Source organism: Dryobates pubescens, chromosome 5, assembly GCF_014839835.1.
Source record: "Dryobates pubescens isolate bDryPub1 chromosome 5, bDryPub1.pri, whole genome shotgun sequence".
Taxonomy (NCBI): Eukaryota; Metazoa; Chordata; class Aves; order Piciformes; family Picidae; genus Dryobates; species Dryobates pubescens.
Window position 1 is genome coordinate 28,591,455 of NC_071616.1, and position 124,802 is coordinate 28,716,256.

A 124,802-nucleotide genomic window follows, 5' to 3' on the forward strand; every position below is an offset into this window, starting at 1 on the left:
CTTGGGAGAAAGCCCTTAAAAATAAAGGGGTCCAGGAGGGCTGGACCTGCTTCAAGAAAGAGCTGATGAAGGCTCAGGAGCAGGCTGTGCCAATGTGCCGGAAGAGGAGCCGCCGGGGCAGACGGCCAGCCTGGCTGTGTAATGAACTTTTAATTGAACTAAGGGAAAAAAAGAGGGTGTATCATCTTTGGAAGAAAGGTGAGGCAACCCATGGAATGTTTAAAGAGGTTGCTAGGGCATGTAGGAGGAAAATTAGGGAGGCAAAAGCATATTTGGAACTTAAACTGGCCTCTGATGTGAAGGACAACAAAAAGTCCTTCTATAAATATATTAATAGCAAGAGGAAGGGCAGGGACATCCTCCACTCCTTGGTTGACATAGAAGGAAATGTTGTAACACAGGATGAGGAAAAGGCAGAGGTACTTAACACCTTCTTTACCTCAGTTTTTACTACCTGGAAAGAACGTCTACCAGACAGCTGGCCTGCAGAACTGGCAGAGGGAGCCAGGGAGCTGCATGGTTTCCCTTTGTTCCATGAGCAAGTGATAGGAGCTCTCCTCAGCAGCTTGGACCCCCACAAGTCCATGGGACCAGATGGGATCCATCCTAGGGTGCTGAGAGAGCTGGCAGATGAGCTGGCCAAACCACTCTCCATTATTTTTCATCAGTCCTGGCTCACTGGAGAGATCCCAGCTGACTGGAAGCTGGCCAACGTGGTACCCATCCACAAGAAGGGCCGGTTGGATGAGCCAGGGAATTACAGGCCTGTCAGCCTGACCTCAGTACCAGGAAAGATTATGGAGCAGGTCATCCTGAGTGCAATCACACAACACTTAGAGGATGGCCAAGGGATCAGGCCCAGCCAGCATGGGTTTAGGAAGGGCAGGTCCTGCCTGACCAACCTGATCTCCTTCTATGATCAGGTGACCCGCCTGGTGGATGTGGGGAGGCCTGTGGATGTAGTCTACCTGGACCTCAGCAAGGCCTTTGACACCGTTCCCCATAGCAAGCTCCTGGCCAAGCTGTCAGCCCATGGCTTGGATGGGACCACACTGCGATGGGTTAGGAACTGGCTGGAGGGCCGAGCCCAGAGAGTGGTAGTGAATGGTGCCACATCCAGCTGGCAGCCAGTCACCAGTGGTGTGCCCCAGGGATCAGTGCTGGGCCCCATGCTCTTTAACATCTTTATTGATGATCTGGACGAGGGCATCGAGTCCATCATCAGTAAATTTGCTGACGACACCAAGCTGGGCGCAGGAGTTGATCTGCTGGAGGGTAGAGAGGCTCTGCAGAGGGACCTCGACAGGCTGGACAGATGGGCAGAGTCCAACGGCATGAGATTTAACACATCCAAGTGCCGGGTTCTGCACATTGGCCACAGCAACCCCATGCAGAGCTACAGGCTGGGGTCAGAGTGGCTGGAGAGCAGTCAGGCTGAGAGGGACCTGGGGGTGCTGGTCGACGGTAGACTGAACATGAGCCTGCAGTGTGCCCAGGCAGCTAAGAGGGCCAATGGCATCCTGGCCTGCATCAGGAACAGTGTGGCCAGCAGGAGCAGGGAGGTCATTCTGCCCCTGTACACTGCACTGGTTAGGCCGCACCTTGAGTACTGTGTCCAGTTCTGGGCCCCTCAGTTTAGGAAGGATGTTGACTTGCTGGAACGAGTCCAGAGAAGAGCAACAAAGTTGGTGAGGGGTTTGGAACATAAGCCCTACGAGGAGAGGCTGAGGGAGCTGGGGTTGCTTAGCCTGGAGAAGAGGAGACTCAGGGGTGACCTTATTACTCTCTACAACTATCTGAAGGGAGGTTGTAGACAGACAGATGTTGGTCTCTTCTCCCAGGCAAGCAGTACCAGAACAAGAGGACACAGTCTCAGGCTGCGCCAGGGGAGGTTCAGGCTGGATGTTAGAAAAAAGTTCTATACAGAAAGAGTGATTGCACATTGGAATGGGCTGCCTGGGGAGGTGGTGGAGTCGCCATCACTGGAGGTTTTTAGGAGAAGACTTGACAGGGTGCTTGGTGCTGTGGGTTAGTTGCTTGGGCGGTGTTGGATTGGTGATGGGTTGGACGCGATGATCTTGAAGGTCTCTTCCAACCTGGTTTATTCTATGTATTCTATGTATTCTATGTATTGTTCCTTCATCTAGGTAGTTGATGAATACATTGAACAAAACTGGACCCAGTACTGACCCCTGGGGAACAGCACTAGGTAACATTGATCACAACACTCTGTATCTTTTGTAAGATGTGTCCAGTTCTCCAAATACTTTGTTGGACAGATGAGAGACCCTGAATTAACTTTGATATTGAAACATGGTATTTTCAGGCAGGAGTCATCAGTGACAAATCTGCTTCAGCATTTGTTTGACAGTGAATCATAACAGAAGAGGAAATCCTATGGCATGTAGTTAGGAGAATGATCTGAATGGTAGTATTAAACAACCTATAGCAGAAGGATGGAAAGTGAAACGAAGTTATGAAAGGCAAGTGTGTGATTTTCACCACATGCCTGCTTGCAATTCATGTGCTTAGAGATAACAGGAGTGAAAGTTAGCAAGGGAAAATCAGTGAAATACTTCTGACATGAACCACCAATACCAGAAGATCATGATATTTCTTCTGGATTCATTTAATGACATTGGAAACTTCTTTCACTGACCTAAATCTGATCTTTCAGATAGTAAACAGATCTCAGTTTTGGGGTATATACACTGAAGACCCAAAAAGATTGCCTCTTTATGTCTATGACCTTGTGTATTATGAATAGAAGAATAAACCAAAAAGTCATTGTGATGCCCTTTTTCATTTTATTTTTTTCCTTTCTCCTTTTTTTTTTCACTAGGAAAAAAAGAGCTTGTTACTGGATGTCAACATGAAAACAGGAATTTACCTACTTCTCTTAAGCGAAATATGTGTGGAAACCATCAAGGCTAGCATCAAACCTAAAATTCCAAGGAAGGACAAAGAGAATAATTTCTTGCAAATAAATAAAAACGTTAATATTTCTGAAGAATGGCATCATCATAAAAATATCTCTAAACCTTTTGAAGACCAAGGTCTTGAAGACTTCACTCTTTACAACTACACTGAAAAGACTGCAAATTTTGGATTTAACCTCTACAGAAAAATTGCTATGACACATGATAACAACGTAATCTTCTCTCCCCTTTCTGTGTCAGCTCTCATGACCACATATATGCTGGCAGCTAAAGGGGAAACATACAGACAAATAGTAAAAAGTCTAAACCTCCATGCCTTCAAGGACAGAGTAGATGACCATCATTTACCAGCTTTGTTTAAACAACTGAAAGATAACATTACAATGAATGAAGAACTTCTCCTTGTGGAAGGTACTCTTTCTTTCATCCAAAAAGACTTCAAACTCAAGGAATCTTTCCTCAATTTATCAAAAGAGTACTTTGATATGGAATTTCTGAGAGTGGACTTTCAAAACTCTACACAGGCAAAGTCTGTCATAAATCAAAACATTAACAAAAGGACTAAAGGAAAAATCTCAGAGCTTTTTGAAGAGCTTGACCGCCATAATAAACTGCTGCTTGTGGACTACATTATCTTTAAAGGTAACTGTTTGCTTTATTTTGCAAAATTATTATTTATTAGAAGAATCAGCATTCTGTCTTCAGTTACATTAGGAGAAGTTTAAATGAATTCAAGGCTGTTTTCCCCATGTCCCTATCTAGATGCACTTTCTTCTGTTAATCGTATTTAATAGAGTATTATTTTTCATGATAGGGAACCACAATTATTCTGTACTTTCTTCTATGCAATAGAGCCTCAAAGAGAACAAAAAGCTCTGCATCAACCTAAGTCAATCCATCTCCAAATAATCCCTTTCCATTATTAAAAGGATGTTTAATTTTCATTCTCCAATTAAAATGAAAAACTGTCAGAGTCTTTTGAATACTGGGCACTGGGCATAAAAATCATTGACTGATTTTGCACAAAATCATGACAGTGAAACAATTCTATTTAAGTCAAGAATCTTTTTTCCTGTAGTAACTAATGTATGCCATTATTTTACCTTACAAGGTGTGGGGGGGGAAAATACAGCTGTGAAGGACAGAGATTGTTTTGTGGAGAAGTCCGCTATTGACAAATATCTTATGCTGCTTTTTCTGTCGTTAGGGTCTTTCTGACTACTGGCTTAGAAGATAGATAAGGGACTCCAAAAGAAGGTCCTGCCAATAACAGGGAGCCATAGCCCACCCTTTTCTCTGAAACAGCCATACAGAAGCCAGAGACACCCAGTCAGGTAAAAAGCAAAGACAAAGAGTTAGTGTGACAAGAGGAACAAGAGGAATGCTGTGTAGAATACCCACAGTCACAGTCACTACTCTAGGCCAAAGCATTCAGCAGATGTCCTCCATGGAAACCCCGCTAAAATAAATGCACACATGAGAACAGAAAATAACCCCTCAGCCATACAGCCTCTAGGGACTATGTTTATTCTCACAAAAGTCCAATGGCAAGATTACTTTCCCTGCTAGAAAATTGGAGAAAAAATATTAATGGATGTGGCTATGTTTGAGAGCAATGGTAGAGAACAGAATCATTATTACAGAAGAGGTTATATTCCAGTGCACCTTAGAAGTCAGTGGACTGCTGAATCCCCATCTAGAAGATTGTGTAATTAATTTAAAAACAGGATGTTGAACAACTGGTAGAGGATCCCGGAGAAGGTGTTATGTTAGTAATGCTCATATGGCATTCAATTAACATAAAGGGTATCAGTTCTGAACTTCACTGGCAACTAATCAACCTTAGAAAAAGATTTCCTTTCCTTCCTTACAAATGGAGGAGTTTATTTTGTGACTTACTACCTTTTCCTGATGCCAAAAAAGTAAAGCACATACACTAAATGTACTGCAATTGTCATCTACTTATCCCAGACACAACTGACATCCACATCAGCTAGATATAGAAAATATACTGAACTTCTGAACATTTTTCTGAACAAGCTTGAATGCACATAATTATTTTCTTTCTTTCTTCAGGCAAATGGGTTTATCCTTTTAACCCCAAATTCACAGAAATGGAGACTTTCCACATAAACAAGTACAGAAGCGTACAGGTACCCATGATGTTCAAGTCAGATAAAGTTAATTCAACTTTTGATGAGAATTTAAGATGCACTGTGATAAAGCTACCCTACAAAGGGAAAGCCCACATGCTAGTTGTCATCCCAGAAAAGGAGGGAGATTACATTTCACTTGAAGACCATTTGACTATGGAGCTTGTGGAATCCTGGCTTGGAAACATGAAAACCAGGTATTGCTTTGACACTTTGGCCTTAATGTCTTCTTTGTCAATTGATACAAACCAAGAAAGCACAACAAATATTATCTGGCTTTCCTAACCCTTTTCACATGCTGTCAATTCTGTGGCATCAGTATCTTCAGAGCAGGGATCCTTTACTGGCTTAACAGCCCATCCTAAATACCTTTTAATGGCAGGGGAAATCTTCTACTCTGAGGTGACAAGTTGGCCAGCTCACTTAGAAACGTCTGTCCCTCTGCAGGTATAGTCAATCTAGTCTTTCCAAATTCTTCCATAGGCCTTCTCTCTCCTTAAATTTTAAATTGTGCACTGCCAGACACAGAGCAGAATAAATGTAGATACACAGTGTATTTATTAAACCTTTACTGTCAGTGGAAATGTGAAGTAATGGCTAAAATCAGATACATTTTCACTGATCAATAAACCAGTGTGTCACCCTGGTATCTACGCACTGTAAGTACTGCCAGAAGAATTTTATGCAGAGAAGGAAATTATTTCTAGGATCTTTGGCAGTCAACAGATCAGAGATGATATTCTGCCAACCTATGTTCCAGCAGAGATTATTTAGGTTTTACCCCTTATTTTTCTATGTAAAGCTTCATTCCTGACTGAGGTGCATTTCAGCAGTCAACTGATCTATACAGCTGAATTTTGCATTGATTTTTTTTCCCCTCCATGCAGAAAAGTGGACATTTCATTTCCAAAGTTCAAACTAGAGCAAAAATACAAAATGAAGAAATTGCTTCATGCTCTTGGAATGAAAAAACTCTTTACACATACAGCAGATCTTAGTCATCTCACAGAGCAAGGATACGTCGCAGTTTCACAGGTAAGCCTTCTAAAATTATTTGCTATTTGAATTCCAGTAGTATGTAAATAGTCCAGCCAAGATACTATGGCATATGCACTTCTAACAACACTAATAGGAAAGGAACTAGTTTTCCAAGTATATGCAATCTGCACACCTTTGGAGGTCATCTGGTCCAACCCAAAGGAACAGGCTGCCCAAAGAAGTTGTGGAGTCTCTTCTGGAGACTTTCAAAACCCATCTAGATACATTCCTGTGCAACTTGGTCTAGGCATACCTGCATAGCAATGGGGTTGGAGTAGATGATCTCCAGAGGCACCTTCCAACGCCTAGCATTCTAATGCTGTAACCATCCTGCTCAAGCATGATCACCACAAGTCAGTTGCTGAGTACCACAGGTTTTCAGTGTGTCTAAGCAGGAGAGAATCCACAACTTCTATGGGCAATCTGTAGCAGTGCTGTCACCCTCACAGCGCAGAAGTGTTTCCTGATGCTCAGAGGGAACCTGTTATGCTTCAGCTGGTGCCCATTCAACTCTGGTCCTGTCACTGGGCATGACTGAAATGAGCCTGCCTCTATCTTGTTTCCATCCTTCCCTCATGGATTTGTACCCTATCAAAAAGAATCTTCTAAGCTACTGGTGCTGCTGTTACAAGTCTGACTCAACAAAACAACTTTTATAGGAAATTGTAACATCCTAAGAATAAACATTTACTGGACAAAATGGCAGTGATTTTCAGTTGGGAAGTGCAATGTCAAGCTACAGCACTTTTCTCCCTTCCCCTTGATCATACAAGTATTCCATGATGATTCGCAGCAGTTAACTCTATTCTGTTATGATGAAAAAAAAAAGAATCACACAAATAGTAGCAGCTAACTGACACTAGAAGCAATATGTTCATCAGCTATGAAGTGCCAGAGGAGCATCCTGTGCCTGTGAATCATGATAGCCAGCCTCATTATTTAAGAACAGTTAGCAGAGAGCTCAACAGTGCTGAAGCCCTTCAAATGTCTTTACAAAAATCATTCCTAGGAGTTTGGGAGCTGGGAATGCACTAGCTGACTAGGCAGTTCACCAATACACACCAAATAGAGGGGAAGTATTAAGTAGTATATGCAGGCTCAAAGAACAAAAAGGGAAAGGAATCAGATCATGTCAGGCTGCTTTTTCAGTGGGAAGGAAAGGTCCTCAGACCAATCCAGCATTGTACTTCATTGCTGTACATAGTTAGTACTGCCAAATGTGCAAATGAGAAATACACAGGAAAAAGTCCAAGACTGGTACATTTGCCTAAGCACTCAGCTGCAAATGGCATATCCACCCAGTCAGTGTTTGTGACTGACAAAAACATCTCCCACTTTTGAAAAACTCTCTCTTTTACAGTTAAATATCAAAGATGAGTACTCTACAAATGTAATAGTTGCTTCATGCTACCAGGTGCAAGAACAAAATCTCTAAGTGAGGCCTGTGCTCAGAAATGTGGAAAAACACAATGACACCTGAACTAACATCCTCACTCCTAAGCACTGTTGTGGTGGTGGCTGTACTAACAGTTTGGCAGAGAGCTTATGGGTATACCAGTTTAACACTGAGCCAGAATCCACGGACCTAATTTTTTTACCCTTAATAGAAGTCCACTTCAACTTCATGTCTTACACTTTGAAAAACATTTTTTGTGTTAGTATTTATGCCCACCACTACTTTATTTCTGCATTACATTTCAGGTTGTCCAAAAGGCAGTAATTGAAGTGGATGAAGAAGGAACTGAGGCTGCAGCAGCAAGTGGGTCAGAAATAACTGCATTCACAGTGCCTCCCATCATCAAAGCAGACCGACCATTCCTTTTTATGATCTTTGAAGAAACTTTTAAAACATTACTGTTCATTGGCAGGGTGGTTGATCCAACAGAAATGTGAACAAAGTTAACACTGTCTATCCTGTGTCTTGTAAAATCTACCATGCAAATTAAAAGAAAAAAAAAAACAACACAGAATTGAACTTTCAAACCCCAAAGTTTTAGTGACAAGGCTGAATGAACATCAGAGATTCATATGCCAAAATATTCAGTAAGTGCATTCCAAAATGCTGTAGCTTGATATTCCTCAACATTTTCTACTGTTGCAATGAGCCTAGTGACCTCAATATTAGCAGAATTTTGCCACTTACAAAACCAGAAGTGGGATCAAGCTCTGAAAAAGAACTTACAGCCTCTGTCTAGAGATCATTGTTACTGTAGAAATTAAACTGAGTCTGCAATGAGTTTGCATTGTCTGGAGTGTGACCTCTTCCAAGTGTTTATTCAAAATCTCAAAAATACCCTCATTTTCTAAGGGTACATGATGTGCTGCTTTTAAAATATTCTTTCTATTGAACACGAAATAAGTCTAGAACCTGGAGAATCTGCATTTGTACTACTTTGTAACATCAAGATCAGCTTCTAAACCCAACATTTCTGCATGTACGATTATCTAGATATCAGGCTGAACTATGTAACATGCTCTATGCCTGAACTAAGACAGACTTTGATAGGCAAAAACATACCTTCATAAAAGTGGAATAATTCTATTCAGAGTTGATCCTAAAATCCAAAAAGTGTTGCCAAAATGTCTCAGAAAAATATTTCCAGCATACGATTCACTTTATTGAAGGAGGGCAGAATCTTCAGAACAGCAAGACCCTTAACATATAGCAAATTTTAATTAGCATCAGTGTCCTAAATATAAAGTATGAAACAACACAAAAAGCTACTTCTAGCTCTATGTAACTTACAGATTTACTTGCTATTCTGATTGCTCATGGTCTCCTCAAAATAGCTGCCCAAAAGGGGGCAGAAGTTTTCAAAATCATAGAATCATTTAACTCTTCTATCAGCAAAAGCATACAGACAGATGCTTCTAGAAGAGAATATACAAGATACATTACAGGATAAAACTGGTAAAGATCTCTAAAGAATTTCTTCAGTTGCCTACAGCACCCAGACATTTGTTGTGTAGGCCACTCACCAAAGGATTTAGCAGGCAGACTCTGGTATATGACTAGACTATGAAGGGGTATGAACCTAAACTCCACACTGCAGCATGAACGTACCCAGAAAGAGCATCACTCCTTACTCCTAAATGATTAACAGGATGAATGTTGTTGTAGAGGACCACACAATTGTAACTGTACAATTGACCTCCAGCTGTTACTCTGAATTGCAGGTAAAAACCAGTTGCTACAATGGGTTCAAAACTATTGCTGCTATCCAGCAGAAGTAACCCAGAAGCAAGCAGCCCAAAAAAGACTGCTGGGATGGAGATCTGTAGTGTGAAGGACTGATGAAAGTATGCACAGGCTCCAGAAGTTTGTACAAGGAAGATGTGTAGACCAAAGAACCACCTAAATAGAGCACTGAAAGATTACGTAGCAGGAGTTTAATACATAGCAGTGTTATTGAGTGGAGCATGTGTTACCAGCATTAAGTAAATTAACCAGTTTAAAAACAACAGACAAATATAGCCAGTCAGAAAAAAAAAATTACAGACCGTACCCTGAACTCATTACCTGCTTACTAAGGGGGGAAATAGCTTGGATTCAAGTTTCTTGGCTTACTGGTTGTTCTGCATTGTTCTAGTAAAGGCATCTGTGGGTCAAACACAGTTTTGAGTGTCTTCTGCAAGCTTGGTACTGCTGTGCTGAGTTTGGTCCCTGGTAGAAGTCAGACTGAGAACAGGCTAAGCAGTCTCCTCTGGCCCATGGGTCAGCAGCAGAGCTGTCATGTTGAGTTACTTGTTCCTTGGGGAACTGGTAGTATCTGATTCATGAATGAGACAAAAGCAGAACTTGGGAGGAGCCAGCACAGGTCATCCATGTATCTGCATCAGTACTGCACGCTAAACATCATTATGCATAATGCAAAGATTTTAAAGAAATCCCTGATTTACAGGCTGCAGAACTGAAAACTTTGTGTTTCTACAGAACCTGAACGATGCCTGTGACTGAACATACCTAAATCCAGATGCAGTGTAACTTAAGAATTCAGACAGTTAAACACTGCTAAATACAAAGACACATTTTGTATTTCACAGATGACAGAATACATCTAGCATTGTTATTATGTAAAATAAATACCTTCTATAGGTAAATTTTTTTATTTTAAATATAAAAGATACCCTGAGAATTGTTTTTTCAAGAACATGCATGTATAGCATTGTCCTAGGCTTTATTTTGAGTAAATCATCATTTGCATTTTTACATTATAAAAAGTAACCACACACGCATATGCATTCACAGATCAGATCATCTTTATCATACAACAGTAAAGTCTAAAAACCACATATTTCTTACATCAATATATTTATGCTGCTCCCATTTTGAAATAGAGAAGCTGACAATAGCTTCATAGGCTCTATCTCAAGTATTGGCATAAATATACATATTTTTTTCTTAAATGGAATTGCATGTTTTCCACAGACAAACTTCGATAGAAACATTTGCATTAATACAAACAAATGCAGATGACATCGCTGAAGCACGATAGCTTGCAATAGCAGCTGGTTAAAAACTAGATTCAGCATTATAAATTATTCAAGAGAAAAATACAATCTGAAATACTAAAAATTAAAACAATTATTGATACAACAAAACTTGTGAAATAAGAGGGCTTTTTATATCATTTGGAGACACTGCTTTTAGATTGCTTTGAAACTTACACAGGATTTTTATGAACTTTACTTAATATTCATAAAAACATTACTTCCAAATTCACAGCACAATGCTATTGAAGGTTATGTTTTATACAGACTAATCAATGGTTCTGGACTTTGGTCCTGAATTAGGTTTGAAGGTTCTTTAAAATGTGGCTTTTTATTTTCATTATTCATAACAATTCCTTCTACTCCTTGCATAAAACATGGGTGCTAAGAATTGCTAAAAATTGTAAATAAGCCAATTAAGTAATGGATATGTGCATTCTAAATCCAAGAATTTATACTATAAAGGCATAATTGAAGGAAACAAAATCCTCTCTTTAGCTGCAGCAGTTAAGAGCACAGAGCTGAAGTTGTATTTCATAACATTTCACTACAACGTTAGAATTCTGCAACCATTACATTACTTATCGGAACGTATTTTACAGCTTGGGATTTTATTAAAAAGTTTAAAAGTTTTAACATTGTAAGATGCATTTTATTCACTCCAGGCATTAGAGAGTCCCATCTGCTGCTCCCACTTTTTCACACCAGAATGTTGCTTCCACCAGTTTCTGGTTCCCTTCTTTTTTTCTCCCAGAAGATCTAAGCGTTTGATTTTCTGTTTTTTCTTCATACAAAATAAGAAACAGACAATATGTTGTTGCTATATTATTAAATACCAAAACATAATACATTGTTGTGTGCAACATTTTCATGGAATTCTTAGCAGCTGGACTTCAAAAATTACTGTCTGCTTTACTGAGCCCACTGAGAAAGCCAAATGGACAATTCTGAGGGCATTCTTCACAGTAAGGGAATACTGCATTAAGTTTCTTACAGGTCATGTAGTGTGGTGGCGGAGCCTTTCCTTTCAACCCACATGTACAGACTCCTCTCAATGAGATGGGTAAGGTAGTACAAGCAGTCATGGTTAATTCTTTAGCAGAAAATCAGAAAAGTGCATTTGCTCTGTAAATTGACTTAAGGACTCTTGTGGGATAAAATATTCAACCAGAGCTCTTTGTGATTCTTTCCAGTTCCTACAGGTGCTTGAAGCAGGTATTCATCTCTTTAAGTTACAGGGATGCATCTTTAGCATAATTCTTGCATTTTCTACTGCCTAGTACTACTAAAATCCTGAAAATTACACTGAAGTTAACTATCATTATCTTGTCACCTGCTTGTGAGCACTGGATCAGTATTTACTGAGTTGGTTTTTTTTCTTTTGTTACTTCTACATTATCTTCAAAATGAGTGAGTATTTTAATTGGCATACATATCCCTGAAACAGGACAGACAAAATGTTTGAACTCATGAGAAAAAACCTCAGATTTCCAACAAAGTAACTTCGGGGTTTGAAAAAAACCCTGGAGCAACAGGATTGTATGACATCAGAAATTCTTCATCCCTGCAAACCACATACATTGTCAAAAGTGACCATTTGCCAATAATCAGCAGACTGTATTTACGGAGAAGATTACACTTAAGTAATTCAATCATTTTTATGTTAAAATATGCATCACTTTAAACTTACAAACATTAATTATATCTGTTGGTATTTAAATCATTAAACAATGTAGTACTGCTCAGTTTTCCACTCTTCAAAAGCACATATAATTACTTAGAAAAAGAAAGATAGTAGAAGCCACCTTACTCATGTTGCAGAGCCAATAATCTAAAAGTTAGGACTTGCCAGAATGAAGATACCTGAGTAATCGCTAACTAGCACATATGTTAATTTACATGATGATATGGTCTAAGTATATACTATTATATACTCATTCTTTTCTGACAAATTTTCTGCCTTGGTGAGTCCACAGAGGGTGACCCTCATTCATGAGCATCTATTCAACTGCACCACTCATTGTACAATTTTTAAATTATTTTCTCAAAATGAGTTATTTCCATCAACTGCCTATATATATTTGGATATCAGTGGGGGTTTTTTATTCAATCTCAAAAAGAATGTTTCCTTGAAACGGACATTTTTTGCATTTTAGTATGTGTCTATTTAGCACCAGGACTGCCTTCCTGAACAAAATAAAGATAAAAGAGGTACACCTGACCATCTGTGGTCAACAAGGTTATGTAGATGAATACATTTACCATCGATCATTCCTGTATCTGTATCTCTTAATCTCTCCTTAAGGAGCTGCTCCATTTTGAAAACAATTAAGTTTTGGGCCAGATTACAAAAGAGAAATTGAATCTACAATGCAGCAGACATTATACAAGCTTGAGGGAGGCATTTTCCCACAAGAACACGGAAGATTAAAACATTCAAAACATTCAGAACTAAATGTAGGTCATCCTTTAAGCCTGCTCTTCATTCCCCAAAAATGTTTTTCTTGCCCTAGTATATCCTCTTGGCTTCTGACACTATACAGTTCAGGGACTTTGTGAACCAGAGAGAATAACCAGATCATTGTGTTTGATCAGATACCTACTTTCAAGTAGTCTGCTGCTAAGCTATTCACTTGGGAATGGCACATTGTGACTGTGAGTTGAGTCTCTTACATTCTGCTTTCCTGCCTGAAGACAAAGATACAAGCTGTTCTGTGTGAGGCTTTTTCTGCTCATTTGTATTCAAACAGAAGATATCAGCCTTATTTGAAATGACAGTCAGAAAAACTTTTGAAATGTGGAAAATTTTTATGTGATGTAAAAAAATATGTCCAACTAATCTTTGTATCTAACTGCTTTGTGAATATTAATAAATGTATTTTCCCCAAATGCTTGTGAGACTGGTGAGTAAGCAGAATTTATACAATGGTTGCTAAAAAAAAATCACAGCATTTCAACAAATTCTCTGGTTTCAAAGAGAGGGAACAGAGGTATGCAGTGATTGGGGTGGAAGCACATGGGGATTTGAACACAATTTTTGAAAGCATGTAGCACTGTATGTTATGTGCTCAAGATACAAGTCTTATTTACTTTACAGATAGCTGAAAAGATCAGTGCATCTATTAATCTAACTGCTGGGCTTGAAATCCTGCACTTTGAAGTAAGTGATCACCAAATGATCATACTTCAGGTAATATTTAGGAGAAAGCATTAGACTCCAAAAAAAAACAGGGAGCAGAATGTAATTTGACTTGACACCTCGAGGTACTTCTGCTGTGAAATCACTGAGAACACAAACAGTCCACCTTCATTTCTACTTATCTTCCAACCTTTTCCACAAAGACAATGCAGTTTTAGAAACAATAGAGTGTTAAGCAAGCTTGATTTAATTCCAGAGCAAATTTATCTTGTAGAGTAAAGGTGCTAAAATTCCAGTAGAAAAACTCCTATGTGATCACACAGCAAGAGACTGTATCATATTTTAATGCATACACATAGCTGAATGTATGCTGTTCAGAGAACTTAATCTCTTACATAAGCGAGCATTTTATTTTACATTTTAGGAATAGTATTAATTTATATCTGTGAGTAAAGTGGGTTTGGTTCATTTTTTTAAAGGAACCTAAAATTAGTTAAGTGGAAAATATGAGCTCATATGGATAGTTAATTCACCTAAAAGGTCCTCTCAAGAGATCACTATTGCTGTTGCTTCCTCTTCATACTTGGCAAACCAGTGTAAGGTATTTCCTCTTTCCTCTCTGGTGCAAGTTTCAAATCTTAAGTCCATTATCTTGGACCAGCAAGTCAAAGCTTCACATTCTCAGACTCTTCTTTATCCTTGGTCTGTAATACCTATTCAGATTTCCAAGGCCCACTTTGAATTTCCCTATACTTTTCAGTTTCTAGTAGTTTCTGCTATACTTGTCTACTTTCCCAAACAATCTCCCTTGATATATTTGACTCTCTCTTGATATATTTCTCTCCTTCCCTTGCTTCTTTCTGTCTTGGCTGATCTAGCAAATCTCTGATAGCAAAGAAAAATCTCAGTTTGAGCACCTAAGATTACAGGTAGTGTCATGAAAGGAAACTGGAACAAGTTATAGCGTAACAGGATTCAGCAGAGAACTGGCTACAAAAGAGATTTCACTAAGTACACATCACAGCAGTTTTTTAAGACTCTTACACTTTTCTTACAGGAGCAAATAAATTCATCTTGGATTTTGTTCTTGCAAAACATGCAACAGTTTAGGCTGACACTTGGAAGGAAACCAGTCTGAGGGAGATGCCTAGCATTTAATTTTGTCTAAATGGTTAAGGTAAGCCAAAGAAGGCAGCCATAATAACAAGTAGCAGTACTAGTTCACCATAACTCTCAAAAATCATCATGAAATTGTTACACAATAATATATAAACATATGTAAGCACATAAAAAGAAGGAAAAGGAAAAACTAAATCATATAACATTGCATACCTTGCTTCTACAACTAGAGGCAGCTAAATCACTATGGTTGTAGTTACTGTATATCAAATGCACCAACCTTCACTTTGTCCCACTCCACCCTCCCCATAATGTACCACCTGAATGCAAACACGTGCAGAAGAAACAATGTCAGAGATTAATTAAAAGGGAGCTTAATCTTAAAAACACTTACAATTGCACACATAACATTTTTGTCCTTCTATTTTCATATTTCAAAACCTGAGTGTAGAAGTATCATAAATATAGGCTTAATTTTACATGGCTTCCATGTCCTTTGTAAATGTTACCCATAAGCTTGACTTAAACTCATCAACCACTTACATGCTCATCCTTCTGGACTGACTCTCCTTGTTTCCATTATTCTTTTGATCAGCTGAGTTAAATAAGCTGCGAGAATCAGCACTGGAAGGTAAGGTACCATTCCCACTATGACCAGTGGAATGAGTCCGTAATGAATCATCTGAAATAAAAAGCTGCAGTTTAGCCAAATAATTTTGTCTGAGAAAAATACACAGAGGGTAAACAGAATGAGCCATTTTCCCCTGCAACAGCAGTGGTGGATTTCCTATGGCAAGAATCCAAAAGTTTAGCTTTCTATAAGGAAATGGTTTCAACTTACTGTTTCTTCAATTATTTTTATGAAAATGCTAAATAAAAATAAATAGAAGACACATTTTGGAAAAGAAGAGTAACACGTTTAAGATATGAAAACAGTGAGATTTGATTGGCCCATCTTTAGCTACTTAAAATTTAGCTACTTCATGCAAGCTAACAGAAATAGCAAACAGAAAAAGACAGGTTTTTCTAGGAAGCAATTCATCTCCTTCAACAGCAAATGGAGAGAGGGGCATTTCCAGATAGCAATTTCTCTCCCTAATTCAGTAGGGGTTACATGTAACATCCCTTTCCTCAAGCAAAATGAGTAGAGGCAAATTACAATATCAATCTTTCTATGACATCCAAAATGCCAATCAAGAAATGCTAAGCTAATTTTACTTTCACTACTAAATGTAACTTTAAACAAAAGTCTAAGAAAATTTAAAAAAACCAAACTAGAGTAGCACTTAATTGCTCACTCATATTGTGTATCCATTATTCTGTGTTCTTAAGGGAAATGGTATCTTGCTGTATGCCTAACAGGCCCCACACTTTCAGCATCCCCCCCCCCAAAAAAGTAAAATACAATACGATAACCTACTTACCACTAAAGGATAACATACAACTCTTTCCCATTCCTGATATTGAGGATGTATATCCTGTATTAGAGATTTTACTTAAAAAAAAAGTAAAAGAATTGTGTGTCAATTGCACAAACAAGCTGTTTAATACTGTTAGAAGTAAATTTTTAAGTTCATGTGAAAAAATTAAATGAGACAGTTATGCTGAAATTTCCTTAAGAGACCTATGAATTTAGATCTAGCAGTTCATACTGAAAAATCTTTTTTAGATATGATAAAAGGTGACCTATATCAACTTAAACGGGGTTTAACAACTTATAGGCCTCAACATGCCTTAAAATGGTATTTTTTTTCTCTCAGTTCTAAATTATATATCTTAATAAAACAGAAAGTTGATTCTTTAGGTCACAATTCAGTGAGTTTATCACTACATTTACAGATTCATGTACATAAAATTTCATAACAGTTGTCTATTAGGTAAACAGATGCCTATGTGGTAAACAATGAAGACAAAGATACTTAGGACACTTGTCTATGTTGCTGTATTTTGGATGCAGTGCTTGAGTACTGAAAGACTGGCTTCGAACCAACTTGGATTTTTTGTCTTCTTTGCCTAAAATTATAAGTAGCAGAAAATTTTAACATAGGTATCATTGTAATTCTACAGTAATTAGGAACACTTTTAAACATAATTTTCTGTCATCCTATGCTAACTGAAGGAACCAATTTAAATACTTCAGTAACAAAAAATAAACCTAATGTCACCTATTTCTGTACTGAAGAATAAAAATAAAAATCATAGAAACACATTCAGTTTTACGAGTGAAATCTCCTTCCCTAGATGAAGTAGGTGAAACTTGACACCAAAAAAATACCAGCAGTAGCTTTACTGAGTTTTAACCTGCTGATATGAGATCAAAGCATTCCCCAGAAGTTTTTTAAAGAGTTCTTACCTGCTGATGTACCGGAAGAGCTTCCTGGAACAGAGACAGTGATACTTTTTGTCAACACTGATGATGTTTTACTGTCTCTACCTAAAACAAACAAACAAACAAATACTTCTCTCTTGAAGCTTAATTTTAAATAAATAAAGAGGATGAAATAAAATACAGTCCTGGGGCAAGCAGCAATATTTAATCCAATGCTACTAACACTTCAGAAATACCACAGGCAAGTACTTACATTACATCCCACAATGAAAAATATTAGAGAACTAATTGGGTAGTGTTGGATGATGGGTTGGACACGATGATCTCGAAGGTCTCTTCCAACCTGGTTAATTCTATTCTATTCTATTCTATTCTAACTAAAATCATCATGTATTTTATTAATAAAGACAAAAGTCTTCTATTAAAATGAGACTATTTTATATAAATATTTTAGAAATCTAGAGAAAAAAAGTTTTATTGCTGCTTTCTAAAACTCTACTGTTTACTGCATAAATGCATCTGTTTTCTTCTCCTTTCACTTCTACCTTTGTAGAATAGTAACGCATGCACAAGCAACATGTAAACAAAACCCTGAACTTACGCTTCTTGTCAAACATTTTATCATTAATGTTTGTAGATCTTCCTTCATTTTGCTGTTTCTCCTTTTCTAATTGTTCCTATTAAAAAAAAAAAAAAAAAGAAGAATTTTCTAAGGTATTACTCTAAACAAATGTTTGTTTTTCAACTAGATTGCTTCCAAATGACCGAACAGTCAATTTCTATTCTCTCCTACTATTAGTGAATATAGTGAATATTCAGAGAATCAATGAAACAAAAATCACACCAAAACCTGTTAATTTAATCATGAAGGAACCTCACAGTTGAATTTCTCATTTAAATCTCATTGGCAGCTAAAAATGTAAAATTTTTGTGCTACACAGCTACCCTGGTAATAGAGCTGCCAATATTTTTAATTCAAATGCCCAAATCAATCAAAGCATTCTTCCCAAATGGTAACAGTGTGTCACACATAGTCAAACATTTTAAAAGGTCTAAAATGAATATCTACAATTGAAAAGCCTTTACACAAAACAAAGCCAAGGAATTTATTTGCCTTTCTGCAATATTAGGTAGCTTTAAGACAGATTTCGAGAGCTCAAACATAGAGAGAAGACAGTGTTAACACAGTTACATCAATAATTTCAAAAGCCAATACTTTCAGGATTCTTGGTGAATAGATATCACTCAAACTTCAGAAAGCTATGTAGTATTATTTTCTATACAATATTCATAATGAAACTGGCAAGTGAATGATAATTTTTCTACTATTTTTTCATTTCATTCTAATTACTAACCAAGAGGGGGGGAGGGGGCTGTTTTGTTTTTTTAAAAAGAGGTCATTAATTCAGGTCAACATCACTGAAATATCATTTCAATTAAGTCAATTACTAAAATTAAGGAAACTTATTAACATATTCAGTATTAAAATCTGTAGCTGTCAGATACATTTAACCAGGTTCAATAGCTCCTCAACTATTTGGGACTGCAACATGATGTTATTCACTGTGTACATCTCCAGTTCCTCAAAAGCATACCTCTCTTGCAATGCTTAACAAGACCTTTGTGATACAGATGGCAAGTCCATATAAATGGGCTAGATCATAAAACACTGGTGCTTTTCTAGCTACACAAACAGGGTAAAAATCCGTTTTCTCATACAATGCATGATAACACAGACTGTGTGGGAAGAGCTTGTTTTCAGATGGCTTTGGAAGGCTATGGGGAAGATTTGCCTTTGCTCGGATTAGAGAAAGCTATGTTTTGACTCTGAGGGTAATGTAAACACATTGTAACTGAAGGAGAGAAACTAGGCAGAATTTGGTTGGATGTGTTAAAATATTGTTTTGTTATTTTGACCTATTCTATGCCTCAATTACATGCATGCCAGTAGAAAATGACCAATTGAGATGTGACACATGTGCCTTCTGATAGACTATATAAATTTGCTGTATAATGTAATAAACATCTTTGCCTGCTTACATCTTGTCCTGGAAGCATTGCACAAGGAAAATCCAACATCTATATAAAATCTATATTATAATAAGACTGTATGATACCACAGCCCTAAATGCTTTCACTATAACAACATGAATTGTATCTACCTAAATACTGCTAAAGGTAAATTCATGTCTTTGAATATGTTTATGCAGGTTCTGAGAACAAAGCTTGAACCTTTCACTCTAGCTAATGGGAGGTGTCAGGAAGTATATGAGGAAAGTATCACAGAATTCAGAAAACCAGCTGCCAAAGAGAAGGCCTGAACTACTTACTGACACCAAAGTGGGCCACAAATGGAGGCTCTGTAGCAATCACAAAGAGGAAAAGGTGACACTTCTAAACAGTCTTGAAACTCTTCTTGTTCACTATAGAGGACCTCAATTACTACAAGTCAGAAAAATCATGGTGGTGAAATTCAGCCTCTCCTAAATCCTATCGGCTTCTTAGCTTCTTCCACATTAGGCTGGAGAGTAGGCAGCAGAACGGAGGACTGCAGTAATCTAATCTAGGCTGTGTGAAAATCTAGAAGGCTATATGATAAAATCCCTGCTTCAGCTTTTGCTTAGAGTCATGACTGAAGATGAAGTTTTAATTGAAAAAATATTCTACAGACTTCTCTTCCAAATCTTAAGTAATTTGTGGCAGGTTTTGCTCTACACAACAGACACTAAGTCACCCTGCCCCAGGCTGCACTTACCAATTGCCTTTCTTTTTTCTTTTTCTGGCTAACAGGAAATCTTGTAAAACAGTCTCCTTCAGCTTCCTTGGTACAAAAGAAGTTATGACATTAATTTATTTGCCTATGGAAGCTGTATTCTGAGGTGTTTCATTATTCAATTTACTATGTTATATACACCTGAAAAATTTCTAAGCTCCCTCAAATATATTTCATAACATTCACAACTTTAGGTGTGTTGAAGGCTTGGATTTTAGAAGTACAGAGGCATCAAGTATAAGCAATTTTCAAGGAATTCCAGTTTGACCTAATTGATATAGCAAAAATTAGGTAATAAAGAAAAGGGAGGGTTTTTTTACTTTGGAGGACTTAACCCCATTGTGAAGTGTAAAATGAAACCACAGATTATGAAGCTATTACAGTATCTCCAGAATATGCATGTTTCTAACCTTAAAATTATTGCCTTATTAAAATTTAGCTGAAAACTGTTTTAAAAAAAAGGACAGGTTGTATTGATAAAATATACCATTTCCAAAAGAAAGCGTTCTTGTCTCTCTTGATCCAATAAATCGCTTTTGTAAAATACTTTCTGAAACTTCAAAATAAAATCAATAAAAATAAGAAACCACATGAAAATGGAAATTAAAAGTATTTGGTAAGTATTAAAGACAGTAAGTACTCACAGCATCTACAGAGATCTCCATTCTGTCCAATTCTAACACTGTCTGTAAAGAAAATCAAAATATTATGTATCATTTTGCTAAGGCACAGCATGTTAAAAACCTATTCATATAAGAATCTTAGAATAGTAGTATTCAAAATTAAACATGCCTTTTCTTCCAAAACATTTGAAGCCTATGCTTGTATTTTTGTGTCATAAATGTCGTTTTACATTGGCAGAGATTTCTCAGAGCCCTGGTCAGACTCACAATGAAGAACTAACAGACTGTCTCTTTGGAACTCAAAATACACTCAAGGAAAGCACAGAAGTTTGAGTGGCTGGAGCACAGACCTAGGAATCGAGACTTGAAAAAAACAACAATAAAAACTCCTTAGGAATCTGAGTAAACCAGGATGCTCCACACAGGTGTTCACCCAATCCCTCTTGCATACTGGCCCTATAAGGAAGATAGCTCTCCGAGTTACTTCATGGCTTCTTTGAGTCTGAGCATGGGTATGCCTTCATGATGTACTTCTTTGGGAATAGTCACATTACAAAGACATTCATAACATTTCAAAATTCTGCAAACCCTTCATCTGTATACTTTAAAGCATGAAGATTAACAAAATAGCTCTACCTCAAAGACTTAATAATTTTTAACTAGGGTCAAACTTTAATCCTATGTTTTCACAAATGGTCAAGGGCCTGCTTGCCAGGTCAAAATCATGAATCCTAGTCACTAGAAAATAACTGCAGTATAAGTATTGTATCTTCCTTAAATGGTCTAAAATTACATTATGGGCAACAGATTTTTTTAGTCTCCTGCTCTTAACTTAAGAGCATCAACAGAAAGCATAGCAAGATCATCTTAACTTTTGATGCTAACCACAAGACAAAATGCTGCTAGGAAAGAAAATTGCTTACTCTTTTTACAATACTCAGGACATCTTTGTCTTTCTCTTGACAAAGAAGTTTCCTTATACATAATTCCAACTGTTGAAGTAAATGTTTATCAGTGGGAATCTTCAGAGTAGATTTCACTTTTGGTAACAAGCAGCATAGCTTCATTCTAAAAAAAAAGAAACATTTTTTAAAATCGCTTTTTTATGCAGATGTTTAATGAATATCACTATTTTTTGTATTGCTAGCATTTGACATAAAATAATTAAGTTAGTATCTCTTATCACAGGGTGTTAGGGGTTGGAAGGGATCTCTGGAGGTCATTGAGTCCAACCCCCCTGCCAGAGCAGGACTACAGAATGTATCACAGGTCACACAGGAATGTAGCCAGATGGGTCTTGAAAGTCTCCAGACTCCACAACCTCTCTGGGGAGCCTGCTCCAGTGCTCTGTGACCCTCACAGTGAAGTTCCTCCTCATGTTGAGCTGGAACTTCCTGTGCTGTAGTTTAGATCCATTACTCCTTGTTCTATCACAGCCTGCAACCGACAAGCGTCTGTCCCCTCCCTCTTGACACCCAGCCCTCAGATATTCATAAACATTTATTAAATCCCCTCTCAGTCTTTCCAGACTAAAAAGCCCCAGGGCTCTCAACCTCTCCTCATAGGTCATGCATTTCAATCCCATAATCACCACTTCCCATCATTTACCAGCAGTCCTGGCTAACCAGGAAGGTCCCAGTTGACGGGAGGTTAGGAAAAGTGACACCCATCTATAAGAAGGGGCGGAAGCAATATCTGGGGATCTACAGATCTGTCAGTCTGACCTCAGTGCCAGAGGAGGTTATAGAGAAGATCATTTGGAGTGTCATCACATGACATGTATAGGACAACCAGGCAAGCAGCCTGGGCTTAGTAAAGGCAGGTCCTCCTTGACTAACATAATCTCTTTCTATGGCAAGGTGACCTCCTTAGTGGATGAAGAAAAGGCTCTGGATGTTTTCTAACTGGACTTAAGTAAAGTCTTTGTCACTTTGCCATAGCATTCTCCTGGAGAAACTGGCTATCCAGGGCTTGGACAGGCGTAAACTTTGCTGGGTGAAAATGTGGATGGCTGGCTGACCAGACCCAAAGAGTTGTGCTGAATGGAGTAAAATCCAGTTGGCAGCTGGTCACAAGTCGTTCTCCCCAGGGCTCAGTATTATTAACAATATACACAAGGGGATTTAGTGCACCCTCATTAAGTTTGTAGACGACACCAAGTTGGGTGAGAGTGTTCATGTACTTGAAGGTTGAGAGGCCCTACAGAGGATACTGGACAGGCTGAATAGATGGATTGAGGCCAAGTGAGATTCAAGGCCAAGTCCTTAATATGGGTCATGACAACCACACACAATGCTACAAGCTCAGGGCAAAGTGGCTGAAAAGTTGCCTGGCAGAAAAGGATCTGGGAGTGTTGATTAACAATTGACAGAATATAAGCCAGCAGTGTTCCCAGGTGGCCAAGCAGGCCTATAGCATCCCGGCTTGTATCAGAAATAGCGTGGCCAGCAGGACTATGAAAGTGATTGCCCCCTCTATTTGACACTAGTGAGGCAGCACCTCAAATAATGTGTTCAGTAGAAGGAAGTAGAAGCTTTTACATAAGGTAAAGCCTATACTAACTTCTTAAACTCAGATCACTGAGAGAATTGCTTTTTGTGTTTTATTTTACATATAGTGACATTTAAACAGATGGAAATTAATGGGGACTGTGAAGTTACATTTCTCCCTCCACACTCATGAAACTGCATATTACCTTCACCTATTGCCGGCTCTTTTGTCTCAGTGTTTCCATTCACTCCCAAAACCTGACGTTTTCTCTGTTCCCCAAATACTCAGACTGACTTGCTTCTGTGGTTTGCTAACATCCTTCCCATAATCCCCTACACCTATAATACAGGTCATCCTGAAGGTATTGTAGAGCTTTTTACTGAAGTTCTACTATATAAGCAAAATTTTTAAAAGTAGTAATATTTCTTAATATGTTATTTAAAACTTTCTTTTTCCTGTACACTGCTACGTAGTCTTCATACAGTACCTCACATTTGCCACTGGATCATGTGTAAGTTCAAGCACAGGTAGAAAGAAGTATTTACAAAAGAATGATTTTGAAAACAGTTCCATAATGAATTCACAAGTATCTAAAAAACGAAGCCTGTTCCAATAACTTTTTCCTTGACCCAGTTCTGAAAAAAAAAAATAACAGACAGATATTATCAATTAAGTTTTCAATGTTAAATAGAAAATATTTCAAGGATAAACCTTTGACTGAAAGACAGTAATCTCATTCATCACAAGGCACATCTCAGCCTATCTAAATTCTTTCTTTCTGTGAAAATCTAACCTTCTGAATTCAATGACCGCTTTTGTCAGTGTGCAATTTGTTCAGAAATACAATTTGTCTATTTAACCATTTGAAAAAAGCAAAACCAACCAATGAACTGTGTTGAACTGTATGCCTTTCAAACCATGTCACGGGTATATCTAATTACAGTGTAAGCATTAGGGATTACTAACGGGAACTATTCAAACTTCTAACCTGCCTTTAAAACAAATAGCATAAGCCAAAAAGCCAAAAGGTGATTAACTCATTCATAAATTAATTTCTGAGAAGACTTATTCAGCTTTTCTTATGCTGAATTCTCAGGAGAATTTTACTTCTCCGGAAGAACTCCACTTTGTATATTGCAGCACATCCAGCTAAGCAAGTTTGTAGTCAAGGTTGGAAGGGTCTTGCCAAATCATCAATTTTTCATCATATTGCCTGTTTCCCAATAAACACTGAACAAATATAGCCATAAACAACAGATCTTCTCTCAAAACTAACTTGCGTCTCTAAGTAATCAAAGAAAAATTATCTTACGTTCAATCAGTTTCTGAATAACCTCATGCCGCTGCTCTTGTTTGCGATTGTAACGCAAATACACGCAAAGAGTCCGAGCAGCTGCTTTTTGGACTGGCAGAACATTCTTGGAAGAAATAAAGACAACACAATTAAACATATCTGAAGGAATGTGACTGAAAATGTAAAACAAAAATAATCTAGAAATAAAAAATACAGCTAAACATTAGCCAACTTCATAAATGTTGAAATAATTAGCATAATGGAGAGAAAATAAGGAAGTTTGGCCAATTCATGAGACATCTACTTCTTTATACCTCCTGCCTAACTTTTTAATTTGAATATTTCATAAGTGCCATAAAATATTCCTTGTGTGGAAGGCACCTTCTATATTGGAGGTCTTAGAAAATAAAACTTAACAATATCTTCTCTTCATTTGGTTTGAGAATAAAGTATTCTTTCATAAAGAAGGGAACACAATGCAAAGTCACATATGGAAAAAAAAACCAGGAAAAAGAAGACATATATCAGAGGAAAAACATTTGGTTTACTTAGAAACAAATTAATAATAAGCACAAGGAAAGGGTGGGAGGGAAAAAGCATAACAATCTATCAATTGAAATTTTGCTCCTCAAATGGGGGGAGTTCTCAGAGCAACTTTTCAGTCTTATATCAAAAAACCCACAGCTTGATATACCATATACAAAGAGAAACAGTACTTTAAGATTAATACAACATATAAAGCGCTATACAAAGCAAATACCTGATGGTTATTGTTCTAAATAGTGTAAACAAAAAAAAATGGGAAAGAAACAGGCCAACTCACATTTGTCAAAATGATTGTCAACATTCTGTGAAGAAAACGGTAATAAATCTGATCACTTGATATGATATGAGGGAGACATGCATATTTTTGTAGTAACTTCTCATGAGTTCTCCATTTTAAAGAAGTTGCTGCTCTTTGTTCAGCTGCTGTTAATGCAGGAATCAGGTCAGGAATAGACAACTAGAAATAAAAATATTAAAATAATTTTACATTGTCTAGCTGTATGTCATGTCAATATGCTTAAAAAGCATATTAATGTAAATACGTAATGTAAAATACAATGTACAAAGGGAAGAAACTTTAAGAGGTAAATTAATTTCTCTTCTTAGATAGGATCAGCTACACTGTGACTATTTCCAGTAGAGATTAGCCTAAACTGTTTAAAAAAAAAAAATAAATAAAAAATTAATGATTGGGGTTAAAGACTCTCCCTTACACACTAAATGCCACTTATCTAGTCAAAAAGCTATCCCAGTATCTAAGCAAGTACACTTTCATTTCCAGCTTCTCCTCCTGACAAACTGATGGCTATTCTCTTTGTAATATCCTTTTATAGAGATGAAGACTATTACAACAACCTTCCTCAGTCTTCTCTCTCAAACTAAAGAAATTCTACTTTGCTTTGAGTCTCAATGTTTGCAGTTATTCTTCTCAGCTCCCTAAATCATTTTAGTAAAAATGATACACGTTTTCTCAGTAGGAGGCAGAGATTGTCACATTTGACATCGCATTTGTTATAAATTCACAGCTGTAAACACCGGAAATTCACTTTTTAAACTACACTTTCAACTGTTGTGCATACAAGCAAATAGATATATTCAGTTCTTATATTGTTGGAATATCTCAATTTCTCTATACATTTAGCAGCATCTTCAAGCAGATGATCGCTTATGTTCCATTTTACATGTGACAAATCACTGAAAAAAACATCATCTACAGCCATATACAATTAAATTAGCAAAGCTGGGAGCTGACTACAGATCTCCTAAATCCTAATTTGGTGCCTTTACTTCAAGAAGTAAGCTTCCTGCTAGCAGAAATTGTGTCTGAAAACGTCAACCATAAGCAGCTGGCTCACCAATATTCAAAAACTTGAAAAAAATAATTAGGTATTAGTTATCACTCCTTTAGCATGACATCAAAGGGTTTTTTTAATTTCATAACTGCATCTCAGTATTTTATCTATTTCAGCAAACTTGTGGTTAAGTAGAGAAAGAACATGGATTTTTTTATTTTTATATCAAGTCTTTCAAAATAATTAAAAAACAAACAAAATAACACCAAACCATAAAATGTCTGTCTCTCCAAAGCAGAAATTAATAATGAAACCCTTTTTATATAATATATGACTGAACAACTTTGCTACTACCTTAATTTAGAAAACAAATTAAAAACACATGAAAGCACCCACCTTGCTTTCTGAGCCACTGTTTTCCCCTCCATTAGCCATTAGTTCAAGGATTTCAGGAAGGTGACCTACCAGGGCATCTAACACCTATTTAAAGAAAGGCAGTATGTATCTGTAAATTAACTTGACTCAGTTTTTATCTCTACCCAAGATATCCCTGATGACATCTCATATGATACTGTTCTCTCACAATCATATTTAAAAAAAAAAAAAAATTAATTAACTAGGTGCAACATATTTGGGTTGATGAGGACTGGGATTTAAAACTAATGTTTTAATGTAGTAAGCAGTAAAAGTATTACTGGCTTTAGTTTAGGAAAACAATTACTCGAGCATTCATTCTTAAGAAATACCTGTATTTCATAGACAGTTAAGAGCCTCAATTAATACAATTTGTTGCCCTTCTCTGGACTCGTTCCAGCAAGTCAACATCCTTCCTAAACTGAGGGGCCCAGAACTGGACATAGTACTCGAGGTGTGGCCTAACCAGTGCAGTGTACAGGGGCAGAATGACCTCCCTGCTCCTGCTGGCCACACTGCTCCTGATGCAGGCCAGGATGCCATTGGCCCTCCTGGCTGCCTGGGCACACTGCAGGCTCATGTTCAGCCTACTATCGACCAGTACCCCTAGGTTCCTCTCTGCCTGGCTGCTCTCCAGCCACTCTGACCAGAATATATTTTTTTCTCCTAAAAGCACTTTTTCCTTCTTTAGAAGAAAACTGCAGTTGATAAATTAAAAGAGAATATATAGTCTATATTAATAGAAATTATTTTCAAATGTTGTAATACTTGAAATAGGATTAGAAAAGTGCGTAATTAAATATTTTTGGCACCAATCCTGACTGAGGTGTATAAAAGATAAATGCACTAGATATTTTTCTGCGATTTAGGCAATTGTATAGGGATCAAATGAAGGCATTTTTCAAAATCACCAGCTGCTTCTGAGTCTCAGCTTTCAAGTGTTCGACTTCAGAATTTTCAGATGAGTCAGAATTTCATAAACTCTAAGTAGATGTTCTATGAACATTTTTCATGTCCTTAAAAATGACTATCAAAGGGTACCAAAACAAAAAGGAACACCTGAAAGCAAAACATTTTTCAATGCCGTATCCAAAGGTCCTACAAAGAAAACAAAAACCACCAAGTACTGAAATAACTGGTATCAGAGAACTGGTGATTTTGTCTCAAAAAAAAATATTTGGGGGGGTTTCAATTAAAAAAAAAAAATGCTAAATACATTAACTGTAATACAGGTAAGTGGCTAATGTTTTTCACAGGTTGGAATCAAGGTATGCTAAACTACACTGACTCACTGAACTGTACACAACTTCTTCATCTCTTCTTTAACTGCAGCAATGAAAATAAAACAACTAAGGCCTTGAATGTTATTAATGATTATTTTAATATGGTATCAAAACCAAATCCTTACACAGAATTTGTAAGGTAATAAATAATACGGCAATTAAAACAATTTAGAATTATTATTTTCAAAAGCTGATAAATTCAATGTGGGTTTACTAAATTCAAACATCTTCCTTATTTTCCCCCTTTTTATTCACAGAAGACTAGCATCTTTAGGAAACATTTGCCCATCAGAAATAAAAGGTTGCTGATCATTTCAGTTACTCTACTGTCTTACTGTAGAGTTATTAAACATCATCTGCCTCAATGTAACATGCAAAAGAAAGCTCCAATTAAAATATATTACCTCCAGTGACTCATCCTGTAATAGTGCAACCAGTTCTTTATGTATTGTGCAGACACCAGAATTTAAAAGCTTGGCAACCTAAAAAATTAAATAGCAAATAAGTTAAATAGCAAGGGGAAACATTCTTTAGTTCCATGTCACTACAGCAACCATACCACATGAGCTTACTTTACAGTAAACATGATCTTAAAGATCTTTTCCAACTGAAACTGATTCTATGAAGATGGGATGGACAACAATTGTTTAGTATCAGCCTTCTAAAGTTGTGTACTTTCCCATTAATCACATTAAAAATATGCTTATATAAAGAGTGAGTCAAGTAACAGCTCTATTATCTAAACATGAAACATGCTTTTGGAATTAACTCTATTTCACATTTACTGAACTGGAAAGCTAGAAAAAATCTTTATGGAATATTCAAAAGTTTTACTTCATGCTCCTTAGAAGAGTTAACATTCATTTGTCAAATTGTCTTAGACTATGCTGGCTCTCCATGATATTTAAGAAGTTGTGGCACTCGGGTGAAGTCCCTAGTAACTGGAAGTGGTCCCTTCCAGTAAATTGTATGAGTCTATGATTCTATATACAGAGGTTAGAAGAGATTGAACATCTTTGACAAACAAAATAATTTCAACAAGTCTTTTTATTTTAATTGAAGAGTCACTAATGTGAGCTTGAAGAAGGAAAGAGCATGAAATTTACACATGTAATCACTAACAAACCACTGAAGACTTACTTCATAGAAGCTTATGGCCATAGTGTATCTGACAGGAACTTCAGGGTCATGACAAAGGCAGAAGAATATAGAATACAGTTCTAAATGGAAGTTCTTTGGATCCACAAAAACAATCATGGCCTGTGGTAAGATAAAGGTGTGGGTTTTTTTAACTGCATAGCTAAAGGACTAAAGAATCTGAGACTGTCAGATAAAAACACTGAGTTACAACCAGCAAGACACTTGGAAGACAATACGTTGTGATTTTAAAGAGGAGTGTGGCATTTTTAATGTTCATGTGAAAACACAGGCATCTGACAAATTCTGGACTTGAGAACTAAATTGGATTTACATATCTTCCAGACACTGCATAGGGTTTTTTTCTCAATACAGAGATTAGAAAGACAACCTATAAAGGCTTAGTTTTAGAAATATTGTCAACATTTCATATAAAATTGAAAGCTGCAACTGGAGACTTCAACACCAAAGAACATTTTAGCAAGCAGCAAACAATGTTCTGACTTTCAACAAAACTCTCCGAGTGTATACCTTGGTTTTGCTCAAATAAACCAACAGATGTCTACCTACATACAGACTGCATGTCTTTAAAAGATAGTATAAAAATAACTGGCTCCTGGTACGAATGTATTTTCTTTAAATATAAATGCAGGATGTCAAAATAAAATGTAGATTTGCAGAAACATGCTTGGTAAGTTTGAAGACTTCACACAAAAGACTTTCTCTATTCAGACAGGAACATTACTAAAACATAAATCTAACCATTCAGAGTCAATTTTCAACTTCCTAAAGTGCCATGACACACACTAAATACAAAACCTAGATCTGAGCGGTTTGAAACCAGAGGCTCCGTCTTACAGTCATTTTCGCAGCATCTTAGCACTAAGGGTTTGAAGAAAATGTGTAGGACTGAATGAGACCAGTAACCTCTTAGAACAGCACTTTTTCAGTCAAAACTGGTAAAATTTTTGGATAACCCCTACTTTAAGCCATTAACTTGAACTATCTAGAAGACATGTAGAATCTAGCTAACCATGTACAACTTGAGAATAATGTCCCAATCACTCATGCAGTCCTACTTAGTGAACTATATGCATGACAAATTATTTAACCTTAAAGTAATGTTACTTACTGGAAAATTATAAGCACAGTTCTTCCTCACTGAAATATACTTCTTTTCCTGTTCCAGAGTTTGAAGTTGTAGTTGATTATCATTGTGTCCATTTTCCTGCTGTAAACCCAGTGTGGAAAGCTTCTTATAAAATTCCAAAAAACGTAAGTGCTGTTCAGGAGTAAAAATGCCTAAAAAAAACAAAACCATTTTCTTTCCTCATTACAAATTCTGCTAATAATATCTCAAAACAAATCTCATTTACAAATCTATCCATTGTTATACCTTCTCCCCCCATCTTGACTCTAGAAGAGTATCTTCAGTACACATTCATTACACAGAAAAAGTGAAATATAATAGCTAAATGTAACAGAGTGAATCTTAATTTCTGTTTACATAATTCTTGAAATACACAGGATTTTACTGCACAGTTGCAAATATATTTGCATGTTCCACTAATCTTGGTTTATTCTTGCATAACATTTTTAGGGATTTCTGGAACTGTATCACATGAAGAATGCATGCCTGAACAAAGCTGAGAAGTTAGGCCATGCTGCTGCAGATAATGAAGAGATGTAAGTATAAAATTGGAACACTCAGAACAAACTGGCATGTAAGTAACAAGAGGACTTCAAAAATTACATGTCATTTTATATGTACATTAGTTAATATGAGAACAATCAAGGAAAGGGCTCCTTTTTCTACTCACAAGAGAGGAACACTGTTAATGACAGATACCAAGAAGAATGAAATGCTTAATCATTGCATAGAATTGTTTTGGTTGGAAAAGACCTCTAAGATCATCAAGTCTTTCTGTGAAGAATTTATTCCCAATATTCAGCCTAAACTTGCCCTGGTGTGGATGATTTCAGATTTTTATTTCCCATAACACCTTTCCTAACTATCATTTCATTTGCTACATTAAAATTTGGAGATTTTCTGTGAGCTTCAAATTCTCCAATCATCCTCGTTTTATTTAAAGGTTTCTTAAAAATAACATAAAATCATACCATATAATCCATTACACAATTTCCCTAAATGGAAAGACAAAGAAACTAGTATAGATTCATCTGCCTTGAAGGATTTTTCACAGAATGATTTCACTAAGGGGAGCACAGTTTGACTTCTATCATCTGAAAAACAAAAGACATTTTTAAAGTTAGCCATTTGTCAGCACCTGAAAAAAAAAAAGCACAGAAAGTGGACTTCCATAGTAAGTTATGAAAAGTTTCATTTAACATGCTCAGGAATATTTTTGCAGGCACTCACTGGAGATAGAAAACAAGAGGTATAGAGAATGCCAAACATACTACTATAATACAGGTCCTAAATTTTAATACCTTACCTGTTTTGTTTGGGTTTAGGGAAAAGGCATCCTCCAGTAAAAGATGAGACTGAGAAGAAATCAACAGTCACTAACTTCTCCAATCACCAAGAATACAGAGAAGGAAAGAATACTTTCATAATTCTACAACAGATTTCCTATGTTAGTAGGAACACACAGAGATCAAGACCGAACATGACCATGACAGCAAAAGTGAAAACCTGGACACACAGGAAGTGAAATTTTTCAGCTTAGTGAGAGGAGGTTGAAAATCTTCTGGTAAACAATAAATTCACAGAAAAACAAGATCAGTAAAGGCAAAGGAAAGAAATTAACTGATTCAGAAATTAAAAGGCAAATCTAATCACTCGGCCTCCTTATAATGTAAAGGAGTAAATGGTCAAATAAATTTATGTGTTTCAACTTGTCTTAAATGAAACCATTATATTTTAATATGTTCAATTTTAAAGGCATTAGGATCTTTTCATGGTAGATCAACACCAAAATTCAGGAAATAATTACAGTTGAGCAAAATATTTAGTTTGACTTGAAGAAATATTTTTACATTGTGAAAAACAATTGTATATAATTTTGAATGATGAACCTTCAAAATGTTTACTTTCTAGTTCAGCCATGAAACAAAAGAACTACACAAATTTAATTTCTAGGAATCTGTAAATTTCTGAGTGCTTTCTCTAAGATTTCTGCAATAGCTAAAAGCAGTAGTTACAAAATCAAAGAGGGAAAGTGGGAAGAAGGGAGGGAGGGGGAAAAAGAGTGAAGACTAGGAGATGTAAAGAGAAACATAAACTTGATATCACCAGTGCAAAGGCTTAAAAATTTGAAAATTAACCATTGATACTGATAGAAGCATTAACTGCTAAAAAGTCTATTTTTGGTATTCTCCTCATTTTTTTTCCTTTTCTTATGAACTCCTCCAAATAGCTTATATGCAGTTATGCATTTTAGTAATTCATCACCAAATCCCTGTTCAGTAAATACTAGCTCCTCACGTATGTATCAAGAAGGAGAAGCAGAGCTAGTAAGATGAAGTGGGAGTGGGAAATGTGGCTCAAAATACTGAGTTGCTAATGAAGAGTTTGGGAACTGAAGAGTTTGGGAAAATATGGTGTAAAGAACAGAGTGGCAAATAATAAGCAGTGACCAACAATATAAAATATTCACACAGAGCAGTTGATTGAAGGACAAGGCAGAGCAGTTACTCAAAATGTTCCCCTATATTGGAACAGTCACATTATCTCTCCTTAAAGTTTGCCCCATGCAATGTTCAACTCAAACTGTGATGACAATCCAATAGTCATGCACATAGGTAATCCACTGCCACTATGCCAAAAGAACCAGATAAAGAACAGAGAACTTCTCCTTTGCATGAAGTCACACTCACCCCTACACTTGAAAAATCATGAAGCATTCATGTTGATTAAAGATAGAGGCCACTAAGAAAAATACAAGCATTTACATTTTCTGTTTTAAATAGTGAAAAGCTACACACACTTTGTCATTGCAAAGAAAAAAATCGCAGTGCCATGCATCCACTGAAGAGCAATTGCTAACAGTTATGCACACAGCAGTTTGTGAGACTTGAGGAAGTGTTTTCTGCTCTGAAATTTACAAACGCAATTGACACATAACCCTGGATGTTATAATTTGCAGGGTTTACTGATACACACATAAATATCAGATCATTGCCCCAGTCTGGGTTCTTCAGCTCAGAAGCAGGCAGCGCTCTATAGTTAGGGCTGGATTTACTTCAATTAAGCAGCAAAACATAGTTAACAGCAAAAAAAAGCACAAGCAACTGAATCTGTTGAGCAAACATTATATATTGTGTGTTTTGACAGCATTAAGTAAATACTAACAATCCAATGTTTGTATCATTTATACAATAGTTTTACCCATTTCGCTTAGCCTCATTATATTAGAAACTTGGAATAAGACAACTATTTCATGGACAACTGGCTCACCATCCTTAAAAGTTACTATGTACAAAGCACTACAAGACATTAAATACATAAAGGATAAAATAATAAACAAAATAAAACCAGAAATATCTGAAGAGTGCAGACAAAACAAGAAGTATTTAGTACATTTATAAAATGCATTAAAGCACTGAGAACTGGACTAGTAAGCCTAAATTAAATACTTACCTGCATCAAACATATCAAGCAGATTCACTAATGTCTCAAAAGCTGCAAGGCGTACACTGCTGCTCTCATCTCTTGCCAGTTCTACTAATTCAGGAAGCACCACAGTTTTTGTTAGTTCTGTCCTGCAAAGTGAAGCAAGCAGTCAAGAGAAAATATATAGCAAAAATATATTGCTACAACAGAATAGAATTCTTCCTTGAAGTGCCAAGAATGAAAAACTGACAAAGTTGTAAGAAAATTAAAATTAAATAAGAACCTCCAGTCAATCTCAGGACTTTTTAATTTGTCAGCCAAAGAAATATGCAAGTCTGAAATGCAAAACTTCATCACCAAAAAAAGCATTCAAATTGGCTTGAAATAAATTGCAGAACATGCAGTCTGGAAAAAACTTGAAACAGACCAGCTATTTCCCCAAGAAAACTCTTCTGATCAAATATACAGAAGCTGCTCAGTGCAACGGACCAAAGCCAAAATGATTAAGCATGAGTCACACTGGACTGCAGTTCCTGGAAATCTTATGCTTCAAAGATAAGCCTTCTCTACAAAGACTAAGCAAGTACTGCTTAGAGAAAACACGGTTTCCCAATTAGTACAGATACTAGCTTTCAGTAAATAAAGGGTTCTGATGGCCTCTTTTTGTCTTGGTAATTAATAGTACGGTCTATGTGTTTGATTCCTGAAAACTTGAATCTATGCATTGGCAGCAGACTGCTCTATTAGGGACTGACTTTGAAATCAAAGAGGTGGCTAAAGAGGAGTTAAATGCGTGTTAAACTTCCAGTTTTCCAGATATCAATAATATCAACCAATACTCCTTTTTTTCTGTCATCACAAATTCTTTAAAATCCAAAGCTATTTAATATGGAAAATTTTAAAATTATTTCCTGTGTTAATTTGCATTATGTTATAAAAGAAAGTAAGTAAAAAGACAAATTAAGAACTTCGCTAGGATGAGTAATGCTGTGTTCACATTATTCACATCCTCTGAACTTGCAAAAGACCAATGGAATACAGATACAAGTTTGGGAATCTAGAAGTTATTATCCTGCACAACCTTACCAAAATGTAAGTTAAATTAAGAACATAGCAGTAACACTCAGGTCTTGATGTGCATATGCACTCCCTGTATCTGAGTAAGCTGAAACACTGCCTGAACATACACTTTTCCAGTTTTCGATGGTAAATTCCACTGGGATAGGATGAGAGGGAATGTATTTAAGCTTGATAAGGGTATATTTAGACTAGGTATTAGGAAGAAATTATTTACAGTGAGGGTGGTATGACACTGGAACAGGTTGCCCAGGCAGGTCATGAATGCTTACTCTCCGCAGGTTGGCCAGGCTGGATGAGGCCTTGAGCGACCTTATCTACTGGAAGGTGTCTCTGCCCATGGAAGGGTGGTTGGAACTAGATGATCTTTAAGGTCTCCTCCAACCTAAACCATTCCACAAATCTATGAATATTCTTTCTAATCACATTTCAGTTTTAGCCTCATCTTTGAACTTGCTCATTCACAATTGTAAAGGCCAGCAGGACTCTTAAGATCTGATCTACGCCCACTGTGTAGCACAGAGCAGGGAAACTAACTTGGTAATTTCTTCAGGTCTTAAGAGAATTTACTGTCTCTTTTTTTTTTTTCTAACTGAAAAAATAAGAGATGGACAGATCTGGAATTTTGAAATATTTGTCTGTCAGAGACCAATCCTGCATAGGTACTTAACATGCACTGCTTATTAAAATAGAAGTCTGACTTTTCCTATTACTGTATGTGCCATATTGAAGGCCTTCAAGCTCAGAGTAAAGGTGATACTGAACAAAAGTTCCTTATAAAAAACATTTAGCATCCTTTTGCACAAAACTTCATGGTCATTGTTAAAAACTGCTAATACTTGCCATAAGTATCTTCCATTTTTTCATAAGCCTAACAGCATCAATGGATAATTTAAATAATTACAAGAAGCTCTATATGGACTCATTACTTCAAAACCACTATTTGTATGGTTTAGCAATTTTACTACCAGAAAGAAACAAAACCCTGAAAAAAAAGTAAAAGATCCATTTGCCAAACAACACACCTATACACTTCAGAATCATTGTTGAGTATACATGAATTAAGTTAGAAATCTAAGGAGGTTTTAGGTTAAAATTATTTTAAGGAAAGACTTTGCATTTAGAAGCAGTTACACAAACTGTACTCACCCTACTCCTTGAGCTATATGTTCTAGTTGCTGACACATACAAGCTCGCACTTCATACTCCACGTCACGGCACAGTGATTTTACCAATGGAAGAATCTCTCTCTTAATACTAAAAATGTGAACATTTTTATTCATATATAAAACAAGAATTTATAAAATCCACTATGTAGTATTCAATTTGTACATGTATATTACTTCTTACTGGCAGTATTTTTAAAACTAATTTATCACATATGGCAAATGATTATTCTGAAAATTAGCAATTATAAAAGAAAACTGTACATCAGACGTGCTCTAAAGAAAGAGAAAAAGGATTATCTATAGTCATTTTAATTTGCTCAGATTTCATCTTTCTTAACTACAAAAATAATAGGGTAGCTTACAGAAGCTATCCTCATTTAATAACCATCTTCAGTATAATTTTTGAACAGCCACCATAAGAATTAAAAAGAATAATGTAAATAGAAGTGCAAATCCCAAGTCATTGTCTCTATTACCTCTTCTTTGGTTTTTCATGAAAGAAATATTTGGGAACAAAGTAGAACAAAAAAAAAAAATTAAAAGCTTTAGTATTGCAATGTCTCTATGCAAGTAGACTCAATATTTCATATCAAATCAAAGACAAATAGAAAATAAATATTTTTAATTCTGTTTAAGTAAAAACAACTTGGGAGAAACAGCCACTGTTTCTTTTCATTGCCCAACCTGCTGTCACAAGTATTCATAAAATATCTCTACCCCCAAATGCTTACATTATTGCAAAACTCAGGAGAAAGAATATTAAGCTACAGACAAGCAAATTTTCAAGTCAGCCTGAACATCCTTCACTCATTCTAGTGAAAATTAATTTGTTTCTTCCAGCAAAATTTTACTTCAAATGTGAAGATATGCTTACACACTGCCTGCTTCTGAGGCCAGACATGTCTCCTGAGCCCAGATCAAAATCCCTTCTGCAAGGGGAATGAGAGGGTGTCATGAACCTTATTCAGTCTGACACATTCTAAACCTGTGGTGTGGATCCAGGTCTCTTTCCAGGCTTCTGAACTGCTCTCAAGAGCCTTCTACAAGAGGATCTGTAAGACCCAGAAAATTCTCAGCCACTTTCTTAACAGGTAACTTCTGCACAGAAATGGTGCTACTACCTGTTCAGTAAAATTCAGGCATTCCCGTTTCTGAACATCAAGAAACCAAACGAAAGAAGGTATGATTATTTGAACTTTTATTATGTCTAACATTATCATCATTTCTCCTAAGATTACAAGTGATCTGGAAATTCACTCTTTTCATTACAATGTAATATGAAGTAAATAAAGGCAACTGGGATCATGCTGGGATTCTATACATTTTGAAGATACAGATTTGAAGGCTTTGGTCAACATTCTCAAAAAAGACTACGTTACCATGCCCATTACCTTTTGCATTACTGATAACTGTGGTCTACACTGCAAATGAAGGTGTAGATAGCTTCCTTTTGGTTGCTTCTATATGTTTGGGGGGTTTAACTGAATAAGGAAATAATAACTTAAAGGCATTAACTCCTAAATATCTTGTCATATAGTCCTGTTGTTCATCATTTCTGTTACACTAAATTCTTGCACTTTGGGGCAGACTAAAATCATTATTAGAGCAGGCCTCCTTAGCTAGACATGGTTTCTTTGCATTGAATTGCCCTCAGTTGATTTCTTTTGTAATGCAAAATCACATGTGGCCAGTTGCCTGGATAGAATGGTTCTGCTATCATAAAGAATGGATAAACTGCTCAAAGAATGCACTATGCCAACTGCTTTGGGCAGATAAGTTATTCAGATTTACTTTCATCATTGCTTCCCTGCTCTGAACCACTGTCCAAACACACAGACACTGAATCTAAGACCTGGAACAACAATCAGGCAAAAAGAGTGGCACCTGATACCTCTCCATATAATCAGAGAGAACCAAAAAGTCTATATACATGTTAAATTTGATTAGACAAAACAGTTGGGAAGTCTTTATGACAAGACTTAAGGTGATGAAATTGTATATTGTCTCTGTAATCTGCAGAGAAAACCACCATTTGGCTCATTTCCTGGTAAGAATAACAATGACATGAAAAGGGTACCCATCTGAACCTTTGGAAGAACTGAACTTATAAACTGGTGAACAGCAGGAAGTCCAAATATGCTCATTACATAATGAACATTTTCCCCATTATTATTGTCTGGATAAAAGGAAATGTAAAAAGAAAGCATTTAATTTTTGCAATAAAGTCCACTTTTCTTGTAATTTTTGCCCACTGACAAAGAAATACTGATAGACACAGTGTCATGAAAATATACATGCTGTCTACTTACATGTGAGATTCAAACTTGTTAGCTAATTTTCCCATGATTTTACAACTAATTAAGCGGGATTGAAGCGTTTGAGAAAGCTGTGCTTTGGAAACAAGTGGATTCAGAATCTATAGGCAAGAAAAAGAGCAAATATGTGAGCAGTAAATAATGTATTCTCCTTCTTAAAAGAAATAATCTATACATTACAAATGTCTTTTACCTCCTTCATGGAATTCATCAGTACTAATGATAATAACACCTATGTACAATAACAGTATATTGGAAACCCATAATTAATATTCAGTGCTAACTGCAGCATATTAAACGAGTATCTTGGCCAAAACACCACTTTCTGATTCACATCAGAGTCACAATTTTACATCTGTCTACTTGTGTCTTTAGGATTAAGTTGTATATGGATACTTAAAATAGCCTTTAGTTGGCCATTTTCACTAAAGTTAAGTACATTCCTGCACAAAACCAAACAAAACAACAATCAAAAACCCCCCAAACAAACCAAACCAATCAAAAAACAGAGAAATTAGAATAAAGTCACTCTGAGGTTTTTTCTCATAAGTTATCTCAGGGAGCATCACTTTTGACAAAGTTTAAAGGCTGATCCCTCTCACTTCTGCTTACTTTGGGATCTGCAGGGAAGAGGTTTCCACACAGATCTGCATTATAATTGGATCACTATTATTTGCTGGATTACCTCTGTGGTGCCAGAAACAAACTAAGAAAGGCCTGCAGAACACCGTAGTAAGATTTTTTTTTTCCCCCCTCCCCCCAGACAGAAACACATAAATCCAGCTGCCAGGCCAAAAGGAACTTTACAAAAAAGAATCTCCTGTAGTATGCCACAGGTCTATCTCTCTTGCAGAGCCCCACAAAATAATAATATATAGGGCAGAAAAGCATCACTATATTCTAAAAGCATTTTTCTCCTCCTCTTACTAGCTGAAATTTTGAGATGAGAGAATCATACCACTCTGAGGACAAATAGATCATCTAGGCTAGAATCAGTACGTAAGTTTTGCTTCTAACTATAATACTGCATAAAGAAACATAATAAGTTAACTACAAAACTGTGTATTACTTATTTAGTCTTTGAACTGTGACAGCAAATGCACCAGATATACTTCTAACTAGTGACCAGGAGACAGTCTTTCCTACAAAATGGCCATTGCCAGAGACAGGATATTTGGGCAGGCTGACCTACACTTATGTCCTTGGAATCCATGATTGTCCTATGACTTTTGCTTACAAAAAACCCCAAAACAACTAGAATATTCCAGGTTTCCTGATAAAAAGATCCTCCAACAAAACAAAAAGGCCCCTTTTCAGATTCAGGTTTCTGTATAACTGCTGAATCAACACTACTTTATCAGTTATCTTCCCAAAGCAAATTTTTGTGGAAACTTACAAATGTGTTCCTAGAGACAAATCAGGGGAGAAATTCTACCTTGTTTAAATGGCATCTTTAAAACTACATTACAATTAGATTTTTTTTTCCAACCTAATTTTTCAGCCTAAACTTCTAATCAGTTTCTTTTTTAACTTGTGCTGAATTTCAATTAACCACTACTTTCAACTAGTATTTTTATACTACACAAACAATTGGGTATTTAAATCTCCATGTTGTTTTAAATTATGAACATGGTAAAATATGAATGTTTCAAAGTTTTAAATTTAACAATGAAATATGAATTATTAAAACAAAATTGAATAAATTAGTTGAGTAAAGGGAAATGACATTGTGACTTAGCAACAGATTTCCTTTCTCTTTCTTGAGCTACATAGTGAAAGAGTGCTAGCAGAACACTGAGGTTTTGGTACATCAGGAACAACTGAGGTACACCATGAAATGGATCTATAGCATTCAGTCACTTTTAACAGAAATCAGAATTTTAGTTCAGTACCAAATCAAATGTAGCTTCTTTGAGACAGCACAGAATGAAATACCATCTTGTAAACCAAAACAGGATATATGAAAAATATGTTACTGAGAATACTAAGTGCAGTGGAAGTGTTACAGCAAACACGCTTTATTTATTTAAGAACGCTACCATTTTAACACATTACTCTCAGCATGATCCACAAGCATTCCTGTTTTCACAGACATAGAACTGCCAGAAATCTTACCAAGCAAATGACACTTGCTTAAAATATTATTTGTTATCAGCATATGTAGGAGAATATTATTACCTCATGTCGGACAGTCTCTTTAGGTAAAGCTTCTATTACAGCAAGAAGAGTTTCTAGCCATGCATTGCTGACACCTGTTAGAAAGAAATGAATTATATATTATGCTGTACATATAATAAGTACAACAAAACACACATCACTTTTACAAAGTTACTTCTCTTTTTTCACATGACCCTCTTCAAGAAGCTACATAGCTAAAAGCCTCTAAATTAACATTCAAGACTTCAAACTAAGACGCAGGGTAAGTGAGAAGCAGATTCTTTCCCTATTTCTTTTACTTTTTCAATGCCTGTACAAAGATAGCATTAATCTTGGGTTGTCTGGGATTTTTTTACAAAATTTCCCTCATTTAGAAGCATATTCTTTTCTTATAGCCACTGAAACTGCCTAGTTTTACAACAGGTCATTTTTTTTCCCCTTTGTATCCCAAATATAGCATCAAAGAAGTTAAGAAAAAAATAATAATCACACAGAATAAATGTCAACCATCATCCCTCCATTTCCTTAGCTACAAAATCCTGGTGTTTCAGTAGAAGCTTGGATTTAGTCCTTCAGAAAAAGTGTGTGTGTTTGCTTCAATCAGAATTACATTTAATTATCACAATGTAAGTGGTCAGAATGAAAAAATCTTTCCATTCATGCAAGTCTAGACACAAAGTCAGAGAGATTGTATGCACTGCTTTACACAGCACTGTACAGTCACTAAGGAAACAAAACATACAGAATTAATGAGTCATTAGTAGTATAGTTGTACTACCCTGACCTGCATCTCTGTGTTCCAGGTTCTGGAGGATGATGTGTAGGAAGGAGTGAGAGTACGTATGAATGGACACCGACTCCTCTTGCAATACAGTCAGAAATGAAACAGCAGCTGTTAACTGCATTTCCACTCCTGCGACATGCAGCACCTCCTGTATAATTACAAATTGTATCAATTTAGAGAATGAGGCAGAAAGGTACTGAAAGACATTCAAATTTTTACATCCAATTTTAAGAGTGAATACACACCAGCCTGGGTAAACTACAAAAGAGGTAAAACCAAACCAGCCAACAATGGCACTTCTGTTGTTTATGCACACAAAGTGAAAAGAAGTATTTCACACATCTTGTCAACTGACTTGGAACATGGATGAAAATGTGTGCATATATGTAGTCTTGAGTAAAGCATATAGCAATAGAATTTCCTGAAATAACTCAGCATTTACTACTACTTAGTTTTAACATAGAAAAATATAATTAAATAGGCAGTCTTTAAAAGCATCAATTCAACAGTTAATTCAAGGATGAACTATTACTAAATGTTTTAAATTAAACAAGCCAGCAATTTAATTTCCATATTCATGCACATGCCTAAGAGGATGAAATCTATGACACAGCATTCCAGCATGTACAAATCTATCAGACAGGTAAACATTCTTTTTGTTTACCTGTAAATACATCTCCTGAGAAAACAGCACATTATTGTACTACTGAAGAATTGCATTCAATTTACATGTGACCCCAAACTCAGTAGGAGTTCAAAGCTCATACTTCCCTTTAAACATTTTACATGATTTTGCTTCTTTTTTAAAAGTGCCTGACACGAACAGTTTTCTCAGATCACACATCAAAAATCAACAGTATGCTAATACTTTAGTTTCTTTTTTTAAATCAGCCTAGACAAGACTAAGAAAATATCCATTATGCACCTAAGTATTCTCTAGCAGAGGGATTTTGCTTAGGAAATACATTTTGCAGAGACCATCTTGAGCAATTATTTAGTAGGCTTTGCTTACCTCAAAGTAAAACAAGACATTCTCATTCTACAAATGTCAAGCAGTTTGTATGTGCAAATGCCTATCTTTTATTTCACCTGATTTCAAAGAGAACCACTATTTCTCTGTCAACAGCTGTCTCAGTTTACAACTATGTGTATTTGAAAAAGCATTGTGTCCCTGCTCCCCCAAATGAAAAAAAAAAACAGCACTGCACAGCTAAGTGTGATACAATAGCTGCATTCAATAGCCAAGGAAACTGCCCTCTTTTTAATATCCACAGCCCAACTCTGTTCTTGTTCCTCCACTATCATTATAACACCCACAGTCAAGAATAAGGACATCTACCAATTTTATATTTCAAATGCTTCTGAGATCAGAATACCTGTATGTATTATTATGGGATTTTGGCTTACAACTGTTAAGGGAAAAAAAAAAATCCCCAAAATAATCAAAAGAAATATTTACATACTGTAGATGTGAAGAAACCACTTCAGATCAGAGCATAATGAGGCTGAATTCATTTTTATGTACACAATGCAAACAGGGTTACTTACCATCAAATAAAGTTTCCAAATAGTCTCCTCCACAGATCCACACAACTCTGGATAATCATGTGTGAGAACACATTCTCTGGATGTGCCTCCTCATGGACCTCGGGAGACATTGAAATGTAAATTTCTAGATTGCTTACATACCTGCCTGCATTGATGCTTGCTCTCAGAACTGTACAGTTCCATGCAAGAAAACGTATGGGTCTTCTCATTGAAATTTCAGTGAATTCAAGTTGAGTGACATAAAGTGACTTAATATAAATTTACTCTGTTAGAAAGTTAACATATTTTTGTATACACTGATCCTCCACAGATTCTCACTCCAGAGGAAAAAAAGCTTTTCCTGTCTACCTTATTCAGACAAATTATTTAATGGAATTTAAGGGTATGAGCATGTTCTTGAACTATCCTAATGTCTACAAGTTAAACTGGGGCATTAAATCTTGCATAATTTGGAAAGCATGGCTTATTCCATTAATTGGAAAACAGAAAAGTATCACCTGTAATTCACTTTATGTTCTGCAGCAACAGAACTCTCTTGAAAAAAGCTGCAAGTAGAAATATTATTAATCATTTTAGTAACTGCATTGATAAAACAGAAATCTTCATTCAGGACTAGAACGACGCAGAAATAATGGGCACTACAGCTCAAAGATACAATGAGGACGGACCTTAAAATCAATGCTGGGCAAAAGACAGGGTGAAAATCACCCCACCTCTTCTGAAATGATACAATCAACTAGAGAAGAAGAAAAGCTTTCAAGAGGAGACTGGTATATTAGGAAAATAAGAAACAAAATGAATTTCAAATTCACCAGACAGCATTGAATAAGACTACTTCAACATGAGTAGCCATAGTTTTCTGCAATCACAGCACTTGGAAAAATCTTATTAATTGGACAGGCATCTGCAATTTCCCTCTGCCCAAGGGTGGAAAATAGGGAAAATACTACTACCATCATTTGAAAGGAGCCATTTGGTGCACAAGAAACGCCGAGAAAAATGTCTAAGCTTTTCCTAAATCTGCATTTCAATGACTTCCAAGGTTCATGAGGAGGTGCAAGCAGAAATCCAGAGAGTGGGGATCTCTATACAACAGAGCCCATCCACAGATGCCACTTTATTTTAACGGTAGCACTTTTAAAAATATTTAATAATCCGAAACCTACATTTAACATCTAAATGATGCAGGAAGTGTTAGTTTTGTTAACATAACCAAAATTACTGACACCTAACAATTATTTAGATATGGCACACTTATGGATGTATTGCTTGTTTGTCTCAGATCTAAAATACTTATGCTAAATATACAAAGGGTCTTTGATGTTGTAACATTTTTTTAACATACACTATCTGCAATATTTTGTACATTCAGTGAATGAATGTGCAAGACCTACCCGACACACCTCCCCCAGAGGCTGAATTTACAGTAAAAGCGGGATGCTTTTGCCTTTATTAAAATACTTACACTGGCAGAAAAAGATACATTCAAACCTCGTTACACACAACTTACTCTGATTTTTGGTAAAACCCGACGCAGCGTTTCTGCAGGATTCTGTCGCACCAGGACTGGAAGATTTGCCACCACACTTGTTCCTTGGATATCCTGGCCAGAACTTACAAAAATACAAACAGAGTACATTACTTTCTCTGATGGCTAGAAACTCACATTTTTCATTTTAAAAAACCCTACAAAATTAAGAGCCCACGCTACCCAGGTAATTCATACAGTAAGTGGAGAGAGGCATTACTTTTTGTATATAACATGTAATATAAAATAACATTAAAAATATCAGCAATAAAAGCTGTTGCATACAATTTCTAATATGGCATGTTCTAACTTTAGTGTAGCTTTGAAAAAAACCAAACATTTGAAAGAACTTTTCAGACTGAATATTAAGGCAGTAGTTTTGTGGAAACTTTAATATTATAACAAGTGATAAAGCATAGGAAGGGGATAAATAGAAGATATAAACAAAAACTACACTCCATGTACAACATTTTAACAGAAATCTACTGTGTTTTCCTTTTTGTAGGGAAAACAGTCAGATGGATAATCAGATGAGTATTGGCAAACACGATTAAAGAAGGATTCAAAAACTTGCTTAGATTACATTCTGTCTTTCTCAATGGTATCTCACCATTGAGAAAGGTAAAAAAACCACACAAAAATACCCAAATTAAAAAACAGAAGAACAAATCCAGTTTTGTTTCAACAGCTAAGCAACTGATTTTTAAGTAAGCATGCAACAATCAACTACACACATGCAAGCATTTTTTGCAGTGTGATATTACAACTAAATGTATTATATGATTATACACATAATTTTAAAACAAATTCATAGCAAAAATACTTTTAAATACTTTCATACATCACTTCCCATCCCATCCTCATTCTAAGTTTTCTTAGGGAAAGTTTTGAGCTCAGGAAGGGGACTAGGTATATAAATTGGTCACATGACAGTAGATTTACACAACTACAATCCAGTTTTATTCTGCTTCTGACATATATTCGGGAATTCACAGATAAGATGCAAAGCTTTTCAGCAGTATTTAGAGATGAAAAGATCTTTACACATTCCACTAATATTCTACATAATCCTCAAATTCATGTCTTTCAGAAGAGCAAATAAAATTACAGGTACAGTCAAAGCAGTGAATTTTGAACTATTTAGTTAAATGCATACCTATGCATGCTTCAAAATGAGGGTATGTTTGCATAATAAGCAAGAAGCAGAATAGAATAGAATAGAATAGAATAGAATAGAATAGAATAGAATAGAATAGAATAGAATAAACCAGGTTGGAAGAGACCTTCGAGATCATCGTGTCCAACCTATCATCCAACACCACCCAATCAACTAAACCATGGAACCAAGCATCCTGTCAAGCCTCACCCTGAACACCCCCAATGACGGCGACCCCACCACCTCCTCAGGCAGCCCATTCCAAAGGGCAATCACTCTCTCTGTGTAAAACTTCCTCCTAACCTCCAGCCTAAACCTCCCCTGACACAGCCTGAGACTGTGCCCTCTTGTTCTGGTACTGGTTGCCTGGGAGAAGAGACCAACCTCCGCCTCACTACAACCCCCCTTCAGGTAGTTGTAGAGAGCAATAAGGTCACCCCTGAGTCTCCTCCTCTCCAGACTAAGTAAAAGCTTTGGTTAAAATCAACAAAAATACCCCTTCAGAAATACTGTAATATACTGTAATATCCTACCAGAAAGGCTTTTGTTTTCTTTGCACTCTCTAATTTCCCAGTAAAAATATTCAAAAAACAATTAGGTAACATCAATGTTAATTTAATCATGTCTAGCAAACTGTAATTTCAGTGTATTTTTGAAAGAACAAATTCTTCACTATACTCAAAAAGATAATTTTCCATGTTATACAGCAGTACATTGGGGAAGATTAATTACAGGCTGAAAGGCAGGAATACAGGAATTCAAATCCTCTTTGCAAGGTGGACAGTCTCACACACCTCAATTCATTTCTGTGTTAGGTTTCCACTCTGCAGACAGCTGTAATAACTTACTAACTGCAAACTATCACTTGGTGTATGGGTCTCACCACAGGAAAACCTTCCTCTTCCAGAAAGAGTAAATTTTGCTAAGGGAGATAAATCTCTTGTTTTGTATAGAGTAAGACAGATTGTTTGTAATTTGAAAGTATGAGTCTAATGCATATATGATGGAATTAACCTAATCTTAGATTGTGTTTGCTTGCCGTTGAAGTTATTTTCCTTTAAAATCAAGGTAGAGAAATAGGATTCAATAAGGAACAATTTATCTCAGCCTAAATAGAAGAGATGGACAGTTCCCCTGAAGTGCCTGATTCTCTCTACCACCTATTAAGGCAGACACATAAGTAAATGATGGCTCCTGACCACAGAAACACATTACAAGTCTTAGTCTTACAGGCATTTGTGTTTATACCTAATATGTATCAGAATCATAGAGTATCTCAAGTTGAAAGGGACCCATAAGGATCATAGTATTCAAACTCCCTGCTCCTTGCAAGGCACCCAAAAACTAAACCATGTGAGTAAGAGCCTATTCCAGACACTCCTTGACTTCTGACAGGCTTGGTGCCATAACAACTTCCTTGGGCAGCCCATTGCAGTGACTGACCACTCATCCAATGAAGAACCTTCTCCTAATGTCCAATCTGAATGTGAATTAACATCTTTAGAAGTACTTGTGTGATTATAGCTCCTAATAAAACTAACTTGAGACAAAAATAAAATATTCCTATTTCCTTAAGTTCCAGAGCAATCAATAAGGGTCCACCACAAATTTAGTCATGCAATAACTGGTCTAAATGGGTGCTACACACTACAAATGGCAGGAACTATGATCTTCTGTCTTTTTTTTGCTGTTGGTTGTTTTTTTTTTAATGGACCACATAGACCTTAAATAATGGAAAGGAAAGAACCCAGGCAGAAGAGTAATCATAAATTCTAAAATGAGTAACAAGTAAGTAGAAAGCTGTGAAGACTGTACTGAGGTTATCACACATTGCTGTCATCAGGGCTGCAGCACTCAGACCTGCTGAGCAAAATCTGGGAATCATTCCCAGAGCAGAGACATCATCCTTATTGGGCCCAACAACAATAAAGAGTGAACAAAAATTACATCTGGGGATGGAACTCAACACAGATGTAAAAAACAAACAAACAAAACAAAACAAAAAAAACTTTCTAATGCCACTCAAAACCAGCACAAATGGATGAGAGTACAGATTTTCATACTGATTTCTCTATTAACATCCCTGCAGTCTTATTTGGTGAACACGCATGAGCTCTCTCAATAGAAACACATCTCCCAGTAACATCCATATTCAGTGAAAGGATGGTATTCTGTCAGCTACTAAAAATGGACTTAAAATAATGATTAATAACTGATCTACTTACAGGTTGTGACACTTTTGCATTACTCAAAACTATTTTATTATCTGTGTTAAAGTCATGAATATTAAAGCCTTTCATGTTTATGTCAGATCTCTCCGAGTATCACATACTAATTCAAACAAAGCTTTAAAGTAGTACTGAGAAATTCAGAGCTGAAAAGGGTCACAGGGTGAATGAGGTCCACAAAATCTTAAGATACAACTTCCAAGGAAAAGATGCATGCCTTTGTATTATCCAGCAGTAACACAGTAGCACAGGCCATGGTAACTTGGCAAAGCTATTTAATTGAAAAATTTTATTCCTTTTGTGTCAAGATGGAAGAAATCCTAATTACTAAAAAATGAAACCACTATGCAACCTTTATCCATCAGAAATGTAAAGAAAAAGGGAGCATTTCCCTTTAAAACAGAAATGCTTAGCATCTGGCTTGCTGCCAAGTAAGAATGCGAAGCAGGAGGCATTTCAACACCTACACAGCCTGTAATTTTCCAACTGCAGATTTTTCTTCTATGTCTACCAAGGGAGCTGCACCATAGATTTATTTTTTTTAAACATTGAAGACTTCAGGATTATAGTGAATTACTGCTTAATGCTTAGATTTAGACATTTCTGTATTAATAAATACATTTTTTAAAATGCTACATCTCTTCAGAGTCACAATAACCTCAATGTAAGGAAGGTGTTATTCCTTTATTAACAGAGCTAACTATAGAACTCAACAGAGCCCTACATTTAGAAGCAACTTAGCTCAACCTCTTTTGTGCTAGCAAAATCCATATAGATAGTATCATATAAATATAAAGCTTCAGGACTCATCTTCTAAGCTCATCCTCCAGGAGATCCCAGTGACTTTACAGTGCTGGAAATCCTCATTAAGGGGAAAAGCTCTCATGCCGGAACACTTTCCGCTTCAGCTGGTGTAGCTGCTTGCTGACAGCTGGCAGTACCAGAGCTGGTCTGACTATAAGGTTCATGGAAGAGCCGGTACTTCTCATGCACAAGTGTCACACTAAGCCTCTCTCCCTCTAGCCCGTGCACTTGGTTTTACTTGGTTTTTCTACTTTCACAAAATGAAGCCTATGCTATATTACTATATTTAAGACTGCCTCAATACTGAAGCAAGTCCACCTAGTAACTATTTACGAACAAAACAAGGACAAAAAAAAAAGTGACCAAGAGTAGTCAGCCTGGATCTACGAAGATGAAATCCTGCCTGAGCAATCAACTTTACAGCATTCTACAATGAGATGACTGGTTTGGAAGGTGGAAGTTTTTTAACTTATTTTAGCAAGGCTTTTGACATTGTCTCCCATAATACTCTCATAGATAAACTGATGCAGTACAAGCTAGACAATCCTTGGAGACATTCAAAACTCATCTGGACAACGTCCTGAGCAACCTGACCTAACAGCAAATTACATTAGACTTGAAGTTGGTCCTGCTTCAAGCCAATCAAATGATCTCCAGCAAATCCCAACCACCTAAACTATTTTGTGACTGTGATTCATAAATCCTGAACTTACATTTCCTGCTTGTATAAAATCTCAGTATCTGACAGGATTTGGCCCGTTCAGAACAATTCAATTTCAATTCTGCTTTCAGAATTTCTGTTCTGCTATACAATCAACTGGTTGCCAAGGAAAACTAGAAATCCAGATAAGTATTTATGTCAATAACATAAAATTGTTGGCCCATAAAACTTGCTTAGAGAGTCTTGTTTACTTTTAATGTGAAAATTTTTATATGGCAATCTTTCCTATGCAGACAGGCAGATACAGACTTCTACTTTTACAAGTTTTCCTTTTTAATTTACCCTCAATTTGTGTTATTTCAGGGTTTTGGTAACAAAAAGGGAAAAAAAAAATCTAGAAAGCAGAAAAATGTCTTGAAATCACAAATGAATGACTTTAAGACTAATTTTCATTTTATTTCTAGGTGAACACTCTTTTGATACAATCTGGTATTTTTTGTAAAAGTACAATCTTTTCTTAACACTAGTAAAATGCAGTAGTTTCCCTTTTATTTCATTACATAAATTCTTGGATTTTAAGTATTCTTTCATAAATATAAATTATGTAACAGGAGTGTCTGAACATCTATTTGACAAATATTGTAATAAGTATGCTATAAACAAACACAGTTCCTGGGAAGGATCTGTCATTGCATTAATGTAACTTCATTTAAGATCCTCTGTTGAACAAAGACTGAGAAGCGTGAGTTGTACAAATATTAACACAGTCCTGAAATTATATAGTACAAGGGAGATTTTACAGACCTAAGTGCTGTATAAAATTGCTTGTACATTATCCTCTAGTGTGTTGCAAATGACATAATAAATGCATCTAAAATTAAAGTGATGGTTTTGTCTGATAATTTGCCCTAGGATTTGAAACTGCAAAGATATACAAGCTATTTGGGACATATTTTTAAAATCAGGTATCTGATATATCAAACTGCTTATATTTTTACCCTTTTACAGTGAGAGTCTAAAAAAAGAGGCTTTCTTCTCAGGAAAAGTTAATCCCAAGACTTTAAAGAGCAGTACTATTTAAGACACACTACAGATATATATATATATATAATTACAGATGTCTATCATAGTAACTGTTTTATATATTATAACCAATCTTATGTATTAAAATAAAAATTGGAACTGTATGTTGCATGTTCTTCACTGTCAAACACCTCTTGAAGACAACAGATACCTGGGCACCATATGTAAAACCTCAAAACTGATTTAAATTGTCCTAGAAGCAAATGGCCTTTTTTTCCAGATGTTCTAATACACTATAATGTTTATGTATGCAAGCCTTCATATATTTGAAAGTTGTGATAATATGCAAGATTCTAGAACAGGGATATAAACCAGACTAGATAAGTACAAGATTGTGATGGGGCCAAAGACTCATTAAGCTGCTTTGTCCTGTAACACTTCCCTCCCTCCGTTACTTGTGCAATAAGAGCAAATAAGAAATTGTGTTCTTAGGCTACTATAGTTTTGTTGAAAGTAAGATAGACTAAAATTAATCTGAAAATGTAACAACTCATTAATACCCATTTTCAAGAAGTCAGGAGTCCTGACAATACCACAGTACGAACATCACAACCCTTTTCTATTAACATCTCATCTGCAAAACCACTTACACATACTGCTCTTCTTCTTCAGACATACGTACTCCTGGTCGTTTTATGGTCAATGCATGGCTGCAGGACTCGGGTCATCAACAGGGGTTTGGATAATATGATCACAGCTCAGTTTACAGGGCACCGGAGCTGCAAGCAACCAATGGGATGCACCTGTCCCAGAGGGGGAAAAGGATTCTAGGGCAGAAGCTGGCAGGGCTCATTGATAGGGCTTTAAACTAGATTTGAAGGTGGAAGGGGCTGTTTATCTCATGTGGCAAACATTGGGGCAGCTCACCAGAGGCAGAAGGATGGAGTGCTAGCAAGGGCTCTCAACGTGTTGCCCTGAGGCAAGCCAAGGACGAAGCACTGGGACACCCCAAGGGAATCAAAGGGGATGCACCTAAGAGAGTGACACAGCCAGCATAGCTGAAGCTGTCAGGTAATGATAGGTCTAGGGGTAATGGAACAAAAATAGAAATGGGTAGATTGACATTGGATGCTAGGAAGAAGTCTTCACCATGAGGATGGTGAGACACTGGCACAGGTTGCCCAGGGAGGTGGTGGAAGCCTCATCCCTGGAGGTTTTTAAGGCCAGGCTGGATGTGCCTCTGAGCAACCTTATCTAGTGTGAGGTGTCCCTGCCCATGGCAGGGGGGTTGGAACTGGATGACCCTTGAGGTCCCTTCCAACCCTAACAATTCTATGATTCTAAAATCTACATGATCTATATACATTGAAAAAAAGAAATTAATCTTATCTTAGTACATATCTGAACAAGCAGCACTATACATGAAACTTACAGTGCAATAAATGTACTAACAGATCTAGCGGAACAGTAGTTTTGTATTCACAGCAAGTTTGTTTACCAGGATCAGTTTGGTAAACTGAAGTTTCTTATTTCTGTTTGCTTGCTGAATTACTGTCAAGGAGAGAAAGAATTTATAATTGACACAAATGCTTCTTTCTATTCTTGAGCAAAACAAATGCACTGTAATGCCACAAAAACTTCATTCTTCCTAATATCATCAGTTTCTGTGAGTTTACACACTACGTGCTACAAGGAAACATTAAGTTTTTCTCCCTTGCATTTTAAGAAAAGTTTCAAGAATGTAAAAAGTGCCTCAAAGGAACACATTTATCCTCTCAAATACTACCCTAATTTCAATGTTACTGTCTCCTAGAAAATTAGTGTTTCCTTTTCTTTAGACAACTCATAATACATATGGCATTTTGTATGGTCTCTGGGTAGAATTCATCTTAGTGGTTTTTACTTTCAGTCTAAATTTGAAAAGTAAAACCAGTCTTTTCACTCTAGATAATGCAATTTCCAAATCCTAGGTGATATAACAAAAACAAAAAAAGAAGCTAGTAGCTGATCTATTTTACTCTCTGCCCAGTTGTCATTTGCCAACTCTGAATTTATAATTTTCACTTTCAACAAGATTTGTCATTTCACAGCAGGCATTATATGATGTAAGAAGTCTTCTGGAAAAGTACAAGGCCTGTAATTTTTCTACACAGAAAGTGAGCAAAAAAATCATCACAGATGTTAACCAAATTCTAGAAGGATAATTTACTTCTGCTAGCCTAAGTTTATCTTATAGTCTAATTTAGACACTGGATCTCTTTTCATTCTCAAGTCCTATTTGTTGTATCAATATTTCATTCCCCTAGTTAGCTATTCATGTAACAAAATAGATGAACACTTCAAATGATGTAACAATTACTAAAATCTAATTATTAGTTGTTTTCTACTTATGGGTCTGAAAAGTGTGGACGCATTATGCAAAACAGACCCAAAAGCTCTTGAATCAATTCTTAGAGGGTTTGGGGTTGTCACACCCTAACTCTGGAAGTTGATGAGAACCTTTTGAATTTTGATTTCTGAATCTTTAGAGTTTCTTGATCTAGAAAGCAGTATCTGTGATCTAGAAAGCAGTATGTGTGTATTTCAACCTCTCCTTTAGAAGATGGACTTGCAGGTCTCAAAACTTGTCACTTGTTTCATGATATGTTGGCTAGTCTAACAGAAGATATCACTTGCCTTTATCTCATTCTGTTCTATGAATCCCTTCAATAGTTTCTAAAAAACAAAATGATATACTAATTCCACCTGGAATCCCTCTGCCTACCAGTAGGAAAAGCACATCAAAGGTTAGGAAAGCAACTGCTACTCAGGGGGGTTGTCAAGTCTCCTTCTCTGGAGACTTTCAAAACCAACCTGGATGCATTCCTGAGCCAACTACCCTAACTGATCCTGCTTTTGGCAGGGGAGTTGGACTCAATGATCTATGGAGGTCCCTTCCAACCTCTAACATGCTGTGATCTGTTTACACTTGCTTTGCTTCATAAAAAAGCCTTATCAGTGTAAGCAAGAGTTTATTTTATATTGAAGACCATGGTAAGAGTCTGAAAGAACAGCAGCCTTCTAAGAATTAAAGTACAAGCAGGAAAAGCTTGTATTTTCTGGAATAGGTTTATAAATTGCAGCACAACAAAATCTCAGTTGCTGCATCAACTATGGTAATACAGACAAATGGCACATAAAACATACTTTATTTTATGATTTTATGAGCTGACAATTCACAGACTGGGTCAAAAAAAAATGCAGATGTAAAGACCAATAATACAGACATTGCAAAAGTTGCTGTGTACAGAATAAACAAAAGTATAGGGATTTAATGAAAAGCCACAATAAAAAGTATATTAAAAAAAAGTAAAGAGACTGAATGCAAGGGTATGAAGCCATTGCGCAATATTTTTTCCCACATGCAATAGAAATATATTGAGAGGGAGAGATAGCAAGTAGATAGATATCATATAAAACAATGCAAGCTGAGCTCATGCTTCAATTTGAAAAAATATGGGAGTAAAATTGTGAAAAAGAAATCTGATATTTTAGAAACTCATTGAATCATTAGCTGTAGAAGCAGTTCTTTTTTTTTCCAACAAAAGAAATCTGACTTTGACCTTCAAACAGTTATCATAAATTTCTACAAATTATGTGTGGTACTCAAAAGACCTGGTGGCTCAAATGGGGAAAAAATAAATCTTAAAATTAACACAGAACTGAACTAACTCATAGTACAAGCTGCTTTGAGACAGCTCAGAAGTGGAAAGCCTTGCTCATTTACATTCCGCTCATTATTTAGATATTTTAATGTAGTACTGGACATCTACTTCAGACTGAAGTAGTTACATGCATGAGCAATACAATCTCAAACCACTAATGCTAGCGTTACTTTCTCATCGATCAGAAGCAACCATAGGCCAAATGCAGCTGAGGTAAGCATGCAAGTAGCTAAAAATTAGTTTAATTTCAAGCTGATTCACATTCTGTCAAACAAACAAAAAGTGCTAGATTCATGTTCACTTTGGAAAGTAGGCTGAAATCCAGTTAATTAAAATGAAGGAAGAGTCAGAGTTATGCCTCTCCGAAATAAGTGAGATTTGTTCATTTGTTCTATTGATGCCATACAGCTTGGAGTGGACAGATAATCAAATCAGATAATACAACCAACATAATAAACAAATCGAAGTGATGACAACTCGTGCAAGTTTCCACCTCTATTGGCAAAATAATTTTAAACACTAGATAAAAATGAGTACTACATATACAGGTCATTCATCTGTATTTACATTCCTGTTAGAATTATTATGAGCACACCATCAGAAACCTCCTGCCTACACAACTAGATTTAAGTAATTATCATCCAAATAAAGTTCCCTACCCTCAAAGTCACTACAAGGTGATCTCAAACAGCCTTTTGTTAAACTGTTTTGTTCTCACATACTCATATTTTACATTAGTTCTAATGGTACAATTATCCCAAAAAGACTGCAATAGAAAGAATAAATAAAGCATTTAGCAGTAATTCCACCCACATTTACTAAAATTAGTTCAGAATCATCTCTGGAAGAAAAGTGTATCTCTTTCCTTTGAATGTATGTCAACTGAACAGATCCTTCACAGCACACCAGTGTTAACCACCAGAATATGTGCTAGTATCAGTATCCTATGAAAATAAAAATAGCAGAAAAATAAAAAGTACAGTAAGTGGCAACCATTGATTCCATAGCATTTGCACAGTGCTTTCCCACCACCACCTTTGGTTTGTTTGTAACTGAAAATGACCAGAATTACCTGATCACTAGAAGGTGTGGGACAGTAAATCTTTAGTCAAAACTCATTGTGGAATATTAACATATTATATTAATGAATAATACTCTTGTTAAGGGTTTGATATGGCATCCATGCAAATTGATCTCTATAGGTAGAATTTAACTTAGTACACAGTGCTTATAATAACAGTGTTGCTTCAGAGCATCCAGAATTCCAAAGTTTTTTTACAAGCATCACAGGCCAACACAAATCGTTACAGGTGTCATACAAACCATCTCCATTGGTATTCAGTATGTAGACTCCTGAAGATAATGAGTTTAAGGCAAACCCTCAGTCATAAGGATGATGGAAGGAAAAAAAAAATCTAAACAAAACAAAAAGAAAACTAACCAAAGAACAAATCCTTCCTAGTACTTAGAGCCTTCACATACAGTGAGTCATGACTCCTCAAATGACCTAAGAAATATGAAATCTTAGAATCTTCTTCAACTCATGGGTTACATACTACAGATCCAAAAGCTGTCACTTCCCAATTACTAACATTTTTTTAAAAGTCATGCTTTTCATTTATAAGGAAGTAAGATGAGGCACTCAAAATTTATGTACTTAAAGCCTTCAGAATTGGCAATAAATAAGATACAAAGATCTGGATCAATCAATCTACTTTCCAACATCACTTTCAATAAAGCAGGACAGTGATCAGAGTGCGAGCATATTTATCTGCCTTCAAGAGTTGATTTTTCCATACCAGTATGCACCCAATCTTTTATTATGAGCTCATGGCCTAAGTATGCACATTGTGTGTAACACAACAGGCAAGCAAGATTCAAAAGAAATTACAAGTATCTCTTAAAATACAGCTACAGCTGCCTTTATATAGTGGTAAGGAAAAGACGAAATAGACATACTCTTAGATTAAAACCTGTACTAAAGAAGTAGGTTAATTTTAAGCAGTCATCATTCTTTCCTTGATTGATTCAGTGGTCAGCATTTGATGCAGCTGTAAAATGCCCTGAAGACTATATACTAAAATACTTCCATGTTCCAAAATGGCAGATAAATAGGTATCTTAATCCTGAGTTTTTAGATGAAATCACATAAAGGAGATTAACTGTTTATAACAGAATAATTTTGGTGCAAGCAGCAATGAGCCAGTGACTCATGTTTTGCTATTCAATATGGACATAAATCCTCCTCCTCAAACAGCTCAGTTACAATTTCAGCAGTGAAAATGGCATCTTTCCTGTTTCTCCTTTTGAATTTGTATCTCCAGACATACCCAACAATGTAAGTAAAATTACCATGTAAATATGTATATTAAAGAATTTATCCTCTGCATATGTTTAGTCTATCAGAGACAATACAATCAATTCAGATTTTTAAAATAACAGCATAGTTAACATTTCTAAGGCATTTCCTTGCTGTCCCTAGTCTAGCTTTCTCAATATACTCTTGGTAACAGACTGTATCAATAGGCAGTGGGAATGGCGGGGGAAGAAGAAAAAGGAAGAAGGAAGGGGCTTGGGGGAGAAAAAGAAAAGGAAAAGAGTATATACTACTGGAAAGTCAGACCACAAATTGGTCAGCTGCAATTCTCAGGCAGCACAGGCAAAGAATAAATCATTTTGCAGACAACCCCTTGCAAGCAAAATGTATTGGTATTACTAAGTACAACAGCACTTCTCCTGCTGTGCAGCTCTGTTTATATCAACTGAGTTATCAATGCATTGACCCAGCTTGAATCCAACTTCCTTATTCTTCTCCAACTGGTAAACAGAAATGTGTTGGAGTTGCAGGCAGCTTTGAACAATCTCTATTTAATCTCAGCATAAAACTGATAGCTCCAGTTCTTAACGTTGTTCTTTCTTGTTGAACAATAAATCAGGGAGAGTGCAGATGACACCAATCTAAATTGGTTCTGAGTTTTCACTTCAAGAAATGGGGACTCAGAGCTTCTTACTAGGGAAACGATTGACAGTTAGTACATAAAGCTATTTTCATAAGCAAAAACCCAGGGACTACAGGACTTTCTTCTTATACTTTTCTTCATCCTCCTTAATTGCCACAGAAAACCCTATGGCAATTTTTGCAATTTTATTCAAAGTTACAGTGTGCTGCCATTTAAAAAAATAAAACCAAATTATCTCGATCTGATTGAAGATAGACTGGGGAAGGAAAAAAGAAAATTCTTGTAGTTATTTTTTCACAACCATCTGGAATATCAAAATTTTAAACACTATGAGAAAAATTATTTAGGAAAAAATGTCTGTATTGATCTATTTGCAAAGCCAGAAGAATTGTCTGAAACTAAAGGATTATTGAAAACTAGATGAGGATAAAAAAATTACTTATTTTTCCCAAAAAGAAAGAATGTAGAAGTATGTTGTTTGAAGTATTCTGACTTGGTGATGCTGGTCACCTTTATTTATAAAACCTTATAAAAATGTAAATATTTTTTTTAAAGTCTGAAGACCTACAAATACCCTCCTTAAGTAGATAAAGTAAAAACCAAACCAAAACAAAACCCACACACATGAAAAAAACAAACACCAAGACCTCTTAGTTAACTATAGTCATCTTGGATTCATATACAATTATTCAATTCCATTCATGTCAGTTCATCACTCCCTGATTACATGTAGCCTGAATCTGACTTTCTTAATGCTGTAGCAAATTGAAGAACAGTGGAAGAGCAGGGAAGTAGGAATTCCAGAGAAACACCAGGGCTAAAATCACACTGTAACATATATCTGTAAACAAATCGTGTGCGATTTTGGAATTATAAACAACTTTGGAATATATAAATGATATATTTAGACTAAGAATTATTGTCTATCTCTGGAGTCTGTTAGGAAAGGGGTAGATTTCTAAAATCCATTACTATGTAAGGGGTAGACGGGCAGGGCAGGATGTTAACTATTGTCATGAAAGCATCCCAATTCCCTTCAGTCCTGCTGTGAATTGATGCAACTGACAACGAATGACTCAGCTAATCTGCACAAGAGTCGTACACGTTCTCAGAACTCACAGCCACACAACACAGAATAAAGAAAATTGCTCCTGAAACAACTGCTACCAAGATACCGAGGAATATATCCAAAGCCTGGTATTTTTATTCCTCAACATTAACCCCCTGTAGGGTAAAGTTCTGCAAAAAGAAACATGCAGAAACATTTATTTGAATGCAAAAGAAGCTAAAAGGTAGGACCTAAACAAGAATACCTGCATCGTCAAGAGTCCCTTTATGTAAGAATATGGATATTAAACATCTGGTACATTTTCCTGCCTGTGTAAAAGTATAAGCCAGAGGCAATAAAGCATTCCTCAGACAGATATACCTAGATCTTTTGATCTAGCAAAAGTTTCCAAGTGGTTGTCTCTTTTCATTCTGTTTTATTATGACTCATAAAGGTGATCTTCCCCACACAGGGGTGTACATCTGACAGGCTATAAGGAATTAATATTCAGTCTGAAAGATTCCATCTTGTCCAAAACTGTCTCCAGAAAGGTTATTCACCAAGAAAGAAGCAACTTCAAGAGCGGCAGTGACTGTAAGTCATTTAAACTAGTTTTTACCGAGGCATAGGGCATCGAGAACCCTTACTTGCAAAGCCTGTGAAGGATACTATTATTGTTCAGACTGGAAATTATACATCAGGGCAGGGGAAGAAATGCCAGTGACATCTTAATTCTCTAAGTGTGGGCTCAAGAACAACCCAGTTATATAGCATTCCCACCACTATCAATCCAAATGAGAAGATTCTTGCTACTTTTGCATCACTAGCCTACTTTTAAAAATCCTTCCCTGAGGGCTTAACTCTGTCTTTGGCTAGAGATGTCACTTGTGGCAATCTGTTTTGGAATCTGAAGTGACCTTCTTTTTCAGGCACGAAGTCCTGTAACTGTGAATCATTAGTTATTATGGTTATTATTTAGCTGTAATATAGCTGTTTCCAAATTATGTCAATATAAATCCTCACTACAGAAACCACTTCAAATTTCCTTTTCAATCTGTTGTCAAGACTGAAAGAGAACTTCTTTATACAAAAAGCTGCCCCAGAAAGATTAAATAAAATGCCCCTATCAAAGCATGGGAACTTCTCAAAGAATAATGGAGACATCCTTGAATTACTTAGCCTCAAAAACTGTCTGCACTCCCATTCTGTTTTCCCAGCGCAAAAATTTCTTAAGTAATGTAATAATTCTGCTTTCTTTCCTGTGACATAAAGCTTTGGGTTCTCAGCCTTGACAAAGACACGGTGTAATTTTACCACAGTGCTGGCATTTAGACTACCAGCTGGTGGAACAAAGACAAAACCATTAATATTACTAGAGTTAACTCTAAAAACAGTTACATAAAACAGTTCAGCAAGTATACCCCAGAGAATAGGATTAATTTTAAATCTCCATGTAGCTATTTCTTATCTCATTTCAATTTATTCCTGTCCTAGCATATCAGCTGAGGCACAGACATAGGCCCAAGCCTCAGTCCTAGTTCCTCAGTCCTAGTTCCTGAAGTCCTTAAATTAGTATCAGAAAAAAATGATACTGAAATGCCTACTACTGATTTTAAGGGAAGAGTAACTCAACCAGTACTACCTACTACTACTTATCTCTAGCAGCAAAAAATGGAGTCAGTGCAGGGCCTTGGAAGCATCATGCCATGACATTTGAAGGTCCCCTATGCCTACAAAAAAGTAGTCCTCAAAACACCAGAATAATAATCGCAGGGCACCATCCTTGTTCTCAGAGTTGCCATAAATGGATAGCTTGACCTACTCTTTGAGGAGTTTGTACCATTGATATAGTCTAACACCAAACATTATGTTTTCCCCATGTAGGTTACACTGGATGCATCTCCAGATCCTGACATAAGCTAGTGTATACAAACACAAATCAGTAATATTGAACAAACATGAGGATAAAAGCTTTTTAGAAGTACAAAATTTTGTGATATACATTTGGAGCTTTCTAAGGAAGGTGTTATAAAGGAGAATTATTATTCTCACACGTCAATTATGTGCCATCTCAAAATGAACCATGAAAGTTATTTATGAAATGTCAGTGCTCATTTGGACAAAACAAAACCAAACCCTGGTTTCCTCCTGGGCAACATGCTATTCCTGCATGGGATTTGTCATGTAGAAAGAAAGAAACACAGTAAATATTTAGCAGGACTTTCCTATTAGATCTTTTCCAATACAGCATGATAAGCTTTTCCCAGGTCAACAGAGCAATTTTTACAAGTTAAGAAATCTCACAGTCTTTTGAATTGTGTTTACTATTGAAAAAGGCATCCATAGCGCTACCTAGTTTCTCCTTATTATGTCACAGACAAAGATACTCTGAAACATCACTGACACCTCCAGAAAAAAATCTGACAATGCATTAGGAAGAGCTATCACCTATGTCACACATTGTAGCTCTCATGCTGACTTCCAGACGTCCATTTAACATCTAAGGAATAATTAAATACAATACAGGTGATACTTTGATCATTTCAACCAGTATTTGACTTCACAAATTCAACATACAGATTCAATATTGGTCCTAAAGGGCAGGTGTCAAGAAGACAGGGCCAGACTCTTTCGAGTGGTGCCCAGTGATGGGACATGGGGCAACAGGCACAAACTAGGACACAGGAAGCTCCACCTAACTATAAGGAAAAAAGTCTTTACAGTGAGGGTGATAGAGCACTGGAACAGGCTGCCCAGAGAGGCTGTAGTCTCCTTCTCTGTTTACTTTCAAAACCTAGCTGGATGCATTCCTGTGGCAACCTGATCTAGGTGAGCCTGCTTTAGCAGAGGCTTGGACTACATGATCTTCAGTGGTCCCTTCCTAACCTTGTCACTCTGTGATTTTCTAACCTGCACTAATGTATTCTGCTATTGATGAGAGAGTAATCTACCAGCTGTGACGTCTCTGTTCATGCTCCCACTCACAGTAGCACAGGCCGTCATACACTTACACATTTTGTTGGAAACATGGCAGGATTAGTGCTGGCACACAAAATTTATCTGTAACACAATCACGTAAGGAAAGAATGCATGAGCTGCTCTTTCTGATAGAGGAAGAGCTTCATTATTCTTACCTTGCCTCTGAAACTATACACCAGGAAACCTTTGCTTCATGAAAAATCATAAGCCATACAAACATGCTGCTAAGTCTCAAAGCCACTTCATTCACTCACGTGTGCTGTTCCCATGCTGCTACCCAATTCTTTTGTACTGGCACAGAGGTTTTTTCTGGTGCATGAAGTCCTGGATTAGACAGTTGGTCTATTTCAAAATTAAACATTATTTTCATGGTTTGCCTCAGAAAAATTTGCCAATGGGCTGTGCAGGCGTAACGGCCAATACAGAACACAAGTCTGAACAAGAAAAGGACTGGCATTGCCATCTTTCTGCAGCCCAAGAAAGAAAACAGAAATGAAAATATTTATCTCTCTCCTCTTTCACCACTTTTCTTGTTTGTTTCTTAGAGAGATATATTAACTCTAATCTGCGTATTTACAACTAATTCTCCAGCTATAGTAATAAGATGAACAGAAGTATTTGCAAAAATCTAAATGTTAATAAAAGTATGTGACTTAGCATCATTTCAGGCTATGGGTACACTTTGTGCTTTGAGGTGAAAGAATCAATTTCATATACATTAATTTATTTGCATAACAGAGTCAAGGTCAAGTAATTCATCTGGCCAAAATAAGTGACTCAAGAATGAAACTTTTACAGAATTTAAGCTGCAACTTAAAAGATGGAAGAGGGGGAGGGAGGGGGAGAGAAAGAAACAATAGTTTTTATGTCAGTATTTACAACTTGCCAGTGTAGTTAGAAGAATTATAATAATAATAATAAACCAGGTTGGAAGAGGCCTTCAAGATCATCGTGTCCAACCCCTCAACCAATCCAACCCACCTAAACAACTAACCCATGGCACCAAGCACCCCATCAAGTCTCCTCCTGAACACCTCCAATGATGATGACTCCACCACCTCCCCAGGCAGCCCATTCCAATGGGCAATCACTCTCTCTGTATAGAACTTCTTCCTAACATCTAACCTAAACCTCCCCTGGCACAGCCTGAGACTGTGTCCTCTTGTATTTTCCAATGTGTTTAGTATGAAGCTGAATCTTTCAGTGTACTGTGCATTCATCAGGACCATAAATTCAGAAGGTCTATAACCAGAATACAGTCATCAATTCTTATGATTATGTAGCAAAACAAAACAAAACAAACAAACAAACAAACAAGACAAAGTTTCTCTTAGAAAAATAGCTCCTAACAGTTACATTTAAATAAAAGTTTTCATTTGAATTTAACAGCAAGTTCTCTGCACAACAAAATCTCCAAAACAGACATGATTAAGACTAAAAACTAAAAGAGGAATTAAAAAAAAAAAATCTTTAAAATAGTAGTAGTGGGTTTGTCACCTGCATTAACAACATATACTGTATAGAAAGCTGGTTAGAATTTGAAATACTCTAGCTAATCACAGATGGCTACAATGAAGTACAGCTTTGGTTTGATGGTTTGTTTTTTTCAGATACGCTACATTTATAGGCATTGAATTGTTTCCAATCTAGATAAAGTATATTTTGTGTCTGCAAAAACTGTGCTAAATGTTTTGGAGCGCGATTGTGTGGTTTTCTAGTGCGAGAGACAGGATCACTCCAAAACCCAGGTACAGTATGTTCCCAAAAGGGTAAATAATTCAATCTTCCACCTTGATAACTCCTTGTTACCCTGATTTTGAGTATGACCGAAATGTCAAGGCCTGAAAATTTGAACACTCAAAAGGCAAAAATTAACAAGAAGTAGCTGAATACAAAATAACATAGTACACACAACAATGCAAAAACCTCTAAGAAATCCATCAGAAAAGTCCTCAGAAAACAAACCATGCTAGTGTGTGTATCAGTAAGCATCCTTGTATCCAAACCGGATTCACATCAGGCAAAGAAAACCTAATTTGCTACTGGCTGCATACCATAAAAGAGTGAGCTCCACTGGGACAAATAAAAAAACATAGTAACATCAAACATCAGCAAACACAAACACTATAGGCAAAAGTTCATAGCAGAGATAAAAATCACAGATCTGTATATTTCCATGGTCCTGTTAGAGATCACAATGCCCTGAAGTGGAATGCAAACTATTCTGTCACTTTTGTGCAAAGTTTGGCATTTTATACTTAATCTGATGGGTTTATGACAAACTATCAATCCTGAAACCAACATAGTTGGGAAGCATACAGGTATTTCGCTCTTCCTATTCTTCTGCTTGGCCAGCAACATCCAAAATACAGCCTCAGTTAGAAAGCCCCAAGCCCTCAGACTGAAGTTCTGAAACATAGGTCCTAGACACTCGGATGCCTTTGCCTCGTTAGGTACCTAAATCCATTTGATTTCCATGTCAAGCTCATAAACAATCCTGACAACCTGGTCTAAAGAACCCCAGTTCCTCAACTAGAATGAAGGTTAATTGAGATTACAATAAATGACAGTCCAATTTGCTACAACATTCTTACTAAAGTAGAACTTGCTTGCTCTAATGGCAGAATGTTACCTAATTAAAACTGAGTACTCCAGGCAACAATGATCTAAAGCTGAAGTTCACCCAGTGTTTATGTCTTACTAAAGTGACTCTGGCCACCAGGAGAGCTACTGAGTCGTTTCCTTTTGCTTGCACAACTGTTTCTATATCCACAGGATGAAACAAATCAAGTTGCTTTAGCTGAAAACTAATCTGGATAAAAACAATCAGCTTTGGCTAGATCATCTTGTCAATCTACGTTACATAGCTATCTGAATAACAATACTGGCAGGAAAGGGGAGACTTGAAAGCATAGTCATCCCCTAAAAATAAGAATTATGTAAATATATAAACTTGTTAGGATTACCAAAATTAAAAGTAGCACGGGAAAAGGGGAAAGGGAAACGAGGGCAAAGAGGGAAAACAGGAAGGACAGCAAATAATGCATACCTTTGTACATTATATAAAGGATACCACCTATGTTACAGGCAGCTTTTCAACTCTGTTTGCTTATAATCCGCTCAGTACAGGGAAGGCAATGCACTATGGAATAGCAAAAGCTTCCACTAAATTACTGTATTAATATAAGTAGACATTCCCAGCAAGCGACTGCCTTACAGAAAGCTTATCAAGCATCAAGCTGCCCTTTAACAATGAGGACAGTGCAGAGGCAAAAACGAAAACTTCATCGTAAGAAAAATAGTATTATGTCCCCAGAACAGTTCTTCGAGTAGAATGAAAGCAGATGAAGATGTCAGAAGTTCAAGGCCAAGCTGAAAAGCAATTAGTAAAGTGAAAGATATTAAGTGGACCCTTTTAACCTTTAACAAGGCAATGATCCACTGAAGACATACTGCTGGAAACATGATCTTGGGAAAGTGGAAAAGAAATACGCTGCCACGTAGGGGAAGAAAAAAAACAGTGAAATTCAGCTATGCTGATTGCTGTGAAGTAAAAATCAAAATTGGTATGCATCCTTTTCTGCAATATTCACAACATACAAACTGTTTCCTCTGAATTTCCCTAGTCAACAGACTGCTTGGATTACAGGATCTATTAGCAAAGCAAGTTTTAAAATTCACTATTTATTGAAGTTCAGCATTTAAAAAATAATAAAAAATACCCTCAGCATCAAAAGTAACACCAGTAGACAGAAATGCTTACCTAAAAATAATGCCATATGCCTCAAAAAGAGAAAATTAAGGCACTGTAAATACCTACTCGAAACAGGCACAGGCTAGAAGAGCACTTAAAATAGCAGAATAAGCCAAGTGAGAGGGAGACACAGCTCGTTCCTCAGTTACTAGATATTGTTTAGAAATGCATATGCAAATCAAAATTCCTCAGAACATTTGTATTCTCAAGGATGATTTTCACAGTAGTTGAAAGATCTGTATTTTAAATTATCAAAATTTAAATTATTCAACTAGCTGCACATAAATACTCTAAAGAAGAGGATAAAATGAAAAAGCAGATCACAGGGAAGTATTAATACAGCATCTTCTACATTTCCCAAGGACTGTAAAACTAATCTCTCAGGTTTTCTCTTCTGAAAGCCCAGATGTACACAGTATGCTCATGACAGCTCTGTTATCAGTCTAGGGGTACTGCTCATGCCTTGGATTGAATATTAAGTTATTAATGTTAGTACTCAGGGAATCTTGCAAGATCAACTGTAGGAGAAAAGAAGGTGAAGTACAACTCGGTGAGGGCCATATCACAAACTCAAAAAATAAATAGGCATGTAGATAGGCATCCTATTTCATGCAGTTAAAAAAAAATAAAAATTACAGCACCTATTTTTATCTTGCCTGTACTTTTAACGTAGCAGAAAAAAGGAAAAAAAACTACTACTTGAAAGACAGAAAATAAATGGAGTGAAGAGTAAAGCACTACAAAAGCTGGATGTATGGATCATGGTCAGGCAATGTTTCACAGTAGTATTTTAGGAAATACCTGAGCAGATAAACAGCCCTTTCAATATCACTGAGCTCTTCATCAACAGTCAATCTTTCTATTTCTTCTGGTGTCTGTCAAGTGTGAAATAGAGATTATGAGTTTACATTGCCTTACTATTTCATATTAAGCTTCTTAAAGCAACCCCTTCCTCCCCACATAGCCAGGGATAGTTTCATGAGTAATTTGAATTTAATTGCTGAAATCTCTAGGCAACATTTCAAATTCAATAAAATAAATCTTCCACCAGGAAAAGATGGGATGCCATAGAAGTAGAGATTCATGTCAGGCATTATAAATTAAAGTTTGGTTGTTGGGATTTTTCCCCATCTTAATATTCTTATACAGAAAATGATAAGTCCTTGCTATACAGAATTCCAGTTTATTTCAAAATGCCTGAAAACAATTTTTAGTATCCTGGTGCTGTAAAAAAAAGCAAACCTTTCAGTTAGCCGTGCATAAATAAAACAGACACAATTCCAAAAGGATTTTAAAGCATCGTTCTATTTTGCAGTATATACCTTCAGGCTCCTGCGTACTGGCCTTTCTATAATAGTTAGTTCCTGCAGGTCTTCTATGTAGCCAAATAAATTGCTCTGACTAAAATCCATTTTGGAGATTATTGGATGCATATAACAACTACAGCCTTTGGCAACCGATGCTTTCCCCGAGTCTCATATCGCACGGAAGGAGGCAGGAGCGGCACCGCACAGCAGACGCGCCTCAGCGTACACACTGCGGCAGCGCCCGCCCGCCGCCGCTGGCGCCCGCCGGGCCTCCTGGAGGGAAACTTTCTCCGGTTGGCCCGGACAGGTAAGGAACAGGGCTGGTGCGTGCAACTCCTGGCGCTGGTATCTCGTCGTGGGACCAGTTTCCAGCCAAGTTTCCCCTCTTTGAGGGCCGTCCCTGCCCGCAAGGCGGTAGGCAGGGGAACGAAGCTTCCCCCGGACGCGGGAAGGGGACAGCTGAACCTATCCGCTCAGTGCCCGTGCTGTAGAGCTGCTCCTCACCGACGGGGCACAGCGCACAACGGTACAACCCCCAGCCGCGGCCTGCGTGCCGCCTCTGCCCTCCCACCCCGAGAGGAGGGACGGTCGCTGTGGTGCAGTGACGGTCCCCGCCCCCGTCCCGCTGCCGCGACGCGGCCCTCTAAGCGCCCTCCTGGGCAGAGTGGGGGCGAGTGCCATAGCATCCGGGTCGGGCCGGGGCAGCCTCGTGGCCCGCAAAGCGCTGACCCCCGCGGAGGGGCCGCCTCATCACCGCTGTGCAGGTCGCCCAGGCAACGCGGCGCTACAGCGGCCTCCGCGGGGCAAAACGTCTCCCGAGCGCGGCAACACCCAAGCGAGCGCCTGGGGGCGCCGCCGCCTCTTTAGCGGCTGTTACCCACGCGCGGGGCCTCGCTCCCTAGGGTGTTGCCCACCGCCTTCCACAACTCACTGCCCGCGGGCTCTTTTTCACAGCTGTGGCCAGCGTGGGCTTTCCCTCTCACAGCTACAGCCTCCCTGAACCACTTCTTCCGCTGCTGCCACCTCCCCCGTGGAGCTCCTCGTCCACTACTACCGTCCCCTCAGCTCAGGTAGTGCCCCATTCCATCAGTGCTAAGCCACCTCACCGGTGTACTGACCTACTATCGTATCTATTTCAAGGCAGAATCACACAGAAGAAACCAATAAGTATGTTAATGAAAATTCCAAAGAAGGTTTCTCCCCAGTGGATGTTTTTATATTATTTAAAAAAAACCCCACACACCACCACACACAAAACTCACCACCTTTGAAGTCCCTGGCAGTGAACTGTGTATATCAAAGGCATCATTTCCACCCTTTAGTCTTTTCCATGATTCAGGTCACATCACTCATATACACTTACAGTAAGACAGATTTCCATATGGATACTCTTCCTGATACATGCAATTTGGCCTTGGTTACTGTAGGATTTATTATTCTGTCTCACAAATAGCACATTGGGTGTACAATTGAGTATTTCAAAATAAAGGTACGGTATTTGTACACCTGACTGGTGGACAAATAAATGTGGAAAATGCTATCTCAAAAAAAAAATAAAATAGCAAGCTTCTTTTAGGATGGGTTAGCAATGCAAAATGCATGCAGAACAAGAATCAACACATGCAGCTGCACCCAGCATTTACCCAGCTAAGTAATTCTTCAGGTCTCAAGACAGTGGCCTTTTCAATGATTATATGGAACACAACAATCATACCCTCACCAGGAGATAAAAATGCCTGTAAATATTTTACGTGGTGTTCTCTGAGTGGATGCAGTATTATGTCTTCCCAAAGCCTGGCCTTGTAGGATGTGTCTTTTGTTTTAATCTTTAACTTTTCATCACCTTTCACTATAACTGAAATGCCCTCATGGCCCAGTATATTTTGTTGATTAAGTGTACAAATAATTCCAGAATTTGTTAAGGATTAGATAATGTGATGTAGTATATTGCTCAGAATTTGATTAACTTCTATTTATAGTTGGTCCTTTATGTATTACTTCTCTGTGTAGCATGCCAAATGTTGTGCTCAGTTGAACTAGTAAAATAATTAAAAATGAAAGCATCTCCAGTATCTTCAAATGTACAACAGAATTACTTGCAGAAAATTGTAATCTATTTTGAATATCTCTTTTGCATTATCCTTTTAACCAGGGAACATCATCAGATAGCTAATATGATAGCTACATCTGAACCTAGGCTCTCAGAGTAGTTAACTACATAGTTTTGTAAAATGTTATTTTCTCCAGTTTTGGAATTCTGACATGCAGGCTTTGCAAGTTCTTTCACAGCCAATTTGTGGTTATTTCAGCTTGCAAACAGCTCTCAAGAATGTTAAAGATCTTTTGAGACCAAGGACATTTTCTTTTGTGTGCTTTGAATTAGGAACTCAATGCAGTTTTCAAATCAGGTATCTCAGAACTCACTTTTAAAGGCTGAAAAATGTGGACTTTAGGTATACAATTAGACTGATTTATCATATTATGTTTTGCATAAATTTTATAAGCCACTGAAGAAGAGAGGGTTCTTAGAAACATGTAAACAGCTCCCTCGATGCCTTTAAAAATCTGTCCTTATAACTGAGTCCAAGAAACACTGTGCAATCACAACCACCATAAGCTTTAAAATCAGTGACATCTATAAATATCCTAGAAATTTGAAAAGCAGAATAAAAATAAGATATTTTTTTTTCTCTCCTGTAAATTGAATACTGGATTAGAACAAAGACCCCAGAAGGGATTAGCTTGCCCAGATTCAATATAAACATACCTCCTTTTCACCCACATATTTGCCAAATAGAAAAGGAGGGGGGCAGGGGGGAGGTAAGGAAGCTTGCAGATTTTGTTCCAGAACTACATATATAAAAAAATAATCATCTCTGATAGTAAATCTGCAGGCATATTTGCTCCAAATGGTCTGTCATTCTTATCTGTGATGAAAGTCACACGACTTCCCTTCCACTGCTAGTGCTTTCAGTTCCTTCCTTTTCCACTACTCTTCTCCCAGATAAAGCCTTACTTTTGACTTGATTCTAACCTTGTTAGAGCTATTGTAATAGAATGAAGAGCTATTTCATACTGCTTTTATGAAATCCAGAGTGAATTAGAACTTGCGTTTTAACACAGTCCTTCATTGAGTGACACAACTTGAGAGCATCTGGGAAAACGCACTCATAACTAGTGGAAGAAGAGAAAAAGTGCAGCTTCAATATTTCTTCTAATGACTTAGCCTTACAGAGCAAGATTTTTTTTAGTCCATTCACACTCCAAGTAAGAATATCTCCATTAACAGTGTTTCTTTAGAAAACCTCCAACTCCATATCAAGTTGAACCTGTAAAAAGATTAATCTAAAATAAACATGCACAAAAATATGTGTCTATTTCAGAAAAATGCTTGGAACATAGCATACACAAGCCTCAGAAGGAAAAAATATTATTTAGCATATTGTCCAATTTGTTGCTAAGAAACTGTCGTTTCATTTTTTTATTGCCATTTGCAGAAAATTTCTGATTGTTCATTTGCCAATTGGACTTGTAACATCTATATAATTAAAAGGAATACAAGAAAATACTGGAATGCACTCATGCTTTCATTGCCTGTAAACCGGTCTGCCATACTCCTTCCTGTGACTTAGTATCCTCAAATAAGATCTGAACCCCTTCCCCCCAAGATATGAACACAGCAAAGATCCTTACATTTGGTTTTGTTTTTATATGTCAAATTTGTAGGATTGCAATCACTGCATTTTCTTGCCTCTAAAAACTAGTAATACTCTTCCTCAACAGTATCTAATTTGCTACCCTCTCTACAGAAGCAGTTAATAGCACATGCACAAACGGTATGACTTGTTAAAGTATTATTAATATGTGTTATGATCTTCAATTCACTGCTTCCTGGTGGTTAAATAACTGTTGATCTAAATAAGTCCTTGGGAGGTAAAGCAGACGTGTTTCATCTGTCATTGGCATTTTAACCAAAAAGTCCCTTTGCACTGTCAATAATGGAACTGTATTTACCAAGAGTTTAACAGCTGACTCCCTGGTAGGACACAAATGCTCATTTCTTGTTTACAAAGCTTTGTCACATCTCAACGCTGTCACTTTCAGGTTACAAAGGTTCAGGAAGATAAATGTTACTCTAAAACTAAGCAAATGTTTGGTTCCCTTGGTTATCCCTTTTAAAAAGGACTCAGAAATTTGATGCCTATTGTACAACCAACTCACACCATGGCAATAAGAAGAGTTCCCCCCACTACACAGGCAAAGCCGTTCTGAACCTCCAGGTATATGCTTTCTTTCAAATTACAATTTAGAACTCTTAATTCAGTCCCTTAGTCTATAAATAGTATATAGAGCTCAGTGCTGCTCAAGGAAAGTCAGCTGCCTCCATAAATGGATTCTTGAGGACAGAGTCAGAATCCTCCTATGCACTATCAATGATATACCTACTATTACATTAGAAACTGTAATTTGACATAATTTAGCAAGTCATTTCCATGTTAAATCTTTCAGGATAGAGCTGCAAACACTGAAACCATGTAAAACAGATTAATGACTAAGAAATCTCCTGTCCACATTTTTTTCCTGCACTTTATTCATGATCAGCATTCTCAGCCACATTAGCATTTGAGAATAATCAATTTCTTTTGCTTCTACAGTTTTGATAATACACTAGAGGAAAAATGGTAAACTAGCAAAATTGTCTCTTGAATCTGAATCTACACAGCCTGGAAGGAAAGATACTTATGATGAAGGAATGAATAAAGACTGCTGAGACCCCTCATTAAATAAACTTACCTGTGAAGATGCAGTCACAGCTCTTTATCAGTGAGCCAACAGTATCAGTCACCACTATGTCCAGTTCAGTACTACATAAATAAGATTTGCTGGAGGAAGTGTTAAAGCTACTGTATCAAATCCTGCTCCTGGAACTCTCAGATTTCCACTCATTTCTTGCAGAACATGAGGATGATGCATCAGTTGTGCCTCAGCCTTATTCACATGAGGATATGAATTGGAAACAACTTCATGTTGTGCATTGGCAGATCATTAACAATGATTACCTGGAACTGAAACTGTCCTTGAAAACATTTAATATGCTTATTTCTGCCCTTGCTCTGAACACTTGGGGAAAAATAAAAAAAGAGTAAGCAAAACAACCTGTTATTTTCCCGTCTTCCCACAGAGCCAAGAAACACCTGCAGATACCAGAGAAGTGTAATTGTTGCTGTAATTGCACCTTCATCTACTGTCCTGGTCTCTCATCAACTAGCAATATCCTGGATTTTCCTCTCTTCCCTCTATCTCATAGTAAAAGAAGGTGTTAGAGAATCTGCCAGTCTTCGAGCGGAAACAAAAATCTTCTGTTAGCATAGTATATAATTTATGATGTGCACTTCCTACACCAAGATCACATAATCAAACAGGAGAAAAAAACAGCAGTGTACTGTGACCTCAGTGATATGCTTCTATAGCTTTCTGCAACTTTTCTCCAAATTCCATTACTTAATTCACACCACTCTTCTAAACAGGGAATAATGAAGACATTAATACACAAGCAAGCAACGAAGCACAAATGTTTTTATTGAATGAGCAATGTTGATGACAGGCAATCTTAGCTGCAAATTTTAGAGTTGGAAATTTAGAGGCCCTGTAGGCATTCTTTCTTGAATGGGATGTCTTGCACACAATACCACACAAATGATCTACAGAGATGTTGATTATATTCTGAAAGAAGGTTTTCAATTGCAGAAAGATAAATACATTTTTCTATTCATTTTTAGGGCTGCAGCATATGTCATAGAATCATAGAATGGTTTGGATCAGAAGGGACCTTCAAAGGTCATCTTGTCCAACCCACGAGCAGGGACATCCTTCATTACATGACATTGCCCAGAGCCCCGTCAAGCCTGACCTTGAATATCTCCAAGGATGGGGCCTCAACTACCTCCCTGGGCAACCTGTTCCAGTGTTCCAGCACCCTCATAGTAAAGAACTTGTTCCTAACGTCCAACTTAAATCTGCTCTTCTCTAATTTAAAAGCGTAGGCTGCAGCAACAAGTTACACTGACAGTAACTCTAGCAAGCAGATGTTACTCTCCAGTTACCAAACTACTAGAAAGAAGAGGAAGTATTCGCATTCCTTCACTTACATATTATAAGAAAGCTTGTATTCCTAAACTCCATCACACAGTCACTTGTTGAGGGAGTCTAGAACACTCTTAGGACTCATGTTTGAGCCCTCATTTAATGCCTAGCAGAGAATCCTCACCTTTGACCAGCGCACATGCTTTCCCCTCTGGGAGAAAGTGCAGGCACCGGCGGCTACTCGGCACTTTTTAGCACAGCCCAGCCCAGCCCAGCCCAGCCACCAGCCGTGTCAATGAAGGTCGGGACAGGCCGAGCCACCACGCCGAACCACCAGGCCTCTTGGATACTCCGCCCTCTCCATCCGAAGGCACCATCCCGCTCCTACAGCCGAGGCGGCTTCTGAGGGGCGGCCCGGTTATTGCCGCAGGCGCTTGCCCTCCAACCCTTCACTCCGTAGGGCCGGTGGCCACACGGCCCGCGAAGAAAGGTCACCCCCGAGCCCTCCCACGGGTCAGACCGCCGGGACGCATTAAGGGTGAGTACGAGAACTCTACCATCAGGACACGCAGAGTGTGGGCAGCAGAACCCCGCCACCAGGCCTAGACCCGTAGGCCTCCGCCTCCCTGTCGCAGGCAGCGTCCCGCCCACCACGGATGCGCACGCCACCTCCGTCCCGGCGCCACGGAGCGGCGTCACGCGGCAATGGCGGCCCCCGCGGGTGCACGCTGTGGGGGGTGGCGGTAGGCAGGGGGTGCCGGGGTGGGCAGAGCGGCGTGGTTCCTTCCGTCCTGTGGCTGCAGAGCGTGGTAAGCGCGGTGGGGGGAGCCGCTTGTCCCGGGGCTACAGGCCGGAGCGGTCCCTCGGGTCTCCCGCGGGTCCCGGCGGGTTCTCGGAGCTCCCGTGTGCAGCAGCGTGAGGCCGTGCCGAGCATTTGGTGGACTGTACTCCCGAGTAAGCAGAGGGCGGGAGCGGTTCGCGGCCTGCGGGGATTTGTCTGGCGATTCTTAAGTTTTGTCTCCAGAGCTGTGTGGTTGGCCTGCTGTAGATATACTTGAGGCTATTCATATTAACAGTATTTACCGGGAAAAGGGGGCCTACGAGAATGTTGGAGAGGGGCTGTTACAGAGGCCTCTTATGATAGAACGAGAATCGATGGTGTTGAATTAGAGAAAAGTGGATTTAGATTGGATGCTAGAAACGCGTTCTTTACTGTGAGAGTGGTGGAACACTAAAACAGGTTGCCCAGGGAGATAGCTGAGGCCCCATCCCTGGAGATATTCAAAGCTAGGCTCTACAAGGCTCTGAGTAACCTGTTCTAGTAGAGGGGACCCCTACTTACTGCGAGAGAGTGGAACTAGATGATCTTTGCAGGTTCCTTACAACCCAAACACCATTCTATGATTTTAAAAGAGTGAAAGAATGATGTTTTGCATTTGTGTGTGTTTCAACATTATCAGTGTACAACTTTTGACCCAATGCTGTGCTTTCTTTCCCACCGGTTTCTTGTTTAGGTAAAAATGAAGACCAAAAAAGGAGGGCGATTTAAGTCTTCCTTTAAATTGAGACAGAAAGGCATTAAAGTAGTAGGAAAATGGAAAACTGTGCAAATCGACCCCAATCTATTTGCTGATGAAGAGTTTGCAGATATAGTATGCTTGGAGGAACTTACAGACTACAAACTAGTAAGTTCTTCTAAAGTGGGAAAAGTAGAAGAGAAGAAGAGAAAGGCCAACAGTATTTCAGAAGGCGGTGATGAGGAGGATGAAGCATCTGTTGTCCCTCCCAAAAAGAAAAAGAAAAACAAAAATTTGAGAAGCAAAACGAATGAAGGCAGCAATCCTGATGCAGCAGATGTTGATGTGCTGGTTGGTGAAGAGGCAAAGTGCAAGAAAACAAACGAAATGGCAGATTGTGAGGACCATGGACATGTGTCTGAGAGCAATTCAAGTATAAAAGATGCTCAAAAGAAAAAGAAGGCATCTAGAAATAAGGCTTCTCAAGCTCAGGAAGCTCTTCCATCAGTATCTGCTTCTAAAAAGGTTAAAAACTGGACAACAGAAGTTTTATCTGCCTCAACTGATCACAAGGCTGATGTGTCTGCATGGAAAGACCTGTTTGTCCCTGAACCAGTGTTGCAGGCCTTGAGCTACTTGGGATTTAGTGCTCCAACTCCCATTCAAGCCTTAGCCTTGCCTTCTGCCATCCGGGATAACATGGATGTTCTTGGTGCAGCAGAAACAGGTACAAATCTGTTTAACTGGTTCCCATCTTCCCTCTTTAAGTGCAGCTCATGGCTATGATTTTTTTATATGTAGGAGAAAGGCTTGTAGTTTCTGTATATCTATTAGTAACCGTTCACTGTGAAGTACGAAAATTTTGTAGCTTACAAACACCGAAGTTTCCATCTTTATGAAGTACAGTGTGCAAAGCTTTGAGATCTAAATATTTTTTTAATGCTTTTGTCAGAAGTCCTTTTTTATTATTATTATTATTGTTTCTCACGTTTCTTATTTTGGGAACTGCAAGGCCATACTTTGCAAAGGTGGACTTAAGGATGGGTCAGTTTACCAACAACCAAAGGTTTGTATGGCGCTGTGCCAAGGCAAAACAGAGAGCTCTAGGTTCCTCTGCAGATGATTCAGCACTAGCTAGGAGCAGTAAAGAAATACAAACACAGTGTTAGGCATGAATATGACCTAGACCTTTACTGTAGCAAAACAAGCCCACCATGTGCTCTCTCTGGGTTTGGCCTCTATATTGTGACCAGCCCTTCTCCCTGCTTGTACTATTGTGTTGATGGCTGGGGAGCTGCTGTCTCTTGTCCAGCTTGGGACTGGCTCATGCCTTTGTCTTTAAGCTTTGCAAGCCTTTGTGAAATTTGTTACAGATCTTTTTTAACCTAATGCTGTGTAGTCTCTGTGTTATATTCCCTCCAAGTTTTTTGATGCTTGTACCTTTGAAGTTTTCTTGTCTTTAGCAGTGCAAACATTCCTTTAAAAGACCCAAAACCTAAAAACCAGGAAGCACAATTGAAGCCACTTTGGTTTAAAGGCTTCCTTTGTATTCTAATAGCAGGATAGGTTGTCTTCCAAACAGCTGGCCTCCTGAGCTCGAAGATGGAGTCAGGGAGCAGTATAGTTCCCCTGTAATCCAGGCAAAGACCTGCTCAGCCACTTGGATCCCCCTAAGTCCATGGGACCGGATGGAATCCATCCTAGGGTGCTGAGAGAGCTGGCAGATGAGCTGGCCAAGCCACTCTCCACCGTTTTTCAACAGAGGTCCCAAATGACTGGAAGCTGGCCAATGTGAGGCCCATCCACAAGAAGGGCTGGAAGGAGGACCCAGGGAATTACAAGCCTGTCAGTGTGACCTCAGTGCCAGGCAAGATTATGGAACAGGTCATCTTGAGTGCAATCACACAGCATTTACAGGATGGCCAAGGGATCAGGCCCAGCCAGCATGGATTTAGGAAGGGCAGGTCCTGCCTGACCAACCTGATCTCCTTCTATGATCAGGTGACCCACCTGGGGGATGTGGGGAAGGCTGTGGATGTAGTCTACCTGGACTTCAGCAAGGCCTTTGACACCATCCCCCACAGCAAACTCCTGGCCAAGCTGCCAGCCCACAACTTGGACAGGTGCATTCTGTGCTGGTTTAGGAAGTGGCTGGAGGGCTAAGCCCGGAGAGTGGTGGTGAATGGTGCCACAGCCATCTGGCAGCCAGGCACTAGTGGTGTCCCCCAGGGATCAGTACTGGGCCCCATCCTGTTCAATATCTTTATTGGTGATCTGGATGAGGGGATTGAGTCCATCATCAGTAAGTTTGCAGATGACACCAAGCTGGGAGCAGGTGTTGTTCTGTTAGAGGGCAGGAGGACTCTGCAAAGGGACCCTGACAGGCTGGACAGATGTGCAGAGTCCAATGACATGAGATTTAACACATCTAAGTGCCAGATTCTACACACTGGCCACAGCAATCCCATGCAACACTACAGGTTGGGGTCAGAAGGGCTGGAGAGTGGCCAGGCAGAAAGAGACCTGAGAGTACAGGTCAACAGCTGCTCAACATAAGGCAGCAGTGTGCCTAGGTGGCCAAGAAGGCCAATGGCATCCTGGCCTGTGTCAGGAGTAGTGTGGCCAGCAGGACAAAGGAGGTTGTTCTTGCCTTGTACTCAGCACTGGTCAGGCCACACTGTTATGATCACAAGGATGCTATTAACATTCAGTAGGTGGAACAATTAATAAAAATGTTAACTTTATTAATAATAAAAAATCCGGTGGAAAATATTAATAAAACCTATTTATTGGTTTGAAATATTTGGGTGTGGAACAGGTATCTCACCAGCAGGAACGTGTAACAATTTAAACAATGCAAGCAAAAATCCAAAAACAACAAACAGCATTTTAAACTGTAAAGGAAAAAGGGAACAGTGGCAATGAAGCTGGGGGGGGACTCCAGAATTCTCTAGGGCAACAGACCTTTAATAGATGCTTATAAAAGTCAGATTTTGTAATTACTCCCTGATCGTGGTATCCCACGGCACACATGGGGATTTAAACAAAACCAAAATGGCCAGGTGGAAGCTGCAGGAGCACAGTTTCACTTTCTGTTGGCATCTGCAGCTTATTGCTAATAAAACAAAACTGTCCCAGGGACTCAGCTCTTTGCAGTCCTGTCTGGATAAACTGAAACACAGCTTGGCTTCCAAGCAAGGCTTATGATTTCTCCCAGAGCTTGGACAATTGCAAGGCACTGGCTCTTTGGGCTGGTACTTACAGATTTCCCAAGACAGTAATGGCCAGGGACAACAAAGATTGAGAGGTAAAATTCTGACACTGTAACCTATAGTACAGAATAAACCAGGTTGGAAGAGACCTTCAAGATCATTGAGTCCAACCCATCATCCAACACCATGGCACCAAGCACCCCATCAAGTCTCCTCCTAAACACCTCCAGTGATGGCAACTCCACCACCTCCCCGGGTAGCCCATTCCAATAGACAATCACTCTGTGAAGAATCTCTTCCTAACATCCAGTCTAAACCTCCCCTGGTGCAGCTTGAGACTGTGTCCTCTTGTTCTGGTGCTGGTTGCCTGGGAGAAGAGAGCAGCCCTGCCTGTCTACAACCTCCCTTCAGGTAGCTGTAGAGAGCAATAAGGTCTCCCCTGAGCCTCCTCTTCTCCAGGCTAAACAACCCCAGCTCCCTCAGCCTCTCCTTATAGGGCTTGTGCTCCAAACCCCTCACCAGCTTTGCTGCCCTTCTCTGAACACATTGCAGCAAGTCAACATCTTTCCTAAACCGAGGGACCCAGAACTGGACACAGTACTCGAGGTGCGGTCTAGCCAGTGCAGTGTACGGGGCAGAATGACCTCCCTGCTCCTGCTGGCCACACTGTTCCTGATGCAGGCCAGGATGCCAATGGCCTTGGCTTCCTGGGCATGCTGCTGGCTCCTGTTCAGCCTACTGTCAACCAGTACCCCCAGGTCCCTTTCTGCCTGGCTGCCCTCCAGCCACTCTGACCCCAGCCTGTAGTGCTGCATGGGGTTGTTGTGGCCAATGTGCAGAACCCGGCACTTGGATGTGTTAAATCTCATGCCGTTGGACTCTGCCCATGTGCCCAGCCTGTCGAGGTCACTCTGCAGAGCTCTCTATAGAGAGAGTTTTCTCCAAACGTGGCCAAAGGCACACACACCTGACCCACTTGGACTCCAGGACATGTTCAGACAAGCCTGGGCAACATGGGCATTTTCCTGAAAAACCAGATCTGCTGGCTCCTGCCCCATTGTCTGGTTCAGAGCATTTTTGAGGCTTTTTGTCCCTTCAGGACACACACCTTGAGTACTGCATCCAGTTCTGGGTCCCTCAATTCAACAGAGATGTTGAGGTACTGGAATGTGTCCAGAGCAGGGTGTTGAAACTGGTGAGGGGTACTGAGCACAAGTCCTATGAGGAGTGGCTAAGGGAGCTGGGGTTGTTTAGCCTGGTGAGGAGGAGGCTCATGGTCATGGGAGACCTTATTGCTGTCTACAACTACCTGAAGGGAGGTTGTAGCCAGGTGGGAGTTGGTCTCTTCTCCCAGGCAACCTGTGACAGAACAAGAGGACACAGTCTCAAGCTGCACCAGGGGAGGTTTAGGCTGCTTTAGGAAGAAATTCTTCAAAGAAAGAGATTGGCCATTGGAATGGGCTGCCTGGGGTGGTGGTGGAGTCACCATCAGTGGAGGTGTTTAAAAAGAGACCATATGAGGCACTTAGTGCCATGGTTTAATTGATTAGGTGGTGTTGGATTGGACTTGATGATCTCAAAGGTCTTTTCCAACCTGGTGTATTCTGTATTCTTTCAATCTGTTCTAGTTGCCTTGCCTTGCTTCTTTCTCTGTTGTTCCTGGGTTTGGCTAGGATGGAGTTTATTTTCTTCACAAAAAGATAGGGGGGCACACCCAGGACAGCCAGCTGAGTCAGATAGTGAGGTATTCCCTGCCATGCCACATGGGGCTGGTCTCTGGCACAGCGGGCATTTGACCCTCAGGGTCGCAGTTTCTATTACTCAGGTTTCTGTATTGCTTCTTACTGGTGGTGGTATTCCTGATGCCTGTTAGTTCTTGAGTGGGGTTTGGTTGTGGCTGGGATTGAAACAATAAACCTTGTAAAGCTATTTACTGCTCTCAAACATGAAGATACAGTAACCTTTTTGATTTTAATTAGAAGCTCGGCTGGCACTATTATCTTTAATAAGATAAAGCCCCACAGGGACTGTTTTTGAAAATGGAACTAAAAATTTGAATGGTGCCTTTGTGCTGACAAAAAAGTGCAATTTTGGTAATGCTGGAAAGTAATTTCCTCTCTAGCTGCAGAATGGAAAGCATGGTTGGTGGCAGGTTGTGCTGTTGCTGTCTAATTTTGTGTAACCCTCTTGTGGCAGGACTGTGTTTTGCTTGGTTTTTTGCTCCTTTCCTGAGTGAAAGGCAGATGGTCTCCAGAGAGCTCAGTGGGTCACTGATGTTCCTGTAGAAAACTGTGAGAAGATGTGGACATTTGTCTGTACGAAGTGCTGTAGCTGGAAGATGCTGAAACTCTCCAGTTTTTTTTGTGCATCCTGCAGCTTCCCTTAGCATTAGGTCTGAGGCAGGAAGGTGACAAGTGGAAGAACTATTCCTCTTCCCTTCTTGGCAGCAATGTAAGGAGAATGGCAGTATTTTGATACAGCAGTAGATCCCTGTGGAGATCAGAATCAGGGAATGTTAAGGCCTGTTTTTGCAGTGGATGTAACCAGTTCCGTTCATTACCATGTGTAAGTAGTGAATATTTCGGTTAAGGAACCAAACTTTGTCTTGCAATCTAAAACCATTTAAGGAAGCATGAATTAGCTTGAACTGTAGTATGTGGAGGTACCAATATATACTTTCCTTCTGTTTTTTCAGCATGGCTGCTACATGATCGGTGTCATGAAGGTTATGTAGCCTGTGAGGTGATTTCTTGTTTAATTTGTGGATGAATCTAGTGCGCGTGAGTAGCGCTGATTATCACAGCCCTAGTCTAGCTGGGTGCAGTACTGACATTTGCACTAACCACATTGCATTACATTTAATTCAAGATCAGCAGTGTTCTTGACTGTAAAACAGTTTAAATGCCTTGCAAATGAAGATTTTTAAACATTTTCTGCTTCAAGTGAGGAAGTCATAAGAAACACCCCCGACAAGCAGAAGTGTGGGGAAGTGGTTAAGAGGAGGCTTTGCAGCAGTATTGGTTAAGATAATGATACTGGGCTGGCTGTTTATTAGTTGTTATTACAGTTCTCCCCTAAATAGGCAAAACCCCTGAAATTAGAGTTTGGAGCAGTTTTGTATTTAGCAGCCCCATTCTTTCAAAAATGTGTTAAATCAGATTTATGTGTTTTGGTTATAAATTGTGAGCTGGTAATAGTTTAGGAAAGTACACAGTGGAATATTAAAAAGTAGTTTCTAAGAAAGTTGTAAGCACAATACTGTAAATTTTAGATGGAAGTGGATCCTTCAGGTACATTTCAGCTTGTCCTTGGACTCATTTGCTATTCCTTTATTTGGAGAACATTGATCAGAACTGTCAATTAGGGCATGATATTCTCCTTAAGGGCACTGAGTACTGTAAAAATATCTTGGCTGCAACTGCAGCTCTTAAAAGAAACACTTTCAGAAAAACCAAATCTGCCTGACCTGCCAGAGACTGGAAAAATAACTGTTCCCCAGGAAGTATGCTACTGGTGATGTCAAGGAGATGCATAAAGGGAACAGGAGAAAAGATGCTGTTTCTGCTTTTCTAAAGACCAAGTTTGTGTCTGTTACAGCTTATGCTTTAAGAACAATGTGTGATGGAATGTTTCTCTTCTCATCTTTTCAAATAAATGACTTGTCGGTCTGTATTGCTCTTCTTGTTTGTTTTATTTTTTTAGGAAGTGGCAAAACGCTTGCATTTGCAATTCCAATGATTCACTCTGTGCTGCAGTGGCAAAAATCAAACAGCTCAACAGCCAGAAATGACAGTGTTTCTAAAGAGTCCTATCAACAGCATGATGAAACAAGATGGGAAAATGAGGATGAAGCAAAAAAACTAACCTATCAGCAGGTTGAAGACTGTGGAGGTGAAGATGATGCATCTTTCACAACTGGGTGTGTGAAGGTGCTGGAAAATTTTGAATTTGATTCTGGTGACAAGACACATAATGTTGCCTCCCATAAAAAAAGACCTCTTTTAGGACTGGTTCTTACTCCTACAAGAGAATTAGCTGTACAAGTAAAACACCACATTGATGCAGTTGCAAAGTTTACAGGTATGTAGACCTCCAAGGGCCATATCCCAAATTACTCTGGGTTTTGATACTGGTGCTGAGCCAGAATGTGTAATACAGTTTCTTCTGCATCATAAAACTGGGGTGGCTTTTGAAAGATTAGGGTTCATAGTCACTTGTATTTGAGAAATGCTGCCATGGGATGCATGTGGAAGTAAATGGTTAATTTAGAGTATTTTGCTTTACAATGTTTCTTTCTTCAAATAATTCTCAACTCATGCTTTCTTTAGCAGCACAGAATTGGTGCTAGATACTCAGCCACCTGGTTATGCATATGTAGGTTATACTAAAAAAAAGGTATATGTGTATATATATATATAAAAAAAAATTCACCTTTTTTTTTTTCAGAGATATGTCAATCTATCCAGGTAATATATATACATATACATATATATATATATAGTTTTGATCTATCAAAAGAAGAAATTATGGCCATAGATTATAAGGGTAGAAGACATTGCTGGATTGTGTGACTTGTCTCTTGTAGCAGTTGGGCCACAGCATATTGCTGGGTAACATGCCTAACAAAAGCAATTTCATCCTGTTCCTTTCTCTTCCAAACCAGAAGTCAGCACATCTGTAAAAGTGCATGAGGTTGTGAAACTGTTCAAGATGTGGAACATGGGGAAACAAGTCCTCACTTCTCCAATAGTAGTACTTGTATATTTATTTAAGAGGATGGATTTTGGAGAGATGTAGTGCAGTGAGCTGCTTGTAAGCACATCTTCCATTGGTGTCTATACATCCTACTGTGTTTATCAGTCTACAGCTGGTTACAAGGCTAATTTAACTCCTAGTCTGAAATGATCAATTTATGTCATTACAGTTCTGATAGGAGCAGTGCGATTTGGGTATGAAAATAAGCTTCCCAAGTGATGTATAGTTGCTGCACCAGGAGAGAAAGATGTTTTGATGTGGGTTTTCTTTTTTGTCTCAATCTCAAATTGAAAAAAAAATATCTGCCTAGAATTATGGGCTTCCAGAAGTACCAGGGAGGTGAGATCTGTGGTAGCTGAGATACTAGAGGAATCTTACACAGTAGAATTGAGTTTTTCCTGGGCCAGTGTATTCTTTGAAGAAGCAGAGTGAAATAAGCTGTGTGGAGTTTGTGCTTCCAAAGCTAAACTCCTTTTAGTACCTGAGCAAATGACATAAAACTAGTCTGTAGTCTGCACTACTGTTCAGTCCAGAGAATCATTATTGGACTGGGAGCATTCTGATTAGGATTATTCCATAGCAAATGAACTGTTTTTAGCAAGACAAGCATTTCTAACCCTTATTCTTGGAGTGGCTTGATGATTATTTGTAACAGGAATATGCTTCTTCATGCAGATGTAATTGGCAAAATGTGAGATTCTGATGTATAGATAAGCAAAGCTAACAGTTACAGAGGACATACATGATTATTCCTGCTGTTGGAAGAGAGGTGTACTGAAGTGTTATTTTTGGCATCTAACTATAATGAGGATTCTTCTATAAAATTGAGGGCATTGCTGTGTGTTCAGTATACATAAAACCTCTGTAGTTTCCTGGCCAAAATGCTTGCTGAAAGTTGCAGTATAGACTTAAAATTACTTCTTTTAGGAGATGTATGTAAAGTGAGATAAAACCTGTTATTTATATGTTCTAGGTATTAAGACTGCTATTCTAGTAGGAGGCATGGCTGCACAGAAGCAAGAACGTGTGTTGAATCAAAAGCCAGAAATTGTAATTGCAACCCCAGGCCGTCTGTGGGAGTTGGTTAAAGAGAGACACCCACATCTCTCAAATCTTAGGCAGCTCAGGTAAAGATACTGTTGTGTCTAACTGCTGGGTGCTGAGCTGGACATTACTGCCTGCTGGCTGTTTACTAACTGATTTGATTTAGCTTATGTAAAATCTCTTATTTCTTCACTGAAGTGTTAAAATACATTTCAATAAATTGAAATGCACGGTGGTTATATTGATGGAGAGACATGTTGGTTAAAGCCAGTAGCAAAAACTTCAGAATTTCCTTTAGAAACCTGATGTTTTGTTGTTTGGGGGTTTTTTTGGGGGGGGTTGTTTGTTTTGTTTTTAATATGAAAGCTGCTGTAGCTTCACTGGCATACCTGGTGTTCCTTTGGGTTTTACATGCAGAACGTCCCTTACGGGTTTAAAAGGAAAAGTTCTTCTTAAGTGTATCATATTTGTATATATCTGCAAAAGTGTTTTTTTTTACTGTGTGTTTCCTCTTTGACAGATGCCTTGTGATTGATGAAGCAGACCGAATGGTTGAGAAAGGTCACTTCTTAGAGCTGTCTCAGTTGCTGGAAATGTTAAATGATTCACATTATAACCCTCGGCGACAGACTTTTGTTTTCTCTGCCACTTTGACTTTAGTTCATCAGACTCCCACAAGACTTCTGCAAAAGAAGAATACTAAAAAGATTGACAAGAAGACCAAACTAGAATTGTTAATGGAAAAAATAGGAATAAAGGCCAAACCCAAAGTAATAGACCTAACAAGGAAAGAGGCTACTGTTGAGACTCTTACAGAAACAAGAATCCATTGTAATACAAACGAGAAGGACTATTACCTCTATTACTTTCTTCTCCAGTATCCAGGAAGAACTATGGTCTTTGCAAACAGCATAGACTGTGTAAAACGCCTCAGTTCTCTCCTCACAATCCTAAATTGCAATCCTCTTCCTTTGCATGCCAACATGCACCAGAAGCAGAGGCTGAAAAACCTGGAAAGATTTGCTGAGCGAGAGAGGTAATTAGATTTTCTACTTCCTAGTTGAGAAAAAAAAAGATTATTGGGAAGAGGAAACAGCTCTGTCAGAGCAGGCGCAGGCTAGGGGAGTTAGCTGGGGGTGCAAGTCCCACATTCAAGAGCCTAGGTTATAAACAATTAAGGTTCAGGTTTCAGAGGATGGTTGCGGTGGGGAATCGAGCAAGTTCAATGGAAGGCCACCAAGGTGGTCAAGAAGCACTGGTCTGCAAGGGGAGAGGCTGAAGGCTTGTATCACCTGGGAAACAGAGTTTGTGGGGACCTAATGGCAGCCCTCTTGTATCTTAAAAAAATATCACCAAGGTAATGGTGCCAGCCTCTTCACAGTGGTGTGTGGTAGAAGGATTAGGGATAACAGATGCAAGTTGAAACGAGGCTCAGGCTGGATAGAAGAAAGCTTTTTCTGTGTGAAGACAGTAAGACATTGGAACAGGCTGCTGCTTCTCAGAGGTTTTTGAGGCTCAGTTGGATAAAGCCCAGAGCAATCTGGTCCAACTTTATACCTTATCCTGCTTTGAGGAGGAGATTGGACTAGAGACCTCCTGAGCTCCCTTGGAGTCTAAATTGCCTTGTGGTCTGGCAGCTCATTGCTACTGAAGGAGCTGTCACTTACTCTCTCTTCAGACAGATACTTCTGTAACTATCCTACACACTTTTCTGGTTGGTGGATTCAGTGCTACCTCACAATTTAGTCCTTCTGTGAGTGCTGCATGCTGTCAGGCTGGGTGGGAACTTGTACCTTGTTAATAAACTCAGACAAGGGAGATTGGTGGTTGGATTGCTGTGACATCTGCAGTATCCCTTCGCAAAATGTAGTATTGATAGCATTGACCTAGGCCAAATAGGGTATTTTCAGGGACTGCAGACTTTCAAGGTAAGAAGAAATCTATCAGACAATCTATCACAGCCTCCTGCAGATTGCAGCCCATAGAATTTTCTCTGTTTATACCTGCTTTGTATCTTGCAGCAATAGAATACACGGTCAGATGCTATAAAGTTAACAGATTCCTATTACCTACAAGTAACTTTTCAGTTCTGGGAAATTCTTTTCAAAACAAATTATTATGTACCCTAGGGGGACTTTAGTTGCTGTAGACTGTTTATATAAAATAATGACTTTTTTCAGCAGTTCTTAATTTCCAGGAACAAGGAGAAATACTGATTATTCAAACAGAATCTCCCCTTCAAATTTCTAGCTTTTAATTTATTGAGATCTTGCCTGAGTGCAACTTGGTAGAAGATATTTCAGCCCCCAAAACTGTTAATTAAATCTATAGTGGTAATAATGTGACTTGTCTTTACTGGTAAAACTTGTAATAAACTCTCTATTCTGCCAGAAGATCAACTGTGTTGTTAATGGTATGGCTGTATCAGGCTAAAGATATTTTTTTAACCCAGCTTGGGTAGAGCACTGAAAAATGTAATGAAAGGGAGGATACCCTCTTTCCAAGTGGCTATATTAGGTCATTGAACAGCTATTTGTGCGAGTGTTCCTGTGAATTTGGAGATAAAAGCACAGGAAAAAGGATTTTCTTAATTGGAAACAGACCTGCTGAAGATAAGATTTGCCTTTTCTTTTCTTTCTTTAAGAATCGCTTTTTCAAGATGGCCTCTGATGTAATATTGGGTATTGTTTTCTGTAAGAGCAAATAAATAGCACATTTCCAGTAGATGATATAGTGCAAATCTGTTTCTTAAATTGCTGTGGTAGGATCCTAGGTTGCTGTATTTTCTGTTCCTTGGCAGATGGTCTACGCTTCAATTTTATATTCATTAAATGTTTTCACTTTCTCAGCTGTGTCCTTCTGACAACAGATGTTGCAGCTCGTGGTCTTGATATTCCCAATGTGCAGCATGTCATCCACTACCAGGTTAAGTATTTTTTATGTTTTTTTTTTTTCTTTTAATTTTTTGGTTTTGAAATAAGCTTTTGCTGATCCAAATCCTGACCACTATAAATCTATGATTCTCAGCCCTGTGTATGGTATAGGCCTGGCTATAGAGATTTAATAATTTGTAATTGTACTGTCTCTAGTGCTTTGTACTTAAGGATCTTGTTGCTGCAATGACTGACTGTCACAGGTAGCACTTAATGAATGTGTGATTATATATGAGAATTACATAATGGGTAAGGTTCTCCTCGCTTTTTATTTAACTGCAGTATCCAAAGGTGTCAAATGGCTCAGCCCTGTAACTGCTCTCTGTGAGTACACACAATTTTTTCCTGCGTTGCAAATGAAATGACAGAGTCAGAAGTTAGGAGAGAATCACAAAAGATCATGCAAGGAAAAATTCCAGACTAGAAAACAAACTGTCTCCAGACATCACCTTTTACTTTGTCTCCATCTGTATTCCATGCAATGTACCGTGTGTACATAAATCCCCAGTATTCTCTGGCAACCTCTTGGCCAAAGCTGCTGCTGGCTTCCCATGACCAGCTTGGTGTTTGTTCTGAACGTTTGCAGGTCCCCCGTACGTCTGAGCTGTATGTACACAGAAGCGGCAGAACAGCGCGAGCTGCCAGTGAAGGCCTCAGCCTGTTGCTGATTGGCCCTGAAGATTTGATCAATTTCAGGAAAATTTATAAAACCCTGGGGAAGAGTGAAGAGCTGCCGTTTTTCCCAGTCGAAACCAAGTGCATGACTTCTATCAAGGTAGAGAAACAACCGTTTCTTTGCAGCCTGAGGAGTTGCTTGCTTACTTATGTTACTGCATTGCCTGTCACATCCTTTCCAGGTTCCATGTGATATTTACTCTTTTTGGACCTGGTTGAAAATTAAGTTAATCGCACTTCATCTTTATTAAACCAGTACTTGTGACACCAGGATAGGTGTTTAAACATAAGTATCACTTACTGTTCTTGCATGTTGTGATGTAGAGCTTCTCCTGACTAGATTCCCAAAAACAGTACAGGGAAGCGGGTATTTTTTATGGCTGGGGATCTGAGATGGCTCTGCTTTTAGAGCCCCTTGTGTTAGGATCAGACTAGAGAACAGTAGCAGGGCCAGGGATCTTCAGTGGTCTTCATCTGCCTCTTCTCATTTGGAGTAGTGTGTTGTCTGCTTTTCTGAGAGTTCCTGTAATGTGAGACCACAGCTGCCACTGGATCTTGTCAAGCCAGTTATGTTTCCTTTTTCTAGATTGTTGCCCATTTTAAGGAGGATTCAGTCATTCACTATCAAGATAGACAATGGTTAGGATTTACAAAATATGTATTTTAGAAAGCACCTAGTCACCACAGATTTTCTACTTCTCAAATAAGGCTATTTCATGTCTCAACATTCTCTTAACAATTTGGGTGACAATAGCCATGAACAACTGGACATATTTAAATACTACATTTGAAAGAAATCCATCTGGGGTTGGAATGTCTGAATGTTGCACAGTCACTGAGTGTGGGAGAAAAATCCCAGCAGTCTAAATTTTACTAGTTCTTAATTTCTAGGAGGAAGCAGAAATACTATATAATGCTATGTATCATTTATGTGTATAAAGACTACATAATGCAACAGATATTTTTGTTGTGATATTCTGGTTCATGCTTATCCAGTTGGCTTGGACTGAGCCCAGGGTCTAGCCTAGTGGCACCAGCAGTATCCTTGCCTTGGGAAAAATGTCAGCAAGTTTCAAAGCCCAGGCTTGCTACTAAGGAGGTGTTCAGTGTGAAGCTTTCAGGAGATGCAGCTTTCTGAAAGAGGAGGAAAATCAAAGAAATGCCTCCACAGGTTTATTTTTATCCCCTAGGTAGTAATAAAGATAAATTGCCTTTGTTATTTGTTTTTTGTTTTGGTTTGGTTTTTTTCGGTGCCTACTCCCATCCCTGTCCACCTACCAGATGTTTCTGGTTACTGGAAGAAATCTGTTGTTTTTAAAGTGTTTCTTTCTGGTTTCTTGATGAGTGGTTCTTGGCTCTTATCATGCACTGTCACTTAATGGGTGAATAAATGTTCTTTCCACACTTAAATTGTTCTGCTGCCATCTCACAGTCTTCTGTGCTATCCACAGTTCTGCTACTCTCCCCAGAAAAGGTGTGTTTGTAGTAACAGGGCAGGACTCCTGCCACCTAGACCTTTCATATTGTCAGATCTCGTATTTACACTTCTCCTGTGCTTAATTACAAACCAATATTAGTTGGAGCTAATACTGCTGCTGGTTCTTTACCTGTCCCTTTGGCATGCTCTTTGCCTGGTTCTGCGTGCCTTCATTCAAATTCAGGAAACATCTGAAGGGATTTCACACTTGAGAAGCATAGAATTGGTGAACTACAGTAGAGGAAAGACTAAAAGAACTCAAATTTTACGAAGGTGGATAAACTATTTAAAATTTCTTGTAATGATCTAAGAAGTGACTGACTTGTTCTGTTTTTACTCAACTGCAAGTTTAATTTCCTCTCTCTGCATCTTACTTATCCTGTCAGTTCTGGCTGGTGCTGTTACTATGTAGCACCAGACTATTCAGTTGGGGTGGTCAGTGCCCTGCACAGGCTTCATTTGGTGTGTGGTGGTTTTCAACTCACCACATGGTGCCACCACAGGAACGTTCCAAAAAGCAGAACTTGCTGCTGTGGGTTGATTATTGTGGATGGAGATTTTCTTTCCATAATGAATTACTTATTTAAGACACTGTGGCCCGGCTGGAAGTCTGCAGGTCAGGTTAGGTTTGCTGTTAGGTTTGGTTTTTGTTCTGCCTGTGTGCAGCTGTAAAGGAGGACAGGACATTTCCTCCTGTGCCTAAATGAGATACAGGTGCATTTCTGAAAACATGAGTAGCTCCTTCCTTGTGGCCTGCAGGAGCTTGCTTCTTCAGAGTGGGATGAAGCAAATGGCTGTCTTTTATTCCCGTAACTTCAAGATCCAGCTGTACTGGTATCTGAAGCATGATTTGTCCGTGACATCTCTGAAGTGTTTGTAATAATTTGTTCAAAGAATGAGAAGTTAACATTCAGGCATGTTGAGTAGCTGAGATATTTTAGAAGTCTGATTCTTTCATGGATCTGAGGAAGGAAAGCACTTTGGCAAATGCTGACATGTTTTTATTACATGTGGTATCAGCTGGGACACCACTAGGGAACAAAAGTGTCTCTATGCCTCAGTTACGTTGTAATGCATGCTCTCAAACACTGATTCTGCTAACTTGCCCCACATTCAAACCTGATCATAATGTCTAAAATGTAATTTTGTTGCAGGAGCGGGTGAATTTGGCTCGGCAGATTGAGAAGGCAGAATATTTCAACAGTCAGGCAAAGCAACACAATTCCTGGCTCCAGCAAGCTGCAGATGCTCTTGAGATTGACCTTGATGATGACATGCTTATGGGCAAGTAGAAATGCTTGTTTATGGTTGTGCTTAGTTGGTCCCATAACACAGAAGCCCTGCCATGGCAGAGGAACTATTAAAACCTCTAGGGCAGAAAGGGAAGGAAATGAGTGTCATTACTTAGTATGTGGTGTTGCTGGTGTTCCCAGGATGTTTGTGCAGTACAGAGTGCTGGAGGTGAGGGAGTAAAGTGTGACAATTTTGGCAAGTTTCAGGCAAGTCCACATGTCATAAGACAGACTGTTTACCTTCTGACAAACATTTTAGAGTAACCTTATAGCCCAGTATGTCCTGCTTAAGTCATCCCCATTATGTTTCTCTACTTCTGCTTTGTCACTCCCACTGCCCTGTAGTCAGGCAGCCGGACATGAGCCTGACAGCACTGTGTGGGAGCACTCAGGAAGCACTAGCTCACGCTGAAAGGTGTGTGAGGTTTATGTAGGTTGAGTTACATGGGCTAAATGGCCAATACTTACATTTCAAGTTGTTGAGGTTTTTGGTAGTGTGTTAGAAGTAAATAATTTCTTACATTTTGAAAAGTAAACATTCTGCAGGCTGTGCCTGAGAGAATGTGTGGGGCTGTGCAACTATAAGTGCCTGTTGGTTCAATGCCATGAAGCTTCACAGTGCTTAGATGTGCTGTAAAATGCCACATTGTGTTCAAAAATTAGGAGCTGAAGGTATCATTTTCTACTACTAGTTATTTGAAGGCATGCTGAATAAGGGTGCTGCCTGGGTCGCTTCAGCTTAAGAAATTGAACCTATTAGCCACTAAATACTCAGATGCCTTAATGCTGAAGCATGTTCAGATTATTTTTTTTCTTTCCTTTATTCATGGCTGCACCAGCTTGTTCTCAATCACTTTGCAAGAAGGCATTAATCATCTGATAATTAGCACTCTGCTGTCTTGTTTTGACATAATCTGACTATGCAGTGCTTTGAAATGAGTTTCAAAACAGCACATCCAGTCCAAGTTAGTTGTGGCTCTTGAGTGAAGCACTTTGTAATTGCCACTCAGAAACTTGCCAGATTCATGCTTTAAAGTGTTTTCAGTCTCTGATTCTTCTGTTGCTTGTTGAGACCAAAAATCTCAGTCGTTCCTGCTATAAATTAAATGCCTCTTACACTGTTACAAAGGATTTAGGAAGGTCCTTTCAATTTACATTACAGCAGCCTTAATTTCATTTATTCTCTCTGGTTCAGGCCTGCCGATATTAACTATCTTCAGTCTTTTCTGTGTCCTTTCTCCTGTGTAATTAAATATGAGCACCTCGTTGGTTTTTTTATGTACAAGGAGGAAAGGGCTTCCTGTTTTACAGGTGATGAAATGAGTCTTACATAAAATGATGAAACACATAGAAGCAGCTTCTGTCTGAGCAAGAAGCCTTGGATTAATGCCTTACCTTCTGTGCCCTCTGGTTTTTTTGTGTCTGTTCTGGATTGAGAGACAACTGAATGATTTAACAGAATGATACCTGGTACCCCAGTAGTGAGGATTCTTGATCTTGTTATCTTGTGGACAGTCTGTCACAGATGACTGGAAGATTGTATGGGAGTTGAGAGACTGAGTGACCTTGTTAGAGACAGATGAGATTAGCATCTTCCCCTAGCACTACAAAAATCTGGCGAATGAGGCCAAGGCAAGTTCTTCTTCTGTTTTAACATTCTGTGTATTTGATTTCTGCCCCAAGGAAAAAGAGCTAGTGAGGAAGAAGAAAGCCAGAAGCAAAAGATGCTGAAGGGGATGAAAAAACAGCTAAAACACATGTTGTCCCAGCCACTGTTTAAAGTCCTTATGAAAACCAAGTATCCAACACAGTCTGGAAAACTACTGCCTCAGACATCAGCGTGTATTTCAGAATCTGCTCTGGGTACTGTGTCCAAACACCAAGCCAAGAAGAAAAAAAACAATAAAATTAGATAACTGAGCAAGATCACTCAGTGCAACACAAGAAAGGACAATCCTTATGAAGGCTGTCAGTGCTTAGGGAGGAACTCAGCAAGAAGACATAGTATCAGAGAATGTCACCTGTGTCTTGGCTGTGGAGGTACAAAGCAAAATGTTGTTTTAAAGGGCTTTTGTTAACATGCAGTTGAATCCTGCCTTGGATCTTGTTTTTTCATGTTCTTTTGTTTTGTTTTTTTTCTTATGTTCTGTATTAATAGAAGTTAATTAGTTTGGAATTCTGTTTATTACAGCATTTTGTGAGATGGGTAAAGTTCACTGTGGGTATACTGTAATGATAAAACTTCATTTGAATATTACTGTCCTTGAAGGAAAGGGGGAGGTAGGCTGTGTGCAGTCTGTACAATCTGAGCTGGTGGTAATGGGAGAAGGTTTGGCTTTTAACTGCATCTAGTTCAGTGGGAAGGGCATACAGGTAATGTTGCCAGCAGGTTTACAATTCTGCTTATGGAAATCTCCCAATTTTCTCTCTCCCCTGATAATACTGTTCTGTTTTCCACAGTGTCTAATTCCCTTGTGATAATATGCTTTAGAACGTACAAAAAAAAAACCCAACCAAAAAAGTCAACATGGCAGTGGGCCAAAACTGACCTTGGGAGATGTGTGGAATTTTGAGGGATAAGTCTTGGTACTCATTGTTTTATTAATAAATATTTCAAGTCTGTATTTGAAAACATGTCAGAACCATGACCTTTGTTCTAATGGAAAAGGTAGTGATGTTGTGACATACCACTTTTGATGAGTGCTTTCTGATAACTATGCTTTGAAATCATTTTAACTTGACCTAGGTAAATAATTTTAAAAGCTATTTTCAAAAATGTCAGAAAAATATATTTTAAATTTTTAATAAATTATATCTCCTATAAAACCCAAAGCCTATGTCTGTTCTCAATCACTTGAGATTTCCAAATCCTCATGCCACTCTGCTAGCAGAGTGTGTTCTGGGTGTCTGAGTGATTCCAGATGGATGAATAGCTTGGTGAAGGAAGGAGCTGAGAAGACTGTGAGTTGAGTGACTACTAACAGACTGCTAATATATCTAGCAACAATTTCTAAGTACTATCCATCCAACTAGGATGCTGTCAGAGAAAAAGGGTGGCATCAGGCAGATTTGACTCTGTAAGCCTCTGGATGTCATCCATGCCCCCTTCTGATACTTGGGCAGATGTCTTATTTTTCTGGCCTATGTAACATTTCCAATTCCAGCTTCTTTTTGCAAAAGGGGACTTCAAGGCTTTAGTGTTGTCTGAAGTCAATCATAAGCTTCCTCCTGGGGTTGCCTTCACAGAGTGGATAAAAAAGAGGAAAACAATCTGTGACTCCTGAGGCAAGTTCATTGGCATGAGAGAGCAAGTGAACAGAGTTGCTATACTTGTTTGTCTTGGAGTTCAGCAGCTCTTGCTGTGAAGCTGGAAGAAATTGTAGCCTGTTTCCAGAGCAACCAACTTTAGATGGTACAAATTGCCAATTTCTGTAGGTGAGGAATGCAGTTACAGAACACAGATCCAAATCCTACGTTGGAAGAGGATATGGGGCACTGCGAAGTACACACAAGCTTGGGTACCACTGGACTAATTAGACGTCCGATGTTCTTTTATTATTGGTGTAATTATACAAGTCTAATCAGTAGTGTGGATGTTTTTATAGGAGTAGAGTTTATTTTCCTTTCCTCATGGGAATACCTACATCAGTATAAGCAGTTTCGGTATTGACATGTTACGGATTTATGCATGCTGGCCACCGAAGCAGACTGTCACCTTGGGATACCACTGATTCATGTGAAGTCCAAGTGAAGCTTTCTGACTCCTCTTTTGTTACTTCTAAAGTTACAGCTCAAACTGGGTGCCTCTGGAGACAGACCCTACCTCAGATCATGCCCCTCAATTTCAGCTTTAGCACACAGCACGTGATCCCCAAGTCCAATCACTTAATTCTGGTCAATGGTCTTTTGATTTTTTTACTGGTTTTTACTGTCATTGGGCGAGTCTTCTTCTGAAGCTACCTCATTCTCTTTAAATTGTTTCCTTGATCCCTTTGGTCCTAGAAAAGAAAACAAACCAAGATATCTGTACAAAGAAAAGTTAATACCAGAAGTAGGATACTACCTTAAGACCTTACCTACCAGAAGTAGGTACTGCCTACTCCTGCCTTAAGAAGGTACAGTTTCAATCTCCGTAGTAGGACTGACAGAGTCCTGCAGGGCCAACAGGAGCCCATCTAATTGATGTACTTTGGGCACTCATCTAACATGAGGGTGTTGAATCCAGTTATCCTTTTCTGCAACCTTTACAGCAAAGTAAGACATAACATAGTATACTGACCCTCCTGTAAACAGTCCAACATTGTTGTGCAAGGGTGGACTTTTAACATTACTGCATCTCTGGACTGGGTATCCCATACTTGCATCCCAGCTGGTACTGATTAAAACCCTCTGGTTTGTGCCCTCTTTTTTTTTTATAGTTGTTTATGTATGCTCAATAGGTATGTGGTCTCTAGAAGCTGAGTGTGCAGGTCTTCCCCCAGTCACCTGTAGTGAAACATTACCTCAGCACAAAAATGATGCAGCTCACTGTCAGAGGGAACAGGCAATAAAAATGCTGGATTCAAAACATCAAACCTTTTTAAAGTAGTGTTACCCAGGTTTAAAGTCATTAATTCACAATGATGCCCTCTTTGTGGGGACAAGGCTTGTGTAGCATGTTCCTTAAGAATCAGTTCTACTTCATGATGGACATACACAGGTTTTGGGTGACCCAGGTCTGCTTCTTTCAATGGTAGTCGCTTTGCTGCCGGCGCCGTGACAGGGGAATTGTTCCCTGCTGGTGCTGCAGGAGTCCACTGCGTTGACTGATCAACCACAGGGCGGCGCTGTGGAACCAGCTTTGAAGTAAGGCTAGCTCTGGCTTCTCAGTTCTCATGCACAAAGTCCAACGGACTTGGAGTAACGCTGCAATCCTAGTGCGGGAGCAGAAACTAAAGTTCCTTTTGTAGCTTGGAAAGTGTTTTCTATTGCTGGACCCTGCCTGTATAGGCTCCCCTTCCTCTGCATTGGTAGATTCTGTCAATTCAGCTTTCTTCATATTTATTTATTCAGCTATTGCCCCAAACCCAATTCTTGCTAGGTGTGGCTTCATTGCAGTGATCAAGAGGACAAGAAGAGCTCCTAAAAGATGATAAATGCGCATATCAACTACATTCCTGGTAGTTCATATTGTGAATAATGGAGCAAATATCAAGGTTTTTAAAATGTCTCTTGTTAATACGGTGATTTAAAAAAGATTCACATAGGATAGTGCTGTGTGAATTTAAGCCACTCAAGTTGAGGAATTCTTAGTCCTAGTGATGCATGTCCCTTCAGTGTCTTCCTCTTTCAAGCAAATAATCAAGCAAATTTCCAAGCAAAATCTTCTGTACCTGCTTATCAACTTGTCTCTGGAAAGAGCCTCTTCAATAACCCTTTTATCAAGCTTATAGGAGCATGCTAAGGGAGCTAAGAAAGACCCTAAGCTTGGCCTTTCTTCCTGTTTATTCAGCATTAATGCAATAGCTGTTTATATCCTGAAACCTGCTACTTTTCCTCCCTGGTACAGCTGGCATACCTTACTGCTGAGTGAAGCAAGATGCCAATGGCTGCTCCTGTCACCCTGCCACCGGTAATAGCTCTGTGTGTGAGCCAGGCTGCTCCCCTCTGCCAGCACCCACCTTCACCTGCCTTGCAGCAAAGAGAAGCAGAAATGCAAGAAGGCTTGGGGCAGACCAACACACTGACCAAAGAAGAGAGACTGGCCTTTCTGGCACAGCTGGATTTGTTTCAGCTCTGTATCCTCCACTGGGCACAGTAGTAGTATGAGTAGGAAAATTTCCTGGACTCTTGCTGATTTCTGCACCTGAACCAGCTACAGCGTTGTTGGAGGTGCATCAGGCAAAGGTACTTAGTGTCATCACCTCTGCTGCACAGTACTCACCACTTAAAAGGTGTTCAGTTGCTCTGCCTCTAAGCACAGCAGCCTGGCTGTACTATCTGGTGGCTTTTTAAGCCATACTAACAGCATCCTGTGGCATTAAAGATGTTTCAGGCTGTTGCGTGTAATGGCTTTCATATGCTTTTTAGGTTCAGATTGAAATGTCAGTGGTGTTTTCAGGAGTGTTGCTCAGCAAGTAACTCTTCTGCATTTGTTAATCAGAGTTCAAGGACAGTTTGTGGGGTCAGCTTGAAGGCCTAACTAGGCAGAAGACAGCAGGTCCCATATTTGAGAATGTAATAGTCTTTGCAAACATCAGGGAAAGACTTTTCTGTTAAAAATATGCAACCCTTACACATTTTTTTGCTGTCTGAAGCTATAAAGATGCAATGTCAGAAAAATTACTATGTTGTTTATATTTATTGCTTAGACAGAAGGCAAACACAATAATAAGGCACTCCATGCTTGGTTTACCTCTGGAATAACAACTCCAGAGGACAAAACTGCAGCACTTTCTTATTCACAGCTAACAGGAAAAGAGATGGGCAGAAAGAGTAACTTACCTGTGTTCATCTCTCCTTGGTGTTTAATGACTTGGTGATTGTGTGCCCATGGAGGCAACAGAGTTTGTGTGTCTTCCGTTTCAGGTACATCTTTACCCAGCTAAAGGTAGTAGTAGCATTTGTTCAAGTAACTACTTTCCAGAATGTCTATATCACAACAGCAGTCTGCTCCAGGTGGACGTTTCGGTAGTGAGGCAGAAGAGACACTAGATGGCACAGACGCACTTGCAAAGAAGGAAGAAGGCTGGGCTGGGCTGAGCTGAGCTGAGCGGGGCTGGGCCTTGGGCGCCCACCTCTCTCCCGAGGGAAAAAGGGGCTCTTCTGTGAAAGTGCCTGAATAGGAAACTGTGACAGTTTTAGGCTGTGCCTTTAAAAAAGGGACAGCTACTGAGTCAGTGAACTGCTGCACCGCCCCTTTCTGAAAGCAGCAGCATTTGCTATTTGTTTTCCATGAACCGATTGGACATGGGACTGTGGTATCAGCTAGAGAAGAGGTATTTTTCTCATCTTCCATGTGATCAGAAGGCAATTTTTATACAAATTGTCATCCAGGGCAGTCCAGTGAGCAGCCCAGTCCCATCCAGTCTACTGTCCCATGTCTCAGATGAAGAGCCCTCACTACTGCACCCTTGCTGGAGAAGATGGGGGGATGAGATGCAAACTTCTCAACACTAAGTTCCTACCCAGAGGCAGTGACAGTCGCACTGATATGAAGGTGAAATGATGCTGTTTGGGGCAATGGCATTATGATACTCCCTGATAGCAGCTTTACAGATTGAGGGAGGTTTTCAAATACATGTGACAATACAGTGCCTGCTGTGGGAGGAGCACATCCCTGGGATATGATAAATGCCAGCTCAAGTTCCCAGAGTCCCAGGTCAATCATTTAGTACTATTAAGGAAAAAAAAAAAAAAAAAAAAAAAAAAAAGGGGGCGGGGGGGGGAAAGGGAAAAAAAAAACCACAACCAAACAAACACCAGAAACCAGCCTGTGAAGTGGGACCTAATCCCAGAGCCAACTATTTAGTTCTCTTTTGCTCACAACTCCTGCACTCACTGTAAGGCATTACCTAAAGAATACTGCTAGGGCCATTACATAAAGAACTCCTATGTTCTCCCTTACCTTCCTGTAGCCTGGGCAGCTGATCTGGGTTTGAAGGGAGGTGGTATTTCCACCAAGGAGCCAGGGCCACCAATACCCAACCCTAATCAAACATGCACTAGAACAGAGAAGCAGTCACTGATTTTCTTAAAGCACTGCAGCACAAGGATGCAGTGTTCATCTCTTACCAGTGGCATGGTGACTATGAATTAATTTAAGGCTTTTTCCCTGTCCTTGGGTTGAGAGGTTCAAATTACATCTCATGGCAATGCCTGGGCAAGAGCAAAGTGCAGCACCAAGTCCTGTTTCAGCAGTTGCCCACAGTAGATTAGGATTCATAAGACAAGAAGGGAGCAGAATCTGCAATATACTGCACCTTGGAGACCATAAGTGAATCTGCAGTCTTGGGCTCTGAGCTCCGCTCCACACGTGCCAGCCAAGGAATTAGTGCTAACTTTTACCTCTGCTTGCTTACCTGTCCTAAAGGTTAACAGTGTTGGCACCAGTAAGTACCACTCCTTGTTGAGTTTGGCAATATGAACAAGGCATGAACAATACTCAGCTGGGCTTTTACTAGCTGGCTAATTCTTGGTGACTCAAAGAGGGCTTGAAGAGTGGTTTGATGCCAGAGCTGTTAAAACTGATGCTACCTTTGAACTGAGACAAAAGACAAGTTTGAGACTAGATCTGAAAGAATTTGATGCTGCCTGCAAGGAATACCTCTAGCTTCATCAGCTGGTGAGTCACTTAGGCGGCTCTTGGGAAACAAAAGTTTAGCAACCAGCTCTCCTGTTTAGACTAGTGTGAGGATGAAATCTAGGGCTTGTTTGACTGCAGCATGATGCAAAGCAGTGTCAGATGCTTCCTTTACAATTTGGTAGTGTTTTCCAGCAACCTTGCTCTAGTATGTAGATTTGGCAGCCTGCAGAAGAGCTGTGAATGGAATATGCTCTTGTGATGTTGAGGTTCACAATATTAATCTGTTGAAGCAGCAGTGCATTAATCCATAGTAGTGCTATGTGGGTGCTTTTACTTTGTACTATCCCACCACTGTCCACCAGTAGCTTGTTTCGTGCCCTCTTCATAGCATCTTGCACTGACTCTGGCCTGTGTAACTAGACTGAAGCTTTCCAGATTCATCAGGCTCTGTCACTGTGTGATACAAATGTTTTCAGAAATGAATCTTCAAAAAGAGAGGAAATCATTAATTGTGCCAAGTTTACTCCTAACCTACAAGATCTAAGTCTACAGCTCTGCTCTCCTCAGACTGTACCTTCACCATAGTCTCAGTGTGGGGCTGTGCTGCCCTTTGCAGGAACACACTGCAGCCAAGAGTGCAGACACAGTGGAGCAGGAAAAGTGGAGAAATTACTGTTTCTGTATTCCATTAACTAGGTTCCTCCTGAACCTGGAGTACTAGGATTATTTATTGTTATTCATATATCCTACCTCCAGGATTTCCTGCCCTCACTGTAAAACACATAAATGCAGACAAGGTCCACAGTCTGGGTTTTGAGACCATGATCTGAGCTGATTTCTTCCTTCCTCTTTAGTTTTGCAAGGCAAAAGAATTTGTTTCATCTCAGTAGGGTCATGATTTCAGCTGGAGATTGAGAGAGCTGAGGCACAGCTCAGAGTTAGAACCAAAACATGTAACAGTGTGGAAACTGTCTTTGAATGCTAATCGTGGCCCTTTACCTGGCTCCTCCTCTGACCAATCACTTCTCTATGTCTCTGTTATCTCTGCAAAGACAGGATTATTCTGCTTAACCACTTTGATACAGGGCTTTGGGAGAGAATCCCTGGAGAAAGCCCTTCAAGTACTGATGGAAAAACCATTGCAGTTCTCACTTTCTAGAAATGCCTATATATAGCTAAACTTAGGCAGTTTCCAAGTGGATTTATTTATCCTAGCAAATTGTGTGCTCTGTGTCTTTCTCCAGGGATACTGTGCTCTTCAAGTTTACATTCCTAGGGGCTGAATCTTGAAAAGATCAGCTTTGAAGAACATGCTGCAACATATCTTGACCAAGATGTGCAAGTGGATTAATCACTGTTGCTGCTACAGACTGGCAGCCAGATGAGAGTAGCAATGCTTTGTGCAATGTGTGTACTACACACACATAGGTGCATGCACTGGTGCTGATACATGGCCCTTGTAAGCATCTTCTGTTGACATATTTCAGTTGTGCCTTCTAACTTTCAGAGGAAAATGTGGGAGATGGGAAAAAAATTGTTCTTTGCGGGAGACTTCCTGCCAGTCTCTTCATAACTCACTGGTAGGGCTCCTTGTTCTCAGCCATTTGTGTAAGACACTACTCACTACTGCCCGTACAGCCTGATACTCCTCATCTCATCATAAATGCTACTAGGCTGGGTGGTACTGCATTTGCCAGAGTGCTTTGGTGAGCAGGGTGAGTCAGTGGGAGTTTAGCTGACTGTGGAGCTGTGTTCCCTTCTCCTTGTAGAGGAGTGCCATACAAGTGCCACTCTCAAACTGTGCTTGTTACCTACTTGTCTCATGTGCAAGTTTGATAGGAATCCTACCCCCTGCCAGGGCTGCGTACAATGGGGTGGCCAACAGCAGCCTGGCCTGTTTCTGGCTCTGCCCCTACATAAAAGCCCTGCATGAATTTCTGTCCCCTTGCAGTGACTCTTGGGTTGACAAGTTCCCAGAAAAGGCCATTCCTCCTGAGGTGACACAGTAGGGCTCCAACACAGTACAAGTCCCGTTGGGAAATCCTCTTTTTCTTTTGGGAGCTTCCCAATGATACCGCTGCTTTTGTTTTTGTCACATTTTCCTCCTTGTGATTCCCACTGGCCTCTATGCAACCTGCTCATCTACTATGTGAAGTGGCTTTTCTCCCAGGTGACTCCAGCTGTTTGTTTTTTTTCCATGAGCCATTGCCCATCATCTGAAGTGGCAAAAGCTCCCTTATCAGCATCTGGATGGAGAAAGCAAAAAGCTCACCCACTGCTGTGATTCTCACTGGCAGAGAGGTGGCCTGCTGTGATGGCTTCCACTTACCAAATGATTATGCAAGTGACTATAAATGTCTTCACAAATTTACCAAGCCTGCCTCTAGAGCTGGGCTGGGACAAATGTAGGCTAAGCTGGCCCACAAGACCACCTTCTTCTCTTACCAGCAACACAGAGGTAAACTCAAGTAGCATTAATATCAGCACTCATACACTGCCAAGCAGAAAAGTCAGTGCCACCTAGACACAGCCCAAGCCATTTGAGCCTCCTTGGAACCTAGCCTGGAGTATTTGATTTAGGGTGATGATCTGAGGAGGCAAGTTTTTGCAGGACTGTTTTCTCTTCCCAGTAATGGCATGGTTTCTTAATTTATCCCAATTAAAAGGAATAAGGATGATTGATTTAACCAAAAGTATCATAACTAATATTTTAACAAGAGAAAGTAGCTTCAGTAGCAATATTTTGTGAACATGGCTCAAAATTAGGCTTCTGTCACCAAATTTGTGTATGGATGTGGCCTGGATTGCACTTGGCCTTCCTCCAGGAGCCCACTTGGTATCCATAAAAGACTTCCAACAGGGAAGGAATCCAGGCTATGCAGTGGCCACTGACACCACACATTTGACAACAGGCATTTTTTTCCTAGCCTGTTCAAGTGAGAAGGATATGTTTCATATTTTCAGTCAGCAATAACTGGAGAAATGTTCCCCTCTCTATCTGTTATGCATGAGTCTGCAGCCTAAGGATTTCTTTTTTCAAGAAGATAGCATTCAGCTCCACAAAGAATTTGATGTTTTGTTGATGTGACTCTGTTGACCTCAATACCACCCTATAAAACAAAAATAACATGCTTAATAACATTACATTTTCTGTGGTATCATGTTTCTATTAGCAAGGCTTTAAGGTCATGCTGGGGGTTTTTTTTGTAGTCATATGACAGGATGACTAAATTATTTAACAAGTTCTAGACTGTAGTTGAGAGAGTCTCATGCTTCCTGATAATAGCTCTCACCATGAGGTTCTTGCCATGTTCCAAATAATCAGTGGAAGAGTACCAGGGAAATGGTAGGTAGGTGCCACTTACCATCTACCACATCTACCTTCTTTTCATTGTAGGGGCCAAATCCTGCTGAGGTACAGATTTCTTCCTGCAGGTTATGCTATTTTGACTACTCCTGGACCTCTGAGGATGTCTCTGCTTCTTACAAAATCCGTGAAGGATCAGAACCTCTGTATAACAGCCTAGTCTCACTGCTGGGGAGTGTGTCTAGCAGTGGGAATTGATTCAAGATGACTATTTAGGAGCACTCCTATCTCAGCACTCAGCTTGCTCCCCTCTACTGCATCTAGAGGTCATCTCAACAGCCATGAATTCCAGAAACAGAAACGGGGAGTTCTTAATGCTTGTTGGTTTTAAAATGTGGTAGTTTCACATTTTCAGGTTCTTTCCCTGCACCTTTGAAGAGGCTTTGTGGCCGTTTGACGCTGTGCCTTTAAGGAAGGGGCACACTGGCTAAATGTTTGTAAAATATTTTGGTATTCTAAACGAATTTCATTGGTAGGATTGTGGGAGGTCAGATTGGGCCCGGGGGAGCTGGGAACTTTCTCTCAGTCTTCCTTCCTTCACTGTCCCTCTCCGCTGGATCTGCTTCTGGGCTTCTTGCCAAAAGATAAGAACTAACTCCCTGTGCATAGGCCTCCGCTTGCTGTACTAACTCCCTTTTCATCTCTTCTTCTACCTCTTTTGGGGGAGAAGGGAGGTAGGGAGGTGAAGGGGGCACGGGGGGAAGCCCCCTTTGTGGGGGGTCTGGTTTCTGGTTGAGTTCATTTGCTGTATATTCCTGTATATACTGTAAAATACCTGTGTTTGTTGTGTTACATAGAATCTGTTTCCTTGTAAAATATAATCTCATTTCTCCGACTGGGTTTAGCCGTGGTTTCTTTCTCAGTGGGGGAGGGAAAGCAGAGCCTTTCCTTTCGAACCACCACAGGCTTGAAACAGACTCATTAGGAAAACAGCACATTTTGCCTCCTTCCTCACCCCTGCCTGAACATTGGAGACTGCTGCTTCATCTGCTGAGTCCAAAGGATCAGATAATCTGAGCTGTGAGAAAATTGTATGAAGTGCTTCTGCTGGTCGGTGTCAGACAAAAGAAAACACCCTATTTTACACAGAAAATGTGGAAAGGTAAGAAAAGGCAGCTGGAAGTGATCTAATTTCAACATTTTGTCAGGGAAATGCATTTGACTTCATACCTCTACAACTGAGGGTTTTGAACTTCTGATCCCAGAGAATCTAATCTAAAATAAGGTGATAAGGATAGAAAGGAGAAAAACTTTTCACCATGTAAGATGTTGCTCATGAACACAGAATGAATACAGACAGAGTCTGTAGTGACCAAAGAAGGAAATTAATCCAAGGTGAGATTTTACACAAATAAGTGAAACAGGTTTTTAAGCTAACATGTTTATTTTGGGGTTTGGGTTGGGTTTGTGGGTTTGGTGGTTTGGGTTTTTGAAAAGTCTGCACAAGAACTTGTGTCCTATAAACAGACTATTCCTTCAAACAGACTTGACCTCATAGTTAAAGCAAGCCAGAGATTTTTTTCATGGCTCAGGGTCTAAATGTTGCCAAGAGATACACTATTTATAGGCTTAACACCTGCCTATGTGTTAAATAGCTCCTGCTGATAAAACTTTTGGTGCAGAATTTTCACTTCAGACTGAGACTGGACTGAAATCCCCCAAACCTGAAATGTTTGAAAGAATTCAGGTAGGACTTAAGAAAATGCATTTAATGCATCTTCTGTAAGGTATGTGTAACTGAACAGGATTAGAGCTTTTGGTAATGATACACAGGTCCTTTACCTGTATGTAAATGACACACCAATTAATTTACTTAGAAGACAATCATTTAAGTAGTTAAATACAGCTTTAAAAGACAGATGGATCCATCTACATCAAATGATCTTTCTGCAAGCTGGATCTATGTTTAACAGTCTGCAGTGGGTGGTGGCCCCCAGCATTCTAACACAAATATTCCCTTGACCGCGAGATATTTGTAATAAAAGCAAGAGGAAAAGTATCAAAGCTTGTTGGACTGCTTTGCTTGTTTGGAGAAGCTGACAGAGCATAGCTGACCTTAGACATGTAGGGGGGTGGGTCAGGGACCAGTACTGTACTCATTTTATAGTGTAATAAATGTTTCGACATATCACAATCCTCTTGGTTGCCTTGCATGGAGCTGCAGGGGTCACAACCAATTTGCTGGAAAACACAGAGCTATAAAAGAGTCTGGAGCCTCTTCAGCTGCAATGCTAATGTTCTAATAAATAAGTGGAGAATAACAGACTGTCACAGAAGGGTGGAAGCAGAAATTTAGAACTATCTGACATCCACACCACTCCTATGCAAGCATGTGCTCTGGTACTGTTTTAGAGCAAGGTTCACAGTCACCTGGAGGGACAGAATCTAACTGTGATCAAAACTGAAGTCCTGGGGGCTGAGGATGTCCCTGTCTGATCTATGAAAAAGTGCTAAGCAAGCTCAATGGGCTGCAACTTGTCCAGGAAGATTTCTCTAGGTTGTCTCTGTCTGAGTGTTATATGGAGACAGGAGCACAAAAGAGCTAAATACCAACAACAGAAATGGGAAGCAAGGAAGTCATGGAACTCAGGGTGCTTACAGTGATAGTATGATGGAGCAGTTCAAGCAACACTGCCCTCTTCTTTAGATGCAGCAGCCCTGCTGACTGCATACCTGGTGGGAGCCTGCAGGTCTAGGAGCTACCTGTGCAAGGGGCATGTTTTAGGTCTCATCTTCAACAGTGGGCAAACACAGCAATGCAGATATTAAACACATACTTTGTGAATCCTTTCAGCAGCTTCATGTCATCTTGGACTAACCTAATTCCTGAGCCGACAACATCACAACTTACGGTGATGCTGCTAACCTGTACTATACAGTCTTGACTTACTTCCCAAGCACAGTTCCATTGATAAATTGAAGATTTTTGTCTCTTTCGCTGGTGTCCACTGGAGAAGCATGTGCTTTTAGTTCCCAGACGTAAGGCTACAGAGATCCCAGGGTCAAATGGAGCTGCAGCTATCATAGAAAGGATCTGTCTCCCTTGTCCTCTAGCTACAGCTTGATGGTTATGACTGGGCATCAGGCTCAGCCTCAGAAAAGTCAGTCTGAGCTTCTAGCTACTCCTCAGCACACCTCTCTGCACAGCTGATTGCTGGTGACTGTATTTACTGGGCATTTACAGCTCAGGAGCAAAGGGAGGCAATGTCAGTTGCTGTTATTACAGTAAAAGAGCCAGCAGGTACCATGGAAGAACACTTACTAGCAGGAAGCTTGTCAGTGTTTTATGGTAGGAAATCTTCATACACATCGTATTTAGCAACTTTCTAGATTTGCTGCAAATAAAATGAAGGAATACACAGGAGTGTTTTAGAAGAGTTAGTTCAAACACTGAGAATTAAGTATGCTTTAAAGTGTTCTCTTGGTGTCAAAAGAGCTTTTTGTTGTGCTATGTTGCACAAAGAGGATTTCCAAGATGATGGAGGAGTACACCAAAACAGCCATCCTTTGAGGCAGAAATCTGGCATTTCTGACAGTTCAGCTTCCCAATGGCCTCCTGCATTAATAGTAATGCTAACAATCATAACACTAGCAAGTGTTACTATTCTGCAGTATTAGACATAAATTAGATCTGCTCCCAAATATTGTGTGGAGTGGACACAAAAGGCAGATGCTGCCCAGACAGGTGCAGGCAGGGAGAACCGATCAGAGCAGTGGAACTGAGCCTGTCTGGGACAAGGAGAGTTTGGCTGGATGAATTCCAAAAAGTATCCCAGGGTGGATACTAGTGCTTTCTATAAATAACACAAGGGCATAACACCAGGGAGAACGAAAGGCCAGTTAAACTACAGGACAGAATTGGCAGCAAAAGCAATAAAGGGCCAAGAGTCAATTAGAAGAAAGTTTGTAATAAGAGAATAGAGGTCTTGAACAATGTATCACTGAATGTAATGGGAGCTGGGGCTACAGCTATGCTGGAGCTCTCCCTTTGCATACTGTCATTGCAAGCTACAGCCTCTTGAAAGCCCTGTAATGCTGGAAATGCCTATGCTGCTTAGCACTCCTCATTAGGCATTGAGAGTCTCTGAGCAGCTGCAAGCTCTTTGTGTCCATACACACAGCACTGCTCAGGTTGAGCAGCTTTATGCTTTTGTTCACACCTGAGCCATGTTGGAAGTGGCTGATACAGTGTTAAGTGCCAGCTGGTGTCCTGGTGGTTAAACCTGGAGGGCTTTGCACCATTGAGTTGCGGTAGGGCTGTCAGGTCCAAGCCCACAGTATTATTCAGTAAGAGCCACTGTGTTTTAAACATGACTACAGGAAGGGGAGGCAGTGCTTCTCTAACCCCATGGTTTCTTTATTGACAGCCAGGCTAGATAACAGAAGCTAATCCTCAGTGACTGCAGAAGGAACCTAAGCTCCTAAATCCTGAGTGCCCATATATATAAATCAGGATTTGCATTGTCCAGGTCAGCAGTTCTTGCAGCCCTATATTGTGTCTAGCCCAGATTAGGAAATCTTAGTTTTGATGGGTCTTATTGTATTCCGAATGAGAATTGTACATAAGCTGATGAACAAATAAAACATCCTGAGAGTTCAGTACAGTCCACAAAAGCTCTACAGAGCTCAAGGAGGTACCACTTCTCTCTCTCATGATTCAGAGGAGTGTAAGGTGATGAGACAGTGGACCATTACTCAGTGCCTCCAGCTACATGGGATGAATCTGGGCAGAGGAGCTGGGCAGGTGTCAAGGTATGTCCTGCTTTCTGCACAAAGGAAGGAGTGCCTGAGGTAAATCTTGAACGTGTCATCAATCAAATGGTTGTCTATAACTACAGATGCTATTGTTGAAGACTTGACACAGTATATGTTTTTTCTTTGGTTGCATCATGATTTGTTATCTCTTTCTGATGATGGATAACTGTGGGGATTTGCTACTGCATGGAGAAAAAAAAAGCTCAATTTTTTTGATGTGTAATTTTCATTGAGGGAAATCTACATACAAAAATGTGGCTCAGCTCAGATCTGAACAGAAACTTTGAGTCTACTGTATGCTTGGCTTCCTGTACACATAAGACTGCCTCACCTCAACTGTCAAAAACTGTATTGTATTAGTTTAATAAAGAACACAGTGCCACATTCTTACTTCTCAGGGACCCAAACTTGGATTGAAATTACAACAAACAGATAGCTGGAAACATCTGGAGTGAGCTTGACTGAGACCTAGCTGGTACACTGAGAAGGCATCGCTTTGGTAAGAGTTAAGAGCTTGCTTTGATTCAAGGAGAGAATCCCATGTCCTGAGATTCTCTGACATACACATGGATAGGAAAAGAGATTTGCTGGACCTCATGGATAATGGCGATGTGAATAATACCTTTGTCCTGTCTGGTCCTGGGAAAATATGCAACAATCAAATCAACTAGAGCATTGCCCAAGTCATTAACGTCTTACTCAGTGTTCACTTCAAAGTACATGGTGAAATGGCATCTGGCTTCAGCAGGCATTTTGCTCTCAGGAAAGAGTTCATAGCTGACCTTCTCTGTGTAAAGCTGTAAAAGAAGAGTTACCCAAGGACATGAAGAAAAACTGAGTATTGTGCAGGATTACCAGGCTTTCTGGCCTCATGCCCACACCATGAGAGTAAGAAGAGCAATACCCATCCTTCATTTCTCAAAGGGTTTTGGACACTTCTCTTTTCCTGCCCTGGAGACCAGAGGAAGAGACTGACCATATGTTAGTACTAATGACTCTGTCTATCACCTAGGCCATGCAGAGTATAATTGTAGGTTGCCTTGATCAGTTTCATTTCAGTTTTGGACTCTACTGCTAGTGAGTAACACCACCGATGTAGGACAAGATGTTTGTGTCAGCAAGGATATTACTAAAATGACTTTGTAAAAAATTGTCATTATTTATTAGGCAGCAAAGACTGATCATGCAACAACATTCATCAGATTCCTTTTGATACTACTTTTAGTTACTGGTTTTCTATTGAGACACAATTATTGAATTCCTTGTCCAGGGAGGTGGTAGATTCACCATCCCTGGAGGTGTTCAAGAGGGGACTGGAAGTGGCACTTGGTGCCATGGTTTAGTCATGGGGTCTGTGGTGACAAGTTGGACTTGATAATCTTTGAGGTCTCTTGCAACCTTGGTGATACTGTGATTCTGTGATTCTATGATAAGCTCAATGATGATGATGTAAATTGTAAAGGAATCAAGTATATTTGTTGGCATTATAATTGGGTCAGTTAGAAGAGCTGAGGACTAATGGATTTGCCCTCAGCATACTGAATGAAGTGATGATGTGAGTTCTTTAAACACTTATGAGTTGATAATGGGAGAATTTTAATATTATGATTTGTTATTAAGCTTGATTTGCTTCAAAAACAATTACACTATTGGGATTTTTTTTTCATGAAGCAAGGTAATTTCAGTCATTTTAATTATTTCAATGTTTCTTTTAGGTTCAACATGAAGTTACACGGCAACGTAACAAAAATGTATTTTATTAGATTTTGCCTGTTTAAAGAACAAACATGTTTACAAATGGATCAAGAATTTGCTTCTGGAATCAGACCTTATATGAGAAATATCATGTTGCAGTGATGAGATTCTTTTTCCTACTACATTTCTTAACCCTGATAATAGTAATGGTATGTGGTGCATAGCTTGGTAGCATGATAGCAAAGATGAGAAGGGGTTCTATGGGAAAAAAAAAGAAAAAAGAAAGGAGTCTCTTTCATTGCTCTGGCATCAGCAGTTTCAATGCCAAAGGGGTTTTGGTCTGAGTGCTTACAGAGATGACTGCACTTTGAAATGTTCTGTGTACAAAATGAATGGGCGTTTTTATAAATATATATATATTTGGGCAGGGCTCCTTAAGAGCACAAAGTGGACTAAATACAGAGTGAGGGAATATAAAACAGATCTGTCCAGCTTCCTGACAAGTTAGTGCAAAGACTATGCTTTAGTACTGCACTCAGGGGCCAGGCAGCAAAAAACATTATTTCGTATTGCACAAGAGAATGGAGAAAAGCTTTCAGCAGGCAGGAGAGTTTTCTAACCCAGAACCAACACAACAGCCTTTATATCATACCTCTCTCTTAAGTTTTACATCAATGTTTAACTCTGCAGATTTGAATTTTTATAGATCTGCAAGCCCAGATCCTGATAGGGCAGATTGACATGTATTTATCAGTATAATTCAGAGTGTGAGGGATGCTAAGCAGCTCCTGAGGATTTTCTTCAGATGAAATGCTTGTCCTGCTTCATCTTCAGAGCTTAATTCAGTGGAGATGGCTGTTGGAATCTTGGAGAAAGTACCTGATCTCATAGGTTTTAGAGATGGGAAATCTACATGGTCCCAGCTATTGATTTTACACTGGGCACAGAATAAGTCTAGCAGATAGGGAAAGAAAAATGAGGCTTCTGTTACAGGATTACTCCAATTCAAAATGTCTTAAGTGATCCTATGCATTTGATATACTTATGGTTATAAATTTTGGAAGTTTGGAGCCTTTTGTTAGCAGGGGTGGAGGTCCTTGAGGGCAAACTGCAAGAGAATGGTCTTGAAATGTGCAAAACTAATGGGCATGTCTGATGTGTTGCTAATTCTTTTGGAGAGTCACTTTACTGGAAAGGAATGCCACCATCACACAAGAAGGACTGTGCCCCTTGGATATTTGGCATCATTTTGAGAAGGCAAATGGACAAGTCTGCTAAGTGTAGGCAGCTAGGTGAGTAGATTTGGACAGCAAGTTAGATAAAGCAGGTCAATACATATATGTCTCAGAGCTCTGCAGTATATGAATAGATACCACAGTAGTAGGCACATTACAGTCAAGAGATGGATTAGACAGACTCATGTGTGAGCAGCAGCTGCACATACTTGGTTTCCCAGAGCTGTCCCAGGCTTTTCTGGGCCTGAGTCAAAAAGCTGTGCACATATGTGTTGTATTATGCATGGTGTTGTCCTGTCTTTTTATTTTCATTGGCTCCTTATTATCTGCTATAAATCCTGATTTTGCCATGATGAGTCATCTCACTGCCTTCTACAATCCCCTTTCACCATGTTGCAAGACAGATTTAAATTCAGTCATTACCTACTGACACTATCCCTGTTTGTTTCTATTTTCTGAGATGCCACCTTTAAATGCACGGCACTAAGTTTCCAGCTGTTCTTCATATACAGAAAAGTTACTACTCAGTCATTCTTCCTTTTTGTTCTAAATTCTTTAGAAACAGTGCTGTTGCTGGAAATTTTCAACCAGTATGTTCCCCATTAATTCTTCTAAATTTAAAGGGGTGGTGGTGGTTGAATTTAAGTCACCTACCTGTATTCACCCAGCTGTGTTAGCAAAATATTTCTTTTGCTCTTCTGCAGCTGCAGCAAATACTGGATTGCTCATGATGAGTTGGGTGCACAGTAGTAATCTTTCCAATGTGCATGCTGTATGCACTAAGCCACCTGTATTTTGATGACTTCTACAAAAGGAGGGAGCAGAGCTGGGGAAGAAAAATTTTAACAGCCTCTGCCTGCATCACCACAATCCAATAGCCTGTATTTTAGTTGCACCAAACTATGCTTTGGAGCAATACAAATTTCAAGATGGTTGCAAGTCTCCTGCTGGTCTCCACTGAGGAGGTGGAAGCTGTGCGGAGCTGTGTTCCTGCCCATGGTGGCCGGCCCTGTTCCTCTAATGGCCATGGCCATGTTCAGCCAGAGATGATGAGGCAGGTGATCACAGACCTCAGGGCTGGGCCTGGCAAATATTTCTTGTGCATGCCGCTATGCAGATATCTGCCAAGCCATATTAACACTCTTATCTAGGCAAATGTCCCTCTCTAGCCTCACATAACATCTCAGGGAGTATTTCAGCCTGAAAGCTTCAAAATCAACTGAAAAAAAATCAGTATAATCAATTCCCAGTATACCACCAGAAGTATAATCAGTTCCCAGTATACCACCAGAATACAAATGCTGCAAACAGAGTTTGAGGGTTAGGGTTAGATTTCTTTGCTTTTTTCAGAAACTGCTTGACCACCTTAGTGCTGTCCTTTGCAACACATAGTTGCCAGACCCCTCTTTGCATCTGCATGTGCTTGTAGTTATATCTACTGCAGCATACACAGAGATACATACATTTTATGATTTGTTTATCTTCCTCCACACTGCAGTTCTCTCAACAGTATTTCGTTTTATTTGCACAGCAAACTGTGTTTTCCCTCTGTGAAATGAGCAAGAGAGGTGCAGAGTCCAATACACAGGGGTTTGGCCATTTTATTTATATGTAATTATAGCTTTATTACTTTTTTTGTAATTTTTGTTTTCTGCTAATATGCATGCAGTGCTCCTAATTTTTCTGATTATTTTTTCCTGAGGATGTTTAACCAGTACAGAACTCTGACCTGTCCAGTCTCAGGCTGCGCCAGGGGAGGTTCAGGCTAGATGTTAGGAAAAAGTTCTATACAGAAAGAGTGATTGCCCATTGGAATGGGCTGCCTGGGGAGGTGGTGGAGTCGCCATCACTGGAGGTTTTCAGGAGGAGACTTGATGGGTTGCTTGGTGCCGTGGGTTAGTTGTTTGGGTGGTGTTTGATTGGTTGATGGGTTGGACGCGGTGATCTTGAAGGTCTCTTCCAACCTGGTTTATTCTATGTATTCTATGTATTCTATGTATATACTTCCTAAGAGAAAATCCTTTTCTGCTTGCTCCTATTTGGACAAACCATGTGCAAAAAATACACCTATTTTTTGTATCTCATTGTTGCTTGCATGGAGTGGTGGCTCTGTGCACAAGCACATCATCAGGTCCCTTGCAGATCTATTTTATAATTGTGAATGTACAATTTGTGTCAGAAAATTGCCCTGAATCACATGGGATCAGTAGAGAGCTTTTTCACTAATCTCCAAAGAGCCTTACAGATTGTTTTTCACAAGATGTAGGATATCACTCTGGAGATCAGAAGGAAAAGTATTCATGTCTTCAGAACTTCATAAGGCAAATCAATGTATGCTGTTCCCATGTCCCATTACTCCACAGATCTGAAACACATTTTTTTAATCTCTTAATGGAACATACATGTCTCCTCCTGAAGTGCTTGTGCTCTTCAGCTCAAGCTGCACCTTCATTGGAAACAAATAGGTACACTGCCATTAAAGCTAACAGGGAAGTTTTGATTTCCAGTAGTTAAAGATTTGGTCATTATTTAAATAAGTAAGTTCAAAACACTGCATTCCCTGGCCTGGTCTGTGAATTTTGCAGCATCCAGTGAAGAACTTAAGGATGAATGTAAAGCATCTGGAAATAGAGTTTTAGCCATATTGTCACATTAAGAAGAATAGAATAGAATAGACTTAACCAGGTTGGAAAAGACCTTTGAGATCATCGAGTCCAACCTATCATCCAACACTATCTAATCAATTAAACCAAGCACCCCATCCAGTCTCTTCCTAAACACCTCCAGTGATGGTGACTCCACCACCTCCCTGGGCAGCCCATTCCAATGGCAAATCATTCTTTCTATGAAGAACTTCTTCCTAACATTTAGCCTAAACCTCCCTTGGTGCGGCTTGAAACTGTGTCCTCTTGTTCTGGTGCTGGCTGCCCAGAAGAAGAGACCAACCCCCACCTGGCTACAACCTCCCTTCAGGTAGTTGTAGACAGCAATAAGTTGAAAGCGGGAGAGCACCCATACTTTCTGTATTATTTTCCCCAGCTACTGTCTTGCCAAATTAATTTGTACCTGGAATGGATACCTCAGGTAAAGGACTTCATACTCTTCACCCAAGTACAACAGATTTCCAGTAAGATGTACACGTGTACATATATCTGCAGAGAGAAAACAAGTGCTTACTTGTGTGTGCTTTGCATGATAGGAGGGTCAGGAGAGACAATAACAGTTTGTCATAAATAATAAAATATAATTACACTAAGAGAAAGTTATTGATAATGCCTGGTTGGTATATTCTTTTTTTTTTTGCATGTTTATATGTGTTATTTCCATTGTGTTATGAGACTTTAGTGGATTTTGACTGCTTGCTTTGTACTCAGTTACTCTAGTGTGACCCCATCAGCTTCTCTGGTATTGGACCAATAAACCTGAGCATACCACAAAACCAGTACTGGTTCTCATGCTTTGTCATACAGATGTGATGCAGAGCAGCAACAAACAGAACCTGAGGCTGAACATGTGGTATGGATTGTGGCAACAAAGACAATTGATGAAGACAGAACTCTTAATTACTCCAGTGGTTTCTGCTAAATATTTCTCTTTTTTAAAAAAAAATAGTATTATTTATTAATAAAATTATTATGAAACACTCCTTTCCCATTCACAACCTGAGCAGTGAACCAATAGCCAGAGACATTTCATAACACTGGTGAAAATTCACCCTATCAATCACCTTTTTTTTTGTGACAGGAGTGTTCTGGCTATTCCCAGACATGAATGTGGCTGAAGCTCTGTTGTGACAGGTGTGATGAGTGTGCTGGCATGTTCACTGAATTCTAGAGTATGAAGCTAATCTGGTTTGTTGTTTTGTGATTGTTTTTTCTATGACTTTGTTTTAGAGGCAGCCACAGCTTCCTGTGCAGCCTGAACTCAGCATTTGCAACATGCCCCAGTGTCATTTCCGTATGACTCACTGGGTCAAAAGCTAGGCTGGTGCATGCAGCCTTACTTTCCCCTTGTCTGGCTCTCAGTGGCAGCATAAATCAGGGGTGGAGATCTCAGCTCCTGGTGTTCAAAGCCACACATGGGTCCCTGCTGGTACCCAGCAAGGGACAGTTCAAAGTTTTGACAACAACCAAACAGAAATGTGGCTCTGGGACTCGTTGCTTCAAAATGTCACCTTAGCAAGATTCAAATTTGAGTTCAATGTTAGAAGAGAACAGGAATGTTGAGAAATAAATAACGGGGAAAATATTCTGAAAGGTTGCAAAGTGCCAAGTTTTGAATATTTAAGCCAGTGTTTATGAGCTGGCAGAATGTCTCCAAGGGGAACACTTTATATGCCAAAAGTTTCCTGCAAATGCTCTTAAGCCACCACTGTCAGAGACAATCTATGGGATCTACTCAAGCTGACCACTGGGCTGATTGATTTTTAGGTAGCAAATAACAGAACATGAGATTATATCAGAGGTTAATGCTCAATACATATCGGTGACCACAACTAACGTGACAGACATGATGTAAAATCACAGCAGACAAAGCAAAGCCATTTTCATGGAAACAGAGTGTGCCAACCAATAAATGACTCAGTCTTTGCAGCCTTTCAGTTAAAATATCTTTGACACTGCATGCTCCCGCCTACACTGGTATAAAGTGTGAGTAGCTTAAAACATCTAAACTTGTCTCACAATCTCAGGTCATTAGAAGAAAACATGGTAAACATGATCTAAGCACCGTTGAACGGCATTGTGCTGGTATGTTCTCACAGTAAAGTGTCTTGAGAGCAAGCACAAAGTGGATAGATAGGGGCTACATGACCTCTGGAGGTACCATTCTGTGATTCTGTGATAGATTTCCCTATGTTGACCTAGTAACATGCCTTGATCTAATCCCAGAAGACTGTCCAACATGAAGGTGGGAGTTTTTTGGCTGAGCAGACCAGGCAGTATCTGCTATAACCCACGATGTGATTGTGTCCCTGCTCCCACATTCATGTTAAGCCTGCTTGTGCTCCCACCAGCTACTGGACAGATGTCAGGTATCAGCCCCACCATTTGGGCTGCACCAGCTTTAGTCTGGTGACCTAGGGAGCTGTTTGTATCCCATCACTAATGCCCTGAAACAAAACCCTCTCCTTGCGTGTCAGCCACAGGAGCATCAGTACCCAACACTCCCCCAGTGCTAACTCAGCAGCTCTGCACACTGCCTGCATGCTCTCACTGCACCCTGATAATGACTTATTTGCACACTGAAGCTGCTGCCAACTTCATTTGATGGCTGGCAGCATTCAATGTTTTCTCTTACCTTGGTGACCTTCTCTTTGCCAGGCTGTAGCTCCAGGGACATAGGTGGACAGAGATTTTGTGCACCAGTTGGAGACCTATGAGGACTTTTCTGCAACAAGAAGCCATGGAGACTTCCAGTCCCTCGCACCAGAGGAGAATTTAGCATTGATGGTCATCTGCCACAAGTGGCCAAAGCATTGACAGCCCTGACATCCGAGGTCTGGTGAAAACACACTAACCTTTCCTTATCAGCAAGGTGGGCCTAGAAAAATGCCCAAGGACAAAAGCACAGCAGGAGCTCCACCAGAGAAAATGCATCCAGTTAATCACTACAGCTCTTGGTTACATCAAGTCAGCCTGGCTGGAGTTCAGCTCTTTACTCCAGCCTTAATCCATGCCATCATGCTTCTTCTCATTTTATCAATAAAGGTGTTAAACTAATTTTCCATCTCATTTGTAGTTTTGGCATTTGTATAGCATGTTTCTTTACTGTGCTTAGGTTTTCCCCAGAGCTATGATCTCCAAATACAGATCAGAAAGCTAATTATGCTTGGTTGGGCCTGTCTCAGCCAGATGGACAAGTGTCCATGTAACTCTTTTGTAACTGAGAAAACCATGTATGTAGCAAGCTATGTCTTAACTGTGAAAGAATCTGTCCTCTTCTGAGCTTAGGGTGTGAATTTTAACAGCCATTTATCTCCATGCTCGAGGAATCCGAGATTTCCCACTGTGGGAAAAAAACCCTCTACAATCTTTTTCATAATTCCACTCTAATTTAACCATTCTCTTCCATTTTAAGATAATCTAGACTGTTATACCTAGATTGCTGTGAGGCAATTGCTACTTGATACAAAAATACAAAGGACAAACACAGGGGGGAAAAAAATCCTGTCTTCTTGCTTTTAGTGCTGTCTCTTCTCTCAGTGTACTTGTGACCCTTATTATTGCACTGCCTGCATACCAGTTCAGTAGATAGAGTCCAGAAGCCTGCTGAATTAGGTAAGCGGACAGTTATTTTTAACTGGGTTGAACATTACCCGCTCACATGGCATGTTGTATGACAGATATATGCTGGTGTCATATGACATTCTGTCCAGACACTTGTCCTAAATTTAGCTCTAAATTTAACCTGAAAGATGTAGGGCAAATAATCAAATGTCAGCCCTGTAAAACAAACCTGTTGCATTGTGATTTGAACTTAGCAGAGGTCCAAATCTCTGGTCCTCTTTCATGAATGCTCAAAACAGTCAGTGCAGAACAGTGACACTTTCTCAGTTGCAGTATAAAGAACAGTTTATTTGATCAGGGATTCAAATATTGTATGAATTTTACTGCCCAGCAAAACCAGCACTGGGTAAATAGAGATGATGGTACAGTGTCCTTTAGCACAGTCTGTTCTGGTTATTTCATATCTCTTATCTGCACAGCAACTGGTGATGTCCCAGGCCTGGCCATATCATGATGGGAGCAGGCCAGTGTAGCATGGCAGGAATCAATTGCTCTCTTGCTTTGAGTTTCTGCCCCATGGCTGTGAGCTCACTTCTAGCTGGGATGGCCAGAAGCCACCTTCAGCATTTATCCGAAGCCAGACTGGAGCCCATCTCTTAGGAACCAAAACCTCGTGCTTCACTTGGGGCTGTGTACAGGAGGGTCTTGCTCTGCCTTGTCTCTCCAGGAGAACCTGCTACCCTTATTTTAACTTCAGCCATATAGAAAGTAGTACTTCCTTGAACTTCATCGTGCTTGAAGTTACAGATATTTCTGAGAGAGGTGAATTTAGGCAGGGGTATCTTTGGGTTTTTTTGGGGGGGCTGTTTATTTGTGACAATAGTAGCACAAAGACAGATCTGTATCTAGAAAGCCTATTGTTGTCATGTCATTGAGAGAAAGGAAAGAGGACAATGCAACAGCTTTTATTGTATACAGCAGGCACAACAGTTAGAAACAAATCAGTCTTAAAAGAATGAAAGGGTACCAGACAAATGCATCAAAAGAAATGTCGTTCATAAACTAGCCCAAAGGATAGTTTGGAGATGTAAACACTCATTGTGTATTTTGAAATACTGATTAAAGAAAACTGTGGAAAGGGTGGTTTCCATCAAAATTCGTTTCACCTTTCCATCCATGACATTTTAGAATCACTGTGTTTCCTAGGACCTTTGCTGTTCACAGCAGTTTGTGTCTCATGTTGCCATTCTCATCCTTCTGCTCTGCTGCAAGAGCCTCAGAGCAAGGGGGTTGCAAGAACATCTCTGAATGTTGTAAAGGTCAAAAAAAGACAAATCTTCCATTAGAATTCTTGCTAACATACATTATAACATGAGATAAATTATATTTGCACAGCAAAAAGAAACTAAAAGATAATGTTTATGCTTTCCCACTTCCTCCAAGGAATATGTATTTGCTTATATAGTCTTTGGGTTGTGTTCCCTTCATGTTAGCATTTCTTGTTCCCTCTGACTGATTCCTCTTTCGGTTATATTCAGTGGATGTGACCTTATGATGACATTTGCAGAGAGGCAGTGACTATAGTAGCTGTATGCTTTTACAAAGCTCACTGGCAGCGAAGGGTTGGGCTGAGTCATCAGATACCTGAAATGAGGTTTAGGACCCTGAACACTGGGTGTTCCTCATGTCACATTTCCAGAGGAGTGAGGACTCCATTTTGATTATAAGTTGTACACTCAGCCAAAGTCCACCCCGACTCAGTGATGCAAGTCAGCAGCCATTGGAATAGGATAAGTTGCTCCTGAAATGGGATTTTGTTTTCAGTAGGGTGATTTCAAAGCACCTACATCTTTACAGCACTGAAGTATTTAGGCAACATAATCAGCAAGAAATCACTTACGGTGTGTTTCTCACTTCTGAGCACCTGTGACATCCTCCGTCTTTTCCTTTACAAATGCCTCTGGCTTTTTGCCTCTCTCAGGGTGCTGTGGCCAAAGCAATTGTTAGTTCTCCATAATTTCCCTGTGGCGGTTTCTGTCTTTTTATTTCAACATGGGTTGTGTAGCAGGAGGCACAGGAGTTGCTTTTGGTTCTGCTGTTTGCATGTAATCTTCAGAAGGGTCTGTTGGAAGCAAAGCAAGGCAACACTGAATGCAAAGGTCTGCTCACTGGTATACAATGGTAAAAATTACAGGGATGTGTGCCTTAGGTCTATGATCTCAGTGAAATATGCCACTCAAATCATTTTTCTGTCTTTCTACAGTAAAACATTTGGAAAAGATATAAGTAACAGGGGAGCAGTTCCAGGCAAAGCAGTGTGCTGTTCTGTGGTAAAGTATGAGGATGGGAACTGCTTGAAAGGGTCCAGCACAGATGATTAAGGGAATGGAATATCTCCCTTATGAAGAAAGGCTGAGGGAGCTGTGTTTCTTTAGCTTGAAGAGGAGACTGAGGGGTGACCTCATTAATATTTATAAATGTGTGAAGGGCAAGTGTCAGGAGGAGGAGCCAGGCTCATCTCACAGATGCCCAATGATAGGACAAGAGGTGATGAGTGCAAGCTGGAGGATAGGAGGTTTCATGTGAAAATAAGAACAATGTTTTTCACTGTGAGGGTGACAAAACATTGGAACAGGCTGACCAGAGAGGTGTGGAGCCTCCTTCTTTGGGGATATTCAAAACCCGCCCAGATGCATTCCTGTGTGACTTACCCTAGGTGATCCTGCTTTGGTAGGGGGGTTGAACTAGATGGTCTTGCCAGGTCTCTTCCAGCCCCTAATGTTCTGTGATTTTCCGCCTAGGTACTCTTACTGTCACAACTAATCAGTATTTTCTTCTTTTCACAACAGCCACCCATGTTTGGATGCAGCAGAGTTAGTCATCATTGGTAGTTATGGGCTGGCTATGGCCAAAAGCATGACTTGTGCTAATGTCCCTTCTCACCTGCGTTTCTTCATGTGACAACACATCTATAGCTGCTATGCAAGCAGAATGAATGCATAGCAAGCTCCTCCATTTCCTGGGATGCACAAATGAACTTTGTTTTTGGATTTGTTCAGAGTCTGCTTCCATAGTTGAATTAAGCAGCCCTTCATTTCTGCTAAGCCCTTCAGCTTTACTCAGCTACACAACTGAATGAGGCAACTGAGGTTGGTGAAGAAAAAAAAAACCAAAGGCAATGTTAGATGTGATTTCTTAAGCTGACTTCTGCTGGCTATTTTGAGGAAATATGAGGAATAAGGCAAATCTTGCTTTTCATTTCAACCTTTTGCTCTTTTCATGTGGTTATTCCTCTTTGTCTTCTCTCAGATTCAAACCTCTTTTATGGTGCCCTGTTTGTGAGACCCTAGCTGACTCAGCATGAGTCGGCTATTGCCAAGATTTCTATTTAAAGAGAAAGCAAACACATCTAATATGCGGTGCCTGAGTTTGAAATCTGTCCTGGAAAATAGCGCAAATTTATGTATCTATTTTTGCAGGTGACATTTCGTAACCTCTTGGAATGTCTTGGGGTTAAACTGAAAATGCAGATATATAATTGTGCATGGCCCAGGGGAAATATTAGCAAATCTGATGCAATGCTAATAAATCATAATTATTGTTATTCTTATGCTTTGGATATGTTGTAATAAAGCCATAACATTGTTTTATTGGGGGAAAAAAAAAATGCAACCCAAAACACAATCCCCAAATGCATGATTTCATTCTTGTATAGCATTATTTTTGTAATTAATATTTCAAACTTCTATGAGATCTTCCTCTGAGCATACCAAAGTATTTCAGAGTTACTAATTAAATAAGGTCCTATTCAGCAATCTCTATCCATATAAGTAGTCTTGTTGGCTTCCCATCTATAAGGAATTTTGGATTCTTCTCTGAGTTAATGTATTTGATTGTTTCCACTTCACTAACGTAGAAAATGAAACACAGAGGATTTAAATGATTTACTCAAGACAAAAGGGAGAGTTAGTGACATCTGAAAATGGGTCTTCTGAAGCAGTGTACTGTGCTTTTATTGAAAAATGGTGCAATGGCATTCACAGGAACTCAAAATACATCAAAAGGGTACACAGTTCTTTGCAATGAAACCAAGGAATGTGGGAAGGAAGGGAACTGCTGTGTGCTTGGTGTGAGTAGTGTGGGAAACCACCTGTAATGTTCATAGCCAATGTCATGTTGATCCCTAACATTTCTTTTTTCTAATCAAAGTCCACCCTGGAAGCCATAGGTACCCTTGCCTTTGCTAGGCATGAATCTGCATCACAGTATCATCATGTTCCTTTGAGTTCAGTGGAACACCAAGCTGGCTGTAAGACTGCCAACAGTGTGAATCCAATGAGAGACTGCCAAAAGGCAAGCAGAAAGGTTGAGTGCGGCAGAGAGTCATTCCTGTTTTTAAGCCAAGGCTGGTTATAGTCTTAAGGTAATACATGGGGAAAAAGTGCTGAGTGTTGTTTTTCAGTCAGGAGGGTTGGCTGACATGTTGTCATGGGCGTAAGACTTTCACACCCTCCTAGTGATGACATCAAGGGCTCCTTTGCCTGCTACAATAACTGCTGAATGTCCTTAACTGAACAAAACAACAGCCCTAGTATTAAATACGAGGGGCAGATGGTTTTGCAGGCAGCAAGGAACGAGAATGTGTGATGTACTGGGCGTTCTGTCATGCTGGAGCAAGTCAGATCAAGGAGCAAGCATAGCAGGGGAATGATGCTGGTCCTGAAAGACCCTACCAGTGAAGAAGGTGAGTTTGAAGGGATCATACATTATTGGATTATAGACTCTTGCTAAATTGGTTCCCTTCAAGATTGCTCTTGCTAAGGCTTGGATGAGAAAGTGTTTATGCACTGACCAGGTGGGTACAGCTAGCCTGAGGCTCAACAATGTACTCAGAAAGGAAATCATACCCATTGCAATTTAGGCTTTATTATCTTTATATATAATGTTTTTCCACAGCTCTCAGTGAAGCAGGTGCGTAGGCATCATTTTGATGCGTATTATAGTTTTCCTTCATTCATTGTATTAGCTAGACAAACGTATAGAAACTTTCCAAACTGAATATTGTCCCATGTCCCAGCTAACCCAAGTGCCACTTCTCCTCTATGTGCCTGACTCTTTTCTTCTACCTCACCTCTGGATCAGTGCTGTCTCTTCCTTGCATAGCTTGCCCTCTGCTAGATGTGAGGAATATAGCTACCATTTCACTTCATGGAGTCTGAGAGAGGGTCTGCTGTTTACATTTACTTGGTACAAGAGCAATTATTTCCACTAGTTAGCTCTTTAAAATGCTACTTGGAGTGGATTCATAGCTGCTTTTGTAATTTTTTAAAATTCTGAAGTCTCCAACTTGCAGCATTAAAAATACATGAATCACTCTGAAACATCAATAAATACCCATGTAATGTTTGGCTATTTTGATTAACAAGCAGCAGCTAAAAGAAATGTAAATTGAGCTCCCTTTTCCTCAACGTAAATAAAACTCTCCAGGAAAATTTATTTTATTTCAAAATTATATGGCAACTTTTTTTCTTCTTTAGGCTCAAGAAACACATCCATATATGGTCTACTTGTCAGGGAAAATATATAATGATGCAATAGAAAGGTCAGCTTTGTGCCATTCAGCTACAGGATGCTTGATGAAGTGAAGTTCTTCAGATAGTGCAACAGAGAAGAACTTTAGAATGGGTAAAAGTTTCTGCCGTGCATCTTCAAACAGGAAATCTGAGATTCAGAACAACTTACATTTTGGCTTGTATTCACTGATCATGGGGTGATCCAGAAATAAACTCCAGGCTTCAAAGTGAGAGCGTTTCAAAGCTGTCCTGCAGTTGATCGAAACATCCAGGCAAAGCAGGGAGATGAATACCAGCAAGGATTTTCTGAATTAAGACTTAATCAAGGAAAAACTCATTTCAACAGTGTTACCTCCCTCACGTTTCAGAACAAAAAGGTAACGCAAATATTCATGTTTTGAACTTATTTAGCATTTTTCAGTCTGTCAATTTGCTATGTCTATGCAAATATTTGTTCCTATAGCAGTTTGTAAACTAATACCCTTGGGAGTTGTAATTTGCTTTTGGGTTTGTTGGGGGTTTTGTTCAAATAAGCCATAAAACACTCGCTGATGTTAAGTACGACTGTAACTCTGTTGTTTCCTTATTGGGTTTTTTTTTTACTTGCAGGTGATGGTTATATTTTTGTCCTTAGGACAGCTTGCTCAGAAATGATTGTTGTAGTTACAACGTGCTAAGGTGCAATATAGCCTGCAAGAGCAGTAGGAAGGGAAAAAAAATTACAGCAGCCAATTATTTATTTAATTTCTAAATTTCCAGTGAGCATAAGATGAAGCTAATATTGCAGTGATTGCTCTGTGGATTAATGCTTTCCGAGACAAAAGAAAAGCTTGCTGGTGTATGCATTTCCAGTAAAGAACTTGCACAGAATTTGATAGCATCACAGCATATGCTAGACTGATAGGTGACGTGTTTTGACAGCTGAATGTGTTTGCTTTGAGGAATCCTTTAGAAAGCTTGGCTTTGCTCCTTTGGCACTGGAATGGAACTTGAAGTTTGCATAAGCTGTTGTTACAAAGTGTGTGCGCCTGTTGCTGTAGCCTGACAGTGTGAGGTGTCATTCTTCTGATGTCTCAGCTCTGGCAGATCTGACAGGCACTGAAATCTTTCTGGTTTATAGCAGATCACATGCTTCCCAGTAGCATTTACCTGCAAAGATTTATTGGAAAACTGACTTAAAATACAGCAAAAAGTGTGAGTACTTTAGGTCCTGCAAATTGGTCCTGTTTCCACTGCCAGCAGTGGATCTGACCTGAAAGGTGCCACAATAAGAGCTAAAGTGGAGGCTTGGTTTACTGTGAAGATTGCCAGCCCCGTTTACCTTCCCCGTGTGTGTGCTCCTGCTGTTTTCAAAAGTAAAGGCAAACATGTATCTGCAGAAGCTGGGGTTCATCAATCATTCATTGCAAAAGGCAATCCAAGCAAGCTGCTTCTCTTCTGCAGCTTCCAAAGACTTGGAGGTTTTTAAGAAATGTGGTTTATCACACCCTGAGCCATAAATGCAGACATTCTGTACTGAGTTACAAGCTGACTGGGATAAACTCGGTGGAAAAGCAGGCAAAGTCCTTGGTACTGCTCTCGTAATGACCTTGTCACTCATCTACCACCCTCCACTGACAGTAATAAGTATTTCTGCTAATTCTGCTGCCTCCATGTATTGAAGGAAGACAGGCAGCCTTCCTAAGCTTTTCTTTAAGGAAGTGCTATCAATGTGGACCAGTTGTTTCAGATGCTAATGGTATTGAACAGCATGGTTCTGCATGTTCAAAGCCAGCTGTAATCCTCGTTGTTTATTTATGTTGCATCAGAGATCAGAGGCCATTCTCCCAAGCACTACATGTTGACAGAGCTTGTAGTCCCAATACAATAGCAACGTAATTGTGTTTGTCTGTGGCTTTTGCCATAAAGTGAGTGGTTACTATCAGTCACCCCGGTGAGTAGTACCTTTGGTTTCAGAGATCTGCCAGGTACAGCTGCTTCCTGAAACAGGGCAGAGCATTACAGCCTGGCCCTGGAACAAGCATTTAATTGTAACCTTACCTTCAGGTTGCTGAATGCAGCTAAGTTCTCCTCTATATGGCACAAGACTCTCACCGAAATGGGGATGAAAAAATTAAAGAATCAGGATCAGGCCCTAGGTGGAAATGATGATAAAGTTAGATCCAGAAGATCCTGTCAGTCTGAGCTATTAAATGGCAGTGCAGGCATCAGTATCTGAAGATGTCTCTGCCAAGAGAGATCACTAGTGTGGCCATTCAGATCTGAAGGCAAAATGATCTCTAAGGAATAATAAGGGAGCTATGCCTACAATTTTAAAAATCAGATTCTGCTGTTAGAGTAGCTGCAATGCTCTGTGCTACCTGTGTGTGAGGATGGGCTCTTGGACTGCCAGAGGAATGCAGGGGACAGCCAAACATTAGAACCTCCCCAAAAATCCTGGTTAGGGTAAACAGTAAACCCAGCATTTAACTTATAAATCTGATTCCAATATTTAAAACACACAATAAGCATTCTTAGAGCAAGCAAATCGATTCAAGCTGCTTTTAGAAAGACCACGTTGGCCAGATCTTACTTGGCTCAATGACTCCCAGCAACAAATACTGCAGGTTTGGGTTTTTTTCACATCTTCATTCCAGAAGAAAATATTTAGCTTATAGTGCATTAGCTTGTAGACTTTCATAAGGCTGTGGTTGGTAATTCACCACTGGACTCAGATGGGATAACCTTAGCCATCCTGTGTGATCTGAGCCAGGGTAGGTCCCAGCTGCTGCATCAGCAACAAGTGATGCTACTGAGCTGAGCCACAGTGGAAAAAGGTTAAACTGAATCTGACTGCATTGCATTAACCTCCAGCTGAGGGCATGTGCTTCAGCTCAGATGGTTCACCATGGCTTGTCAGAGGGATAACTCAAACTTGGTGCCTGAGCCCTGTGACAAACTTCAAACAAAAGCACCGCCACTTGAAAGGGGAAGGAGAGCAGTGGCTCTGCTCTGCTTTGCCCAGGCCTGTCACACAGGCATATGTCATGCTTCTTGCCAAACTCAGTCTGAGCAAGGGGAGACAGGTGATGGGATGCAAGAATGCCTTCATGCCCAACTAGAACAAGTTCTGCAAGGGTTCAGGGCAGTCAAAGTTGTCCCTGGATGTCAGAATGGGCCAGAAAGCTCCTGCAGCCCCAGAATGTGACCATCACACCTTCAACATGGTTGTGCCATGTAAATGAGGAGAACTGAAAACTTTCTCTATTTTGGGCCCTGTGAAGCGTCTTTCTTCTGGATGAGTCAGTGGTGGGAGCTGCAGCCAACACTGTTGTCTCTGCACTCTGTGGGACTCCAGTCAAAATATTTAATTAGTGAGGATCACCAACATGCTAGGTAGGTTCTCCCTTCCTCTGCAAGTGGTTGGGACCCAGTTAACCCATACAAAGAATAAGAGGGTGAAATAGGAGTGATCCCCAAATTCAAAATCTTCCTTTTCCCTCCCTGTGCCTTAATGAAGTGTGAAATAAAAGGAAGGAGGGGCAGGCCTCCAGAGATGGTCTTTATACCTAGATCCATTGGGGATTAGTGAGGCACCTAAATTACTGTGCGCCTTTGTGCTAGAGTGGGGAGACACATTGTCAGTGGTCTTCTCTATGTTCCTCATAGTCCTGACTGCCCATGAAGCCTAGGCAGTGAGCACTGCCCCATCCAGTGAAGCCGCACCCACTGCCTGCTCTGCCTCCTGAGCCATCAGGATGCCAGTGATGAGGCTGAGCAGGATAAAGAGGTCTGTGTCAGAGGCACCTCTGGTGCAGGTTGCTCTCAGAGAGGAGCAGTTTCATCTCCCCCCTTTTCTCCTCCAAGGAATCATTGTGCCTTATTTCCATTATGAACTTATGATCAGATTCTGCCTTCTACACTGCCTGCTTGGTTTAGGTCTCTGAGTCATCACTGCAGTTCAACCATTTAGGCATTGCAGTGGTAGATGCTGCAGTCAAGCCCTCTTACCCTAGCCTATGGATTTCACACACCTGCAACACACCTGTTAGTAGTACCTAGGATGACAGACTATGAAAGCTACTTAGCATGCCAAGAGCTGAGCAAGTCAAGCAGCAGTAGAAGCTATTGGGAAAACAAAGCTGTGTCATGGTTCTTGGCTAGATGCTGGCTTGAGTGAAGCCAAGGACAGGTACCAGAGTGGCTGTAGCATGAGGCAGGCATGCAGCAGCTCTGCACAGGAGCTATCAGTAGTTTGCTGCATGGAGAAGGGGAGCTGAAGGCTTCACTCTGCCAGCAGTGCTGGTGCGGCAGAAGGCAGGTCCTGAGCAGTGGGAGGCTGCATGGCTCTGCTATCCTCATGCATGTGGCTCTGTTAGGTGTGTGGCCCGGTTCCATAGGACCCGTGGATGGGCAGGGCAGGGCTGTGCAGAGCTGGAGGCCAGTCCTGATATGGCACCACGGGCATAGGGACTGACAGCCTCTGTACAGGGCAGGAAGCTTTGTCTGTAACTCCAGTGGTGAACTCAGCCAGCCCCTCGCCTCTGCACCTGGGGGTCATGCCTCCCCAGTCCCATTCTGCTGGCTCCTTGAGCTTCCCTATTTGGTCCACATTTTCCTAGGCAGTTTGTAGCCATTGCTCCTCATCTCAGTGTTCTCCACTATTTTACATGGTTCTTACTCAGTGCATATAAAAAGAAAATCTTTTACTCCTTGGCTGTCATGTTCTTAAAAGAGGCAAGCTTTCCCATTTCTTCCCACGACTCTTGAACAATGGTGACCAGAGTGCTCTCTGGCATCCAAGGGAGATCCTGCTAGAGCATCATACCATTCGCCATATTAGTACTTCCCTATCACTGA

At 39.4% G+C, this 124,802-nt stretch overlaps 3 protein-coding genes across 5 annotated transcripts; 2 read left to right on the forward strand and 1 right to left on the reverse strand.

The window, feature by feature from the left end:
* Positions 1–2,840: 2,840 nt before the first annotated feature.
* Positions 2,841–8,088, forward strand: SERPINA10 (serpin family A member 10). Its single transcript, XM_009907286.2, has 4 exons — positions 2,841–3,581; positions 5,016–5,289; positions 5,980–6,127; positions 7,832–8,088. The coding sequence occupies exons 1-4, from the start codon at positions 2,873–2,875 to the stop codon at positions 8,021–8,023; spliced, it is 1,323 nt and encodes a 440-aa protein (XP_009905588.2). The 5' UTR covers positions 2,841–2,872; the 3' UTR covers positions 8,024–8,088.
* Positions 8,089–10,092: 2,004 nt separating this feature from the next.
* Positions 10,093–66,055, reverse strand: PPP4R4 (protein phosphatase 4 regulatory subunit 4). 3 transcript variants are annotated; one of them, XM_054161888.1, is made up of 24 exons: positions 65,854–66,055; positions 65,333–65,406; positions 44,197–44,299; positions 41,139–41,286; positions 40,376–40,449; positions 38,192–38,298; positions 35,863–35,970; positions 33,664–33,785; positions 31,182–31,304; positions 30,193–30,362; positions 29,064–29,183; positions 28,328–28,405; positions 26,623–26,706; positions 25,212–25,391; positions 24,407–24,512; positions 23,582–23,729; positions 21,528–21,672; positions 20,626–20,667; positions 17,810–17,885; positions 17,233–17,313; positions 16,799–16,892; positions 16,304–16,374; positions 15,423–15,561; positions 10,093–11,405 (listed from the first exon to the last, which is right to left on the reverse strand). In XM_054161888.1, the coding sequence occupies exons 1-24, from the start codon at positions 65,962–65,964 to the stop codon at positions 11,381–11,383; spliced, it is 2,529 nt and encodes an 842-aa protein (XP_054017863.1). In that variant the 5' UTR covers positions 65,965–66,055; the 3' UTR covers positions 10,093–11,380. The 3 variants fall into 3 exon arrangements, with proteins under 3 accessions (XP_054017863.1, XP_054017864.1, XP_054017865.1); XM_054161889.1 differs by lacking the exons at positions 44,197–44,299; positions 65,333–65,406; positions 65,854–66,055 and adding an exon at positions 42,687–42,786; XM_054161890.1 differs by lacking the exons at positions 10,093–11,405; positions 15,423–15,561; positions 16,304–16,374; ... (15 more) ...; positions 38,192–38,298; positions 40,376–40,449 and adding an exon at positions 42,687–42,784 and having other exon boundaries at positions 41,178–41,286.
* Positions 66,056–73,431: 7,376 nt separating this feature from the next.
* DDX24 (DEAD-box helicase 24) lies at positions 73,432–91,331 on the forward strand. Its single transcript, XM_009907297.2, has 8 exons — positions 73,432–74,166; positions 80,354–80,731; positions 82,380–82,533; positions 82,971–83,486; positions 85,300–85,375; positions 85,970–86,158; positions 88,690–88,819; positions 90,511–91,331. Exons 1-8 carry the CDS (start codon positions 73,443–73,445, stop codon positions 90,741–90,743), a joined length of 2,400 nt encoding a protein of 799 aa, XP_009905599.2. The 5' UTR covers positions 73,432–73,442; the 3' UTR covers positions 90,744–91,331.
* Positions 91,332–124,802: the final 33,471 nt, after the last annotated feature.

What these genes read in the sequence shown, in the direction of transcription:
- SERPINA10 (XM_009907286.2), top strand. Translation starts at nt 2,873, where the DNA reads ATGAAAACAGGAATTTACCTACTTCTCTTAAGCGAAATATGTGTGGAA. An exon ending in CTTGGAAACATGAAAACCAG is followed by an intron (nt 5,290 to 5,979) that starts GTATTGCTTTGA and finishes CCCTCCATGCAG; the next exon opens with AAAAGTGGACATTTCATTTC. An exon ending in GATACGTCGCAGTTTCACAG is followed by an intron (nt 6,128 to 7,831) that starts GTAAGCCTTCTA and finishes ATTACATTTCAG; the next exon opens with GTTGTCCAAAAGGCAGTAAT.
- PPP4R4 (XM_054161888.1), bottom strand. Translation starts at nt 65,964, where the DNA reads ATGCATCCAATAATCTCCAAAATGGATTTTAGTCAGAGCAATTTATTT. An exon ending in AGGGCTGTTTATCTGCTCAG is followed by an intron (nt 44,300 to 65,332) that starts GTATTTCCTAAA and finishes TATTTTTGTAAG; the next exon opens with TTCTGGCCAGGATATCCAAG. An exon ending in CTCTTCCGGTACATCAGCAG is followed by an intron (nt 16,893 to 17,232) that starts GTAAGAACTCTT and finishes TTATAATTTTAG; the next exon opens with GCAAAGAAGACAAAAAATCC.
- DDX24 (XM_009907297.2), top strand. Translation starts at nt 73,443, where the DNA reads ATGAAGACCAAAAAAGGAGGGCGATTTAAGTCTTCCTTTAAATTGAGA. An exon ending in AGCATGTCATCCACTACCAG is followed by an intron (nt 85,376 to 85,969) that starts GTTAAGTATTTT and finishes GAACGTTTGCAG; the next exon opens with GTCCCCCGTACGTCTGAGCT. An exon ending in TGATGATGACATGCTTATGG is followed by an intron (nt 88,820 to 90,510) that starts GCAAGTAGAAAT and finishes TTCTGCCCCAAG; the next exon opens with GAAAAAGAGCTAGTGAGGAA.